Source organism: Orussus abietinus, unplaced genomic scaffold, assembly GCF_000612105.2.
Source record: "Orussus abietinus isolate OABI.00-Male unplaced genomic scaffold, Oabi_2.0 scaffold8, whole genome shotgun sequence".
Classification (NCBI taxonomy): Eukaryota; Metazoa; Arthropoda; class Insecta; order Hymenoptera; family Orussidae; genus Orussus; species Orussus abietinus.
In genome coordinates, this window is record NW_019395997.1 from 2,274,574 (window position 1) to 2,394,826 (window position 120,253).

Here is a 120,253-nt window from a genome sequence, read left to right on the forward strand (position 1 = left end):
AATTGAAGGTTGAAAAAGTCTCCCAGAACGTGGCATTATCCTCGAGGTTGGTGGCGTCAATTGGCGCCTTTCTACGGAACACCCGAAGAGACGGTGTTGAGCGAAGCTCTTTCCCTTATGCCTCCCAAAGGGGCACCCCTTAACGAAGGATGCCGTCCGAAATCTCCCCCACACCACCCAAGATGACTCCTGTCATCGCGACCGACAATGTGATTCCCATAGTCGTTAAAATCGCGGCATTCGGTATACCAGCTCCTAACCGATACACCCACGCATGCGTCATCCGCCCTTCTTCTTTTGACAAAGCACATTGAATCACTGTATAATATTATAAACCAGTCTCCTCGCTCTTTTCCTGATCTGATTTACCAAAGGAATATAAAACCAAACGTCAACTCAATTTCGTTTCCCAGTCTCTGTTCCTGTGGTAGTACCAGGTGACATCGGAGTGACATACCTGTACATCGATATTCCCTTATTTGACTTTCCCTTGAAGATGAAGCACCTTATTATTGCACCTCTCCTTGGTGACTAAGGAATTTATTTACAAATTGTCGATCATAAATGTATAAACGAGGGTGTCATCGGGTTGACATTTTCAAGATTCACCTTGAATCAGTTTTTTCTTCGGTTGAAAGGAAAGGGTTAGAGGGTTAGTGTCAAAATGTAAAGGGGGGAGATATGAATTTAATATTTATTTAATTAACGATTGGTTTACTTATGGCTAGACGTCGTCGAGCGTGTGCACTCGGCAAGGAAACCGACGAGTACTCGCGGCGTGTCAGGTGCAGGCGTGCATCCGCAAAGTGCACCGCGTGCCACCCACCCACCCACTTCCGTGCGGAGCCTTTGCCAACAGTGCCGGTGTCCGCAGAAGAGGCCGCTCGTTCCGGACGCGTATCGCGTGCGGATTTGCCCCATGCCCCACGGTTCGTAAGGCCGTAACAATTCCGCACCGCCGTTTCGAGTTACAGTCCCTACTTGCAACTTCATCGGGGAGCGTCCTCGACATATTCGGTGCGGGGAGGGGGCAATAATCAAAACAGCCAACAAAGCTCTCTACTATTTATAATACCGGGCGGCGTGGGACAGAGATAAAGAGAAAGAGAGAAAGCGAGGGAGAGTTCGGGGGAGGTGAGGAGATGAGAGATGGCCGGCCCGGTGCAATATATTAATAATAGGAGCAACCGGACGAGGAGGAGGGACCGAGAGAAAGAGAGGGACTATTTTTTATTTAGGACTGCCAATTTCAACCTTCGCATAATGCGTGGTAACTTCTTCCCATTCGATAGAAATTCCGCTGTCATTATACAATGTGCTTTGCTAGAATCGAAGATTTACTATATTTATACATTATAATCATTCGAGGAATCAAATTGATTTTCTTTTTTTTCTTTTTAATGTTTCATGACCTGACCCGCCATTCTTCTAGACTCTAGACTCTAATTCGATCATTGAGTAAATTTTGCTCCGATTTGCCGATTTTCACTCGAAGTGGCGACGTGCTTTGGAGAAACCTGGGCCCGAGGCCAGGTGGTGGGGGAAGAGCAGTGCCCCCACCACGCGGCCTTTAAATCCCCACCGCGAAGCCGGGACTGGCCAGTCGCTCCGCGCGTCTCCGTCGCGCTAGGGCGCGGCGCCTCGACGCGTCCTCTTCCGGGCGGCGTCTCCCTCTGGGGGGAGGCTAAATCCGTAGGCTCGTCGCCGTGGCTTAAGGCGCTCCGCGCTCATTCATGATCCGGGAGGAGGCTGCCGCTAAAAGACCAGCGCGACGGTCCGCCGAAGAGCGCGGGGGGCCGAAAGAAGAGAACCCGGAGAGAGGGCGCGGGGCCGCCGCGCCGGAAACGCTCGCGAGCCAATGTTCATTCACAAGCGACGCCGTCCGACGTCCAGCAGCGCGAGCAAAACGTCCCGACGCCGCTGGTGCCGCCGCCGAGCATAAATCTCCCGTCCCTCCTGCTCTTCTACACCCACTATAGATACACCCGGGGCATACCCGCGGCCCAGGAAAGATGCCCCTAATACACGGCCCGCGTACAACACTCATTGTTCTTGTCGGCTCCCGGACGGGACCGGAATAGAATGGTATCCGCGTACACGGGGCCAAGTACCCGAAGACGACCGCGAGGACTACCACGAAGACCGCGGCGGAAGCCTGGACCTTTCTTTCGGCCTCCCTCCCGGAATCCCATTCGCGGTTTCCCTTGGCATCTGGATTCGAAATCGCCCCGCTATCCCGATTTCGAGGAGATGCCGCGAGTGGAGGGCGACTTCGCATTCGGGATTCCCTTTCAGAAAGTAGAAACCTTCTCCGCGGGTCCGACGGACTCTGGAAGTGGACTGAGCGATCGGCTGACCACTCCTCGACCTCCTCCACTGCGCTGACCACTCCGGAACCCTAAGAGGGATCTCTTTCGTACGGATCGAACCTCTGGACCCCGTTTTCCCATTTATTTTTTATTACCGTCAGGAGTCGGTCCTTACACCCAACACGATTTCAATTGATTAACGCCAAGCTAAAGCGTCTTAAAATTTAATTTCCCATTCTAGAGAATTTTATCTATCGATATAGGTCCTACTTGTCAAATTGACATCCTTGCTGGATCCTCCCTGGTGCTCTTGTAGATGTTTTACATGGGCGCAAGGGGTACTTCACTCATATCATGGATTCTAGGGGAATATCACGTGGAGGTCAGCTGGAAATCCCGAATATCAATCCGTAGAAATTGTTGCTAATCACCGAAACGTCACAATGTTAAGGCCGGGCAGTTGCTACCGAATCAAGTTGTTGTTTAGATTTGATATCACAGGCTCTCAGCTCTTAACCCTTTTAGTGCCGGATATATCGTTGATGTACAAGTGCTAAAACGACTTCGATAGGCAATTAAAGGGTTTAAGATGGAAATCGTTTAAACTGATTTCCGAGGTGGTCACCCACGCGACTGCTGATAACCTTTTCGGAGGCGCCAACTCGTGGTAATTTCAATGTTTGCATAATTAGAAGTATCGGACAGTCCCGGGGACCAGCTAATGGGTCCCTGGCACGGTGCGGGACTTCGAGGTGTCGAAGACCGTAAACGTCGACCCGACTCTCCCACGGGGATTGATGGCCAGAGGAGATTTGCGGCCGGTAAACCTGTCGGTGGGATCGATCGATGAATCAATCGCGGACCTGCGAGGGAACGTTAACGATCGATTAGACTCGCTGGATCTTTCTACTATGTGGTTAATGGCCCGCGAGACGGGATCCTCGGAGACGCGGAAAAATCCCGTCCCTCCTTCGGGGCGGCTCCTCGCAGTCCGTGTCCTATCGCGATTATTCATCCTCTCGGGACGGGGGAATAAAAATGGAAAATGTTAAGGGAAAGAAGAAGGCAATATTCGATGCAACCTAAGGGACATAGCTTTATGGACGTCAGGATAAAAATGGTAATTCGGCGATTCCGATCGAACGGGTAGCTTCATTGTATTATCTGGCTGCAAAGATTGACAGCGATTTTCGAAATGTGCAAAGATATCGATTGAACGAGAAAAATTGATAAAAGAAATTCCTCAGTCTGGTATGGGGAGGTTAATCATGATATTAGGAAATTATAGGATTGTATACTAACCTTGTAGAAATTGATAAGACAATTTTCAGACAGTGTTCTGAATTGTCGTAAAATTGTCCTGATCCTTTCGATTCTCATATCAGAGCCTTCGATAATTGTATATCGATCGAAATATCAGAGCTCGACGCCATGTTGATGCTGGTCCTGGGCTGTTAAAAAATATTTTCCAAAAATCCAAATTTTCAATGTGTCAGGACAATTCTTAGACGATCAGGAGTGACGTGTCAAAGTTTCGGACATTTCGGTCTAATATCCTCTAAAAAAAAGTGTTGTATTCGAATCGACTGATTTGAAGGGGGTTTCCCTTCACCTTAATAGACACAAATATCAGAAAAACCTGGAAATACCCGACTCCTAACCGTACGTCTTTTCTTCTGCTTTCAGGTGAGTTGGGCCCCATGCTGCGGACTCGTGAGTAAGGATGGATTTTTCTCAAATTTTCCCCCTTACGGTCCTAAGTCAGAGGGGAACAATGCCGCGTGACAAATGACGCGGGGTTAATTCAACGTCGAGGGGGTCATGCAGGGTCGGCGTAGATTTTTTACGGCTTGGGCCCGATCGGGGGTTTACACCTGTTTTCAATCAAGGCGCTGAAAAAGCCGTCGAAGGCGCACAATGCCGCGGACATAACTCCTCGGCCTTAACCGGGAGAGCTCCTTTAAGTGCCGGCAGAAATCCCACCGTAAATCGGCCGCTTATCAACACGTATCAGCCATGGTGAGGAGCTTTATCGGTGGTCCGGCGACCATGAGGAATCCTTCGGTTATCCATGGGGTGGATGGTTCTGGGCGAGGTATCACCTCGACAGGGTCGTTGCTGGGCATGCTCCGAAGTGCCGAATTTACGAGGCTCGATCGGGTGGAGGCGCGTTTCCTCGTAAAATCGAGGCAGATCCAGTCGCACCGGATATGGCCCTGGCAAGTGTCTTCATCTGGGGCTTGACAGCGATCCTGTGCCGACGATTTCCTCTTAATGTTAAGGATAAAAGTCTCACCTCCTTAATCTGCGCAGAAAGTTGTGGTAAAAAGGTGATAACACCTGAGACTCTTCCCTTAAAATTGGTTCAACTAGGAAAACCTATGCGGAAATTGATTAAAGTGGAGTACAAGAAGATATCGCCCCGAGATAAACATTTCTTCAAACCGAAGAAATGTTTATTTGAACGGTACCAATGAAATCTTTAGATTAATCGAAGAACGTCCTATTAATTTATTTCCCTCCGGGTGGCTTTCTAAGGATCCCTGAGATTTCTCTCGCTCAAAGTAGACCGAAATGCAGAAATTGACATGACGAATTCGGGAAAATGGAACGGAAGCACCTGTCACACGTAGGTGTCAAAAGTTAGCCCCGTGGGGTCAGGTCGCTTCCGTTCTCCAGCAGGTTCCTCGAAAGCTCATTGCAAAATGCGGTGAATGTTACGAAAAAAAGTGTACGAGAGATAGCCATTTCGAGGATGGCTCATTGTTGCGGCCGTGAAATCCGCCTTTGATTCCGCAGGGCGTTACGCAACCGCAGCCTCCGTGGGCCCGAGAGAGCGTTCTCCTTTTTCTGAAAGGGGCCCGCGACAGGAAACAAATGCCCCCGGTGAAATCGTCGCGGGGATCCTTTGAAAGGTTGACAATGGGGCCGAACCTGGGGGAGGATAGGAGAACTCAAAGTCCTAGCGCGGAACCGTTGCGGCAACGCTAATGAATGGCGAGGGAACTGGGACGGTCATCGGTCATGTCGGTTCCACGAAGAACGTCAAGACCCGCGATAGCGTTGTCGGGAGGAACGCCTTCAGTCTGGGTAAAAAAGTTGCCAACATAAGAACCGGAAGGAGCTCCGAAGACTTCGGCTTTCCGCGCGCGGAAAACGTCGGACGGGGTATCATTACGTGCTGACGGACTCTCCGGAGCGGTCTGACGAAACTTCGGCCAGGTCGATAACTGGGAAGCTGAGGAAACTAGGAAAGGATACCGAGGACGGTGAAAATGACAAAACCTTCCCTAGGGTAGACTCGTGATAAGGAGAGGATGTTTTATCATAGGAACTGAATCACACTAATGATACGAGGTGTTCTTGATAAGAGGTTTGAAGTTTGGGAACTGTCTGAGGGAACCAGATCGATTTCAATAATTGGAGGAATCTAGAAAAGGATATCGATGACAATGTCAAATTACGGAACCTTCCCTAGGGTAGACTCGTGATAAGGAGAGGATGTTTTATCATCGAAACTAGATTCTACTAATGATACGAGGTGTTCTTGATAAGAGGTTTGAAGTTTGGGAACTGTCTAAGGGAACCAGATCGATTTCAATAATTGGAGGAAGCTAGAAAAGGATATCGATGACAATGTCAAATTACGGAACCTTCCCTAGGGTAGACTCGTGATAAGGAGAGGATGTTTTATCATCGAAACTAGATTCTACTAATGATACGAGGTGTTCTTGATAAGAGGTTTGAAGTTTGGGAACTGTCTAAGGGAACCAGATCGATTTCAATAATTGGAGGAAGCTAGAAAAGGATATCGATGACAATGTCAAATTACGGAACCTTCCCTAGGGTAGACTTGTGATAAGGAGAGGATGTTTTATGGTCGAACCTGGATCACACTAATGATACGTGATGTTCTTGATAAGAGATCTGAATTTTTGGTAGCTATTTAAGAGAGCCAGATCGATTTTAAAAATTGGAGGAAGCTAGAGAAGAATATCGATGACAATGTCAAATTACGGAACCTTCCCTAGGGTAGACTCGTGATAAGGAGAGGATGTTTTATCATCGAAACTGGATCCTACTAATGATACGAGGTGTTCTTGATAACAGATCTGAATTTTTGGTAGCTGTCTAAGAGAGCCAGATCGATGATCAGTAATTACAGGGAACAAGGAAAGGATATCGATAATCGACAGTTCTATACCTTCGTGATAATTAAAGAATCTGTTATCATTGAGAGTGGCTCCCGGTAAAAAAAAATCCGAGCTTCCTGACGGATGATCCAAATCATTGACACCGAGGTTAGACATCTCGAGTGATGGCCAAGTTCCAAGATTCAGCTTTTAAGACCCAGTTTTCCGATCGGAGGAGCTACGCCAAAGATTATCTCGAGAAGGCTCGCAACCGTAGATTCCCCGAGATTACTCAATATATTTCCCCACCACCCTGGAGATGCATTTTATCTCCGCCGTCCAGGGTGCAATCTGCATCCTGGAATGCCTCGAGATATTCCAATGTGTATCCGGCGCTAATGTTGCGCAGCCAGGGGAGGATTCGCAACAAGGAATCCGCGGTCGGGACTTTATAGTTGCTCGTAACCGCATTAATGGTTCGGCCCGGCCAGAAATAGAGTTCAAAAGGCCTCTAGCATGAGTGGCAAAGCCGGCAATAATGTTTCGCCCGATCGTAAAATAATTGCCGGCCCCGGATTCCCCGTGATTTACGGCCGATTCGATTATAACCGCGCCGTGCGCGACAATAAAACGGGAATTGCACCTCGGATTGATACGACCAACGAGAAATGGCCGAACGAGGAGGCATTACCGGTTCCCACCGTATTTCCCGTACCGTAAGTCCAACCCGGCATACATTAGGCGACCGTAAAAGACATTTACGCCACGGAATTAACTCTTGACAGAGTATGATATATATATATCAAATAATTCGTATTTCCCCCCCCCCCCCATTTTATTTCTTCCATTCTGCCATTCTTTTCAAGGAAATCAGGGTACTTGAAATACGTGCACTGTTAAACATCCTCGGAAGTTTCTTACACCTCTTGATACCGAGTTACGGTGGAATTATAAATTCGACGTGGATTTAAATTAATATGCAATTTACGCCATGGAATTAACTCTCGACAGAGTATGCCAAATAATTCTTATTTTATTTCCTCCATTCTGCCATTCTTTTCAAGGAAATCAGGGTACTTGAAATACGTGCACTGTTAAACATCCTCGGAAGTTTCTTACACCTCTTGATACCGAGTTACGGTGAAATTACAAATTCAACATGGATTTACATTAATATACAATTTAATTTAATTTTTTCTATAGCAGTAATCGTGAAACAACGTTTTTTTTCTTTCTCGTAAATGTAAAGATATCGTTGTAGAATGTTTCTTTTCTTGCGAAGTCTGTTATCGGAGTAACTTCAAGCTGCATATTTTGCATATGTAAAACATCCCGCGGGAGTTTTTACGCAAAGCAATCGCACAGGTTAATCAACATGACCAAGGATCTACCCCGGTACACCAATAAATAATAAATCATAACAAAATAATCGAGGTATATAAAAGAACCCAAATAACGTCTCGGGAAAAATTAAAGAGTCTCGTCACGTCATACGTCATTCTAATAAATATTTCCACGGAACTGCTCATTCTCTGTCCATGATGAAAATGACCAAAGAACGAAAACCCAAGTTCTCGACAAATTGCACGTGACAGTTAAACATTGCGAATCGCCGGTGAATTTTGTCATTTTTTTTCTTTTTTTTTAATTTTTCCCGATTGTTTTTTCTTCTTTCGGGATCTCGCGACTCTTTGCCGCGTTTCGCGACTCTTCGTCGAATTTCGCGACTCTTCGCCGAATTTCGCGACTTGTCGCGGTATTTCGGGACGTTTGAAATTTTTTGCGGATCCCACGGAGGGAGTTCGCGTTATCCAGACGACCGATAAAGCCCTTACGGAACGAGATCCCGCCCTAACGAGGGTCGATAGGGTCGGAAAGCGCGAATCCATTTACCCCGTCCGTCATTTCGCGACTTTGCGTCCCGTCCGGTCGGTAAAGCAGAGACCCCCCCGGGGGACGTTTATTTTTTTATTCATCGGCGAGGATCGATCGCTCGCTCTATCGGTCTATTCCGTCGAATCGGCGCGCCCGCCAATTCGTAGCCAATAAAAAAGTCTATCGGTGGGACCCAAGAGCCGGTCCACCGTACCCCCGCACTTTACGCACATCTCTACATACGCGGTCGAAAGTGCGCGTGTACGTACGGCGCGTACCGAGCAGGAACGCCAACTAATTCGAGCCGTCACGAGGCTTCAATCCGGGCATCGTTATTAATTCATCCCCCAGGCCTACCCCTCTGAAACTGCACATTTCTACGGAATAATCCACTCGATCCTCCATTTTGATGGGTGCCTTAAATTCCCCGAAAATGGTTCGACAAGAGAAATAAAAATGTTTCTTTACGTGCTAGTGCTTTTATAATCTAAAAAATGTACTTTCAAAGGCTTTCTCTCGTGACTAGGAAATGATACTAGATTTTAGGCATAAAATTCCGCCTTAAGGGGACATGAAAATGCGATCCAATCGTTCATGAAACTTTTCTCCGTACTGGGTGTACCGAATCGTTCCAAACTACAATCTGAACATGGAGACTATAAAAAAGGTCCGGACACTCATAAAATTTCCCTTTTCCTCAGAAATGTTTCAATAATATCTATAAACAAATTGTTAAAAAATTTCACATTTCATCCATACAGTTTTCACGTTCATATTTTCGAATTTGAAACGATTCGTTACACCCGTTTCGATGAAAGGTTTCATAAAAGAGACCACTTTGTGGTCACTTTGACATCGCCTTAAATTACATGCATTTCGTATATCCTTTAGGTAATCGCACATTCTTCCAACAGTCCCCAAAACCTCGAAGAAATGTCTGCAACATAATAACATCCCCACAGTCCATGAACGGTACGAATGTAAAAAAAAAAAATGTGCAAAAAAAGGGCTCGCGATTGTCTCGCGAGGGAAAAATCCGTCCCGGGGGGCGAGCACCCCCGCGAAGGTCCATCACGGTTCGATTCTCCCATTACCCCATCGGTGGGTGAAAGAGACAGACAGAGAGGGGGGAAAAAAAAAGCCGAAAAACAAGGAAAAAGAGAGGAAAGGATAACCGAATAAATACCCCGGGCCCGGTACAAAAGGAGAGCCCCGAATTTCCGCGCAACCCCGCACGCGAGGGTGAATTTCCCCGCACAATCCTCGCGGGTACACTAGGGGGTTACATCCGCGGATGTTCATCGCGGGGGTGATTGTTTTTCATCGAGGGGCGACAACGAAGGGCCGAAAGGGTGCGACGAAGAGAGAGGGTTAGAACGGGGAGCGAAAGGGAGGAAGAGAGAAAGAGAGAGGATAAAGGGTGCGCAAAAGGAGAGAAAGACGGGGCGAGCTGAATCCATATCGGGGGAGAAAAAAGGGAGCATTCGCGAGTGGACGAGGCGGGATGCCTCCGCGGGGGGGTGGGGTNGTGGGGTGGAACGGTTTGCGGAGGACATGAAAGGGATGCGCACCGACGCCATTCTCGTCCGTTTCTCCCGGGGGTGAGTCGGGGGTGGTCGGGGGGAAGAGAGAAGGCGTGGGGGTGGAGGAGCCTCCGGGGGGTAGGGGGCGCCTCGCCGGGTCTCCGTCCCACCTGCGCCCTCGGTGGGGGTGCAGGTGTAGGAGACGCCGACTGACGTCAACCTCCGGTCCCTGGCCAGGCACATGCGTGCTCCTCGGGCTCGAAGATACCGAGAAGAGAGACGGAAGGGGTGAGAGAGAAAGAGAATCGGCGAGGATCCGAGAGAGCCGGAGAAAGGTAGGAACGGAGAGACGAGATCGATTCGCGGATTCGCGATATCGTGGACGCGGAAATTCCGGGAGGGTTTTCGGAAGAGGGGGGGAAAGACGACGCGCGCCCCCCGCGAGGGTTCCGGGACGCGATCCGACGCCCGGCACCCCGGGGCCGGCCCCGGCGCCGCTGGGCGTCGCGGTATCCCAACAATTACCATTGTGATTTGCGCGAGAGAGACGGGGCTCCGCCGATTGGCCTCCCCTCCCGGGCGAGAGGGTTGCGCGGCGGCGGCGGCGCCGTGGCTCCCGGGCGGAGGAAGAGGCACCGCCGGAGAGAAAGGGCCGCTTCCTCTCGCCGGGGCGCCGCGTCTCCTCCCCGGATTATCCCGGCCGCGCCGGCCATCCGCGGGCCACTGTGCGGGCCGCCGCCGCGGGGCGCTGCCGCGCGCCCGACCGTCGACCTTCCCTCTCCGTCCCTCTCGCCCCGACTGCCGCGGTCGCTCTCTCTCCGCCGCGCGCTAGGGCCCTCGCGGGGGGCGGAGCGCGGCCGGTGGGCGTGGCCGGCGCCCGCACGCCCGCGCAGGCGCGGACGCGCCGGGCCCGGAGTGGGGCCGCCGGAGGAGCGGGCTGGCGCGCCGCCGCGAGCCGCCGAGCCGCCGGCGGGCGGCCGATCTGCGGCGAAGCGGCGCGCGCCCCGAATCGCTCGCCGCGGGCTCTCTCTCTCTCCCTTCGGTCAGTCAGCCGACGCACGCTACGCCGTGTTTATCCTCTCTCTATTGTACCGGGCCCGCTCCGTCGCTCGCTCTCTCTCGCTCTCGTATCTCGACCGCGCCAGCCGTCCCTGTCGACGCGGAGACGATGGACCGGGCTCCTCTGCCGGGCCCGACGACGCGCCCGGCCTGTTAGCGCGACCAGGGGCCGCAGGTGCCGCAGGGCACAGTGACCGGTGTGGGGGCGGAGGGGACGGGTTCAGTGCCGCCGGACCGCAGGGAGACCGTTCACCTGGCCCGCACCTTTACAAGGCCGCCAGGATGATATGAGCACGGCTGGCAGGTGAGTACGAGACGCGCACTCATTTGAGGGGACCCGCTTTACCCAATTCTCCTTTTCCGATTCCTACCTCGACTACCTTGCGAGGATGACCTATCGAGATGGATTCGGCATTCCAGGGTCGAGCGTTTGTTTTTCTCGTACCCCCTCTATTTTGGGACTTAGTCCCATCGACCGCTCCCAACCTTGCGCTGGGTTTAAGTTAACGCGATTCACGCGATTTAAATTTATTCTTTACTCGTCGAGTAGTGAACTTTTAACGCGGATTAATAATTTACGTGTTTCGGGACTTAGTCCTAGTGGGTACGGCCTACCCGGTGATGATGAAAATTCATCCTCTGAACGTTAAATCTTAATCGCACAACGCGGATTAATTCTGAAAGCATTTTCGGACTTACTCCAATTGAGCAGCTTTGATCTTACCCCGCTTTTAAAATGGTCTCGATGTAATTATCCCAGGAATTTTGGGACTGAGTCCCCAAAAATACCCCGGCAGACATTCGCAGATTCTAAGTACCCACGAGCCGATCGAGGGAAAACGCACCCCCGTCCACTAAATATTACTTTTTCAATAATTCACCCTCCAGGAATTTTGGGACCGAGTCCCCAAAAATACCCCAGCAGACATTCGCAGATTCTAAGTACCCACGAGTCGATCGAGGGAAAACGCACCCTCATCCGCTAAATATCACTTTTTTAATAATTCACCCTCCAGGAATTTTGGGACCGAGTCCCCAAAAATACCCCAGCATACATTCGCAGATTCCAAGTACCCACGAGTCGATCGAGGGAAAACGCACCCTCATCCACTAAATATTACTTTTTTAATAATTCACCCTTCAGGAATTTTGGGAGTAAGTCCCATCGAGCACCAGAAACAACCCTTTCTAACCCCTCGCGACCCCCTTAATGAAACCGTTTCCATTAACCCTCATTAATCCTAGCGGGTCCCTTCTATCAATTTCGGGACTAAGTCCCAACTTCGCCGATAAGTCCCAACTCTTTTTCCTTCTCCGAGATTTCAAATCCAGCGCCTTGTAAGACATTCCGTTTGATACAAGTAACCGCACTTGATTCTCTTAGTACCCTGTTCTTAGGGTAAAAAAGGGCCCAAAGTCCCCCCCCCCCGTACTTCGTGGTGGGCCTTACTCCGCCGCGTGCGGAGAGAAGAGAGAATAGCCGGTTAACACTATTTCTACCAAAGGTGTCAAAAGACACCTTTTAAAATTTTGTACTTGAAATTATTTTCAAAGTTTAATAATTTTTTTGTCTCAATTAATGTTTTGAATTTTCGTATAATATTTAGCGGTATCATTTTCCTCCAGCTCATCTAGGATCTATGTAAGACACCTTTTGGTCGAAATAGGTATACACAAAATCGTGGTAGAAATGGTGTTAACGACGGGATTAACGCGTTAACCGCAAACAAAGTGACCGTCAATTTAACCACTATCTATTTTAACGTCGTCACGGCTCACTCGGGATCGCGTAAGTCACGTTGGTTGCATAATTGTGCACCACGTTGTTCGCGCTCGGGAGCGAAAAATCGGCCGGTCGAGTGGTAATGCAATCCAGGCGTATAGACACGTACTCGCGCAAGGGCTGTACGCCGCGATTGCACTCGAGAGAGAGCACTCGTTGGTGTTCCTACGTGACGTCACCGAATTTTCAATTAACCCCGAAAACCTCAATTTCCATCCTCACTTTCCCGAAACGCGGACAATTGAACGCGCAATGCGTACCAAGTGATTTCTCGGCAGCAGTAAGACCTCCACTGGGGAATTTTAATTTAAACCTGAAATTTAGAATTTTTTTTAATGTGCGATTAAACATCTGGGCATCCCGATGGAAGAGCTTCACGGACGTTTGGTCCAATATTCCCTGCACGGTCAGACGAATTTCGCCCTTATGTCGAAATGGCTCCGGGTTCGAAGGGTTAAGATCTGATGTCGAGTTATGAATTTAATGTTTTAACTTCTAATTTTTCTTTTTTTGGGGTAAGTTTTGAATCGCGTTTGTTATGTCCAATTAAAAGATTGCGCGTGGGAATATTTTTATTTAAATTTTAGATTGCACATTTTTTTTTTCTGTGATTTTCGAACACTGTTTCAAGATTTTTAAGATCACATCTTGAAACGTGTGCAGTTGCACGTCCGCGTGCTGAATCTCGCACCTGAAGTGTAATAAATAATTTTCCGGTCACCTCTCATTGCGACGTAATGTCGAAATATGGTTCCGACTCCGAACGTGGCAAATTATTGCCGCGCGGTTTAATTTTTTTAGTGTCAACGTCGACTCCTGAAACGCGGGTAAATTTTCATTTAAATTACAGCTTGCAAATTTTTTTCTATGACTTTTTAACATTAATTTAAGATGGTGAGGATGTCTTGAGACGCGTGCAATTGCACGTCCGCGAAAAGTGCAATAAATAATTATCCGGTAATCTCTAATTGCTACGTAATGTCGGAATTATGGTTTCAACTCCGAATGTGAAAATTCCTTGCGGGGCGTTTCAAATCGCGCTTAATTTCATTATCGACATCGCCTCTTGGAGCGCGTGCACTTGCACGTGCACACGGACAATTGCTCGCCTAATGTATGTCGTGCAACTCTTCCGGGGAGCCCGAGGGAAGAGTCCCCTTCGTGAATGGTGAAATCGACCCCTTGAATGGAAACGGCGTTTCCGCCGTCGCGACGCACTCGACGTTTACCCGGAATAAGACATTCATCCGAGTCCCGGGATCGAAGGAAGTTGCCTTGTCTCGTTGCTGTGATAAATTTTCCAGTGCGTAGTTTGACGGTTAGACTTGACGGTTTGACTTGACGGTTTAGCTTGACGGTTTAGCTTGATGGTTTAGCTTGATGGTTTAGCTTGATAGTTTGACTTGACGATTTAGCCTGACGGTTTAGCCTGACGGTTTAGCCTGACGGTTTAGCCTGACGATTTAGCCTGACGATTTAGCCTGACGATTTAGCCTGACGGCTTAGCCTGACGATTTAGCCTGAAGATTTAGCCTGACGAATGCAGCCTGGTGGTTCAGCTCAAGCCCGACGGAGCCATTCGAGCCCGGAACGTGCGTGCACTCGTATCGGGGATGCGTGCGTGTTCCCGGGGAACCCGGAGCCAGAGCCACGTGTTTTCACGGAGGGAAGTTCGAAGGGAAGAGAGGGAGCGTGCACCCGACCCAGTGACCCGGCATCGGCGTTCCCCCAACGATGCCGTCGCGATCATTCCTCTTTCGTTGACGGTCAGGCTGCTTCGTCTCTTGTTACCACTCCCGGATTCCCTTCTTGACCCCCACGTTCCGTTGTTCCGACAATTCCACCTGATAAACCGTCTCGACTCCCGATTTCCTTTTTTAACCTCCACGTTCCGTTGTTCCGACAACTCCACCTGATAAACCGTCTCGACTCCCGGTTTCGTTTTTTGACCTCCACCTTCCGTTGTTCCGATAACTCCACCTGATAAACCGTCTCGACTCCCGATTTCCTTTTTTGACTCCCACGTTCCGTTGTTTTGACAACTCCACCTGATAAACCGTCTCGACTCCCGATTTCCTTTTTTACCCTCCCACAAGGAGGTGCCACCCTGTTACTTTTCTTACCTTTCCGACATCTGCGAGATACATTTTCCGCGTTCCCTAAATATCCTCTTAGAATCCCGTCCCCCTTTAATTCCGCCTTCCTTCGTGCAACTAAGGGCGGTATCGATGCTTTCCCATGTATCAATTCCGTGAGGGATGTTTCCCGTTTCTTGTATATGCACCCCTGGAACTTTATTTCCTCGATTTCCCGTCCCGTCACTCCGTCGTTTCGACGACTCGAAGCGACGATAAGTGTCGCCGATATTTTCCCGACTTTCGATCGGCTCGTCGGGAACACTTTCCGCGGTTTGAGAATCTATCCTTAGAACTCCTTTTCTTTAATCTCGCGTCCCGTCGTCTCGACGTCGCTAAGTGCCTTTTTACGACCGTAAATTCCCTCCTTTTCGCGTTTTACCGTCAACGCGCCAACTATTCCGAAAATGAGCAATGGCTATTACTTAGGCCCTAATTCCTTGTTCTGGGGGCTCGGAGACAAACGGAGTTGCATACGTCGGTGCTTATTCGACAATGGGTTATGTCTTAGGGATCGTTCACTACTTCCGAATGACGTCGCCCTTTCCGATTCGCGTTCCGTCGTTCCGTATTTCCGCAATTCCGCTTTCCGGCGGATGCGTCGACGGCTCCTCGACCATCAATTCACCTGCGAGAAGCGTTTTTCCTGTTTCACCTCCCCTTTTACCCGCGCGTTTTTCCGTTCTTCCGATGTTCCGTCGTTACAGGAACGAGGGCGTTCATTCCGCAGCCGGGAAACGCGGATAAAACGCAATCGCTTCCCGACCCACCGACGACTTCGCGTGGCCCTCTACTTCTGCAAGGGAAATTTTCCGCTCGCACTTCGTGGATTTTCTTGGTTCTGACATTTTGTTATAGTACATCGAAATGTAAGAAACACGTATTTTTTTATTCGTGATAATTCCTGACTTTGGGGGATGAAACCCACCCCAAAAATAAACCCCTCAAGAACGGTTTTTTGACGTTTTCAGGGCAAACGAAATAATATTCCTTAATCGGATCATCGGAGGCTTATTTAATTCTGTGACATATTGTACATTGGAAAAATAATTAACACGTATTTTTTTATACGTGAAAGTTTCTGAGTTTGGGGGATGAAACCCCCCTCCGAAAAAGTAGATCCCCAAGAACGGTTTTTTGACGTTTTCAGGGCAAACGAAATAATATTTCTCGACCGGATCACCTGAGATTTTTTCAGTTTTACAATTCCTGAGATTCTAACGTGTCATACATTCAATTCGGTTAACGTGAAAACGTGAAAAATATCTTCTTGAAAGGCAAGAAAGATTTCGAAATTGTAGTACGCATGTCCTTTAAAATTGATATATACTTGTATACCAAAATCCCAATTACGAAGTATCGAGATATCGCATCGTGAATAGAAACTTCGACTACATGTGTGATATATATCAAACTGATATTTTTTAACAGTGTAACGGCTCATTGCGCGGAATCCGTAGATACAACTAACACTTGTTAAAATCACGCGACGGCCGTGAAACGTGACTTTCCATCGCTCCCAGTTGTTGATAAGCTATCACTCGTAGAATGGAAAGTCAATTTATATACAGGATTTCAGGGAGACAATCCAATTGGATACATAGGATGAATTTGATCTCGAATTTTGGCCCGCACGTTTGCTCGTTTAATTGAATGTAATGCCAATTTATTTCCACGTCTGGGGACTGATAAGACGTGGAGATAGTACTTTTTCCATTGTTATGTAGTCCTGAGAGAGCGTTAACCCGGAATTTCGAGACTTCGGTGGTAAATAGTAAACATTGAGGACAAAAACCGTCGAATTCCTCGGTAATTGAGGTACGGAGAGGTATGATGTACAAAATGGACGTTTGAAATCAAAACAAGAAGTACATTGTTAACGTTTGACGGCTTATGTGAAATCGCGTTTCGCCAAACTCTCTCACTTTCAAGTTTTCATTTATGTCTGATATCTCGAAGCTCGTATCAATCTTAAAATCCAGGAAAATTAATTCTTACCTTACCTACCTGATTTATTAATATTCCTAAGTGAAGCATAATATTTTGAAAGAAAAGGAAAAAACGGGTTTACCTTAATTTCGACTCACTTCAGGGCGTTTTGTCGAGATGAAAGTGAAAGTGTCAAAATCAATATTAAACACTTATGGATTCACAGATTTTAATTATTTCTGGTCGCAAATTTTCTTAACAGTATTGATGCAGATTTTTTTTTTTATCCGGACGGAATTTTAATAGGTGGAGGATCTGGGAAGGATCTTAACTCTTTGCTGTTGTGTACTGACGGGTAAATCCTACATCACTCTTTTGGCTTTTTATCCCTCTGTAATGATCTGATGTGTCTGAGAGGCACACTTGGAGTACAACGCCAAACATTGTTTCTGCCTTGAAGAGTACTTCAAGTGTAAAGAATTTATAGTCGGAAATACTAATTGTATTTTTTCTTCGCTCTTGATTTCTCTCTTATCTCAACAAACCGTGTTTGAATGAGTAGGAATGAAAGCCCCGTCGTGGAGTCGCATTTTTCGGCAGGACCAAATCATAAGTGTTTAAAAAAATTCGAATTTCGCATCGCAAAAATTCGAAAAATCGCATTTTTCAGCAGGACCAAATCATAAGTGTTTAAAAAAATTCGAATTTCGCATCGCAAAAATTCGAAAAATCGCATTTTTCAGCAGGACCAAATCATAAGTGTTTAAAAAATTCCAAACACTAATTATGCCTTCTCTTTCGCACTGATCTCTCCGTTATCTCGTTAAATCGTGTCTAAGCGAGTATAAATGGAGTCGAAGCCCCCTCGTGGAGTAGGATTTTTCAGCGGTATCGGATCATAGATAGCGGCAGGGTGTTACGCAAGAGCGTGGTTTTATTAGCCTGCAGAGGACTAGCGTACCCCGATGTTTAACCAGTTGACTGCGAGGCTCGTTAGCGGTACTCGTCCGGGACACATTGTTCGATAATCCTGCCGGGTGTTGTAACGTGTAACAACGAGAGAACGAGGCGGCCGAGGCGACGAACAATGCCATTGTCGGCCGCCTCGACTTCGCCGGTCGGGCCAAAAGAATTGTTTTCGACTCCCGAGATCGATCCCTCCCCTCCTGCCTCCACCCCGCACCCAGAGCACATTATCGCCATAATCTAGAAATTTATTCGGCAATTATCGCGCAATTTCTCTCGCCCCCGCTAGGCGGAGAACTTTCCGCGGCGTCGACCCGGCGAAGAGCGACGAGCCTCCACTTTCCCAATTTTTTTTCCCCCTCTCACCCTGGATTAAAATCAAATGCAAAAATACTTTCGAGCAGGGTTAAGGTCCTCCTTGGTCGGGGAATTTTCCTTCCGGCCTCTGGCGATCGATCTTGCGGATAATAAATGTAACACCTTCGACGCCGAACCGCCCGACGCCGCGAGTCGGCCGATTGCCCTCCTTTCCTTTATCTTTCGTTACCCCCTTTTCATCGGGGAGATTTATCGTTGCTTCGGAGTCTTCCTGATTATCGTTCCCGTCGTTTTGTAAATTGTTTACCCCAATACGGCACGCGCGGCCGGAGATGTAAACGACCGAGGCAGCGTGTCGTAACCGATGACGGAAAAGTGCGCTTCTCGTGAGACTGGGTCGTGGGAGTCGGAAAATAATGTAGACAACCAAACAATTTAATTAATGAACCACGATAACACGCGCATCCATCGTTACACGATTTTCCGATCGGTGATTTCGAATTTACATTCTTTCCTTTTCTCGTATAATAATATTTGTTGTTAACTCCAAGAAATATGCCTAGGGAATCTAACGATATAATTTCAGGTGAATATTAAGAAATATTAATCCTTCCACGATGAAAATCTATATCGATTCCACAAGACGTAAGAAAGATTAAGCAAGAATTGCCATTTGAAAAGGAAACAATCGGTGATAATTTGGAATAATAAAAAAAGGTATTTATCCTCGAGATAACGTTACAAACACGGACATGGTTTCAAGAGTTAACAGTGGCAGCAAGGGATACGGCAAATATTTAACCATATGATAACAAAGTTACAGTCATAGTTATGTCATCGATTACAAGGGAGTGGTGTAAGTCGCGATAAAAAAAAAATATTTATCCGCAGGATAACGACGTTATCAGCGCCGCTGCGAGTTTCCTCCTGATCAATTCCCGATAGCCGGGGCGGTCCCTTTGATCTTCGGGTATCTGCTCTTTCCCGGTTCCCGAGGGTCTCCTCCCTGAGGAGCCCTTCGAGACGCCCTTTCCGCGCGGAATCGGGTTGCGGGTATTCCGCGCTCTCCTGATACCTCGCGACGTGCTAATTCTGGGACTCTCGGTGCTCGGACGCAGTTAGGGTAGCGTCGGCGTCGAGACGCTGCCCCGCGTCTTGCTCGGAGGAAAAATAAGAGCCTTAAGGTGAAGGTGAAACACGTCGAGGGACTTGATCGACGTCGATAAAGAAGATTTTTCTAAATGCCTGCATTGTCGACGCTCCTTTTTATATTGACAGCTCTGTCGATTTATATTGGATATTGTACCAAATGGTATACTCCACCTGTCGTTTTCGTACAATAAATATCAAGAAATCGATGTGAAACTCCAGAAATCCTCTGGATTCCTGCTTTCTGGGGCCCTAATTGACTGCAGAGGGGACCCCCAGCGCCATCTGTGATTTCCAGGTCAATTAAACTTTCACGCCAAGACCTCGTATTCCCATCGTTTTAGCATAGAAGCGCATACAACACTTTGTCTTCACCTTTATCCCGTTCAAATGCGAGTTTATCGATTACCAGAGTGTTCTAAATTGTCGTAAAATTGTCCCGACCCTTTCGCTTCTCATATCAGAGCCTTCGATAATTGTATATTGATCGAAATATGAGAGCTCGGCGCCATTTTGGTTCTGGTCTGGGCGAAGTTAAAAAATGTTGTCCAAAAATCCAAATTTTGAATGTGTCTTAAAAAAAACGTCAAAATATTTATAAAGCTTTCCTCCAAGTTGGATGCACCTAATCATTTGAAATTGCGCGAGATTATGGAGGCCGTATGGAAGAACGCGATGCTCGTGAAATTTCATTAAAAAAAAAAAAAAAAAAAATGTGATCTAGGATCTAGTATAGGATGAAATCATCGAAATTCCGCCCCGCGGGGAAAGTCGCGGTTAGGATTCCGGAAATGCCGTTAAACGGCCTACGGGAAAGGAGTCGTAAAACGGCGTCGATTGATCGCCGTGGCGGTCGTTCGTTAAGATTTCTCAGCCTTGACCTAACGGGGAACGCGACTGATAAGACGCGGCTGTTAACGCGGCGCGCGTTTCCGCGACGCGACGTCACGCGATGCTCTCGCGGCGTCTTGCCGGCGTTCCCCCCGCGTCCCTGGGTTTCCCCGTTTTTCTCCGTTTCTCTACGTATCTCCCCCGCACAAGTCGCCGCGCGACTCCTCCGCAGCCGTCCCGCAGCGTTTCCCCCGAAACCGCGCGGTATCGTCCGCCGCTCTCGGGAGCAGCGTCACGTTGCAAGCGTGCACATCGCACTTGCACAAGCGCACGTTGCACATGCAATCGCTTATCACCGGCCACTTACGATGTTTACATTGCCGGTTCTCACGCTTTTATGCAACCGGCGATCTCGCATGCATTAACTGCAACAGGGAATGACCGTGTCGCCGATAAGTCGCTCGACGCGACGTCCAATTAGCTAATTCGAATACCATACCGAAAGTAAGTGACATAAATGTCATGATTTTGTCGCATTATGCATCCCTTGTAAGATGCACTCCTCTAAGCCGACCATTTCCTTGAAACTTTAAGGTGGCGGAAGGAAAGACAGCGATCAGAGGGGCTGTACCCTCTTTTTTTATTGCTCTTTTCCTATTAGATTGTCACATGGCCCCTCACAGCTGATCTCCCTAAAAAAAGGAAGTGTGGAAAAAGCTGCCCCTCTGTGCTCTATCCTTCAATTCTTCCCCGTTCGTCGTGAAATCGATCCGCGGGGTCCATACATCGCGAAGAAGGTGATGACGTTCATCCTATCTGCACGAAACTGCGGCTAGATTGCGGGGACTTCGTGTATATGTATATATAAAAAAACATATGTAACTCAACTTGGAATATTGGAAAATTTCAAAATTTCAAATATCGGCCCATTAGTGCCGATTTCTAAAACCGAGCGTCACTTCGAACACCAGGAGTGGAGGATGTTTCGACCGCACAAGAGCAAGTATTTCCTTGATATTCTGATGAAGGCCGCGAAAAGGAAACTGAGAGAGTAGAGGGACCCTTCTGGTCTTTCTCTCTCTCTTATTAGATGTTACGATGTACGTAGCGCGCAAGAAAGAAGATCAAGTAGAAAAGAGCTCCCCTGTTCTTTCTGAATTTTGCTGCCTTCATAGTCAGATCGGCATGTGAGGTCCATACATCCAATGTACATGTCTGCATCACAAATGCATCACCGTAGAGAATCGCGGATTCAGGAAAAGTCCCACGTAGGGTGACCGGAAACGTCGTTTGGGGCGTCGTCACGGATGATGCGAGAAGATCGGCGCTATCACCGTGGGAAAAGCGGGAAAAGTCGTCGGAAAAGTAACTCGAGACCATCTTCCTCGGTCCGAGGTTAATTTGTAGCCGAAGGGAGTCGGTAGATCGTCCCAAGTCTAGTTTTGACAAGACCGAGCCGAGCCTTGTCTTCCTAGCCGGCCTCGCGGGGAAATCAAAATACCCTGTAAGTCTTCCATTGTCGACTCCTTGCTCTCCTAAGTGGTCCTCGGGGACACGCACACTCTCGGTGTACGTCGAGTGGGTGAGGTTTTCTATTTCGGTTGGAGAGCACAGGCCCGATGGGAGCCTGCGGAAGACAACGGGCCCTCTGTCCGTCTCCCAATCCCGGGGAGTGTTGCCCTCTCCGTCCCACCCGTGGGCCGCCCCATCGCTCCGTCTTCGTCCCACTCATGGGACTCGCCGAACCTCCGGCTTTCCCCGGAATCTAGGAACTGGTACGTTTCCGCCGATCTCGGGACCGCTCCCGGACGGTTCCCGGATGGTTCCTCGAACGCGAACGGGAACATCTCGCCCGTTAAAACCGATACTCGTCGCCGGGCTTCCCCTTTGACGTCTCGCCGTTTGATCCCCGCGACTCCGACTCGTCCTCTGGACGGATTCCCCGATATTGGTTGCACTCGGGAACCCAATACCGGGATTGCCACCGGACTCCAGGAGATCCCGAACAGCCTGCTCCGAGACGCTTGCTCCCAAAGGACTGGGAAATAAAAACTCGAGAAGGAGTAAAAATCTCCGCGTCGGCCCCGAAGCAACACTTCCATGTCAAAAAGTCGTTGACTATTATTAATTATTATTTATCATTCCTTCCCGAAGCGAAGTAACGCTTGTCTCGGGTATTATTATTTGCCTTACTTCTACTTCCAATACTTTCAACTCACTTTCAACGCCGATAATCAACCAAGAGGGTAACTGACACTAACGAAACCGCTTGCGCAAATTCTCAGCACCGAGACCCTAAGGTAAATGCGAATGGTGATTAACCGTAATTAAAATGTCGTTTCACTTCCCGAAGCAGGTCTGTTTCATGGTTCGGTCGACAATTATTTTTATTATTATTATTATTTTTTTTTTTTCGGAAATGTCAATATAGAAAGTGTCGGGCCATTTCTTAGGTGTGCTAAAATTCATCCCGGTCGGTGGGGTACCCTTAGAAAGAAGCGTCTAACGTTGTTATGGGGTAAGGAACAGGTGTGTTTAAATTTCATTTCGGTGGAACACCCTTAAAATAGGTCTTATTCGGATCTGGCTTAGGGGTTTCACGTCGCCTTAATTCTGAGGCGTAATCTCGAGTTACGTGTACCTTTGGAATGCACTCAGGGAGTGTAATTACATAGCCGGTCCATTGAGGATGCATCTCGTCGACCGGACCCATCGACTCGTCTGTATCGGCAATCGACTCCATTCTTCTCCGTCGCGGCGCGGCGCGTCGCGGCGGGCCCGCTCGTCACGTGGCACCGCCGCCGATAAATCCCGGCACTGTAATTGTTACAGTCAAAATAAATCCTCGGCCCTCTCCCCCGCGGTAAAACAATCCGACAACTGTGTAAATCGCGCCCGGCTACATATACGAGCGTTGGCTGAACAAACAGAGCGCGGGTCGAGAAAGAGAGAGAGAGAAAAACGGTCCTCTGGGCTCGAATCAATTAAGACACGACGTAAACCCACGAAATGTCGAATCGAATCGATGCCAGAATCAGAATCCGCCGAGTCGCATGGGAAGAAAAGGAGGATAATTCGGGAGAAAGGCGAGGAAACGCCGATCACAGCGACGACTCGCTATAAGGGGCCTAGGAGCTATGGGACTGCCTTAAAGGACCAGCCACTTAAGTTCTTTGTTTTTTTTTTTCTTCCGAATAGCTCGTTACTTATCTCGTCATTTAAACCTAAACTAGGCCCAACATTTATTTGATACATAAATTAAACGACGAGAGCCGGCGAGAAGCTTTATTTGCTACTGTCAGTGGCGCTCTTAAGGCGATACCAAAGTGGCAGGTGAAGGTTCAACCTTCCGTGAGACTTTTTCCAGACCAGGGTGTACCGAATCTTATCGAACCTTACCATGTGAGGGTGGAGACTATCAGGAAGGTCCCGACACCCATGGAATCTCATTTTCTCGTAGGAAATTTTAAGAGCGTCCATTAAGATAATTTACAAACATTGAGGATTCATGGTTGTCGGTACCTTTCTTATAGCCCGTTGAATTCGTAGGTCGTCGGTGGCATTATTTCGAGTGGGACAGACATCGACTTCGATACGTGTCAAATATCCATTATTATGAACAGTACATAACGACGCGGAAGCATTTAACAGTATTAAAGGAAACGATCCAGCTTTTAACACAGTCATATAAAAATTGAGAAGAAAAAAAAGAATCACATTTTGCCACCTTTCCGAATAGTCCCGAGCCGCCACTGTAGGATCATCGCGGGGGGTTGTGTTCGCTGGGGGGGGGCAGGGAAGCATTGGTCGCGCCGGACGGTGAGGCAGGTCCGATCCGAGAGCACCTCGGCCGGGCATCCGGGCGTGTGCATTAGCGCTGGCGCTTTGTTCCTGATGGACAGGGCATCCCGTCCGGATATATAACGCGTAAGCGCACACGTGGGAGTTTCGGGTGCTCCCGAGCCTCCGGTGGAGGGGGCTTGGGGGGGGGGGGGAGGACGGCAAAGCGCGGTCGCGGAGAGCTCTAACGCGTTCCAGATGCTGCGGGCTTTGTTCTGCCCCCGAGTGCGCGGGCGCGGGGTGTGGCGCGGTCGCGAGCGCGCGCCTGTATGCGGCCATGCGGGCGCGCGCGCCGCTTATATAGGCGCGGGGGCGCCGGGCTCGCGGGTGAAGGGGAGGGGAGGGGGCGCGCCGGAGTGCCCGGGCCACGTGCGCGGTAGCGCAGTAGTGTGCGGCCGCCCGGCGCACACGCACGTGTCCTGCGCCGCGCACGTTAACGCGGCCCGAGGTAAGTGCACGATACCTAAGTAACTACTGTCTCTCGAATCTCGGTAGACCTTAGCGCCGAATATACTAAACGCGGACGATCTGCATATTAGAGGCGCCATGTAGAGAATGCGAGGGTACTCCCCGGCGTGGTTCTCGACTGGAGGCGAAGTCACGGGCGGCGACAATGCGAGGGATCGCGCACGAGGAAACGGGGCCCCGGGGTTCGGGCAACTTGACGCTGAACACATGGCCCCCGCACTTCTTAGACGTACGCGCGCGCGGCCAGACGGCCCTCGTTTCTCCCTATCTTTCCGCCCCCCCTCCTCCTCCCCTCTGGCATGCCGGGCCTAGAGAGGAAGACCTTTTAAAAAGGGGCGCCGCGCCCCCTCCCTCTGTTCCTCTGCGACTTGTACGTGGGAAGGTCCTCTTCGCCCCCCTCGACCTCCCCCCGCTGGACTGTATACTTCAACCGAAGTTGAGGGTTTATTTTTCCCCCCTTTTTTCTCTTCTTCTTTCTTATTCCTCCATTCGGAACTCCGGGATGAGATTGGGAGTAGTTCGGATTCTTGGTGGAATTTTCTCGAGAATCGTGGCAGGGAGAGTGGAGGAGTCATGTGTCGAAAGGGATGTGGGAATTACCGTAGAGGCGTTATCATCGGTAGTGTCGAGCCAAATCGAGGCCGTGTCGCGTCGATCGGGGCATGTGCCCCTGACAAGTAATTCCTTATTTCCCTTCCTCGGGGCCCAGCTGCCTCCTGGACCCCTATCGAGCACTCCTCCAAAACGCCTCTAACCCTCGAGTGGGCACTTAACTTACGAAACCACCCCGAGGAGAATGTTTCCGTCTGATTCCCAGCGACACTCCCGTCGTCCCTCGCCACCCTCCCCTAAAAAGGGCCCCTCTTCCGGCGTGCCGACGCTCCGCTTTCCGTCTCTCCGCGTCCCATCCCCGTGGGAAGGAGACCGGCGGAAGAGGAAGGTCCTGGAAAGGGAACGGAAGGGAGGGAGAAAAAGCAGGGAAACAAAAATTAGGAAAAAAAAAAAAAAAAGAGAAAAAAACAGCACCGCGCGCAAAGATTCCTTATAATCCCCCTAATGCACCGGACACTAAGGTCCGCGGGGGCGACTCGACGCTCGGCTGAAAAGCTAGGGGAAAGATGCAGATAAAAAGGAGGGAAAGGGAGGAAGAGGTCGCGCGCAAAAGGAAACGCAGCATCCGGCCGCGCGAGGGCGCTGATAACGTATTCTCAGTAGAAGACCCGGGGCGGGGGGCGGGGAGGGCAAAGGGGAAGATTGCTTTTACAGTCGGGCTCAGGGACGTGAATGCGTTTCGCGTTCTGACGCGCTCTTCTCCTAGCAGACCGCCGCGACGTCGGCCGCGTCGGCCGAGGAGAAGAGGGGCCCGGTGGTACGGGGGCGTCGCGGCGCGCGGTCCCCGGGACGCCCCCGCGTGTGGGTGCCGTCCGCGTCCGCTCTCATACATAAACAGGAGATCGGCCGACGCCGCTTCAAAAGAAGAGACGCTAGGCTGGGACTCCATTATGTAGAGCGTATCCCGCGCCGGCTCTATAAAGAATACTAACGATACCCGCCCGGCCGACCTTCGCCCGAGGTGGAGGAAGTGCCTCGCGACCGACTTCGACCTAACCTTAAACGCGACGCCCAGTTCGGGTTTCTCGTCACCGATACAGTTGTTTCAATGAATCGCACCCTGGAGGACGTGAATGCCTCCCCTGGGCGTATGGGGTCGTCAGGGTACTATGTAAAGCCATTCGTGTTCGCGTATGAGACGTCGGAAGAGTACGTCGGTCATGGGAGGAACTTCACCGGATCCGGTGAAGAGTCTGAGGTTAGGTCGAAGTCCCTCCCACTCTGGTACTCTCTTCGGCTCCTCGTCTTCTTTAAAACACTTCGGCTCTTCCAGTGCACGATTCGGTTTATGTTAGGGTTATTAAGTTCTGTCGGGTTATATTTGAAATTCTTTATTGAACCGTACAGGGTAACTGGGGATCTTGTCAGTCCGACGATGCACTCGAATCTCCAGGTTGATAGTAGATGGAGATCTTGAACTGCCTCGAAGGTCTGCATGGGCTAGGATGATTAATCGAGCCGTGTTATTTTACAAACCGTTTATTTAGCTTAACAGCTTGCGTGGAGACCTGGTCGTACAAGCGATGCGCTTCGGTTTCCATGTCCAAGATGAACGTAGCTAGAAATAAAGGTCTCGGAGATGATTCGGAGATACCTGGGATCTCGCAGGTTGGTCCGGTCTCCTCCGCTGCGTGGGCGACGATGCGTCCGGTCCGGAGGTCCGAGGGCGTCTGAGGGCTCGCGCGCCTCCGTCCACGTCCGCGACCCACGCGAGCGCCCCCCTTCGCCGCAACGGAGCAGAACTGATTGGCCGCGTCGGTCCTCGCGGGAAACCGCGTCTCGCGGTATTAATTTATATCGAAAGTGAGCGTGGCCGTCATTCCGAGGGTGATTTACGCGGCGAGGGGGTCCACGCTTATCGGCAAGTCCTGACTTACTTTCGGGGTCCCTCGCATCCACTCCATGGCTTGACTAAGAAGGAACGATCCTTGTCGCGGCGGTTGAGAACCGCTGCGGGGCCCAGACTTTTCCGCCGACGGGCCCGAGACGCGGAAACCGTCGATCTTCGTTAACACCCGGTTCTTCCAGTCGGTCGACGGGTGCCCGAGGTACAGGTGCGCCGCGTCCAAGGACTTGGCACCTTCCTGGCGTCCCAGGACGAGAAGACGGCGCCTCGTAAAACCTCTCCGTCTCTCTCTATCTCTCTCTCTTTCTCCTCGTTCTTTATCCCGGGGCCGATTTCACTCCCCCCGTGCCCACGTCTCTCCTCTTTTCGCTCGCTCCCCTGCCCCGAGGGAATGCCCACCTTTTTTTTTTTTTTTTTTTTTTCTAAAGGGCCCGTTTAACGAGGACGCGTTACGCGGGCCCGATTTTACGACCTCGGTCCCGACGGAGACGCTCTCGGTGACTCTAATTCGGTCGCAGCATCCCACACGAGTGCGCGGCGCCCGTTTCGCTGAGCGACCCTGTTCATGGTGATAACCGCGGGACCATAAAAAGTGTGTGTACCACCTCATTCGATGACGCGATCTTACGTCCCCCCCCCGATCTTACGTCCCTCTCCCTCAATTCCGCGGAATAATTCCGCGATTACAATTCCACATGTCGGTACTTATTCCCGGTCACCCGCCCTCCTTACACGAGCCCGCAAGAATTCCGGGGTGTCCAGTGTTGGGAGCTAATCACGTGGTCGGTGAACCCCGGGGGGTGGAGGCGCCCCCCATAGGAGGTGTCGGGGGGGGGGGGGGGGGATCACCGATGTCAACGGGGAACAAAGCGGCCCGATTGCCGGTAATCGCGCCGCCCAATTAGCTCCCGGCTCTCCAGCGCGATAAATGCTACAAGGGTGGCGACCACCCCCGCCGGCCCTCCCCCTGGTTGGGGGAACAATCGAGCGATTATCTAATCCCGCGGGCTAATTACCACGAGGGATCCGATCCGAGGCAGGGGGGAGCCACAGGTTGTCGAGGGCTCGCCCCCTTCCGGAAGGGAAAGGGGTGCTTGGCGTGAAATCGACGCCGCGGGGGGTCGGGGTGGCGCACCGAGGTCACGTGGCCTCGGTCATGTGATCGCAGTCGGCGGCCAATCGGATTACAATCCTCTCTGGCATCCGTACTTGTGGGGGAGGGGAACGGATGTCGGATCACCACCACCCACCCACCCACCCTTGTCCCCCGACATCTCTGCCCCCCTTCGTGACACTCGAGCTGAAACAGATGTCGGGGCCCTTGGGCCCCCATTGTGCCGCCGATTGAAAGTCAAGCCCCCCCCCCCCCTCCAGGGGCCCGACATGCAGATCCATCAAGAGGGACACGTGGTCGCCGGACATGTGCGGATTTAATTACCCACTGACCCTGGAACAGGGCCTTGAGGCCCTCCCTCCAGACTCCGAAACTGATCCATTGGGAACCGTGGGATTTTGGAAGCAGAATCGAAAATCTTAACTAGAATACTATTTAAGGGGTCGACTCGAATCCTCTCTCCCCTCCCTTCCCTCGTTACTCTTTCTAAATCGCAAATTGATTTTCTTCCAACGCCCCTCACTTGTTCATAATTCCTTGGAATAATTCGATAACGTTGGAAATTCATTTTTTTTTCTTCTACCTAGGCTTCCTTGCCCCCTTCCTTTACGTGTAATTTCATTCACGTGACCCCGTAACGGCGAACACAGTCCCTGTTTTGTGTTATCAGCCTTAATTGGGTTTCCCTGAATCGGAGATTCGCGGACAATTCGCGTATTGTCTGCAACATTATTGTTTTGTACGACAGGCAGACGAATTTCATTACACCCTGTGTAATTACGTTCACGTGACCCTGTAACGGCGAACACGGTCCCTGTTTTGTGTTATCAGCCTTAATCGGGCTTTCCTGAATCGGAGATTCGCGGACAATTCGCGTATTGTCTGCAACCCTGGTGGGCGGACAATCCGATAACGGCGGATCGGCATCGCGGATGATATGGACGGGGACGCCACCGGTTTCAAATATAGTCATAACATCGGTCCTCGCTCCGATGAGAGACTACCTTATCGCCGGGTAAGTGTAACCGGGATGTCCGACCTTTTCGTGATAAGGGCGAGCCGCGTCCATCCCGATCGCGGTTTTCGCACATGAGCTCCGGCTTGCGTGTGGGAGCCGCCCTGATAGCGGGCTATCGGCTACCGAGCTTTTACTACACGCTTACAATGTCTTGCAGTTTCATAATGACCGGAGATAGGCCGCGACACGCGCGGAAAGCGCCGCGGAACGGACGCGAATGTGGGCCGCGGGATTTTTCATCCCCCGCGACCACCCCCCACACACCCCGTTCCTCGGTAGAATGATCCGATATCTATTGTGAGGAGATCCTTGGCTACTGATAACCGGCGAATACTCCGCCGCTACTCGCGTCTCCTTATCAATGCTGCCGAGCTAATCATCGCCCCGGAGGCTCGATATGACGGGATCGGATAAAAATCCCCGGGGGAAGAAAAAAATTGACTAAGTACGCCTTGTAGAAATTTGCTTCGTCTCGCTGGCTCGCGACCTATGCACTCCGGCGGTAAACAATTCGTTGCCGCGGGAAGCGCGTGATAAGCCCCTGATAAGCGGCCCCGGGTGAGAGGATAATCCGAGATTTTCATCTCGGCCGAGAGAGTTTCCCTCCGATCTTACCTCCCTATTTTTAATCGGACTTTGATTATCCTAATTCTTCGGTCTGTACCTTGAGGTGGAGGTTCGATGTTAATGTCGCACGTGGAATTACGGGGGGGCGAAAGGTCGAGTGATTGAAATTATCACTCATGTTACTTTGGGCAAAAGTGCTCTCTCGGTTTAATGTAACGCGTTGTTCGAGCCGATACGCGAGTCGCATCCGAGGTCGATCGCTTGTGAAACTTTTCTCTGAATCCAACGTAACGAGAGTCGCATGTAATTTTATCAAGTGATAGTACAGACATGATAGAGAAATGTGCAGTCATGAAATCTCATGATTTCCAAATTTCTGTGACCGTGGAAAGATTTCATACTACTCGGGACCACTTTGGGGTAATGTTTCATAAACGAGAGCCGCCCTATCACTTTCATATCACCTTAATCTCCTACCGCGTATGAGCTTCGAACGATTGAAACGCGGGTACATGATTTTTTATGCTCGCACACTACTTGGGATTTTTTTTTGGCTCCTTACGCCACGAGAAGGAAAGTATTATTCTACGTATGAATTATTGACGGGATTCAATGTTATCAGTGGACGTCTTATCGTTGGTCGACATTTTTAAGGGACCCGTCTATCCTCGCCGGTCCTCGAGGTTACTTTCGGGCAAAAAGTGGAGGAAGACGTCCTCGGTCCCTCGAGAGGCGATCTCCCTCCCTCCTATCGGGGCTTTTTATCTCGGGCCCTGAATCACCTCGCAGCATCTGGCACTGTCCGTCCGTTAAAACTATTTCCCGCCCCGGCCCCGCCGCGACGCTTTTTGTCCGGCCCGTAAGACGCGGCCGGGAGCTCTCGGCGCTTTTGTCGAGCGATTACGTCCTCCGGACGGGAATACGTGTCGTCAGCGCCTCCCCTGGGACCCCGGAGGGTGCGACGCGGAACGCCGAATTCGCTCCGAATTCGGAACGACCCGCCGTGGCCTCGGGAACGTGCTTTATTCTTGGGGAAACTCGAGAAATGAGACTCGGGATTCGCGACGAGGCACCGCGTGGGTGGGCCTTTAGGGGACGGACCCGGAAGGGCCCCTGAAACTGGGCCTCAAGGCCCAGAATATGAAACTTTTCTGAGACAGTCCGAGAGATTTTTGCTATAGAGCTTTTCTTATCCCGGGGAATTTATATTAAATGACAAAGTATGTCACGCCTTGCATTTTTTAATTCTTGCCTCGGTACGGATGTTGCACTCTGCACTATGAAATTAATAGTTAAATTCGCAATCGACCTCGCTTTACATTTAAATCCGTACATAAACTCGGGATTCGCGACGAGGCACCACGTGGGTGGGTCTTTAAGGGACGGACCCGGAAAGGACCCTGAAACTGGGCCTCAAGGCCCAGAACATGAAACTTTTCTGAGACACTCCACGAGATTTTTATCATACAGCTTTTCTTACCCCGGGGAATCTATATTAAATGACAAAGTATGTCACGCCTTGCATTTTTTAATTCTTGCCTCGGTACGGATGTTGCACTTTGCACTATGAAATTAATAGTTAAATTCGCAATCGACCTTGCGCTTTACATTTAAATCCATACATAAACTCGGGATTCGCGACGAGGCACCACGTGGGTGGGCCTTTAAGGGACGGACCCGGAAAGGACCCTGAAACTGGGCCTCAAGGCCCAGAACATGAAACTTTTCTGAGACACTCCACGAGATTTTTATCATACAGCTTTTCTTACCCCGGGGAATCTATATTAAATGACAAAGTATGTCACGCCTTGCATTTTTTAATTCTTGCCTCGGAACGGACGTTGCACTCTGCATTCTGAAGTTACACAATTAAATTCTGAAATCTTTCAAGACAAGCTTCACAAGAAAATAACACGCGCTTCAAAATTTTACTATTCGCGATATATATTGCATGTCGAAACTGAAATATCGTATTAATTGTTGGACGTTCATAAACCCAGGCCAATGTTGATGTTTTTTGTCGAAAGGGGAAATTAAGGTGATTTTTAACCGAGGAGATTGGGGGAGGCTGCAGGTGGATTCTTTTTTTTTTTTTTTTTCTTTTTCTCTGGGACGAGAAGCGAAATGGGGAGGAAAATATGGATCCACCCCTGCTTGGATTGGCTGGGATCGACATTGTGCTCGGCGATAATCCCGGGTGCTCCCGGGGGTGGGAATCGCGTCTCCCTCTCGGGCTCGCTTCCTCTTGTCCTCGTTATCGTCCTCGATGGTTTCCAGCGGCTTAAGCGGAAGACAATTGGATCGATATCGCCGCTAAACGGGGTCACATCCGGCCCCGTTGTCCCGTGATAAACTCTCGCGCAACTGGTAGGCCAGTGCGAATTGTCTCGGGTGGCGAATGGGGTGGCACTTGTTATCTCTGATAATAAAAAAATCTCTACCAACCCGAGATTCCATTCTCCCACGACGGGCTAATTATATTTATCGTACTTACCTCTAACTCCGTGAATTTTGCCGTAACTTTAACTCACGTGGATTGTTCGACTAAGAATAGAAATCCCTGAAACGCGTGTTCGTGAATGAACGCTTTTGCACCCTAAAATGTCTCGGGAATTGCCAAACACTTTTGACATAGCAATTAGGAAGCTTCGGCCGCGGCGGAATGGCCGGATTACGCAACGGGTCGGCGCGTCGCGACTCGACAGCTGTACATACTGGCTCGACAATGTGTAACAAGTCCCTCGCAAACTTATAATTGCGATCGCCGAGCGAGAGAGCGAGCCGCGCCAGCGGAGCGCCGCGACGCCGATGGAAATTCGGTTTTATTTCGCTAATCTCCGTCTCCGGGGTCAGACGCCAACCGCGATACCAGGGCGTCCGACAAAGTGCCGGAGAAGCGTGCACGGGACGTATGATCGCGGATTGCGTAAAGCGGAGCCCATTCATGCCTTGCGACCACGAGTTCCCCCCGGAACCGCAAATGAATTTCGAAGGATTTCTACCCGAAAATTTTGTCATAATTCATTTTTCATCACTTCATATGTCAAGCTAACGTCGAATTACTTGTAGTTAGTGCTTAACATGCCTACCTGTACATACTTGGTACGCTCCTCTGGTGCAATATTAAAAAAAAAAGTAAGAACCGATTTCGCAAGAAATGAAAAAATTATATAATATTCGTATACCGAATAAATTTTGGTAAAAAAGAGAAAAAAAAAATACAAAATTGGTAACTCTTTCCATGTTTACAGTAGTGGAGATTGTACTCGATGTTTCACGCGGTGTTCCACATTTCTAATACTCCCGTGGGTACATTTGATGTACGGGACTCTTAATTATGCAGATTACTTGAAAAAAAAAAGAAAAAAAAAATGTGAACCTCGTTACGTTTACAAACATTGCTGATTTAAATTGGGTTATGGAATTTGTGATTGTAGTGTAACGTTGCGGAGATGAGTTGTGTATAATTAATAGACAGCCTTGACGGGGTATGCACCCCTTTTTTAATATATCCACCTATCATAAAAATCATATCATCTCAATAACGTGAGATATGCAACAAATCTATTTCCCATGACTATACTATACATAACATGGGTTGATGAAAAATGACTCGGCACCGTATTTTTCCGAACTGCAATTTTCTTCAAATCCAAAATACGAGTGTTAACCTCGAAGAGGGGTTTCCTCGAGGAGAGCGAATTCGAAACCGAGGATGCATCAGCCCGCGACCCCGCGGTCGCCGTTCCCGATAAGAAGATAATGGATCCGTGCGAGGATGCCTCCTTATCCTGGCCGGGTGCCCCTCCGCGCCATCCCGGGGGATCTTGCGACACACGCACGCGCGCCGATTATTATTCGTGGCCGACAAAGCGATAGCGACCGGTTACTGCGCCTCTCTCGTTACGCAATGCGTCCCGGGTACGCAACGCGTCCCGAGCCCCGAGATAATTGCGCGATTTATATGTAATTAGTAGACGGAAATTGATCGACGACCCGGGAAGGGTTGGCGCGCGAATTAGGGGTTGACTCGACGCCGGGTCAGCGAGGGCGATTAGCAAAATCGGACTTGGTCTTGATCTTGAAAAAAGTGGAAGATCAAGATCGAGACGACGACTCGACCAAGCGGTACCAAGACTCGAGGGTGTAAGATTAAGACCAAGACCAAGGGTACCACGGTCTCGATCTTGGTCTGGCATTTGCGGATTACCATCGGTTTCTCATGGGGGGAGGGGGCTGTTAATTTTTTTGGACGGAAGGGAAGACGAGCGAGGAGCACCGGAAATCGTCAACTTCGGTCGGTATCGGTCAGGTGATCCGATTAGGAGGTTAGGGCGAGGGGTTGGGGGGTAGGTACTCGGGGGGGCCAATCGATACGCCGTAAACTAAATCCCCACGTATGTGCGTTTGTGTTGCAGACTAAGGATGTCCTCTAAGAGGAAGTCGCCACCAACGAAGTTATCGGAGGGCGGCGGGGGCACGGGGGCGGTGGCGGGGGCGGAGGAGGAGGAGGACACCAGCTCGTCGGTGGCGGCGGGCGCGCGCGGGGAGTCGCCCCCGGAAGAGGGAGGCCCCGGGGACCTGGAGGAGTGTTACTTCCTGCGGAGGCCGACGGACTGCGAGTCCTCGGGGTGCTCCTCCCCCGGGACGGCGAGCGAGCCCGACCCCCGGGCCACCCCCTCGCCCTCGCCGGGGTCGCGGCGGGCCACCAAGCGGCAGCGGGGACCCTTCCCCGGCCAGGGGGCCCAGGGGGTCCAGGAGTCGGCCCTGACCTACCACCACCCGCAGGCGCACCACCACCCCCAGCACCCCCACCCTCACCACCACCCGGGCGCCGCCGCCCCCGAGTCGGCCGGCGCCGAAGAGCGCGCCTCGCCCTCAACCCAGCTCCTCCTCGACCCCTACTACCCCCACCACCCCCTGCACCCCCACCACGCTCACCACCACCACCACAACAACAACAACTCGGTCACCCAGAACAACAACAACAACCAGCAGACCGCCGCCACCGGCACCAAGAGGTCCATGGACGACGTCCTCAAGAGGCTCACCTGCAAGATGAACAGCAGCTCCCCCTCGCTCCAGGACGACCGGAGGACACCACCCCCGCCCGCCTCCACCCCCAGCGAGCACAACGCGCATAGGTCGGTGCGGTACCCTCCACGATCTACGTTTTATTTCCTCTCTTCTCTTCTGCTTCTTCTTCTTCTCTGGCTCTTACGTCTTCCCCGGCCAAGGGGGCGGATCCCCGACTTCATCCTCGCCGCACTCGGAGGGTCGCTTAAAGTGGTCTCGAGGCGCGTCGCTCTTCACCGGGAACCGCGATTTCGGCCCCCTGGGACCCTCCTAGCCCCTTATCGCCACCCCCTGGGATCGCGGACGAGAAACACCCTGCTCGTATCAATTGGCACCTTGCCAAGTCTCGACCCGGTGACCCTATCGGATTACCGATTACATACCCGGGATCGCGATGTCGCCCTGTCACCGGCGAGAATGTCGCACCCGGCGTCCCGGTCCCCGGGGGTGTTCTCCTTCCCTCCTTTATACGCGAAACCGCAACCGTCGTACATCGGGAGGCTGCGTTTATTAAAATTAATAACTCGCGGCCAGGTTCGTTAATTACTTTTCCCCCGGGTCTAATGGGAGAGGTAAGACTCGGCGGTCGGGAAAGTAGTTGCCGTAATTGCCGGTTGGGAGGGAGGAAATGCCGGATTTCTTGGAGGCAAGGATTTCTTCGGCGTAATCCCGACAATGGCCGACGCCGGCCCCGTGGACGAGCGTTATGAATTTCGCGATTAATCCTCAAGTGATGCATACAATTGACGGTCCTCGAGAACAGACGGCGTAACTAACGCGTCCGGTTCTTTATTTACAATATGGCGTCGCGTGTCAACGCGCGCATGGGTTTTTTTTTCCATCTCTGCTTCCCATCTTTTTTTTTTCTTTTTTTTTCTACGGCCGTTTCGAGGGGAAAACGATACTCCGCGGGTACCATTGAAGAGGGAGATAAGCTCGGAGATCGTTGGCGCACAATGTCTCTCAATGTACGTAATTTTCTGCCGTCTCTTTAACCTATCCCTCCTTATGTCCGTCCTCTTCACGGTGGAAAAGGAGCGAGCGACCTCGCACAGAGTTGAGACCACTCATTGACCTCCAACCCCGGCACACAAAGGACCGATTCATGGACCGCAGTTATTACCCACACGGCGATCGTTATTACGCGAGCCGGCGACATTCGTCGATGAAAAGTAATATCATTTATCCGGAGACCGGGAATCACGCGAGGTAGGGGGAGATGCGCGCGTCGATGTCGCTCGATACATGTGAGACGCGATTTTGTATTTCTTTATCGAGCAACACTTGGCCGCTCGGATTTATTCTAGGTGGTTCCAGGAGCTCCTCCATTTTGCTTCTCTCTCCTAACTTCCTACTCTGTCTCCTCCTTCTAACAATACTCGACGCTCCGCTTGTAACCGCATATATGTGCCCATAATTATGAAAGTGGTCTAAGTCATATAATTTTTCTTTCGAAATTACATTGAATTAATTTCCTTTGAAATAATATGGCGTGAAATAACTGATAAACTCATTTTTTTTTTTTAATTTTGACTTAGACCACTTTCATAACTATGGGCACATATCAATGTTCACCGGTAAAATTGGCGGAAATTTTCCAAGACAATTTTACGGACAAAGGTTTTCCCGGGATGGGGGGATATATTACACAACACCTTATTTTTTTACACAAATGGGTACCAGGGTTGGAACGCGTTTCAATGGGTGCTCCACATATCTATGACGTAGAGGCGAATAGCCTGAAATCCAGCTTTTGCCTATATATCATTGTTTCCGTATATCATTGGATTCCACCAGCCCGCCATTACTTGTAAGATACAATGTCTGAAATTCTGCGGAGTCTGCCGATAGCGTATGGCCGAAATTCAGGGGGGGGGCCTCAGAGGCCGGAATTTCCATTGTCGGTACCGACAGGCTCGTTTTTCTGTTTCTTTTTTTTTTTTTCTTCTTCCGCGCCCCCCTCTTCCTCCCCGGCCGAAGGGAGCCATTTATCTCGGGGCCTGGCGCTCATCTTCTCGGGAAATAAAACCCTTCGGGCGCTGAACGGCACAATAATAATAACAGAATGGGCCTTTTGTGGGCGCAGGGCTGCACGGGGTCACTGGGCGCGAATAGAGAGAGGCTGCCTCCAGCCACCGTTTGATATTATCGGTCCAAAGAAGAGAGCGCGCACAGCCGCGGCCTTTCATGCGTGCTCGGATAAGGGGCATTCTTCGCCTAATGACCGGCCAAACGAGAGACGTGCGCATATAATGCTGCTTCTTCTTAGCGGGAATCACGAGCGTGTCAATCCTCCTCGGGGTTCCGCCAGGCGGCGCCGCGCCGCCCCGGAGGCACCGGTTCTCGCGAGCGCTCCGTTTCTACACTTCGGTCAATTAGTTGTCAAAGGGCGCGTTTAAGAAGGCGGATTCCCGACACCGGAAGCGGGACGTAACGAGACGTTAAACACCGATAATTCTCGTTTGCAGGACCGATTTTCCATCCCTTCGAACCCTTTGAGATCTCTTCTCTTCTTATCATTCTTTATCCTCTTTTCACTACTCTTTAGCCATAACGTGTACGCGACAAAGATATGAAATTCTCCCTCTCTTGGCATTCCTTATCATGTTTTTCATATGTTTTCGGTACAAGGTACGTAATGTCAGACTTGCACTTTTCTTTCGGTCGGATTTCCCTTCGATTCGAACCTTCGTTAAATTTCCTCGTCCTACTCTTTAGCCATAACGTGTACGCGACATGGATATGAAATTCTCCCTCTCTTGGCATTTCTTATCATGTTTTTCATATGTTTTCGGTACTAGGTACGTAATGTCAGACTTGCACTTTTCTTTGGTCGGATTTCCCTTCAATTCGAACCTTCGTTAAATTTCCTCGTCCTTTTATTTCATTTTCGTGGTTCCATTTATCCTTCTCATTTACGTTTTTATTCCTAGAGTAGACCTCGAGGACTTGCACGCGGAACCATTTGTATCTTGAGAGTCTCAAGGGTGGAGAAATGATTTCGAGGCGAAATGGGACCTCTCTCTCCCGCTCTCTCTCTCTCTTAGTGTGCATTGCCTACTGGGCAGTTCTCTCGCTCGCTCCTCGAGTAATAAACCACCCTCGGAATTGATCTTTTTGACGTTAACGCACTACCACGTAACGTAACGTCCCGCTTAAGCGCCTCAGAAGTCCGCCGTACGTCTTCGGAGTGTGGCCGTCATATACGTCGAAGTGATAAATCATCGGGTGGGCTCGTTGTACACGGTGTACTTCATGTGTACAGAACCCGCGGGGTATCGGGGGCTCCCCGAGTAATTCCTCGTGTAATTCCTCGAGGGCTCCTGCGCCTCCCGTTGAGTCTTTATTGAGACATTTCTCTTCCTTTCGCGTTAACCCTCCGTTTCGTACGAGTATCAAAGAATTCTAATTTCGGCCCCGATCACCGATATCACAGTAAGATTTAATTCATCTTGATTATTTATTAATTTCCCGGGTACGCATGCGTGTGTATAAACCATATAAAGAGTTCGGATAAATTTGAAGAGAAGAAAAAAAAGCGGTTTGTCGCCAGATAGTAGATTCATGCAGCAGAGGGTTGAGGAAAGGAAGAGGGCATGATAAGAGATTCACTGTCTTATAATCGGATAAGTTATCGAAGCTTTTGTCTTCGCGGGGGGGAAATTCCAGTACGAGAGGAAGGGGTGGCTTAGATCGAGGGAAGCCCAATTTTTTTTTGTTTTTTTTTTTAAGATACATTTCCCGGGTGGAAAGGACTCCAAGGAGCACAGAGCGAGATTAACGCGAACATTCTCGGTAGATAAAGGGATTTTCATTTCCCGCGGTGAGTGGGAAGAGACAAGTGCCTGCTGCACCTGTTTTATGGTGACGCCCTTGCCGGGATCAGGGCAAACGCAGCGGTCCAGATTCGCGGGATAGAGAAAAAAAAGAAAGAAGATAAAGAAAAAGCTCGTTTCGGATATCTGGATGGGGTGGAAATTGCACCTGTGCGGAGATCGGGTCGCGTCCGATCCCGGCGGTGTCCCAGATTCGCCTCGACTCCTCGACTCCGGGAACGGAGTCGGGCCTCCAAGTCGACGGAGCGAAGACGGGGGAACTACGTGCCCGTTCCGCCTGTCTCACAATGGGGCCGGTATCACTTATTCGTGGTCCGTTTTCCCGGGGATAAAAGAGCCGGGTCTAGAGTGGGCCGACGGGGGTGGCCGGCACCAGAGGGTGCGCCTTCCCGGCGCCCATCACCGGTGCAAACACTCGGCCGGGCCGAGATTGCGCGGCCGCGACCCCATCTATAATTCACTAACTCGGCGAGCTACCCCTGCGGTCTCCTCTCCCTGTCCCTCTCTTTCTCTCATCCTCGTTCGCTCTCTCTCTCCCCGCGATCCCCGGGAAATACCCGGGGCGTCGGTTTTGATTCCCTCGAAACCTCGCGAAGACGGCCCTCCTCATACGAAAATCCTACGTCACCTGTCACCCAATTCAGAGTCCCCCGGAACCTCGAGAACGTTGAAATGACCATTTTTCAAGATTTTCCTTCTTTTCTCTTTTTCATGGCTTCCATTCATTTCCGCAAGTAAATCGCGGGAAGTACTCATGCTCGTAATTTCTTGGGACCGACAGCTAGGGAAATTCAGAGCCTCCCAGAACCTCGAAAACGTTAAGATGGTCATTATCGGAATTTCTTTATTTTCTTTTATCTGCTCTGATTTTTGTAAAAAAAAAAAAAACAGGGCACGAACAAAACCCAACATGGCCTGTTAATTTTGTTAGTGACTCAAACGGGATTACAGGTTCACAGAGCCAAGTTGACTAGAGTTTAAGAAGACGTGCTGAAGCTTCGTTCTCCATTCTAGCGGCGGCAGCATCATAGCGAACAGCGGTGCGTCCTCTCCCCCGAGCGGCGGGCGACTGCAGGGCTCGGAGGGCCAGCAGGACGGCGTGGTGGCGCTCCACCGGGTGCTCTGCGCGGAGAGCTTCGTCGAGAAGGAGCGCAGGCTCTCGGAGTTGATCCTGCAGTTGCAGCTGCTTAGGGAACAACTATTGCAGCAGCAGGACCAGTCCAAGGTAAGTCTTGCGCCGCGTACACATCTCGCATGACCTACCCTAACCTAAGTTACGTCTGCCCGGGATTGACAGCGAGGCATCATTCAAAGTTTTTCACCTCGAACACTTCTCTTAAGTGAAATGCCTGATAAATGACAGGACAAAGATGGCGGCACCTCCGTTTTTCAAAGTGTTCAAAGGGACCGAGCCATTTCAGTCAAAACAAAATAAATGAAGAATAATGGCGAGTAAGGGTAAGGTCATCGAATTAAAAAAAAAAAAAACGATTTGGCCCTCGACATTTCACTTCTCAATATTCACTTGCAAGATCCACCCGTAACCCCCTCGCTCCTAAATTTTACGACGAAACCCGGAAAATTTCTCACACATCATCCCCATAATCTACTTAACCTCCCCATCGGCAATAACTCACCCCCTCGCCCTATCCTCACTTTCACAAGAAATCCCGACAAATTGACCATACATCATAACACTTATAACATATTTAACTTAACCCGACCTACATCCCACCTCCCCTTCGCTCTCCTCGTATCTAAAACCTCCTTGCCTTATCAGTTGCGATTTTTACGACAAATTACGCGAAAAATTCGGCGCTCGCCTAGGATACCGTCATCCAGCTAGGACGCAGAAGTCCTCGAGTCCTCTCTGGAAGAGAGAATGATTTTTGCTCCTCACCGCGGCCTCTCGAGGTCTGAATGAACCTTGTCTGGGGGTGGGGGAGGAGGAGGAGGAGGAAGATAGGGAGTACTTCCTCGTTGCAGGACTCTGCCGGTGAATTACACCATTCTTTTGAAGGATTGTTTATACACGGGGCTAGTACGAAGCTTTGATTCGAGTCCGGGGTTACGCGCGCGCCGGTGTATACGTATTTAGACATATATATATACATGTATATACACATACATATATATATGTATACACGGCTGCCTCGATAAATCCCCCGAATGCACCGACGGATGCCGGGCCTTTGTAATTAGCTTCGAAAAACGAGCCGGCGGAGCCACTTTTCGGGCTTTTTCGGGGTACGCGCATCCCCCCCCAACTCCCTCCCACCCTCCACCCACGGGTTTCCCGGTTTCCCGTTTTCCTTTCGGCTCGTCTCTCCGCCCTCTATCTCTTGCAAATCCGTTCGCATTACGGCCGTGACGGGACCGCGAGCACTTTTCCCCCGACTCTCCCCCCTGCTTCACCGTGTCCCCCCCCTAGCTCCCCCTTTTCCTATTTTCCCCGGTTTTCCAGCAACCCACGGCTTTCTAGCTTAGACGAAGGGATACGGATAACGCGAGGGGTTTGGGCCCGATTGGGACCCTTTTGGGTATTTTTAGGACCAGGGAGAAAAAGAGCCCGCACCCTAACCTTTGATCACTAAACCACCCCGTGAAAGACGTTTTTACTAAACTCTGGTTAAAAATAAGACTTCCGATATTTCGAGGGAAACTGTATTCTTATTCCATTAGGAACTTCTTTGATCTCTAGGCGACGCTTGTATCGATAGATCGTGGGTCCCAATTCTGGGGCCTCTTTTTGTGGAACCTATCACAGGCCTTTAAAATACCTTTTTTCACCTTAATTACCTTATCGGGCAGTCTATGCAAAGTAGAGAAAAAAATTGAATTGGACTTTTCGACGAGGATGGCGAGGTATGAATCTCGTAGGTAGCTTTATGTAATGAATTATTGATATAAACGCGTGATTCGCGATTGAGGTTAGGTGGCGCAGATTTTGTGGGGTAGGACGGCATGGCTCGTGCCGACTGCCGGAAACGTCGCGTCCGATCGTATAACGGCCTGTAACGGCGTATAACGGCGACAACACGGCGTGGCGATCGGCCGGGTCGGCTCTGGATCAACGGGATAACTAAATATACTCGGGGAGATTTATTGATCCGCGAGTGCGCGGCGCTTCTGATCCGTCCGCGCCTGTTCATTGATAGGAGGTCCGCCGTTCCCCAATAGTCGGGCCCATTGACAAAGCTGCATGGCCGCGGTGTGCGCCGTTAATGGGACTTGGCTTTGGGCATGGGCCTCGATCCCGAATACCAGTTCCTCCGGGGTTACACCGAAAGCACCGAGAATAGATCGCACGTGGTCCCGTGAGAAGAGCGGGACGCCAGAACGCGGCGATAAAGCGACGGAGAAGGAGAGACAAGAGGAGAGGCCGGCGACGCCGTTGCGCCGCAACGTCAATGCCGCTTGACAACGTCCAGGGGGAGTTATTTTCGATGTCGCGGGCACCGACGACCGCCAGGGTTACGAAAGAGGATGAGAACCGCCCCGGGAGGGAGGGGAAGGAACGGGGGGAGAAAAAGTTATCAGGGAGATTTACCCCGGAGACGGGAGATGGTGCAACGGGGAACCGCGCGACCCGTCGCTGCCGACTTTGAGCGCCCGTTTCCCCGTAAACGGGCGCTCGTACGAGGAAATGCCCCGAATGAAAGTTGCTCAGCGGGAAATGAGCCAGGACTTTCGTGGGAGACATTTTCTCGTGGCATGCACCGCTCGTGGAGAAAGCGCGCTCGAAGGGGGCCGCGCGCGGCCCTCTGGTAGACGGCTCAAAGGAGTCGCGGACCGGGCGCGCATCCGGAAGTAAAGTGCATCTCTGGGTTTGCGAACGCATAAGTGTCTCGGACAAGACGTTGGGAAGGCTCCCCGGAAATGCGCGTTTCCTTGGATTTCAGGGTGACGAGCTTTTCGGCGGCTGTTATCGTCGACCGAATTTTCGAGGTATCTGGGATTCTGCTGACTGGTCCAGAGGGCTTGCGGGATGGAAATGCATCTGCTGGCTGCATCCCGGGAACGGTCACCCGGAACGTTCCCTACGCTTACTGACTTCGCCGTTACCGTTTTCCTTTTCTCTCTAGCCTTATCCCTGGCGGTGATCGCGCGAGTAATTGATCGAACAAGCGAGAAAGGCAGGTACAAGTGTCGCAACGCGAACGATCGCAAATCGCCCGGGAAAAGGAGGGACAAAAAGACGGAGATCTCGCGAGAGTGGACTTTGGCGAGGCCCCGAGGATACGAGGAGGTTGTCATTCCGTGAAAGTCTCATTTGCCCGGGGAGCATGAGCTGATTGGCGCACGTAGCCGCAATTATGCACCGGGAGCTAGAGAGGGACCGGGGGATAAAAGGGAATAAAAATCCAAGCCGCGGTACGGCCGGACCGGTCAGCGATCCCGCGAGAGCACTCTTAACTCGTGCAGATAATGTCGATCCATTACCGTTATTATCCGAGATGATCGCTCCCCTAGGAACCGGCGTTTCCTGATGCTCCTGCATTCGCGGTCGCGTTCCGCGAATGCACTTAGGCTTCCGCCCATTCGCGTGACGATTCGCGGCTTCGCCGACAATGGGGCACCGCCTTCCTGGTTGATGCTGCGATTGGTACCATTGGTATGAAGAAGAAGGAGGGAAGAACTACCAAGGGGGTAGTGTTGATAAATTGTCATTAGAAAATTATTACCACCGTTGGAGTGCCTGATTAATGGAGGGTGGATAAAGGGAAGTTGTCCAGAATTTCCTGGAAGAAAAATGGATTTTCCGAATTTCCTGGAAGAAGAATGGATTTTCCGAATTTTCTTATATGGATTGACATCCGATTAATTCCCGGCCCCGAAGACAATGGGGCACCGCCTTTCCTGGTTGATGCTGCGATTGGTACCATTGGTATGAAGAAGAAGGAGGGAAGAACTACCAAGAGGGTACTGTTGATAAATTGTCATTAGACAATTATTACCACCGTTGGAGTGCCTGATTAATGGAGGGTGGATAAAGGGAAATTGTCCAGAATTCCCTGGAAGAAGGCTGAATTTTTTGGATTCCTTGACGTAGATTGGTCCTTACACGCCCGACGTTGATTAATACCCACTCAGTCTCGGTCAGAGGATCGCGTGACGATTCTCCGACAATGGATAACAACCTCTCCTCATCGGTACCGAGTAACAGTCCGACATACCGGCGGACAAGTAGAACGAGGAAGCGTGGAGTAAAAAAGGCCCCCCCCGAAAAACTGAAAGGAGGAAAATCATTATCCCAATGAACCGTCATGAAAGATGCATTACCGCCGCCTGAAGTTCCGGCTAACGAAGTGCAATTAAAGGGGCGTCGGCCTGGGGATACCCGGGAAGGAGGCTGGATTTTCAGGATCTCCTTACGCGGACCGGTCGACCGGTCCCATTCGAGAGACGGCGAATCGCGTGACGATTTGCACTTACCGACAATGGTTACCTAACCGAGCGTGTGTACCAGGGTACGCAAAAACCACGGTGGACCTGGTACCCGACTTTTTTCCCCCCATCTCTCTAAGTGGACGCGTTAAATGCAAAAGTCCGTGACGACCGGGAGAGAGGAATTGGGGGGGCCTTACGGGGGGACTACTCCCCATAAACGGCGCTTCATTTCTGCAGGTACGCACCCGATGGGGATAAAATATGGGGGCACAAACCGCGGGTGATCAAACGTAAGTGCTCCGGTTATATCCCCCCTTATCGCCTTATCGAGCCAATCGCGTATAGCCCCCGTGTCCCCGCCCCGCGGTCGCCGCTCCCGCGAATCGCGTTATCGTTTTCCCTTCCGCCTTTATCACATCCCCCGAGGGCCCCCCTGGCCGCGCCGCTTACGGGGGAGTCCCATCCGCAAATCGGATAAAGCTAGTCCCGGAAGTGTCGAGGATCCGGAGGGTGGGCTCCTCGGTGCGAAGGATCCGCGCGCGGCCCAGGAGGGGAGAATCACCTGGAATCCGATTTCCAGGAACGGCGGCTTCCCTTCGGTCCCTCCTCTTCTTTATTTTCACCCGCCGTCCTCCCGGAGGCGCCATTTTACCGGGGCCGAATGTAGAGCGTTTGCGATAAATCCGGCTAATTGCGCAGGTGATGGGGGAGGGGGTCAGAAATAGGGAAACAAGGGAGGGAAGAGCCTGGAGGAAGGGGGAGGGAGAGGAAGAGATGGACGGATCGGGAGGAAGAGAGAGAAGAGCGTAGGAGGAAGGCGGTCTCGTCTTTGTCCTCCTCCCACCTCGCGGGGGGGCGTGTGGGCGACGTCGGAGCCCGAGTTAGCGCGCCGGCCGAGTGGGGGTCCTCCGCCTCGGGCCGCGCGTTTTCCGCGGACTTCCTCTAGTCCCGTCTCTCTCCCGCTCCCGGGCCCGCCCTCGGTCCGTCTCCCTCGCGCCTTCCACCTGTTATGCGCCGCCGAGCCGAGGTTCGCGCGAGGTATGCGGGCACCCACGTACCGCGGGGCCCGATGCGCGCGCACGCGCCTCGCGGGCCCCTAGGGCCCCCTCCCCCGCCTGCGGGGCTCGGCCCGCATCCCCTCCAGTCGGCCGCGGTCGCGCACCGCGAGCGCGTGGGCGGAGGGCCCGCGGTTCCCTTCCTGCCTCGGCCTGCACCCACGCCCGCACAGGTGCACCGGCACGCCCAGGCACCTGCGCCGCCCGGGCCCTTCGCACCTGCGCCCGGCCCCCTGCGGCGCGCGACCTACACAATAGAGTGGACCCACCTGGTCGGCGCACGCGCGGAAGGAGAGAGAAGGAAACCATCCCCTTTCCTCTTGAGGCTCATTTAGGCTATTACCATCACCAAGCTCTCGAAGGGATGCGAAAGTTGCGTATAAAGAGCCGATCGAGTTCCCGGGACTTTTCTCCAAACTGAGTTAAGGAAATACAGTGTATCATTTAAAATCCTACCACATGAATATCGAGACCCCAAGACAGACCCAAGGAATCTTTTTTAAATCTATTTATGACCATTTTTACCTTTACTCCAATACACAGCATCTCAGGAGACGGGACCTTCTTCACCGCCTCCATATTCACGTGGTGAAATTCCAAACGACTCAGTACCTACAATCCGTAGGAACGTTTGACGCATCCACTTAAATAAAACCCTCGGTACAGTGAAAAAGGATAAACAGGAGGAACGTATCGATTTCCAGGGCGAAATCGAGCCGCCCCGTTTTAAGGGCGCGGATCACCGAGGGAAACTTTATCTCCGGCTTAATCGGGTACCCTTTTCGCAGTCAACCCTCGGCGTCTTGCCCGGGGCAGGTGCTCTTCTGGCGGGGGTTAAATCAGCGGTTTGTAGCGGGGAGAACGCACTCTCGGTCGAGCGAATGCGGAGCCGGCCGTTGTTATTGCGGGGGCGCGTCGAGCGCGTGGCCGCTCGCATAAAGGTGGGACGGACCGACTCGCATAAAGGGGTTGGTCGGCCGCCGGGTTGTTTGCGTGCACCTCCGTTTGTCCATTTGCGTATCGAGCCGACGCTTTATGGGAATTAGCGGTGTATTGTGGGCTGGCGGTGGGCGGGATGTGCGCACTGGCGCGAGAGAAGCGGCCGCGGGGGGGTGGNTGGGTGGTGGCAGTCGGGTCTATATCTGTCCCGTACAAATGAAGACATGTATACACATCCGTATATACTCCCACACACCCCAGTGTACATGTCCCACACAAACGTATACCTGTGCATGTACATATGTGCAACCACACCAAGTGCGAACATCTACAGGCAGAGAATACTCGCCCGAGAGAGATAGAGATAGAGGGTGGGAAACGCCACCGGGGGATCCGGAATGGGAACGAGAATGGGAACGAGGATGATTCTCTGTACCGCTGTTTGTCAATATGCGAGCGATATGATCACCAAGTATAATCACCAGCGGACCGGACCCGAGCTGTCCGCTCTGTCAATAGAATGCTACTTTGTGACCCCACTGGCTCTCCTATATTGTATCAAACGAGCCCCGACCTCCCCCCGCCTACCACCCACCACCCACCCCCCGCGAAATCCGCATTCACACGTACATCCGCCACGCGAACCGTAAATGCACCGGTGAACGCAAAACGCGCTCGCTCGCACACGCGGATGAACCCCCCCACACACCCCCCGACACCACCCCACGGGGGTAGTCGCGATCGGGGGCCGCGTAATCGGACCTCTCGTTACGCATCTCCGTTTCCATCTACCGTTAATGACACCGGACCTTATCGGGATCTGCCGAGCGAGGATCTCGCCCTCGTGGATTTTCTCGTTTTTTTTTCCCTTTTCTTTCTTTTGAGGTTCATTCCCAGAGATCTCTCTCTTACCGCTCTAGTTTTGCTTCTCTTATTTGTGGATTTTTTATTTGAGTGTTACGACTCGTGAGGGAAGATGTGAGGATTTGACGGATATTGCCGTCAGTGGGATTTTGGTATCTCTTCTTGGGGATGGGTCTTCTCCAAACGGGATGTACCGAGTCATTTCATACTTAACGACGTGAATATGGAGGCTGTAAGGAAGGTCCCGTTACTCGTGAAATTTCAATTATTGTAAGAATTTCTTTATGGATGTTTAAAAAATTTTTTTTAATAATTCACTAGGGTCAGGACCTGCTTTATAGCTTCCATGTTCACATCGTAGAGTTGGCACCGATTCGGTACTCCCAGGTCGGCGAAATGTTTCACGCCACTTTCACATCCCCTTAAGAACAGAGTTTATGTTGCCAGTTCGCATGACCGCAGATTAAGTAAGACGGAAGATGGAGAGAAAAGAAATTGGTCGGAGCCGCTATGACGAAATCATTCGGCGACCTCTGAAATTCGCCGGCGATTTATCGTTCCGGCTCCTATTTATAATCCGTAATCGCGGGAACGCGGTGATAACCCCCGGCTTCCCGTTCCCTATTATTCTCCCTGGCGAAGAATAGTCCCCGGTGGAGTTGGCCCGATTGCGCCCTCGGGATTATCGCGTACAGAGGCTTCATGACCGACGATACGTAACGTCGAGAACGAAGTAGGTACGGGGAAAGGGTTGTTACGCAATTTAAACCGGCATGGACATTAAGGACGGCCGATAGATTGTTGCCCATTGATTAGATGCTCGTAACACCGGATAACGAATATACCGGGCTTCGAGTCTCTCCCTTTTGTTCGCGCGAGCAATTGAATATGCAATTCCCCGAGGCTCGAAAGTACTTTCATATAGAAATAGACTCCGCGCCAGAGAATCCACGAAAATCGTATAAATTTCCCAATTCCCGAATATAGAAGATATAGCTGCATGGTGGAAGGTATGAACGATTTCGAATTTCCTATCAGTTTAACCTGTCAATTGTTAGTCATTAATCCCCCGCAACACTTACTCATATTACCGATCGCACGTAGTAGAAATTCGGATTCCTAAAAAAGTCATGCAACTCTAACAACGTAATTTTGAAATTAACATCCACTTATGGAGATGAAACTTCAGCCAATGACACGTCTCTGCCGATGATCCCACTTATCGGGAAGCTTATCATTGTTTCTCCTGCAAGATTAGTGATACATTTCGTAAACGAAAATCCATACGGGGGCCCTTTCAGTCAACCGTGTGTAAAGACAGCGAGGCAGCGAATCCGTCCGGAGCGAGTTCCCGGGTGAAATAAACGAATTAATAAATAATTAATTAATTACATCTATCAGATTAATCGGCGATAACTTCGACTAGTTGGATGAAACACCATGCTGGGGGGTCCTTGGGGCCGTCGGAGGCCGCTCGGACAACGGGAGATGCGCGGCTCGATCAATCCCGGTGGTTCCCCGGGCGCAAAGTGGATCCCCGCGGTCGGTCGCGTGAGAGCGAGCGAGACGGCGCTCGGCCGGCGCGCGCGGGTGGGAGAGAGAGGGCGCGAGAGGGCGCTCGGCGCTCCGTTTGAACGGCCGACGCCGCTAATGGGATAAACGAAGCCGCGGGCTCTTTTTCACCGGGGGCTGGCGCGACGCGAGGAGCGCGCCCGGGGGCGGGCCTCGGTATCTTTTCGAGCGATCAAAGAATTATCCCGGCGAGGCCGACGACGCCGTTTGTCGTTTGATACCGCGACGCAACGACGCGCGGGGGTGTACACACGACGCCACCTGTGACGAGGCCGAGTGCGCGGCGTTACGCGACGCGTTAACGGTTAACGCGTTAACGTGTTTCCACTGAGTCAACCGCCCCTCTATCTCGCCAGGTTTGACTTTCTGTCCCCCCTCGTCCTCTCTCTTTCGCTCCCATGGCGGGCATCCCCGCGTCGCGCCCCCGACCCCTGTGCGCATCTCTTCCGCGACCCGTCTCGTACTAATGCATGTAATTGCAGCTAACCTCATTAAGCCCGCCGACTGATGCCACTCGCTCGAGCCGCACCCCCTTTGCACCCCCCCGCGCGTCTTCGCCACACAAAGTCCGCCGAGCCCAGGATCATGGATCCTGCACACCGATCTGACTGTCATGTCGGCGAAAATGGAAGAGAACGGCTGTTTTTGCGGCTTTTCTTGATCTTTCCGTGTATTGTTATGGCGCGAAGTGGCGACGGTATGTCTACCTTGGGAAAAAAGAAATTCATTGAAGCAATGAAATTTTATCTTTGAACTATACTAACGAAATGTGCCCATAATTATGAAAGTGGTCTAAGTCAAAATTGAAAAAAAATGAGTTTATCAGTTATTTCACGCCACATTATTTCAAACGAAATTAATTCAATGTAATTTCGAAACGAAGAATATATGACTTAGACCACTTTCATAATTATGGGCACAAATATCTTGTTAAATCTTAATAATTATTTCAAGAATAATTATCTCACTGGCGGCGAAAGTGAGAGAGAGACAAAACTTTACAAAATAAATATGGAGGGTATAAGGAAAGTCCTGACACCCATGAAATTTCAATTTTTTCGTAAATTTGTTCGTACTTATTTTCAAAAATTATTTATACAAGGTGAAATTTCATGCGTTTCATTTCACGGCTGTGAAATAGCAAATGGTGAGATTAGGAGGTCCATCGGTTCTCCTTTTTAAGGGGACACGAGGAATGGATAATCGGGCCGAGAAAACGCGTCCGGTGGCACGTAGCGCCGGAATGCAGCAGCTGCGGCCGCGGCGCGGAATTCTCCCGCTCGCGGATTCCCGCGAGGGCCGAGTTACAAGTATAACCGCGCGGCGGCGCCCTGGCCGGATCGAGATTGGATTTCGCGGCGCCATTTATTTATAAAGGACACTAGCGGCTTCCGTAAATCTCGGCCCGGGTCAATGAACCCCGACGAATTAAGAGCCCTGACCATTTTTTCCGCGTTGCCTGATTTTATGCCGCAGCCCGAGAAAATCGGCCGCATAAGGACCGCCGGCTCTCTGATATTTTTCCATTTTCCTCTTTTCCCTGAATTTATCTATGCTCTTTCGAGCGTCCTTTCTAACACAAGGTGGCCGTAACTCCCGGCTGGAGATGCGAGAACCTCGCGGAAGGTTCACTCATATTTATATTAAGATATTTTCGGCCCCCGGCCCGGAGAGAGGGCCATTATGCTCGGCTCGGTCGGGCGCGAAAGAGACGCATAAAATTCCGGATGAACGCCGAGAAGAGGCTGCCGATCCTTCTCGCAACTGCCACTCGCGGAAAATGCCCCCTCCTCCGAGGAAACCATTTTCATTTTTTCTCTCCCTTTTTCCCGATTTTCTTTTTCTATTTTTTTTTTTTTTAATCCTTCCCACGTACTGTTCATCATGCAGCTTAAATGTCTCTCGTCAAACTCGCAGAGCACTTAGGGGAATGATTAGAGACAGAAGGCAGCTCTTCGAGAGACTCGAAGGTTTACACTTATAGCGATGCGTCCTCTTCATTTCTGGAAGCCCTATGGAAAGACATGGCGAGAAGTGCGGTCCCCTTTCTCCCATTTCTTTTCCTGCTCTTCCCGTTTCTTTTTTTTCTTTTCTTTTTTCGGCGGGCGGTAGAAAGTATCCTTCGAAGGTCGGAGGTCGCCGTCTTGCTCGGCGATTGCGCCTCCACCCGAGGGTTAAGAGCTTAAGGGTGAAGGGTCGAGGCGGCAGCAGCCACGGCGCGAGTCTGGACCACTCGGTACTCGGGTACTCGGTGCTCTGTACTCGCATTACGAGCCCCTTCCGGGGTGGTCTGGCGATTTTCTGGCAGCGCGGAGCGCGCGACCGGGACGGATATACGCTACCTGCCGTTAGTGCGAGAGAGAGCGCGCGACGCGCGGGAGAGATCCTCGCGTATAATTACATTTCTCATTAACATTGTGCCTCATTGTTTCTGCGATCGTTAGCGTCGTCCGAGGCGCGACGAAAATAATAACGCGGGCTAAATTGCACGTGCACTCCCAATTATAATTACGATTTCCCCCTCCCCCCGGGGGGGTGATGGGTGAGGGGGAGGAAGTAATCGGCGCCGTACTCCTCGCGAGAAATTTAATTATCAATTCCGGAGCCGAGCGGAATCCGCGAGTCGGCCGATACACTTCGAATCGGCGCACCGAGTGCGCGATTACGGCCAATTAATGGTCAACGACCAGAGCGCTCGATTAATTAATCCCAATTATCCGTTTCCGTTCGAGGTTTAGCTCTTAATCGAGGTATACCTGGCCGTAGAGTTTATCGCGATTATTTCGGTAGATTAATCGGTGCCGCGTGACCGACACACAGTGCCCCGCTGTTTAAAAAGTCGGTCTTATCTTTTCCTTCCGAGTTTTCCCGCGAGACGGCGCGGTCACCGGGCCCCTTCCGCGCCCGCATATAAATGGGCGCCGCCGGGGTTAGCGCGGCCAGTCGCTTACCGGCCGTGAAAGCGACACGGTCGCCGAATTAGCGGGCCCCCCCCGGTACGTGACCGGCACCCACCGGCGCGACCGGAATACGAAGTGGGCCCCGGATGGCGGCCTGATTGGGCGGCGGAGCATCGTGTCCTGGTAAACGAGGAGGAAACCATAGGAGGGACAGAGATACCCTGTGGTATATTGTACATGAACTACGTCATATATCTCGGAAAGAACACCTTAGGTGTAAAAAAGAAACACGCACAAGGTACATTGTCTCGGAGAGGTACATTCTACAAAAACCAGTCTGACGATAAATTAATGATTAACCGAGCGAAAGTAATGAAACCAATTGCATTTGCCGAGTACGTGCATCTTATGTTCAATGTTAAATAATATCCATTTGAAATCCATTTTGATATAATTAATGTCTAGGTATTTAAAATCATTGGAAAGGACTACGAGAGAAAGAAGAAAATCGGCTCGGCCTTAAAAGTGTCCTCGAAGGCTGATAAGAGCATTTCCTCCCATCTCTCCGATTCTCCTAACTCGCCTAATCCATGTCAATCAATCGAGGCGGCGCAATTAGTTTGAACCTCTCCCTCTATCCCCTATGCAACGCCCCCGCGAGCCGACTCTCATTTTATCTCGTGCCTTTCGGGCCTCGCAATAAATACCGCACGCGCTTCGCCCCGGCTATCGGCTTGGGTTACGCGCGTGCACGCGCGTCCACGTTAACGAGCGGGCGCGAGAGCGCGGCGGCGCGCAAACCCGAGAATGCACTCGCCGGCTCGGAAGAAGTATTCCGGGCCTCGAGGGGGGTTGAAGAGGGGGTACGTAAGGGTGGGAGCGGGGGAGGGAAGGGGGAGGGGGCGAGCCACGTGCATCGCCGCATTATTCGCGCCTCGAGTGGATCCCCGTCCAGGTCTATTGAGCAGGTCTCCTCGCGCTCTCCTCTTTCTCTCTCTTACTCTTTACCGCGCCACGTGGTCGCCTCTCCCTCTCTCCCGGAGAGACTCCTACCCCATCGGCGAGAGGGCGCGAGAGAAGGCCCCCCCCCCACTGGGAAGAGTAGTCCACCGCTATGACTTTATTCTCGCGAGCGGCCGCCCACACATAGAAAATTAATTAAAGTCGGTGGATCCGAGGTGGTAGGGTTATTGTGACCCTCCCTGGGGGAGGGGTAGAAGGTAGTTAGGTCGCGTAGGCATTACGCATTGTAGTGTTTTCCACCTCCGGCCCGGCGCCCTCTCGGCCGGGAGCCGAGCACTCGTGCTGTCCTTCTCGCGCTTATGCCGGGTGGTGCCGGAGGGACGGAGACGCAGATACCACCCGAGTGCCCGGGAGGCGGTCGCGTGGTCGCTCGAGTACCTCGGCAAACCTCGGCTTGTTAAGGATTAATCACTTTCTAGCAGCCGACCCCCGATGGGGTCGGTTCTCTCGCGTTATTTTAATTGTAAGCAAATTACCGAGAATGAATCTTCGCGGGGGGGCGAGCCCAGGGCGGCCCTGACGTCTACTGGGGTGGATCGACTCGGTGGGATAATTCCTAATTTTCTTTTTTTTTTCTTTTCATCTTGATAAATATTTTTACGTTATGAGATATATGTATACAGAATGATCCTTTTGTAACACTTTGACGGGGAGGAATTGACAAGACTTGTCAGTAGGGAGATTCCACCTTAATGGAATTCGAATTTAGGCATTTCCCACGGTATATATACTTCCGGTCCCGATGGACCGCGACAAGGGCCTGAGCGGGAGGAGTCGAGAGGAGGACAGGAATCTCGTTTGAGGTACCGGGAGGGGAAGGAAAGGGAAGAAATTCGCGTTTCCGCCGAGGTGACGCGTCCCGGGGCTCGACGTCCCCCGGTCCCCTGGGGGCGGCGCAGGCACTCCCGGCCCGAGCCACGGAGATCAGAAGCCCGGGACAATAATCCCGCTGACAGTTGGCTCGCGGTCGAAGGCTTATTCCTCGGATACGAGTCCTGAGCCCTTAAGAGGGGCCGCCATCGAGCTGCCATCGGTTCTCCCCGGTGGAGGCGTCGCCGCGACGACGCTAATGCGGTTAAGGCGCGGACCCTTTCCGGGGCCCTCGACCTGGCGGCCTGTCGTCTCGGACATAATCCACGGGTCGAAGCTTCCGAAACCGTTCATTGAGGTCGGGTCCAAAAATCCTAAAAATCCAGGGAAATTGGCGAGACTGCAAACCGCCGAGAAATCCGACGTCATCGTCGTTCCAGGGTATTAAGCCGATGGGAAAGAGCCGGTAAGGAGGTCTATGGTACTTCTCTCCGCACTTGGTACACCTAATAGTTTGAAAAGTTACAGCGTTAATATAGAGGCTGTAAGGGATTTCCTGACATGAGGGAAATTTCAATGTTTTATTTATTACAAATTTGTCTCGTCTCGTTGTGCAGCTCGAATCCTAACGAAATCCCTTAAAGGAGTAAAAGTCGGAATTAGTGTATTAGGGTACCGGGTGCACCCAGGAGGCCCTCGGAACGCCTCGCACGAGGCCAGGGAGAAAGTCCGCGAAGACGGTGAAAGAGATACGCGGGGCCGGCCGCGATTACCAGGGGTATGGTGGGGAGGACTGGGGGGTGGGTGGGGCGGGTAGGTGCGTTTCGGTAATTGCAGGGCTAAGTTTAGGCGGCGCAGTTGGCGTCAATGCGCGGATGCATATTCAGAACGGCCTCCTCATATTCTTACGCTCACTTAGTGGACCGCCGCGGGCCCGTGTGTGAGTGTGAATGGGACCCGCTGGCATCCCGCCTGTTTATATTTAGCCCCTGTGGGCGGTATAGCTGTCACGGATACGTATCATCGGCATAACCGAGGGCCGCGAATGAATAATGAAGTTTCGCTAGCCATTGCTCCCTTCCCCCCGGATTTCCGCCCGCTTTCCCGGAGCGGGCGCCGCGCGGAATCCGCGTACCGAGATAATTGATCCGGCGAATCGAGGCTCGGCCGGATTCGGGATGGTGGTATCGCTCTCTCTCTCTGCCCCGCGCTAGCCCCTATACTTCCCTCTCTCTCCCACTCACGGAATCCCCCCTGAGTAGCCACTACAGGCCTACTTGGGTCGGACGTCTTCGCTGGGGTGTTGGGTGACCGTAGTCGAGGCTGATTTCTGGTTTTTGCGTTCTTTCGTTATCTCGCTTCTTGATTACTGGATCCGGGGGGAATTCGGCGGAGGGGGTGGGCATGGGAGAGAGAAACGACGCGAGCCGAGGCTCTTATGTAACTTTCATTCAGGTCGTCTTCGGGTAAAGATAGTACTCGCGCGCGAGCGGGCAGGCTTTCGTTCATTCTCGCGAGCGGCCGCTCCGACTGGGGCGCCGCCTGGCGACGCGCTCCCGAACCCGCCAGGCCGGTCGCGCCCGCCCGGCGATGCTGGGCGCGCGCGTCTAATATCGTACATACGGTGACGTCTCAGCTGGTGCGCTGGCTGGATGAATAAACGTCTTCCTTATCGTTTAAAATAGACTTTAAACTTGATGCACATCTGGATCGGAGCCAGGGCCGTAAAGGGGCCCCGCGGCCGCACAATGACGCGGCCTAGGCTTTAAATTGTTGCGCGACCCGAAGGAGGGCGCCCCGAGCGCGCCCGGGAAATTACGAGCTGCACCTTTTTTAATGGGGACATTGACTGATCCCTGGGTACGTGGATGAGCGTTTTACGGGCAGAGGCCATTTTACTTGCCCCCTTGACCGTCACCCATTTTGGTATTGCGCCTTTACCCCTCCTCATTTTTTAATTGGCACTTTGATTCGCGGACAGGTAAACCGATGAGTGACCTACCAAGGCCATTTTTCCTTCATTGAGTGTGGGTTTTTCTTTACCCTCGCAATTCATCCGTTCACAATTATTTACCTTCAGCCGATTTCATTCTGGATCCTCAAGGTTCATTGTTTTTTTTTTTTTTTTTAATGGATACGTTATCTGATCCGGGTATAATAGGAATAAAGTCTTCTATGGATACACAGATGGGTGGATGCTTATCTTCTTCCAAACTATACTTACGGTTTGTTCTTTGACGATTTCTTTTTCTTATCTAATGGCGATACCCTTTTTGGCAATTGGTGTATGCGAGGATTCGGAATGGATTATTCATTGTGGATCTTGATTTTCAAATTGCAGACCTACCCTGGTCACTTGACCGCCGACCTGCAGAAGCAGATCGACATGCAGCTGCTGCAGACGGAACACCTGAAGCGGCAGCAGGAGCACATCATGCAGCACAACATCCAGGAACTGCAAGCTCAGATCTCGAAGGGGAAGTCCTGCGGGCCGAGGCCTCAGTCCCTGATGTTCCTCCCGTTCCTGGAACAACTTAGGGGCCTTCCGGTTCCGGCGCAGATGCCCCCACCCACGTCGACGGCGACCACTGGCAACAAGCACATCAACTCCATCGTCAATGTGAGTTCAGGGCGACCGAGGATAGTCTTCGGGATGAAACCCACCTTAAGATATGAAAGTAGCGTCGAAGAAGTCTCGTCAGAGTTCTCTCCAACCTTAATCGAATCGAAGCATTTCGAACGGGCTGCAAGGAAGGTCCTGGACACTCGTGAAATTTCATTTTTTCATGGAGAATTTTAAAAGATACTTATAAACTTAAATTCACCCAAAAATTGATATTTCACGACCTTCCTTATAGCCTCCACATCCACGTTGTAAAGTTTGGAGCGATTCGGTACACCTGATTTGGAGAAATGATTTTATGAAGGAAATCTCATCGACGCCACTTTCACATCGCCTTAAGGTTTTATGAAAGTGTCATGATATGCAAAGTGAAATTCATCTGTACCCTTTTCGGTGATAACGCCATTTTGGACCCCCAAAATGGGACCGGGGAATACAAGATGCTATCTCTCTTTACACTATTTCATCCCTAGAATGTCCGTGCGAGATGCTAATTATAGATGCTAATAAATGTCCTTTTTACGTCTATTTTACGTTTCATCACAGATGATGAGCGGCCATCAGGAAGGTCCGAGCTGGGCAACGGCCCACCTAGCGCAGATGAGCACGCAGATGGAGAAGGAGTCCTCGCCGACGCCGGCGTCGTCGGCAGTGGCGCCCGCCGCGGCGCCGCTCCCGGACCCGGACGCGCCGCTCAACCTGACCAAGCCCAAGTCCTCGTCCTCGGGGGCGCCGACCTCCTCCTCGCCCGGGAGCGACTCGCACTCGACGGGGGCGGGGAGCAGCGGCCACCAGGAACAACCCTTAGCGGCGACCGCGCCGAAGCTCTTCCCTCCGGGACTACCCCTCGCGCGGAATTACCTGCCGAGTCTGCCCTACGCGGGACTTCCGCCACACCTCACCACCCTCTCTTCGCCGAGTGAGTTTAAGACCTAGAATTTTACGTTTACTGGAAAAAAAAAAAAATCTTACAGCAATTATACGAAGATGAAACATATATAGAAGAGTTGGTATACGTAGATGAGCTATACTCGAAACTACATATTTATTCCCCATTAATAATCTATTATCTCAAGTAACGAGTAACGCGAAGTCATTTCCACTTGATATCAAACTGTCATATCATTTTAATAATAATCCGTAGAAGATCAATTTTTCTGGAGACTGGACATCTCTTTGGCAGGAGGCATTTAGATTGTCGCAAGCAGTTAATAATTAATATCCCTTGGAAAGTGGAGTTTCCTATCAGGGTAGTGATTATGCACTAGTTGATTACGGCTCTACGTGACTGGCGCAAGGATAACTCCTTTCGTTGTTACGTTTTGTATGAAATTTAGGAGTTTTGTCAAGTGTCCCCAAAATGTATGAGTGGTATGTCGGAGGGTAGAAGGTGGGCGGGTTAGGCGTTATTATACGAGGTGTTTGAAGGTTCGAAAACTCAATTTGTGCAGTGAGCAAAGCGATGGCCAAGGAGGAGGGCGGGCCCGGGGGATCCGCAGCTGCGGCTGCAGTTGCAGCTGTGGAGAAGCACTTCGTCATGCACGGGATCTACGGGCTACCCCCGACGGCCGGGGCGATGCCACCCTCCCCGCAGACCCAGAGGTCCATAAAGCACTCCGGATCCCGGGATGAGCCCCAGCAGGAGGAACAGGACTTTATGTCGACGCAGCACAGTATGTCGGATTTTCCTATCTCCTTCTCTCGACATGACGTTATCATCCTCCCTCCCCCGAAAGTCCGACTTTCAGTGCCCGTCGAACGTGGCGAAAGTTCCCTATTACGTGCCAAGTCACACAGTTTAGCTCCTGAGGGAGGAAAGTAGTCACTTTCTACCCACTTAACCCTTTGATCACGGAGCCATTTCGACATATGGGCGAAATTCCTCTGACCGTGCAGGCAATATTGGACCTAACGTCGGGCGCCTTTAGGCGCTCTTAGTAGCCAGAGGGTTAAAGTGGTCTAGGTCAAGATTTACCTTTAGTAACAAATCTCTCGCCATTATAATTAAATGTCGGATGTCGAATACTAACGTATCCGGATGCTCGTTACAGTGTGGAGGGACTCGGGGTACAAGATCCCGGAGGACATCACGGAGAAAGGTAAGCTCCTAGGTTTAACAGAACCCTTTCGAAGAACCCAACCGAGGGGCGTCCCAGGGTGATCGATGCAACGCGCTCCTTTAAAGGGTTCTACCTTCATTTCGCAGCGAAAATGGTGCGGCAACAGAAGCGAGACGGCGAGAACAAGCCACATATCAAGCGGCCGATGAACGCTTTCATGGTGTGGGCCAAGGACGAGCGGAGGAAGATCCTGAAGGCCTGCCCGGACATGCACAACTCGAACATATCGAAGATACTCGGTAAGCCAAGGTCCTAGGTTCCCTGATAACCTTCAGATCCAAACTTTAATCCCAGAGCTGTAATTGTAACCCTTAAGGTGATTTGAAAGTGCCCTCACAGAGGTCTAATTTATGAAACTTTCCTCTGAACTGGGCACGCCGAAATGCCTTCCGACTTTACAATGCAAATATAGAGGCGACAAGGAAGGTCCAGACACCGTGAAATTTCATTTTTTTTTTTTAATTTGCTTACAGATATTTAAAAAATTTCAATGTTAGGTTAGGTAGATTCAAAGTATGGCTAATGTTTCATAATCCAACGTCTAAACGAGGACCTTGTCGCAGGTGCGCGCTGGAAGGGGATGACGAACGCGGAGAAGCAGCCCTACTACGAGGAGCAGTCTCGGCTGTCGAAGCTGCACATGGAGAAGCACCCGGACTACAGGTACAGGCCGCGGCCGAAGCGCACCTGCATCGTGGACGGGAAGAAGATGCGGATCTCCGAGTACAAGTCGCTGATGAGGCAGCGCCGCCAGGAGTTGCGGCAGCTATGGGGCCGAGAAGGGGGTCCGGAGATGGGGTTCCTGTCGCCGGTGGGGGCGGACATGTCGCAGCACCCGGGGGGAGCGGGCCCCTCGGCGAGGCCGTCGGTGTCGCCGCCGGCGAGCATGCTGAACGGCGCCGGACCCAGCCAGGACCATCCGTCCTTCTCGGCCATGCCGTACTACTCGCCGGACAGCCTCTCGCCCCCGGACCTGATCACCTTCTCCCCGGACAACTCCGGGTCCATGGGCGGGTTCGACACGAGTCCCCGCCACCACGACGAGGATTGAACCGCGGCTCCGGGTACCCCATTGTGGCCGCCCGGAGCATCCAGACTTGCCCACGAATTATTCTGGTAACCAAAGTTAGCCCTGCGGCCGACCGCCGGTCCCGCCCGGCCAGGGGGAGGACGGACCCCCCGGGGGCCCGCCGGGCCACCCCCCGGGGACTAGGGCGGACGACCCCCAAGCAACCCGTTCCCCGGGTGCACGACTTCTCACCTGCTCAACCGCGCTGCTCTCGCTATGAGGCGAGGGGCCTCTGCGGACGCCTCGCCTGGCCCCGGGGAGGAACGGGGCCCGATACAATAATCAAAATGCTACCAATCGAAACTCGCGTGTGATATAGGGCCGGGGCCCGACTTGGGGCCTCTTCGGGGTTCTTGGGACGGGTCCTAGATCCTCCGAGTGAGGCCCATACGGACTATGCGTGCCTCGTGATTCGGGGTTTGTGGGCCGAAAATGGTCCGTATAGGTCGACTGGTGCGCGATTCCTCGCTCGTAAATTAACCGTGTAGGTTGATCGCTGCAGGTGTGGGTGGTGTTTCGCCGTCTCGGTGGAGAACTTGTCGCACTCGAAGAGATCCTTGTACCGCGCGAGGAGAGACGCTTAGACGCGTCCGTCACACGCTCGTCGTCCAATCTGGTATAATTAGTGCTATTCATCGATGCGACAAACTTGTACTTGAGGTGGGGCACCACGAATCGAGAAGCACGGACCACGCATTGTGCGTGAGGCCGGTTTGTCGCATCAACGAGTGTGTACGAATTGGCGGCCTTAAAGGCCCCTACAGGCTGTGCGTAGTTCGTTACTCGAGTCTCGTGGCGATAGTGTAGAACGATGTATCTCGTCTTCTCGGCGGATAAACATGACTCAAAGAGGTCTTACCGCTCCAAGACAAGACTCCCGATGTGGAGTACCAGTTCGTCGCATCGAGGAGTCCCCACTATCCGCGCATAGTGCCGATTTACGCACAAATCCTCGCCGCGAATGGGCCCCCTCCCGTGGTCCCGAAGGTAACGTCTCGTAACCTTGGGTCCTGTGTCGAACCGGAGCCAGACTTTTGGAGACCTTGACAAAATCGACCAGTCGACTGGCGTCGGTACCTCGGCCCCGAAGAGCGCTTATCAACGAATCTTCGTGGGGGGTCCCTTTGCAAGGGACGCGACCCAGTGCACTCCGAGACGCGTAGACCGAGCCGCGGTGCGTAGGGGGTCGTAGGAGGAAAGTGTAAGGCAAAGGAGAAGCCCACCTCGCACAACGAGAGAGAGAGACGTACGTATGTAAAATCTTAAACCTAATTTCCGTAAGACTGCCGAAAGAGAGAGACAGTACCCGCGCGCCGACTGGGACACGTTAGGAAAGTTTCCCCCGTGGCCGCGTCTTTTGGGCCGCATCTAGGACGGTAGGGCCCTTGGGCCCGGTCGGGACGTGTGGACGGGATGCAGATTGTCAATCGCTAAACGATGGGAACTATGGAAACGATTAAAAAGACACGCCGCGGCGAGGGAGGAGGGAAACGTCTCTGGGGTCGCTTCTCCTCCCCCATCTTGCTGACCGTTTCCGAAGCTTGCCGGACACTTTGGGCCCTATTTACGGCGACGGGGTCCGCTCTTCAGGACGCCGGGTCTTGTTCCTATTTCCTTCTAGTGTGTCTACGTGCCGCGGATACTCCAGACCCAATTGGCGAGTTTCCCGGGCGAAGGGCGCGAGTCGGTCCCGGCATTTTGGGCCTTACGCGTCAGGCCCACGGAGACCCGACGAAAGAAGGTGGGGGGAGGATTTGCGGAAACCGCGCCAATTTGTGGGAATCGCCATAATTCGCGATAACAAGAGGAGGGCATAACTCTCCCCTTCGACCGGGGTTTACGACTCCATATTAAACGTAAACACTTAGTACTTATAGTATTTTCATCGTTAATTTATTGACCCTAATATTAATGGAGGGATGAACGGGATCACGCCTTTTGGGAAACGGGGAGGGAAAATTGTGCGTCGAGGGTCTGTACTCGTGCAGGCGGTTTTTTCCTTTTTTTTTCTTTTTTTTTTTATCTTTTTATAATGGCGACTCCATGAAATTCTTTGACCAAAAGAACGATATATCACGCGACGAGAAATCATGAGTTTCCTTGAAATTGGGTATTAATTAACGCGCTTTAAATCGCATTCGGGATATGCAACTATAAAGATAGCCGAGAGAGTAAATTTGGAATTAGGGAGAGAGAGAGAGAGAAATGCAAAGCGTTTGCAGGAATTCACGGTAAACCGTCGATAACGTTGACATTCTCGCTAACCAGTGATACACAATTTCCTGGCGACACTTTCTGCCCCGGCATTTCCTGTCGGGAGCCATTATGGAAAAGGGAGAAAAGTGTAAAAAAGGAACGCCCACCATCCGCGGGGAGGAAAAAGAAAAAAAAGCGGCGAAAAACGGAGAGCAAGAGGAGGGGAGAAAGAGCGCCGAGTTATAGCGAAGCTGTTACATATATATATATATATATATATATATAAAAAATATACATCGTAAGGACGACGAGCGAATTAGTGTTATTTATTAATCGATACGTAGACTAACGGTGAAATGATTACGTAACGTTATATCGTTTTAGCAGGAGCACCGCGTTACCGTGTCCCCTTAATTTCCGCGTCTCCCCCCATAAATATCTGTTTTCTTTTTCTCTCCTTTTTTTCTTCTTTCCCCCGTCGTTTTGTTTTCAATTAAACACCTTTTTCATCGTTTTCGCGCCGCCGAGTCGAGACTCGGGAAAAACGGTCGGATCGACGGCGATGTTCCCATCCTGGGATATATGACATTATTATATAATTATTAAGCATATAACGGGACCGCCATGGAACAATGCGCTGCACTGAGAAAGGCAAAATCCATCGGACGAGAGAGAGAGGGAGAGATATATCCTAAATTCGAGGAATAGTCATATGACTCAATAAATTGGATGCTTCCTTGGGATTGTGACAATTAGCTTGAATTTCTTCCAGTGAGTGTTCTTCTAATAATTAGTCGTCGGATTAACGAGAAGTCTCTTTGGTACTGCTTCTTCGGTAAAATGAATTCTCTCGTATTTATTTCTCAGTGTACGTAATTATATAATATACGCATATAGACGGGTAAATCACAGTAAAGAGGAGGACGGGGACGGTCGTCGGGCAACGCGAGGATATCGGGCAATCAGCAGGGAGGAGCTTGATGTGATATAATACTTATGTGCCAAATAGCGCTTTCGAGGGCGAGAGGACTAACCGGGGAGCCTCTAGCTCCGATAATCGCCTGTATAATCGTCGGCTCGACATAATCCCGGGGCCCGACTTAACATTAAACGTCTACATTGATTTCCGCGGCCCCTTCGTTATTTAGAATCAGTGCAATTATGATACAAGGTACCTAATATAATTTTATAAAGAAACGGGAGGGAGAAAATGGCAAGGGCGAACGAAAGAGAGAAAAAGTGCGTGCGAAAGAGAGACAGAGTGGCAGAACCGTCGGGCGCGTGCGCAGCGCGGTCTAGGCTAGCTTAATGTTGACATAATATTTATTTAATGTATATAATGGATTTGTACAATGCATCGGGCCGCGTCCGCCGAATGGCGGGCCGTAGCACCGCGTATATACATATATACATATTATATATTATTATAATTAATGTACAGTGTAACTATATTAATTGTGATGTACCTACATAGTCGCGTATGTAATTACACTCAATTGCATATATATATATATATTTGAATTTATATATATATATGCATAGGCCGATAACGTTAACTGTAAACGATACTATTGCCACTATCGCTATTGCCGCTACTACTAATTACTCTATTACACCGCTATTTACCATCGTCAACCCTGTCTCTTCCGTTACTCGCTACTCTAACGACACCTCGGCTGCTATTTGTTATGTTATTTAAGTAGTTAGGCTTAAATAGTGGTATACGGTTTATGCGACCACTCCGGCAGGCTGAGACGATCGTCTGCCGATCTAATACTCAATCGGATCTTCGCATCTCTAGGTCACTCGCATTTCTCATCCGCGTTTTACACGTCCCCCGGAATCCTTCGGTCGGTCTTCCTGAAGTCTCCTTCCTCGTTGTTTAATGATCCTCCTTGCCGGCGCGCTGGATCTCCTGATAGTGAAATTAATAGTCCCACTTGAGAAAAAAAGAAATGTGAAAAAATAAGGGGGAGAGTAGTAGGAGGATAGAGGGAAAGTAAAGGAGAAGGAACATCTTGGAAATCGCTCTCCTCCGCTTCTTGGATGGAGGGTTCTCTATCATTGGCAAATGATCTTTCCCACGACGGTTAACGTTTTTGCCAATGTTCCCTTAAATGGCCCCGATGGCGCGATCGCCCCGGTGAATTGTTTAATAAATTAATTATTAAGTAACTACCTATGTCGTTGGTTACCTGCACAGGCTGGGATTGGCAATCGGGATAATCGTTTCCTTTCTCCCGGTGGATTCCAATTTAATTATCCTCCTACTGCCTCGAGATTGATTGGCTAATTAAGGATTTTTCGGGCCGCTGGCGAACGCGCCTTCGGGGATGTTTATATCGACCCTTTTGTCGAAGTCGCGACTGGTTCTTTTCCACACTTCCGGTGGTCCCTCCCTTGCGAGCTTCCGGTCTCTCTCTGTCTTTCCCTTAGAGCGGCGGAATCCTTCTCGGACAAGTAGGAATAGTAAATTATAAAATCAAATTACACTAATAATATTAACGATAATACCTTACGTAATGAAAACTAACCATCCAGTCTCGATATTCCAAGCACTCGCGATTCATTTACGTGTACGTTGTTGTTAATGGTAAAAAGAAAAAAAAGGAAACGAACGATAACGAGGTATAGGTGTAAGGAAGTAATTGCGCTCCACCTAAATGAAAATCCATACGTTTAGCTTCGTAGAGGCGACAAGTTAGCTAGGTGATAACGTCCTGTATATGTACCGAGGCGACCGTGTAAATAGATACGCAATTCCGCGAGCCGTCGACATTATTCCCTAATCGTGGCCCTGGCCTGACATTATCTAGTTAAACACGCGTTTGCGAGTAATTAATAGTTAGACACGGGGCGAAAAGGGGAAGAAGAAGAAGAAAAGGAGGAATCCAAACCGCGCTAAATTGCACAGTCGGCGAAATCTCGGTTATCTTTCACGGCACCGCAAGGCTGACTTTCTCCGTGGGCCTTGCCACGTGACAAATGAACTTGACATTACTCATTAAAGGGGTTCAGAATACGAGACTCGTTGTCTAGTTACGACGAGCCAGGCTAAATATCGCAGATAATGACTAGGTCAGAGTTTCTTAAGGGGTCGTGAAAGTGGTCGAGGGGTCGGTCGTTCATGAAACCTTTCTCCAAAGTGGGTGTACCGAATCGTTTCAAACATTACACAGTGATTACAGAGACCATAAGGAAAGTCCCGACACCCATGGAATTGAAGCGTCTTAACTTAAATCTATAAACAAATTTAAAAGAAAATATTCTCTGGGGAAGAGTTTCATTAACGAGGCCACTTCGACGTAACTTTGACATCGCCTTAATATAGCGTAACATCATACGTAGCTAAATGAGGGAACGCAATTAAATGGTATAAATGAACTCGGAATGGAAAAGTCACCGCTAGGAAGGGATGAGCGCGTTGTTGGGCTTCTCGGTGAGATTCCTTAAAAAATGCGATCCTCCGTTGCGATTCACCGATGCAGGAGACAAAGAACGACCCAGTTTCGGCCTGGACCTCTCTTGATCCTTTCGCTGAATATTCCGGGAGAACTTTTTCGTTAACGGGGGTCGATCCGTTTCTTGATTACTCCTCCGTGTATTGGCCGTCTTACCGAGTCGGAGCCAGTTACAGTGGGACCTCTCTGCGTAAAGAAAAGAGGAAAAAGAAAGAAAAAAAAAGAGAAAGAGAGAGAGGTAAAAAACGAGCCACTCAGCAGGAAAATTGAACGGGGGCTGGAACGTCCTTGATGATGACGAACCATGGTGCTTGATTAACGTCGACGATTTTGCCGGGATCCGTTGTTGCGATTATTGCTACAAGAATGTGTTACTGTCGTTAGAACTTCGCTAGAGAGAGGGTCTGCTGTACATGATTTCGCGTTCTTACCTCTCCTCTCCGAGAACGCGTTAAATTAAGTGTTGTACATTTTCGTTGGGAGAGTTTCCGTTTAGTTGCCACGTGTAGACGGTGTGCAGCGGAAGTCGCAATTGCGCCGCAACGGCGGGGACCGTCGTCGTTGGGAAGCGTCTTGATAAATGTTATATACATATATACATAATTATTCATATCAGACGACACGTCGATTAAAGTCGGTCGGTCCTAGGTGTGACTTTTCCCACCATGGATAGTGACATCAAATGCACTGTATCACATAGAAAACGACACTATTATAAACNGTTAGGTACTCTTTGTTGTTTGTATTTTACATGCGTAATCATTATTATATATAAATATATACCTATATAAATGAACGATGCTGCGTTGACTTGAATATGTCATCGCCAATTATGGCGATCTATGTCGACTGTCTGTTATTAAATATTTCCTTTTGCTCTTTGGAAATAATATTTACAAGAGTAGGGGCTCAATTTGTATTAATCGTATGCGATATTAACAGGGCCTATTTTCTCTTTTTCACTTTCAAGTTTTATTTCGCGTATTTTAAATGCATTAACAATATAAATAACGTTTCCTCTATTTGCAACTCGCAACCGCGCAATCTCTTGATTACGTTTTGTACCTTTTCCAATTGTTGCTTTTCTGACGGCGTCATCATTTCTGCGATCTGTGAATTGGACGGATTAGAAATGTGTTTATTAAATGATTACGAGAAATATGGTGTCTACGATGCCTAGGAAAGGTAGGTTACTCAGTTTACCTCGTTTAATTGTTCTTCGGTGGCTCCATGTTCTTTCAGATTACTGGTTAGAGTCTGTATTCGTAATTGCTTGTCTATCATTCTTCTATTTACATTGGATTCATGCTCTCGCCTTTGTATAGAATTGTACAATGCTTGATAGCAGTGATCGATTTCCATTCGCACAACCTGATTCAAATCGATGTGGAACAAGAAGAACGTCTTTGTTGGCGCAGCAGATACGCTCGTTTTCTTCAATTCCTGTATCTGGAGATAATTCTCTTGCAGTAACGTATAAGTTAGATGTTTCGCCTCTTTTGCTGGTATCATCGCCAATTGTTGTATTTGTTCCTGCTCCACATATGTCTTCATTCTAACTAATCTGCACATAACGTAAGCACCATGTAATCGGTCTACTTTAATCATCCAATTAACTTAACGGCTGCGGACATAAATATTTTACGATCAAAGTAGGCTACCTAAATATTCTAGCAGCTTTCGATCCAAATCTTTCCAGGACTATGTTCTCTAAAGTAGCCCAAGCTAATTGCTCGAAAGCTTCCTTCATATTGACGCTGTACTGTCCTCCGCCTGAGTCACCGACACGACTTATAAAATGACATGGATCTTCTTCTGGAAATGTAGAATCTTTTTCAGATAATTAATTCTATCGCAAAGTATTTATTCCACATTGATTTCATAATCAATGTCACACTCGTTACGCAGATTCACCAATGAGATTAATTCATACCGATGACTCGAAGATATTGATCCAGGTATTGTGTTAGTAATGGGTAATTTAACTTCTTCACTGCCTCTCTTATTTCACTGCATGGTACAGGATTAGACGTGTCTGCCCATGACGCAGTGCGCAGATACATAAGGTACAAAAGTTGTCGCATCAATTCACCAGCATCTTCGTCTAGCCTTTTTGTAATGGCTGAGATCACAACTTGATCTCTGCAATTAACATTGCACAGTAATGATCCGTCCGAATGAAATTTATTAATGAATCGTAATTTGATTTACCTTAGGTCCTGAGTAAATCTATCAAAATTTACTTTCCAATATATTTTGGAGTCACCAGGATCAGCATCGTTTCCATTCACCATTTTTTGGAGAGCAGGTAAATTAAAATCTGGTAAACTAAAATATGTTTTCTCAGATGGCTCTTCCATATCAATTATTACACCCACACTACGCATTAGGAATTGGTTTTTAACAAGTAATTCAAACTTTTCGATCAACTGAGGTATTTGTACCAGTTGCTCCGCTGCAAAGTATATCAGAAGAAATATTGAAAATAGCCATTTTATATTCAAACTAACAATACGCGATAATACCTACAGGAAGTCTGCAACAGTTTTTGATACGTTTTAATAATTATCTGTGATCCAGTTTCATAACCCTGCTTCAGTACTTCTTCTAACATCATTTCGGCTTCATTGCCACAGAATTTCTTTGCCATGAACATAAACCTGTAATTTTTATAAACAATATACAATATTATCTTATCGATAATGAAGGTAACATTTAAATTACATTTCCCACCTAGGAAAACGCAGAATCATTAAAATGTTTTCAGGGACCAGAGAATATTTGACTGACTTTTCAAGTTGCTCGAATTCAACGATCCCATATTTTATCAGAACACACAGAGCTTCTTTGACCTAAAACAAAGATAATTTAACATTTTAAAGATAATGTTAATACAATAATAATACATAAGACATACCTTTGATAAAGGTAGACCCGTAGTGGAACGTATAAAACTCAAAGGTTTCGTTCCATGTTCAAACAAATCGTTTCCCACTGTTTGAACAATCTGCCCAAAGTGTTCCAACAATAAAACCGAACACAGTTTTCCAGACATTGAAGACATTACTGCCCTACCATTGCGTGTATAATTATTTGATACAGGCATAATTTTCGAGAAATTCTGAATAAAAATGATACAGAAGCTTAAAATTTAAATTAACCAAACATCACTTCACGTGATCAATTCAGATATAAACAGATGTTCACCTCTGTGAGAATCAGTTTGGTTTCTAACCTAAAAAATGGAAACTTGTCCATTATAATTCGGATTTCATCCGCTATTAGCGCTGTCTACTAGTGTTAAAGCAGAGCAGAGATGAGTTGGGAGATTGCTCACGGGCAGGATCGTGAGATCGCATCCTGTGCTGTCCTCTGGTTTCGTACGTTAGCTTTCACCGTTTTTTGCCCCCTATTTGCGGATAAAATAAATATGGTAAGTGAAGGGTGAAGTCAAAGAGGGCGCCACGCCTCATCTCTGCTAGTGTTTCGAAAAACATACTACAATATTGGTAACTATGATTACTAGTAACAATAATTTTAGAACAAGCTTCGAGTTGTTATGCTCTTGTCGTTGACAAGTGCGGTTGATAGTAGTTGACAGTTACTTAACCTATAACTGGAAACTTCCTAACTTCATTGATCTCGTACTTGAAAGCACTAAAATAATATTATTTAAGATAGCATAAATCTATAAATTATGTCGTTTCAGAATATAATATAAAGTATATCGTCATGATAATTTAGATGAAGGAATTTCGAAAATGTCGGCAATAATCGACGACAAAGTAGTTGCAGGAGCTCAGAATCCGAACATTGTGAAAGAGGATCCTATGGTGGCCTTAACGGTACAATTACAATTGTCTGTATCAATTTACAATTTACACAATTACATTGTCTAATTTGTCCCTCATTTTCATACATTTCAGGAGAGTGTTAAGAGTCTATATTTCTTTCGTGATCATTATTTTGAAAACCACTCGATTGATAATGCACTCCAAAAGAGCAGTGACGTCGAAAAGGAGATGAGGAACACGTTAATAAAGTTTGACGAGTGCAAAGGATATGAAATTGATGGTGCGAGGGCAAGATATTATTATTTGAAAGGGAAAGTCCTGAATGTTGTGGACAGGTTTGTACCGCAAGCCGAGGAACTTCTTAGCAAAGCGGTAAAATTAGAACCAAGACTAGTGGAAGCTTGGAATGAACTTGGGGAGTGCTACTGGAAGAACGATGACATTCAACAAGCGAAAAATTGTTTCATTGGTGCCTTACCTCATGTATGTCTCTTCTCACTGAATTTTGCTTAAGAGAAATGTTTAATTTAGCGCAAATTACTCTTTCTAGCAGAAAAGAAACAAGGTGTCGCTTCGCAATCTTTCTATGGTACTTAGGCAAGAACAAACTAAAACACACGAAGAACAAGTAAGGAACATAGAACAAGGTGTGGAGTATGCCAAGGAAGCAGTGACTTACGATATATCGGATGGCACTTCTTGGGCCATTCTAGGAAACGCTTATTTATCATCCTTCTTCACAATCATGCAGAATCCTGCCACATTAAGGCTGTGCATGTCTGCGTATGCTCAGGCAGTAAATGTTATTTATAATCTTTAATGTCGACTGTAACCTGACAGAATATACTTTCTGCTTTCTTCTTGCCGTAGGAAAAGGACATTGTCGCGAGAAGTAACCCTGGCTTATTTTACAATAAGGCAGTGGTAAGTAATGGCAATAACTAATTTTAAAAAATTCATAATCGAGATTGGTAAACATTCATGTAGCCATTTCGCTTTAAATTAGGCGTTGAAGTATCAGGAAGAGTACAAGCTAGCTCTGGAGTCATTCGAGCAGGCAATGTCACTAGACCCAACATGGGAAGTACCGCAGAATAAGCGAGATGAACTTCTGACGTATCTTAAAGACGTACAAAATTCGGTAGATAGTAAGGGAAGACTTAAACCGAAGAAACTACATCAGATAATCCAGGTAATGGAGATTAAATGAAATCTTGGTGAAATCCTGTACACACTGTTAATACTGTACACGTTAACACTGTTAACACTAACACACGTTAAATACTGCGTCATTTTATAATTATTTTAGTCACTGGATGCAAAACACCTGGGCCCATATAAAGGAGGCTCTTACACATATGCTGATAAGACTGTCAAATTAGATTTAGTTCCATTGAAGGAATTGAAAAACGGAATCAATTTAGAAAAACTTGTTTTCGGCAAAGTGGTGTGCTGGATACAAGACTCGGACTGTGTGCCCTTGTAAGTGTTCCGTAAAGTGTTGCTTTATATTGTGCGACTTATCGTGTTTGAAGTTTCACGTTTTCTATTGCAGTGCATTTTGTATGATTGATAAAGATTTGACATGCGTAGCTGTCACAGTCTACAATCTGGCAAAAGGTAAAGGGGTTACGATAGCTGATTCCGTAGCCATCCCAGAACCCTTTATCACTAATCAGATGTTTTCCCATTCTGCCAACGTAAGTTTCTTTTCCCGATGGTCCAATTCCGTCGTTGAAAGCAGCATATAAAACTGAACTAATCTCGTTATCTTCTAGGAATTTAATTTCAAGTCCATTCGCGTCGAAACGCCGGTAGTATTGGTCGTGAATGGAAGGAAATTGGGCCGCGATCAGCAAGCCAGCGCCAAACTGTCCAGCTTTAAAAAATCCGATTGACACTATAATCACAAGAAGTAACAAATTTAATTACCATGCCAAGTTACTAACGATGCGTTAAGTTAGTGGGATCATACACTGCGAACCACAACGTATAAACCATCTCTCTTCGCTTTTGGGATTAAGTTCCGCTCACTAATGGTGGCGTTAATCAATACGCAAAAGCCGTTTTTAATCCATGACATATTGCTAAGTCCCGATTGGTGCTGATATAGCTACATTATTATTTCCATATTTTTCATACGACGTTCTCAGTGATTCCTTTAATGTTCGAAAGAAGCACAACAAGGCACAATTGACTTTTGATTTTGTCACAGGACGTAAAGCCGTTACTTGTTTCCTCGGTTGGATTACGTATAATAATCGATAACTACATAATTGAATTATCACTGACAGCACGGTAGTAGTATAAAATGTCAATTAAATCATTAATAGTGGAGTACAACGACTCACGCACTCAGCATCTTGGAATCTCTTACGACAAGGATGTAACGTTATCTTTTGTACCACCTGAAGTTCAAGCCCGTAACGAGCAAGGCACGTCTTTAACAGAAGTAGAGCTGTAATCAAAACGCCTAACGCGATAATACAGATCCGTACGTCGACTAAACGATAAATGATTATCAATCTCTGTCTTTCGCGCACTTCTGCCAATAATACACGTCTTCCCTTAACGCGATTAGGGATTACATCATTGATAATTGATTCGACCACCCGGCAAGAATCTGCGTGACACGAGCTCTGTCTCACATTCCAAAATTCTCACTAATTAGTCAAAATCCCTGGCGACATAAAGGCCTAGGGTTTGACTGGATAAAATTTAGAAAGGAACAGAATTCGTGGGGACACTCGCGGATTCCTGCCATCCATGGGAAAGCGTTTCTCGAGCGCGAAAGAAAACGACACCCGATACAACTCGCGCTCGCCGCGCGAAAGTCGTGAGTCGGGGTAAGATATGTACGAATAATGCTTGTGATATATTAAAAGAGTTTGTATAAAATGTTTTCTATTAACGATTATATAATAAATACCTATTTATAACAATAACAGCGTGTACGCGTGTGCGTGCGGCGCGCAGACGCCGCCACGTGGACCCGAGCGCGCGAATCCGATCGGCGGGAAAGGAAAAGAAAAATGCAGCATTTTCAGGAGCGCGGGACGAAAATCGACCCGATCAGGTCTCGGCCATCATCCCGAGGGATCCCCTTGGTCTTATTTGGGATCCCCTTAACACAAATCCCTGAAACGTCAGCCTCGGAAAGGGAAAAGTTCCCGCGTCAATTTGGAAGAGCGCCAGTGGCGCCCCTGTCGGAGTGCGCCCCAAGCTTCCGAAGCGCACCTCTCGGTGCAGTCCGGTGCAGCTTCGCCGGCTCCTCGAGTTCGGGGTAAGAAGGCACTTCCTCGTCCTCTAGCTCACATGTTGACCTCCCAGAGCTTGAAGTAATTGTCTATCACTTCTAGGAACCACTCCCGGCGCTTGGGGTCCTTGAAGAGCGGCGCCAGGGTGCGCAGCTGGAGCTGCAGCAGCGCCTCGTTGCCCAGCAGTCCGTCCAGCTGGCGCAGGAGTTGCGCATCCCCGTGCAGCTTCAATAAACTGGCGTAGGTGAAGATGTAGTACCGGACCTGCAGCTTCTCCACGGCCCAGGCCTCCACCGAGCGGTTCCCGCTCGCCGAGAGGACGATCCCCATGTGCTCGGCGTACCACGGCGAGAAGTAGTTGCTGAGCTCCAGACTCGACAGACCCGCTACTCCCCGGGTCTTCAGCCGCTCCTTTATGCGGAGGTACACCTGTGGAGTGTATACGAAGACCTGGAAAGAAGACGAAGATCAGATATTAGTTGTTAAGATTAGATCATGGAACCTCAACTGAATCCTAAGGTTCCTTACTTATACTTAACATTTGGCATCAAAAGATGAGCTTTATGTATAGACTTTACCATATATACGAAACCGAGGTCCATTATGGGGAATCGTTTCAACCTTAACCCTTCGGCCACTAAGAGCGCCCGACGTTTGGTCCAATATTGCCTGCACGGTCAGACGAATTTCGGCCATACGTCGAAATGACTCCGTGTTCGAGGGATTAATGATCCTAGAGAAGGTTTTATTTACGAAACCGATCGAGACTGATCAACACTTCCTTGACCGAGAATGCACACGGTTCAGTGTGCTCGTACAATCGATAAGCATTGACACGAGCGACGTCAACGTGGTCTCTGACCCCAATTACTTTTTTCTTTTCCTTTTTTTTTTTTTTTTCGTAAGTCCCGCCAGAGCGGCGCGCCCACAAGAAAGTCGACTTTCACTGAAAGTGCCGGCGAAGCACCTTAGATCGCTGAAAAACCGAACCCGATCGCCCGTGAAAAGTCCCCCGTTCCATTGACGAGGAGCCGTCCTTGTCGAGTTGCCACATCAATAGCGGGGTTTACGGCCGTGCGAATTCATTTTATAGATGCAATTCCGCTGTACGGCTTGATTCTACCCTCCCGTATCACGTATGATCGACGTGCTTTCTCTCTCTCTCTCTCTTCGGCACGGCCCGGCAAACGAATGTTCTTAACTGCCGAAAAGGATCGTTAAAACGAGCGGCCGGTACCGCCGTAAACCGCTGCCCCGGTTAACTCCCTCGGCGACATTATTTGATTTATTCTTCAAGTGGTACAGCGAGTTATGAGAACCTGGACGTCCGGGGGAAATAATTTACAGCGACGGGGTAAATAATGATTACCGAGCGAGAGCTGTTATCGCGCCGCCGAGATAAAACGAAATAAAAAGAGATAAAAAAAAAAGAAGAACCTCGCCCTGATTCACGGATTCGCTCCGCGACTGTTACACGGTACACTTCAGCCTCGATGATCCTTGTCAGTATCGGTAGAATAATTTGTTCATGATTTTTTTTTTCTTTTTTTTAATGATTAACTCGCTCTGATTCGCGGATTCACTCCGCGACTGTTACACGGTACACTTTAGTCTCGATGATCCTTATCAATATCGGTAGAATGATTTGTTCATTAGTTTCGGGAGTCGATGTAAATGTAACTCCTGCTATCAACGACACCTTGTTTTTTTTTATTTTAAAATATTTGGCTCGTTTATTTTTTTTTACGATTAATTCGCCTAGATTCGCGGATTTGCTTCGCGACTCTTACACGGTACTCTTCAGCCTCGATGATCCTTATCAATATCGGTAGAATGATTTGTTCATGATTTTTCTTTTTTAATGATTAATTCGTCCCAATTCGCGGATTCGCACCGCGACTGTTACACGGTACACTTCAGCCTCGATGATCCTTGTCAATATCGGTAGAATGATTTGTTCATTAGTTTCGGGAATCGATGTAAATGTAACTCCTCTGTTAACGACTCCTTGTTTTTGTTACTTTAAAAGGTCTGGCTCGTTTTTTTTTTTTAATGATTAAAGGGAAAGAAGTTTTTACTTCTGCCGGAAGCAAGGCATCGATTGTCGACCACGAGATTGTCAGTCTTTAATACTTCGAGTACGAAAGGATCGTTCAGGAGTTTCGGTAATCGGCGTAGAAATGATTTCCATAAACAGCAAGACCCCCTCGTTTTTCTTGCACAGAGATATTATTCGGCTGATTTCAGATTCTTCTTCTTTTCATTCCTCGTTGAAAGAAAAGGAGGTTTTCACATTTCCCGGAAGCGAGGCCTTTATAGTCCGCGACGAAATCGGCGTCCCTTATTTTTATCGGCTCGATGTAAAATCACCGCAATACCAGATGTTAAAATTGTTAATGCATTACGCGGGGCGGAATAGCCTGAGTTATTAGTTAGACGCGAACTCGGTCGTTGTGTAATCAGGAAAACTATCGTTTTTTTCACCAGGAGCTTATTAAGGCCGTCGGCCTCATCCTCGAACGAGTCGTCGAAGACGGAGGTTTGCGACCGCCTCTTCGTGATCTCCCCTGTACTAAGTGGAAGCCGGTAATCATTTTTTGCCTTGCGCAATAATAACGTCCATCTTTCGAAAGTACTTCGTCCTCGTTGCCGAGGAGTTCCCGTGTCCCAAGGTCCATTCGCGTCTCCGACGATGGAGTGGAAAAACTCCGATAGATTTAGATAGGAAACAAATCGAGTCTTTAACCCTATAGCAACTAGGAGTACAGGCTACACGGCGCCTAGAGGTGCCCGACGTTTGGTCCAATATCGCCGGCCCGGTCAGAGGAATTTCGCCCATATGTCGAAATGGCCCCATGAAACTTTTTTTTCATCGAACCAAGTGTACCAAATCCTCTCCGTCCTTTGCAACGGGAATATAGAGACTGCAAGAAAGGTTCTCACCCCGATAAAATTTCATTTTCTTACAAATTTCCCTATAAACATTTACAAGATTTATAAAAGATGAAATTTCATGATTGCCAGGACCTTCCCTAGTAGCCTCCACCTTCACATTGTAAAGTATGACATTATTCGGTACACCCACTTTGGAGAAAAGTTTCATGAACGATCGACCCCTTTATATGCCACTTAGTCGTGACAATTTATTAGAGTTTAAGTGAAATTACTTTTTTTAATTTTAATTAACCAAGTATTTCTCTGGATTAAATGAATTGTTATCGCTCAGTGCTCGTCTATGTGGCTCTAGAGTACAGTGAATGATTTCTCCTCACCTGGTACAAGGAGTTGCCCGTGACGTAGGAGGCGATGTAATGGGAGCCGAAGTTCCTGATGAACCTGACGACGCCGACGGTGTCGCCGAGAGTGATGTTGGCTGCCTCCCTGGCGACGTCTTCGTCGACGACCATGGCCTCGGCAGTCGCGGCAAGCTTGCGACTCTCCCGGAACCTGGCCACCCTGACGAGGACGTAACAGTGTTCCCCGGTGATGAAGGAGGTGTTGATGCCGAGGTGCCTGGAGATCGCGTTTTTGGTCCAGCTGCCGGTGAACGCCCTCCAGGGCCGCTCCATCCGCTCGAACGAGAAGTCCCTGAAGTAGGCCTGGGTGCAAAGATAAAAAAAAGTCATAAGAACTGCTAAGATCGTTAATACATAATCACTGTATATATCATCTTACATGTAATACGCAATGCGTCGATTAGGCGAAAATAACTGACTTCATTGGTTTGGTAGTTTATTAACGTTTGAAATCATTGGAAATCGTTGGAAATCACCGAAACACTGTCACAATTTAAAGACCGCACATCACCTGTTATCAAATCGCATTATTTCTTATCATATGAAATAAAAGGGAATCAGCTCTCAAAAAAGGAAATCATGGATTTAATTGCTGGAAATCGCAAACGGAAATCCCTGGAAATCAGCTAAACAATGTCGCAATTTAAAGGCCGCACATCACCTGTTATCAAATCGCATTGTTCCTTATCATATGAAATAAAAGGGAATCAGCTCACAAAAAAGGAAATCATGGATTTAATTGCTGGAAATCACCTGGAAATCGCAAGCAGAAATCCCTGGAAATCATCGAAACACTGTCACAATTTAAAGGCCGCACATCACCTGTTATCAAATCGCATTGTTCCTTATCATATGAAATCAAAGGGAATCAGCCCTCAAAGAAGGAAATCGTTTTCGCTGATTTCCAATTGAATCGGCACCAGGGTATCGATATCTTTTGGGAATCGGAACGTCCTTAGCATACCTGCATCAGCTGACGCACGTTATCGCAGAACTCCATGTGGAAGTCGCCCTCGAAGACGGAGCCCTTGGCGTGCTGTTGTCGCGCCGGCGCGGCCACCGGGTTGCGGAAGACGTTCAGGGTCGGCTCCCGGAAGATCCAGGTGTCGCTGTCGTTCCTGGGGACGACGCGCATGCTGATGCTGAGGTACCCGTAGCGGCTGAAGACGTTGACGGCGCCTCCAAGACGAGGCTTCTGGCATAGGACCAGGTGAACCCCGACCACCAGGAACACCAACGTCGGGGCCAGCCACCGCCGACGGTCACGCATCGCGTGCTGAGGTACACTATCAAACAAATATTACAAAATTCATAACACTTATTTTTCCGCAAGGTGCCCCTAAAACCCGAAATACCAATCCGATAACGCGTATCCAAATAGTAAGTACCAGTATTATCACCTCATTCCGTAAGTTTAATCCTACATTTATTTAGAGTATTTTAATAAGTGGATATTAATTCGTCATTAGCACACAGACACATAAAATGTGTAATTGTACTATAACTTTGTGTAATAGAAGTGTATGAATTCTTTTTAATAGCGCGTTGAGCCTCCACAGGCAGTGTCCTGGGGATCCATCATCGGCTCAGCTGCGAGACCTGGACACTCGTTATGTCCATCGGTAATCCCGATTAATCGCATCGTTACACCCAGAAGACGGAATTACTCCAGTACTTGGGTCGTCTACTAGGATGATTATGCATGCTAAGTGTCATGAGACATCTCTGGCATCCTTCGCGACAGGCTTCCTTATTTCCCTTATTTTCCCTGATAACCTGCCAATGTTCGTTCTAGCAAGTAATTAGAGGAGTCTGTAACGGCACTCCTACAGGATGCTGGAGGATGTCCTTAACCATCTCTTTCCCAGGAGGGATGTAATTGAAATCCAGATTTTTATAAATACACAACGCGCCTCGTGATCACCCTGTTGATAATTACGTAAAGCGTCCCGGTATTACGATTTCTCGGGCGAGGGTTCGAACCCCTAAATTTTGATTTCCACTTTTTGTTTTTTTATTTAAATTGACGTGGTGTTTGGTTTATATAGAGAAGAGGATTTATCAATGGAAAAGTGAAATCCGCATGTTGAAAGGATGTACCCAATGGTTGCTCAATTCGCGATCGATGGTTGTACCGTGAGCGGTACTTTAGCCCAAGTCGATCAACACTGCACCGACGACTTGCATTCTCAAACGCACCTTTTCTTAGCTCGTCTTTGCCGTCCCAGTAACCTTTTCTCTCATCTTCGTGTCTGACTCTCTTTCAGGTAACTCCTACAGGTCGCGTCATTGCGCTTCCCTTATTACCTTTAACAATAGCACGGATCGACTCCTAATGATCGGGTAGTCTGTCACGCAAAACGCGTAAATGCAAATCTTGTACGAATAATATACAGCAAAAGGCTATTTTGATAATTCCATTTGACGTATCAAAACCGCGCACAATTGCGTTACAATTCGCCGCGTAAAAAGAGACTGGAGTAAAAGAAAAAAAAAAAAAAGAAAAAAAAAGTGGCGCGTAAATTGAGAGATAGATTTTACTCTTTCGTGTTGTTCCATGCATTCATTCCTCACTTGGTCTCTTCTGTTTTAGAGAGGATGCAAGTGTCGGCCCCTTCCCTCGGTACACCTTGAAACCCCCGTCGCCGAGGTAATGCCGAGAGTATTGTGCAATTACTTTCTCCGCCGATCGCGCGGTGTGGTAAGAAAGTCCGCCTATTACCGGGATTCGTTTTAAGAATTCGGCCCGACGTAACGACCTTCCTCTCCTGCCGAAATGAGAACCGACGCCCAAGATCTCTCTCCCTCGTAAAATGTCCCAAAAGGTACCGGAATTCCCGGCACATCGAGGAGACTCGAATTTTGGCCAGGGATTTCCGCTTACGTGAAAGTGGACCTCTCGTTGAAAATAAACCACCGTAATATAACTCGAACTCGAGATTTCGTCCCGCCGGTCCATTACGCGCCTCCACCCGTGTAGTTATGCAGATCTGCGGATATGCACTTGTGCAATTACGCGCGCGCGCGGTAACGAGGAAGTGCCTACGAGTTCTTAACAGCGATTAGAGGAGTTCCCGTCCGACTCTTTTTTCCCCGGGGCGAACTTTTTCACTTGTCTGGATAATGATTTAGAGCGATTACATGCGACAGTGACTCGCGAGTACGCTTCTTTCTTCCTCGTTACGTCTACACTAGTGATTACACCGGAATAAAAAGTATTTCTTTGATTAAATGAGAATCATCTTGAATAAGGCACATTCGAAAAAAAAATAGGGTTTCAATGGAAAGAACGTATAATCACCGAAAATATTTGCTTTTCAATCAAAGAAAGGATAATATCCTGCAAATTTCAGTAAGACTGTAAGTCCTTTAATTGCAACGAATTTATTGGATATATCGATAGAAATGGTTACGTAGATATGAAAAGATATTTCCTTTCATTGGACCGAGGAGATAAATAATTCCGGAACAAGAATTTCCTCTCTTTCAAGGAAATTATTTCCTCGAGTGGAGTTAAAGATATGAAACGATCGACACAATGCATCGGAATTAAACATTTGGCATTTCTGAGCGAAGCCTATACACTGAGACGCAAAGAAATATTTATTCGCAGACAAAGTTCGTTTTAATCAACGCATAGATTTTTCTTCTCAAAAGAAAGAAAAAAAATGTTCCTCGCAATAATACACGATTCAGGCAACAATATATATGTTTCAGTGAACTAATCTTTTTTCTCGGGGTATTTCTTCGATTACATGCTACGGTTCCTTTAACCCTTCCGACATATGGGCGAAATTCATGAAGACGTGCAAGCGACATTGGACCAAACGGACGCCTTTATTAGCAGGAGGGTTAACTCCATTGGGAGAAATGATTTTCAATAAACGAAAAAGGGAAATTCTCATCGATGTAGGCGAGTTATTTGTCCTCGGATAAGGCGACGTCAAATCGGCAAAACGGAAGGAACTCGCCAGGTCGGTTCCGCTTTCGCCGGTCGCTCTCTTCGGTAGAGAGTGTCGCCGTAGTTAGCGCGAGTAGATCACCAGACCCGGGCGGTTTTTCCTTTTCGACCTCCCGGTTGCACTTTTAGACATGGCCGATACCCGGTATGTCCCACTATCCCGCTTTTAGAGCCGGCCGATCGAATCGCGGTTCTAACTTTCGCGAGCGCGAAACGGGAGCGCGGAACGCCCGCTCGCCGGTTTAGCGAGAAACGGCCGGCCGCGATTTGCCGCGCCAATGGATGAATAAATTTGCCGGGCAAATAGCTCTATAAGAGTGAGGAATAAACGAGGGAGTAGGGTCAGGACAATTAATGACACTAAAAGTACCGATGCCCGGAGTCGCGGCCCGAATCCCTGGGGCCCGCGATCGCGTGCAGACCTCGCGGCGTTCTCGAGAGCTCGATCCGGTAGTATAGAGGAAAAAGCAAATCGCCAGGAAAAAGAAAAAAACCCCGCCGAGAAGTAAATGCGACCTTGAGCCTTTCGCAATGATGTCAGGAATCAGAAGGAAGGTTATTTGTGGCGAAGGAGCAATTACGAGTCCCGGAGATCGGCGCCAGAATGTAGTCGCGTACCCAGGACGAGTCCCGGATCATCCCTGGGATTATATTTCCCCCCCCCCCCCCTCCATTCGAACTCTATACACGGCTAACAAAAATCCTGAATATCCCCCAGGACCCTCGCTCTACCTACATATTTTTTACCGAATTTAAAACAGTACCGATAAGGAGGCAAAAAAAAAGAAATAGAAATATCTTCCCACCCAGGAGAACGTCTACCGCGCGTTCGGAATTTTTTTTTTTCCCTAACCGTCAGGAATTCTCACCGACGAAAAATCATGGACATCACTAGAATCTTACTGTATATGGGGATATTTTTTGCGAATAGATAATCTGGGGACGGTATTGCGGAAAAAATTAAACACTGCGGAGAGCGGGCCTGACAAGGGTACATCCGGAGTCAGGGGGTATTCTCGGCTTCGGGTGATAGTGAGGTTAGGTAATCTCCTTTCGTACCTTTCAAAGAGTCCTGGGAACAGGTCGAGCTCTAAATGGCGGTGAAACGAGGCCCCGAGTTCGCAAAAACGTCGGAATCGCAATCCTCGAGCAGACTGACCCCGGAAATCGCGAAATCGACGTGAACTTTCCTCGCCGATAAGAGCCGCCGTTTTCAGATAACAATTGCGGAATGCATAGGGAAGGCTTCTCTTGTCGGTGTCGCGGCCACCACGAGGAACGTCTCTTGACTCAGACTTGTGCCCCACGTAACGCACAGGTACGCGGATACGCAGGTACGCATACGTGACGCACAAGTCCAACGAGATCGAGATACCTGTCCGGAGGAAGGATCTCTTTCCAAGGCAGTTTTTCACGGCCATTGAACCGGTCGTCACTCGAAGGCTCCCTAGTTTTTAGTCAAGACGCGGATACGGTCGATCCTTCTTCGGCCTTTTCGCCTTCCTTATCTCAGAGAGCTCCTTGAATCAGAAAACGCCTCCTGCGTCGTACAAAGCTTGTGCAGTGATACAAATTCTCATTAAATTCAGGAATACCTCTTAATACCTTCTAGGTGGCATTAATGTGATATGAAAGGGTGATTTTTTTTATATAAATATATATTATATAAAAAACATTAAAATTTTTATAAAACATTTCTCCAAACTAGGTGCGCCGAATCATTTGAAACTCCAGCACGTGATCATGAAAGTCCCTAAGGACGTGGTGCTTATGAGATTTGATTTTTCAGAGAAGTATGCATTCTTGGTTTCAGTCTGGGATGAATGAAAAAATTCTTTATTAAAAATGAAATTTCACGAGGACTTTCTTCCTTAGGGCCTCCGCAATCACGTGCTGAGGTTTCCAACAATTCGGTGCATCCAGTTCGGCGAAAGGTTTTAATGTAAATATTTTCACTTTATGTATGTTTATAATGACCCTATCATATCACTTTAATTATTTACGGTGATCTAAGTGTTTCTTGTTAATGCGATAAAATTGATATTGTTACCCGGCAGGACTTATAAAAAATTACTAAGCTCTTGTAACGACGTAAGTGTAACGATTAGTCCGAGTTTCCTCTACTTAGCGCGAATCCAGAGCAATTAGCATGCAGATGAGAAACAATGTCACCAGTCAAAGCCGATCGCAAATGTCGAGCACTGACTTCTGCCTTGCGCCCTATTTGCGTCTATTATCACGGTTTACGACTTCCCATGATATATACCGATCGACTTTGCATATCGCCTTTACGTCCTCTCTTCATTCATTCCTTCATTCATATTTATTTATTATGAACGGCTGATATTTACGCCATTGATGTTATTTCCGACAATGTTGGGACTTCGGGAGATGTCATTTGCATTAGGACGTGATGGAAATAATCAAGCAATGAGACTTTTCGGGGCCCCATTGTTACGTGACAGGGACCCTAGATCTCGGTAGGACAATGTGAGGATTCTGGAATAACTTAAGATGTTAAAAATTATAATGAAATGCATACTAGGACACGTTTGAGTAGGTGGACATAAGTACAATTGAATTACGACTATTATTAATTATTCCTTCGAGGAATGCTCTTACTGCTCATTTTCGACACAATTATTTTTACGCTCCATTCGTGGTGCTTGTATCTCACTTTAAAACGTTTTTTAATGTCATGCGCAATTCATTCAATTAAAACGGCAGTAAGTTATTCCTCTATCTAACAATATGTGGAGTAAGAAGAACGCCTTTGAGTAAGTCGAAAAGAAATGATGATAAAAGAGATGAAGGAACGTGCAGAGAGGCAAAGTAGAGTTTGTTGATGTGCAGGATTTATTCACGAGACGATCGATTGTGTCTAGCAGCCTCCCCACCGGATCACGCAAGTTTATTTCATTTCCGCTAATTGCAAGTCCCCTCGGTGCAACATTCAAGTACTCTCCCCCAGCATGGAAGTGATTCTTCTGGGTCAGTGACTGAATGGCTGCTGCGAGACTCCACCAGATCGTTCTCCTCGGTGTTTATACTACTTGTTACTATCAGCCCTAACGGATTGTCGTATTAATTCATCCGGTGAATAATTGTTTTCATGTTTCCAGAAGGCGGGGAACATCTAATGTCCGGCACCGAATGGAGTTTACACTTCCCACGGGTTGTTGAACCGATCTCATTGTGTACGTCGGGACACGTGACAGGAGCACGGGATAATGATTCACCGAATGAACTGCATAGTTAGTAACTTTCTTTTTTTTTTATATATAAACAATCGCCGAGGAACGATCCCGAGGAGAGCGATACGAGATAGACGGATCGTCTTACGGAAGAGTCATCGGGACACTTAACATTAAACCTTTGACACGAATCGCCGATAGGTTAATCGACTTTCGATTCGATCAACGAAAGAGGTACATTTTGATGAAAAAAAAAAAAACATATACATAATTAAAAAAAAATGTCTACCATTTTTTTTCTCTCCCTTCTACAGAACCGAGAAAACTCACGATCCTGAATAGTGCGATATTTCTCATAAAAGAGTCGTAATGAAATTTGACATTAAATTATTTACACAGAAATGTAAGAAAAGAACCATTGATAATGGTTAAAATGAAACGTAAGACGGCGTAATTAGTATTATTCCCCATTTTTTTATTGCGTAGGCCGACACTCGCGATTAATCATGGATTGCTCTCAGAGCGACGCATATTTAGATAAAAAAAAAAAAGAAGAAAAAAGGAAAAGAAACAGGCATACTTAATAAATCCAGCGTAAGGCTGCATCGGTATTTTTTTTCCTTTTCTTTTCTTACAGCCACACGAGTCCTTGATTGGAATGAAACGTAAAAATAGATGAATGTGTATGACGGGGGGGGGGGGAATTTTTTTCAAACAACGTTCACTCAGCTCGCAGGCTTCCGCGTAGCAATAAGCAGCTTTAGACGGAGGCTTTTGCAAGCAACTTCAACGCCAGTTTAACTACCTTCAACGCTCCCTGCAAGAGGAGAACTCTTGCGCACTCGTCGGCTCAAACAAATGATCATATCGGCCGATTACAATGCAATTGCGCGCTGCAACTGCACCGCCGCGCTCCTTCTTGAGCAGCAATGTTTTGAAGGCCGCCACCTGTTAATCAAAGTACAGGTGCAGGTGTAGCTGCAACTCTCGCTGCACCGGACACGGACACGTGGGCTCTTTACCGGAATTCATTCACTCCGAAACTCCGGATAGAAATTCATGATTATCACATGATAAGGACATTCGATATGCAAATAATTTACAGAGACCATGAAATGTCTGCAATGTATGTACGCAGACTTATTGCACAATAAGTTTGAATCGGGCCGAATTTCCCCTGTGACACGAACAATGCAATTGCGCGAGTTGCAATTGCACCGCAGCGCTCCTTGTTGAGCAGCAATGTTTTGAAGGCCGCCACCTGTTAATCAAGGTGCAGGTGCAGGTGTAATTGCAGCTTTCGCTGCACCGGACACGGACACATGGGCTCTTTACCGGAATTTATTCACCCCGAAACTCCAGATAGAAATTCATGATTATCACATGATAAGGAAATTCGATATACAAATAATTTACAGAGACCATGAAATGTCTGCAATCTATGTACGCAGACTTATTGCACAATAAGTTAGAACAATAATTTGCGGTAATTCATCACGCCATTACTGAAATATGAGCCACGGGCGCTGCAATTGTTTATCAGCAATGCATGAGATAAATTTAACTGTACATGTGCGTACTAACATCGCGACATTGCATGCACTTAACTTTGTTTGGTATTTAAATATTGTTGGTTGGTCATTGTGTACTGCAGGTGTGAGTTCCAAATGAGGAGTCATAAGCGACACACTCATGATCTTTTATTAGGCGAATTTGACGGTAATTTTCCATCACTTTATCTATATGGAAACTTTGCAATTCGCGAACTTATTTTCGTCTAATTGTGCTCCGCTCCTCGGATCGCAGCTTAAAAAACGAAAATATATCACGTCAAATCCCTCGCCCGGAGAACTTGAATTAAACGCGAATACGCACGCTTGCACATTTTTCGCTCCGCATAATGCAGTTGCATAATTGCAGCTCGCCAGTCGATACCTCGGAGAAGGAATTAATGAAAGGGAAATTCCTTGTCGATCTTTCGCCGATGTTTCGGGAATACCTTTCCTTGTGCGTTAATAATGTCGTTGTGAATTCTTTTTCCCTCACTCGGTAATTGTTTATTTCCCTTCCTTGAGGAAACGATTATTCAAAAGAGATAAATTATCCCGCAAACAAGTGCAGATTTACCTTCAGCACGAGCCCCGGTCTCCCTTTCCTCATACATTAATAACTTAACACATTAATATTTATTTATTTTTCATTTCGTTATGCATTTACTAATGCACTTTTTGTTTTGAACTAAGCGATAGAGAGAAGATATCTTGAAGACGAGAGTGGAATTATTTTTGAGACGAAATTCGACCTCAATGACTCAAAGAAAAATGTCTACAATCGGTAGTGGAGAACGATAAATTAACGATTAATTAACAAATGATGATTCACGGGAGTAACGTGACGCCGGGGCTAAATAACTCCTCGAATCTCTTTTGCAAATCGGACGAACCTGTGATACTGATTTTTCATTTTTTCTTTTCCTTTTTATTCCCTTTCATTAATTCCCGAGACTCGAATTTGGTATTCCGGCGGAAATAAAGCCCGACAAAGCGGAACCTCTCGAGGCTTTTTACCTCACTTTCGGACTTTCGCCAATTTAATTCTTCGCGTATAAATGGCCGAGCCAAAGCAAGTGGTTTAATTTCGGGGCGAGGAGAATTTCTCAAAACGTCCATACCGGATTTTCCAGAATTCTAATCCAGACCGAATTTCCCTAGTGATGCTGTTGAGAGAGAATTTATTGTTGGTGCAGGTCAGTACCTCTGATAATGAATCCACATTTCGTGAAACTTCCGCTTCTGGATTTCTTATCTCGAGGCCCTCCCTCCGAATTTTTTTTACGAAAAGGGGGTAGGATAAGCTGATTTGCCTTCGATCATCTAACTAATATTACTCAACGTTTTTTTTTTATTTTCTATTCTAAATCTTTTCTAGACTATCGACTTTGCAAAACATCCCCCAAGGTATAAATCTTCCTAAAAGCGCGCTACGTCGATCAACCTCGAGACTCTATACATGGTTAATTTACATCCGGTTAAGTCGATTCTGCTCTACGAGTGTAAAAGTACCGAGGCTATTTCTAATGGATGGAAATTCGATACAGGTATTTCGCAAGGGCGCACACGAAGTCGTGAAGCACGTGACAAGCGCAACAGCTGAGTACCCTCCTATCACCTATCGAATACCGCTGCACAATATAGGTAGATGTCAGTCAGTTCCAGGATAAGCGTGGGGTGATAGATAGCGATAGAAGTGGCCAGTGACGGACAGGGATAGAAATAAAGAGGGATAGACATCAAACGGGAGGACTCGTCACACAGAAAATGGCACGGCTGACTTCAAGGGAGTTCCTAGGCGCAAACCAGTCCAAGGTTGTGTGCGGTAACGCGACTTTCCGTAAAGGATCTCGAGAGTATTTTCTGCGTCTGTCAATAACTCATTAACGCCACTTAACCATTACCGAATAATATCCCCACCGAACGAGGGTCCTTCCTTGGGAGTAATATCATTTTTCGGGCATTTCGGGCACAAGTCACGACTCCGTAATGCAAATTAGACCTGACATGTCAAAACGACTGTGGACTTATCTTGAGATATGAAAATCAATACACTTTTCTGATTTAACACCGGACGCGAAATGTCGTCTCCGTGTCCCTCAAGGATCAGCTCCTCGACATTTACGATTATTACTCCATCCTCGCGGGGCCTAATCGAGCGTGCCCAATGTACAGGTAACGATCGGTTATCTTGGCATTATTCAGAGAGCAACAATGTCCTGGAGGTCTCTCCGATGGATTAGACTCCACCGGGGTCCTAAGTGCAACCAGTCCAAGGCTAAGTGTCGCAATCCGACTTTCAGCCCGCTTCGGTGCAGGGACGACCACGTGGACGACCGTCAAGGAGATCGTTGCTAAATCTTGCTAAATCTTTCCAAATCCTTTTAAGTATCGTCACGCCCGTGCGCGTACTCGATGCCTCCGGAAGAAATTTATTCAGCCTTTCAACGAACCCGAAAAAAAAATATCGCGAATTAGCGGCCCTTTAACCCTTTCAGCGCTGTGGCCCCATAAGTGCGTCCGACGTTTGGTCCAATATCGCTTGCACGCCCTGATGAAATTCGCCCTTACGCCAAGCGCGCTTAACGCTCAACGGGTCATGGTGACGTGAAAGGGTCATTCTATATATATACATATAAAACGTAAAAATACTTATGGAGGCCCTAAGGAAGAACGTGATACTTGTGAAATTTCATTTTTCAAGAAAAATTGTTTTCATTTAGCCTGGACTAGAGCCAAGATCACATATATTTTTTTTTGTAAAAAAAATTGAAATTTCACGAACATCGCGTTCTTCCTTAGGGCCATTATATAGAATATATATAGAATGACCCTTTCATATCGCCTTAAATTCGTGAAGTGTCAATGACTATCGCAATGATATATTTCGTAATAAATTCATTGATTTGTAATATCGTCACTCTTTTACATTCCAACGTTAGTTATAAATAATTGCGTTACATTACTATTTCTCTGTTCTATTGGCTTGTTATTTTATTATATTATCATTTCATTACTTCATTGCGGTATTATTTTAATTTTTGTTCATAACTGGCTGGTCTTTCCCTTGTTTAACGAGCCCGGTCCCTTTCTACGGAGTAAAAGCTAGTAAAAAAAAAAAGGTTAAAAAAGGAAAAAGACCCTCGCAGAATTACGTCCGATTACTTTTATTTTGGGATCGTTGGTTCGCGCAAGTACACGGGTAGTATGTACAATGTACAGGTACTCGTATGAGGAACCTGGAATAAAGGCGACCCGTTGGGAACCGAGAAGCCGTAATTCCATCCTGTGTTTATACACCTGTACTTTTATACACGTGTACCGTGCAATTGACGGGCCTCGCGTTACCGCTACCTCAAGTTATCCCGCCGCAAATTATAGCCTTAAAGGCATCTCCAGCTTCGGGAATATAGAGGAGGCTGCTCCTCGCTGGACCGTAAACAGAAGATGCAGAGTCGCACGATAAAAAGGAGCTGCTCGACCGAAAGTACCTCAACTCGGCTCGTACATTCGACCGGAGGGTAAACCCTTCTTCAAGTGCGCCATTTACCGCGCCCAACAATTTTCCGACTCTGTTATTAATTTATGAAAATAATGCAGATAAAAAGGAGCGACTAAGTGACGCCTGATACACGTGGAAAAATGATCAAATTTTTGTTTCCTCCACCATGGAATATAGTCATTATATGAACAACTAAATAATTAATTGACAAGGCTAAATTGTTTGGTTAATAATGTTTGGTTGATCGCTCCTATTGTAAAAAGTGTTACGTTCCGTTGAAAATGTGATATAGCTTCCCTTGTTGGGATTTCCCTCGCGATATGGACAAAATTAATTATAATATTTCATAGAGTTAACGAAACGATTCAACTAATACACTATAGTTGAGTGAAAAGAAAATGAATTTTTTTCTTCAATTAAACAAATGCAGTCGATCAAACGGTTCTGTTAAATGAACCAATTTCTTTTTCTGCATGTAAGCTCACGTGGAATCGCGGCAGAGTTTCGCACCAAGTGCATTCAATGAGCGTCGGGTACTAATGATTTATTGAAAAAAGCCGAACACAGTTGGAACACGTGGTTGAATAACGCGTTGGATAACATTTTCGCGGTGCTCGCAATGCTTCTTTGCATATAGATGTAACCGGTATGTGTACATATTATGAATATACATTTACATGAGTGCATATCCTCGACACGTTAACTTCCCTTCCTGCAGGCGGGTTCGATTTATGATACCAGTTTGCGACAAATCCCGTATACACCGTTCCTTGCTCTCGGAATTTAATCGACCCCTCGCGTCCTATATTTCTCACGGTAAAAAATCCACGGGACGAATTGGAAATATATACTTATCGCTCCCCATCTGTTACAGCGTCACGTGGAGGCACTGATAACAGGCGGAAGCCCTCAAACATTTGAACACTGATAACACCGTCCCCTGAGCAAGTGTCGGAATCTTAAATCCATATCCTAACAGGAAAAGTCGGCAGGTCAAAATGTTAGATAAACATTAAATTATTTCCAAACTGAGAAAATTAATTTACAAGCATTTTTCATAAACATCCAGGCATGATCTCAATTAATGGTTTTCAAGTACCTACATTTCATATTTTCCTAAATCCATATCCTAACAGGAAAATTCGGCAGGTCAAAATGTTAGATAAACATTAAATTATTTCCAAACTGACAAAGTTAATTTACAAATATTTTTATAAACATCCAAGCGTGATCTCAATGAATGGTTTTCAAGTACCTACATTTCATATTTCCCGGGATCATATTTCTTCGATATTATCGAGATCATTTTCTTTTTTATATATCGCGTTTCTGCAGGAATGGTGCAGTAGTGATGTATGGTTCTTTGATTTTGTATAATTGATTCTCTTTTGTCATTTTGTCATTTGACTTTTTCTTAGGTTTAGGTGAGGAAGAAAAACACGTATGGGCTTCGAGGATATCCCCATCCGGCAGCGAGCGGAAGTTTTTGGGCATATTTGGCCAATGATAGTGGCTTATCTGCGGGGAACGCTTATCAAGAAAGGACCGACGAAACGAGAGCAAGTGGTTTCGGGCTACGAAGGCGAGATTTTCACGGCGGCCAATCTCCGAGAGCCGACTCGGCGCGAATTAAACGTGCGGTTTGTTAACCCCGCTCGGCGATTAACAAGGCCCTAATCGTTCCGGTTTTCAACAACAGTTCGATTAATCGGACTTCTCGGCAAAGTCTATAGTCGACAAAGACCGGCGAATGGACTATTAAAGAAAATAAAAAAAAAATTATCCAAATTTCCCAGCACCCCTCATTTTCTGACAGAAGCAATTATCACGCAAAGACATTTTTGTAAGGCGAAAAATCACTTAAAGAAAGCGAAAATCCCGACCAGATAATATAAAACAAGACCAAAACAAATCTCCCCAAAATCCGCAAAATCCTTCATCCTCTGATAGAGGCAATTATCACGCAAAGACATCTTTGCAGGACGAAAAATAACTTAAAGAAACCGAAAATCCCGACGAGACGGCTACACCAGCGCTTGCGCAAGCGCGCTCCGACTTCAGCCGCGTGCTGTCTCAGCGCGCGGTTTCGCCAGCACGAAATGCCAGCTGGATGTCCGATTAAAATGAAGAAAAAGTGAAGAAAATAATACAGAATACCACGGATGATTAAGACCCTCACTTTCGAGTAAACGATAGCCCGAGTGGCAGGGAATTAATTCGCGGAAAGAACTCGGGCGGCATAATTCCCGCTCGGTTGCGCCAATCCGAAATGTGTATCGGTGTATATAGAGAGTACTGTGCTGACTGGACGGAATTACCTAATCAAGGAGTGCTAGGTACGTTCCATGGCGTCCTGGTCCAGGTTGCGCAGCGGCGGGCCGAAAAGCCCAACTCTCAGGACACTCCCTGCCCATCGCCGGTGACGCGTGCACCTACACCCGCGCGCTGCACCTGCACGCGCTCGTCTGGCGAGCTCGCTCGATCGGCCCGATCGCCACGCGACTCGCCGAGCGGACCGACCAGTACTGCCGAGCACCGCGGCGAGTCCGAATCGGCCGGTCCACGCGGGCCGACTCGGGGCGAGTGCGTGCGCACCTAGCGCGCTGCCGTGTGCGCTGCCGCGTGGGCGCAGCACTCACGGCGCACGCGCAGCGCGTGAACATGGGGCAGCGCGGCAGCGCGTGAGTCAGTGCACGGCCGCGCGCCTGAATGGATGGACGCACAGGCGCATCAATGAGCAGCCACGTGACCGAATTGTCAAATAGAAAGGAACTAGGAAAAGTTTTTTTAACATGGAGAAAAAAAGTGTATCTATTTCGTGGCTCCGAGGTTTTTTCCACTTTTCTTGGGATACTCCGAGTATTCCTTTTTCTATGATGGTCACGCTCTCGCACACCTCATAGGAGCCGGAAAATCCAGGAAAGGAGGGTTAAGAAGGAAAGAGGGGAAATGAAAGTAAAAGATCTCCCATGATGTTGGAAATGAATAAGAAATGGGAATTGGGGAACGGTGGGAAATGAGGTGGAGGTTTCATTTGAAATTATTTAGGTTGTCACGGTTTTGTTTGATCAATGGAGGATCTTTGAGACCGGGAAGGATGGTTGATGGTAAAGAACACCTGGGGAAATATTCGGATCATTTGGGCACACTTGTTATGGCGAAAAAAAGGTGTTTAACGTTTATAGGAGCAGATGGGGAACCGCTGAAGCGGGGAAAAGCAAAGTGGCCGTTCGCCGGTTTACGAAACGGTTTCGCATCTTCGTTAAGTGCCTTTTGTCAGGGAGAAATGGAGAAACTGTGTATGGGCCCGATTAACGATCGTTGTCACACGATTCTTCGCAATCAGCCTAGACAGGATGTCCGCGAACGTACACAAGCAGGCAGACGAGAGGAGGAGGCACTCCGCATTTACATGATGTAGATTTAAGTGACAACGAGGAGGGGACCTCGAACAAAAACACTATTAACACGACGGAGTTTATTTTCGACCTTACGAAAATGCACGCGTGTCGGTACCAAGGACGTAAGATGTACACTATCGAAAAGAAATCCTATAATTTAATACCACTTCCCTTCCAAACATTCGGACATGTAAATACCAATTTTAAAACACATTTCCCATAAAATATATGACACATGTATGTTACAAATTGTATATAATTATATTTCACTTCCATGAAATTAAATTAATAGTTCCACTACCACCTTAGGTAAGTGTAGGAATTTCATGAAAGGTTTTAATGGTAAGTTCCGGTAAACTGGTCTATGAAGGGAGCAGATTTAAGAGAGAAAATAAAGGGGGTGATCCTTGTTTTTTCTCTTTTATATTCGGTATGGCGCAATTTGACAATAGCCTATCTAACGGCAAGATAAAGATTGATGCTCTATTTCCTTTTTTTCTTGATTTTTAAAAATATCAAAGAAATGGTCGAGTTCGCGAGGTCCATGTGTACTACGTCCATGGTCCGAGCACGTTATCACATTTCCTCGTCTCGAGTCGTATCGTCCAGTGATAGGCGACTTGTTAACGACCTACGCAACCAATAAGTGCTTCTCTAGCCGATAAACGCTACCGTGAAGAAGTCGTTTCGATAAAGACCCATCGAAAGCACTTTTCCACACCGGGCGAGTTTAGAGAGGTTATTTTCGTCCGGGTATTTTTTATGGCGAGGAGAGCAACTACGCAGATCCTTTTGCAGATCCTGTTCTTCCCGCGGGTCGTTCTTCTCTCTTTTCCGGGCTCTTCCCGGCCTGAAGAAGGGAACTCGTCTAGCCGGCTTTACCCTGGCCAACCTAACCTCCGAGGTTAGGCCTCGCCGAGAGAAATGACCATGGAGTAGCATAAGAAGACATAACGCCGATTATCGGTTCCATATTAAGTAACCCCAAAATGGGGACCTTGAGTTTCAGAATTTCGCCGATCTGACGATGCGAGCGCCACTCGCGATAAAATGAGGAAACTCCGATCCTACGTAATAAAAATACCTCCTTCCGATGTAAATGACCTGAAATGTTTTTAATTTTGGAATTAAGACACGCAAAGCGAAACGATAATCCGCGGATAATATACAGAATGTGATGTCTAACCTGATAAAGACTAGTAGACGATAATACTGAATTGCAAAATTGTACCGAGGAGGTGCTCTAGGCACTAGATCGAAAAAAAAAAAGTCTGAAGATCTTGGACTTCTAAAGTGGGGATGGTTTCGATGCATGGCGTTGTATCTCCTTATACTACTTCGTGAAATGACCATTCCCTGGAAGGAGGCAAGGGTGAAGGTCGCGCCTCCAGAGTCCAACTCAAGACCGCCGCAGACATGCAGTTGCACCTGAAAGTACAGTGGCGTCACACTCAAGGAATGGTTCCGAGAAGGCTTTTTACCGTTCCGCGGTGTGCCCGAGACAATGGCCGCCATGAATAGTGGGAGTGACAATGAGAATCGCACCCGACACTCCGCATTCTGCTCGTAAAGAACGCAACTTCACTTTACGGCCTGGGAATTCCTCGGCAAATCGACTAACCACCTCTTGTTAGTCCTTGTTTCGCCCCCAATTGCGCTTATCTCGTCTTGCGAAGGAAAGAGAAAAGAATTTATCAGTCACATTTCGCAGGGAAACATTTTACGGCTGGGTATAGATATTACGAATCGACGTAAGACCATCACGCATGAAATTCTGGACATAACGTGAGACGAATCTGTAAAAAAAAATGGACCAATTAAAATTGAGTGCACATAATTCTTGCTTTGGCAGATTAAATTAGTTCCTGACAATTTTCATTAACCGAGAATTCCTGAAATTCGGGACACACCATTTAAGATAATTGGGAAAAATTCGTAGAGATAAAAATTTATAAAGGTCTCCCGTATAGCACGAAATTCCAATGTACTTAGGTTTTGAAGAATTTTATAAACATACTCTAGGCATGAGTAAACGAGAACAGCTGATGCGCATAGTTCCTTCGAATGAATTTCCATAACAATTGGCTGTCCTTGATACGTCTGCGGTGACAAATTGTCAGAATCTGGAGTCCCACATGACGTAATAATTACTTAATCCATTACAGGTGGGTTTGCCAGAACCCGCGGGGACACTTTCCAATCTTGGGCCAGGGTCAATCGCAGGTGCGCCAGGTAAGGCCCAGAACTGGAAATCGACGATCTCTCAAGATGGCCGATTTTCCTGGGAGCCTTATCTCCGAATGCCTCTTTTTATTCAGGTAATCGCCTTCCAAACGGAACTAAGATTACTTCAATTATGCAGCGACTGAGAGATGCAAAGATGGCCGCCGTATTTCCTTCCAAGAGGCTGATGGATAAGAATCAAACGCATGAACAAATAAGTCGAATCGCTTAACTCGTTGCGCAACTGACAATTAGTCGAGATCTATTAAGCGGTTGGGTTTAAATATAATTATCCGGTCCGCCGTTTCCGTGTTATCAGTGTTTCCAACAAAGGATAGAAAATTGATGCGAGCGAGTGCAGTCGGTTGTACAACGGAAATTCACCGAGATGAGTTATTTGTTTTTTCTGCCGGGAAAATGGATAAGTGGCGGTGATTATAAACAGTGACCTAGGAATATTGTTGATAATGCTAATTTATAAGGCACGGTCACGGAGGCTCCCGGTGTTTCGTAACGAATTTAATGTATCGAAAGTCTTCGGGACTAGCCTTCGATGATTCCTTATCGTCGCTGAACAATCGACGTGGAGAAATGAGAGAACGGGATCGGAATAGTGAGAAAGTAAATTCTCCGGGTGAGAAAATGAAAGTGCCGAAATATCCGTAATGCAACTTTGGGTATAGAGCCATTAGCGCATGTAAGGGATTAAATTTTACAGATGGTGGTGACCTCTGGAGGCGTCGATTGCAAAGAAAAAGTGGACAGTGAAGTCCTGCCTTATCGGCAGACTTAATTATTTAAAAATGCGATGTATACTTAAAAATGAATGCTCTGATCGAAAGACGGTACTTCTAAATCTTTAGAAATGCGTTCAATAATTGTACAAATGCAATTCTTTACAAGCTTTCCACACTTTTTATAATAAATTATTTCAGGTCTTACGTTTTGTCGGAGCGGGAGAGGTTGTACATCACTGAATAATTTCACCTACGGAACAGATTGTTGTTTAAAGATATAAAAATCCACTGATGACTACGGAAGGTAAAGCAGGACGAAGGTAGAAATATTCCATTCCCACTTACCATCAGCTCTGATGGTAACGAGAAATGAACTGCACCCGGAGATCTCAAGTTGATAACCTAAAAAGAAGTGAGCGTTAGTTCAACAATCGTATCTATTTAACTAGTCGCGAAAAACATTATATAAACCGTACATTTCCAGCAGAATTTCAGTAAATTTATATTTTATTACGAAGAAAAGACGTTCTATGTTCCTTGGTGCTCTCTATAGAGCTCGTCGTAAGGTGCTGTCCTCTGGTGTCGGTATATCTAATTATTCGTCCTCAGCTTCGAAATGCAATAACCGAAGCCTTCCTGCGAAGCAAGACCGAGGGGAAAAAAAAAGATCCCGGCAGACTTAACAAGCTCATTGAAACATAAATGAATAAATAAATTCCCTCAACGAGTTCCGGCACTCGAGGGACGAGGGTTAGAAACGAACACCATGGCTAATGCGACAATGAAAAAGCTCCAGGCGGGGATGTCCATCGCTCGATCCGCACCCTCCTTCATTGCCGTGTCTAAATCTCCACTCACGGAGTCACGGTTCACACGTGTCGTGAATTTCAACGCCTCTTGCATTTCAATCTTCCCCTATCTCTTTGCTTTGTACATCGCGCCGATCTCCAACGACATTTGTCATTAATCCCGGTTAGGATGCGGCATTTTTTAGCAGCTGCCATCCTTGCATGACGTAAAGACACTCGGGAGGCCCACTGCGAGGGTGCACTTGTCACTGAACTCTACCTTTGGATTGAAAATCCAGACTAATAAGAGGAATGAAAACGGTGATACGCTCTGAAATTATTATTACATAAATAGAGGAAATTCCTACCTATTCAATTCAACCCATCCGCTATAAATGTCATAAACCAACTAGCCGGATCATAAAACAAAGCTAAGTGAATGAAGATTTGCCCATCTGATCGGATTTTATAATAACGGCTAGGCATTTAACAATAACTCGGGTTTTACAATCTAGCCACATCTTTTTATACTATATCCCGGTGTCGAGCCAAATATACAGACTTGCGTACGTACATATGCGTGAAACGCCACATAGTTCTTAACGCCATGTTTAGCCGTGTTAAATCTGTAATAATGAATATCTCTGTATTTAAGAATTCCTCGTGGATCAATACTTACATACATGATACAGCAATGTCCTCTCCATTTCTATAAACTCCCCGATGCGGGCACGGTTAAGCAAGTGGAAGAGAGGCGCCACAGCTGGCCGTGGCGAATTGACTGATTCGCCGCGAGGGGCGCCGCCGTCGATCATCGCCGAATAACCTAACCCTTGTCGGGGGCGCATCGAGCTGACCTCTTGCACCGTTACCATCGGTTACGCAAAACTCTACGGGGTATTATGGGAGGCCGTGTAATTCGCGTGGGGGGCTTTATAGACGGGGGTGAATTAAGAGGCCGAGTGTGTGCGGTTCGCGTGGAGGGTGCGAGGTCGGTAAAAGTGACGCAGCGTGACTCGTGCGGCTCGTTACTCGCGCCGAGTACAATGCCGCTCGTCAGAGTCCGCGTATTCATCTCGCATTACGCCAACCGAGATATCCCCGCGGTTTGCCGAGAGGGTTGCCGTAGAGACGCGCTAATTTTCGGACGGCGGAACGGCCGTTTACGGAACGAGGATCCGGATAGGCGGTCCTCGGCAAATCCCCGGCGACGCGTTTTCCCCGCGCCCGGGACGCGAGAGATCTCGACGGGGAAAAGTCGGGAAATGGATCTTCGTCGGGTTGCGAACACGAAAGGATGAAGGTCCTGGACCGAGATGTCCTCGAAATGGCGGCGAGTTTCAAGTAAAAACGGACGTGGCACTAGCTAATGATACTTGAACAACTTAAATTCCGATATTTTTATCCAATTGCATCCGTAAGCGGAATTATTGCCACGTGATGATTGTTAATTATCACCAAGAGCGTAATAATCCGCGAATTACAACGTTCACTTATTTTTCATGATTTATGAGGTTAGTCGCGTATTTAAAGCTGTGATACAAATGGGATAATATTTAAAAAGGGAGAGTCTCTTTTCATCTAAACAAATGTTTCTCGACCAACGTCTCGCTTTTGATCACATGCAAAATTTGCATGAATCGAATTTATCCTGCTGTCGCTAAAGAAATTATACTTCAAAGTATCCATTATGCAATTAATAAGTAACCTTATATTGCAGGTTGATGATTACATAAAAGGTGGTGTAAGAAGAGCAGGACCAGTAAAATGGGATTTTCGTCGATTCCTATAAGCACGAAAGGACGAAGTCTACATTTGACGTATATCCTTGGCAGTAACAGGTAAAAATATCCATTATACAAAAAACAAATAGCATATTGCAGGTTGACGACGACATAGAAAAAGGAAGACCCATCAAAATCCCAGACACGGCAGCCCTTCTCCACTATATATCACATTGTATTAGATTTTAGGTAATAAATGCGATTCCTTCCTGGTATCCAGGGAGAATCGAAGCAACGTTCTGGCGTGCAAAATTGAACTCTCCATTTAAGACCCTCGGAACGCCTTATAAACGCGAAGAAGGAACTCCCCGGGGACTTTTCTTCGCGGATATAATGGACGATTCCAGACTACTATAGAGTGCCAATAGAGTGTCTACACTCAGAAGCAATTCCGATCAATGGTCAGCCGGAGTCAGAGGAGCAGTGCTCGGTGACGGCGGGCAATTCATTTGGCCTGAAAAAGACGGAAGACCCATAGGGTGTAGCTCGGTCCTGGAGGAACTTATTATGTCGGGGACTCTTTAACCGGGACGGAGGCACCAGTTCATAGAGACATCGCTCCATTGACAAGATCCCTGACCGGCGAATGTCCGAGGACTCTCAACGAAACTTCGACTCCAACTCACGGGAAGCTACGGCCGCATTCAGGCTCCTCTTCGTGAATGGACGATGGACCTACAATGGATAGCGTGGCTCTTCAGTCTGTTCCTGGCCGACTGTAATGATTGTAAACTCCGGAGCCAGGGCCCGGTGGGACTACCCTCTTAAGAAATACCCGAAGAGTGTATCGATGAGCACTTCAGCCTGAAAGGGAAGAGGCCGACCTCCGGAATCCCGGAAACCTGGACCGCCAAGGGCTAAGTCGTGTCTGAAAGGAAATGGCAGATTTGCGCGAGGCTGGGCACACTGCCGATCATTGAAAGGATGTAAAGCGGCCGAGCCGCGCTTCTCGATTGGATTTCGGGGCCCGTACCCCATTCTTCCAGGCCGTGCACATCACAAGGACAAATTCGCCGATAGACTTCAATTACGAGCGAGCCTCGTCGATTGCAGGATCCGCAGTCGCCGCCATCTGTCCCCTGGGAATCCTCCCAACGATCGCAATCTGCAACCCCGTTTACCCGTTAATCCAGAATAATTAAAACGACCATGAAATTCGGCACCACGTTTCTCCGTCCCCTGCAAGGTGCCGCCAAGCACGTCCGGTCGGTCCGTCTAATTGTTAATAATTAATATCAACATCCATGCGAGGCTTTTCCCGTGGACCTCGGCCGCATCGAGGATGACCGCACGAGATGAAGCATATCAATACTCATTAAAGATGTCCCGATCCGCGCGATCGGATCGCCGTGGACAAAGATCTCTCTGACCGGGGCCCGGGCATAACGGATGACCGGTCCGTGATCTTGCAGGACTATGCGAAAGGACGGAGCCGAAGCGCCGGCGAGCGATCCTTGTTGACTTGGCATAGTCGCCCGAGGGAAAAAAAAAAAAAAAGAATAAAATAAGAAAACGAGCCGATAGAGATAACGGAGAAATAAACGAGCGAGGAAACGCTGGGGAGTTGCGCCCCGAGGAAGCGCGGGGAAGAAAGGAACTAGTGGCGCACAACAATGACGCCGACCGCCGGCCCCGAGCGGCGAAAACGCACCGCTTGACAGTCCGCAAGCAAAACGCAGCGGGGTGCCCGGGGGCCTGACGATCGGCAGCGACTCGTCCGCTCGAAGGAGCCATTCGAAACGAAAGGAGATCCATGCGGAAAATTAGCGCCCACTACGCGGGGCCCGTTTCCCGTGGGACCCTTTCCGGATGTCGAGGCACTTCGTGATCCAATAAGCCCCGGAAAATTAGTTTCTTCGTTATTATTAATATATTCGTTTCGTTTTTTCAAAGTCGAATTTCTTCGGCCATGGCATAGTAATTTCCCTTGGTCCCCAAGGTTGTGCGTTATGTGGGGTGCGTCACGAAAAGAAACGCCGTCGTCGATGAATGCGGCTTACTCTTCCGGGGACAATTAGTTTCTTCGTTATTATTAGTATATTTGTTTCGTTTCTTCAAAGTCGAATTTCTTCGGCCATGGCATAGTAATTTCCCTTGGTCCCCATGGTTGTGCGTTATGTGGGGTGCGTCACGAAAAGAAACGCCGTCGTCGATGAATGCGGCTTACTCTTCCGGGGGCAATTAGTTTCTTCGTTATTATTAGTATATTCGTTTCGTTTTTTCAAAGTCGAATTTCTTCGGCCATGGCGTAGTAAATTCCCTTGGTCCACAAGGTTGTGCGTTATGTGGGGTGCGTCGCGAAAAGAAACGCCGTCGTCGATGAATGCGGCTTACTTTTCCGAGGTAGACGCGGAAACATCGTGCCCCCAATAACGTCTTAATCAGGGCTATAATAAATCCGAGGTGGCGCTACGAGAAATAAGGTGAAAAGAAGGCGGAAATCGTGGAGGGCCGCGGACGCGTCCCATTCAGCTCCTATTCGCTTTGCGAGGCTTGCCGGCCGCGCCGATGGAGCGCGGCCGATCTTTTCATCGCTAAATCGTCCAGAGCGAAGGGGCTCGCATCTACTTTGGAATTAATCCCATTAAGGGAGGAGACCCGCCCCGGATCGCGTGGATCCGCTCGCGAGTCGAATGCGCCTCCTCGTTTGCCTTGGAGGCGCCCTTAAAGGGCGCGTTTCCCGGGACTCCCGACACTCGGCTTTAGGATCCGGGAGCACTCTTTGCGCCCGTCAGCCAGCCGGAAGTAGCCATGCGTGCACGCCGCGGAGTAATGAGGAGGCCGAGGACAAAAGCCGCGGGAAATCGAGAAATAAAGCGGAGGAAGCCGGAAGCTCTCTCTCTCTCTCTCGCTCTCTCTCTGCCCCGCTTTAGCTTTGGGGCGCGCGGCGCTTTGCCGCGTTCCGCGCTCTCTCGCTTTGCTGCGGCTCGTTACTAAATGAATGGCAGCGGCCAAGCCAAGAGAGCATCGGGGCCGCAGAGCGGGATATTCAGAGGGAGAGAGAGGGCCGATCTCTCCGGCCGCGTCAAGGTGCCGGCCCTCCGCAACCGGCCACTGCAGTCGCGGCGGTCCGGTGCATGCGGATTCCCCTTTGATCTTCGCCGGCGTCATCTTGCGCGTTACCATGCACGCAGACTCCCCGGCAAGAGGACGGATTAGGTGCGGAGGTCTAAGGGGGAGAGCGGCTTTTAGGTCAGGTTTTTCGAGGGCTTAAGCAACGCGTTTTCCCGGGTTTTACCTAGGCCTTGCCCTAGGTTCAGAAGTTCTTCCAAATTTACGCGGTTTTCAGATCGGGCTTCTTATTTTATTTTGGATTGGGGTGAAGATTAAAACTGCGCGTGACGTTTATATTGATTTTAGATTTAATTTCGAAGGAGGGCTTAAGCAAGGCTTTTTCCTGGGTTTTGCTTAGGTCTTGCCCTAGGTTCCGAAGTTCGTCCAAATTTACGCGCTTTTCTGATTCGGCTTCTTATTTTATTTTAGACTGGGATGAAGATTAAAATTGCGCGTGACGTTTATATTGATTTTATATTTAATTTCGAAGGAAGGCTTCTTATTTTATTTTAGACTGGGGTGAAGATTAAAATTGCGCGTGACGTTTATATTGATTTTAGATTTAATTTCGAAGGAGGGCTTAAGCAAGGCTTTTTCCTGGGTTTTGCTTAGGTCTTGCCCTAGGTTCCGAAGTTCGTCCAAATTTACGCGCTTTTCTGATTCGGCTTCTTATTTTATTTTAGACTGGGGTAAAGATTAAAACTGCGCGTGACGTTTATATTGATTTTAGATTTAATTTCGAAGGAAGGCTTCTTATTTTATTTTAGACTGGGGTGAAGATTAAAACAGCGCGTGACGTTTACATGGTTTTTATCAACCTTATAACCGCAACATTTACGTCGTCTTTAGGTTAAATTTTCACCTGAGCTTCCAAACGCGATTTTCATTAGACTTGGAGTGGCAACCTTTACGCGGTTTTAGGGTTAGGTTTTTAGGAGCGGCCCTGAGGGAAGGGACACCCCTGCAAGGGGAAAAAACGAGGGAGGGATTTCGGGAGAAATTGGAAAAATCTGGAGCACCCCAAGGGCGAGTTCCCGACTTTCCTCCGGGCGTGAAAACTCGTGGCACCCCCCGCGGCGCGTGGCTGCGACCCCCAATCCACGGGGTGGGCCCACGCACCCCGTATACGGCCATTTACCTCCCGCCGTCGATACTGTTTGTAAACAGCGTAAAAACGCCACTCGATAATTCCCACCGTCGGTTCCGCCCCGACGCCCCGTGACGTCACCCGAAGGCGACTCTCGAGAGCCCGTGGGACGTCGCGAGGGTGGCCTGTCCTTTTTCCCCTTTTTACCAGGAGTCGGTATCCTGGCGCTCGCACCTTTCTCATTAGGAATTAAACTATCATCGTACATCTTCCACCTAAAGTACCTTAGGACGGTGCCTCTTACCCATATAAAACAACGGTAACGCATTTTACTGCCTACTTCTTAATTTACTTATTTTATAGTTTATTCGTATATATTATAATAGCTTGTATACCCTTTTTGACTGTTCGCTGCAAGGGCAAGAATAATTTCTTTCCCCGATCTTTCTTTATGAAATTTAGGAATTTCATACGTCCCAAAAAACAATTCTTAATAAACAAGGATGTTTCGGGGGTCCATTCGTCAGGCTGTGAAATTTAAAATGTTTTCGATACAGCACTTGACATTTTTTAACTAACTAAGTAAGGGTTGAAATTACCTAGATTTGTTAATAAACTCGCTTTTTAGCGAACCGACTCCAGGATAAGGGTTTTTATACTAAATACACGTGTCAGTCTGTCTAGCAAGGTGAGATATTAATTTCTGACTAACACATTAATTTTAGCAATTAGTTTACTAATTATACGTATTTGGTGGTAATTAAGGGTAAGGACGATGTTTTGGGCCTTGTTCGAAGAGGGGCAGGGTCAGTAGGTCCCCGGGTCCACGTCTTCCCGAATCACGGGGCCTGTCGGGCGGTCGGGACTCCTGGGTTCTCTGGGCCCGATGTCCCGGGTTCTCTGGGCCCGGTGTCCCGGGGCCTCTCGCGGTCCCGGCTTTGAGGAGGGATCATCCGGACGGACCCAGCTCTCTCGTGGAGATCAGATAGCGCGAGTCCGGGCAAATCCTCGCGCGGCAACTCGATACTATTTGGGCCCGCGCCTGGGCCCAAGGCACCGGCTCCTGGAGTCAGGCGGGATATCGGGCCCAACTCCTGGAGTCGTAGAAAGGGGATTACGGGTATCCAAATATCCAAAGTCCGGCGGTAACGGGGCTGAGCGGGCTCGCCTGCTGGAAATCCGCGGCCTTAAGGCCCCTCTCGACGTGGGCCTTACAATGGCCGCCTCTCGGCCCGGATTCATTACACTTAACGAGGGTTGATTAGCTAAAAAGGATTACGTTAATTCGCGGCTCGGGGCCCGGCACGCCGGGAAACAAGCGATTATCCTCCTGCGGTCCCGGGGCCTAATCGGCGCCCTTAGCTGCCCCGACCTGCCCGAACCCTTCCGACCTTACCCTCGTAACCGCAACCCCCGGCTTCCGACGGCTTTCCGGAATGCGTTTTTCCGACCGAAAACCCTCGGCATCGCGGCGCCGCATAGAGAGTCGATTTAAGGGGGTGTCAAAGTGGCGTCAAAGACGCCTCATGAAACTTTTCTACGAGCTCGGTGCACCGAATCGTTGGAAACTTTACAATGTGAATGTGACAGCTACGACAAAGGTCTTGACACCCATGAAAGTTTAATTTTCATAAAATTTCTTTGTAGAAATCTTAACCATTTTGAAATAGTCTTTCAAGAGCCCCCGAAAATGGAGAAAAAAGTGAAATCGCCCGAAATTTTTTCCTCCTTTCCTCTTGGCTAATTATTTATGAGCTATCGGCCTCGGATTATCTCGAATCGAGCTCGTCGCCTTCATCTCGGCCTGCACCTGCTCCCCGCTCGCCGAAATGCATCGGCCACCTCGTTAGCCTCAGACCTCGGGTTTCGCGAGGGGAAAAAAAAAAAAGAAAAAAGGGAAAAAATGCAGAAAATTATGGCAACCCCACCTCGTGCGCTACCGCTTATCCGGCCTTGTATCTCGACCTCCTAAACGCTTTCCGAATCGTTAACCAGCACCAGGAAATCTCGTGCCGGTCGTGGGTACCGTATACGCGGTATATCGACCGATGCACCGTTGACACGGTGATGGATCGTTTCGTCTCGGCCGCCGTGGAAGAGGGCGATCTCGCTCTCTTCCTGCACTCTCGTATCGCGAGTCCTCCCCCGACCCCTCTTGCTCTGGAAAAAAGCCTCGAAATGGCCTCAAGGGAAAAAAAAAAATAACAATCCCACTTGCCACTCGGAAAATCACTGAGGGATAATTGAATTAAAGGGAAAGAAATGAACCCGTGATTATCGAGATTTCCCACGGATTATTTTTTATCAATTTTCGAGATAACGTACGGAGATGTATGAAATTCACTCCCTTCTTATTAATACTTTGGCAAAATCACTGAGGGCTAATTGAATTAAGGAGGAAGAAATGAACCCGTGATTATCGAGATTTCCCATATTTTGTATAAATTTTTGAGGTTATATATAGGGATTTACGAAATTCACCCCTTCTTATGAATACTTAGAGGACCTCATAAACGAGACCTCTTTGAAATTGCCTTAAGAAGTATGATTGAATCTCAAGTAAAAATTCTGGAGTCCCTGGAGACGCTCTCCGAGGACTTAAAGAATTGTTTCCCTTTCTTGTTTCGGATAATCTGTAGCAATGTGCAGGTCCATCCCCATCCCCCTGTTCCTGCAACGGTATGAGAGGACTTCGAAAGCCTCCGAATGTCATTAAGGCCCCCCCGGGGGCGAGGGGAAGCGTCGAGTGCGCCTAATACCAACGAGAGGTCCAAGTGAAGTCGGGATAAGAAGAGTTTAAGGTGCCTTAAGGGTTAAAGTGGCGACACAATGGCGGCATTCCGGATGGGATAATATCCCGGGGTGTCCTCGGAGGTTCCTGTCACCGCGACGTTAAGTCCCGGGTAATGATCACTCTCTGCAAATATTTTCAGATCTGCTCCGATTCGGTTCCTCGTGCTTATAAATCTAAAAATCGAACTTTTCAGGGAACACGAGGAAGCCTCATGACCCGGAGGAAAATCCACGATTCCACATTGACGGTACATTTATGAACTTGAAATTCCTTGCTACTATGGATATGGCATTTCCCTTAATATTTTTGCAAAGAGAGCGAATGTTAAAAATAGCGAAGAGAGGCTTTCTTTGTCTCTTGGTACTATTCCACGTAAAACAAGAACGATGGAACAGTAAAACAGTGAAAGCGATTTCCTTCATTGAGAACCAATTGCCTTTGATTTCACATGAAACAACTGCGATTACCAGCTGGTACACGTCATTAAAATCCATAATTCCCCCTCGCATAGATCCATTGATCTACTCCTGAAGACACTAGATCCAAAAGAGGGAGCACAGAGATCTCCTTTTCGTTAGCTGTCATGCAGTCACTATATTGCCCTGCGCAGCGGTTTAGCTTAAAAAGAAAAATCTGCAAATGGAAAAAAAAAGAAGAAAAAGAAAAAACAGTCTCATTTTTGGATCCGCTGTTTTCATAGTGAGGTCTACGTGCGCGGTCCATACATCCTAGGTACACGTATCCAGGGTGTTCGGGGCGCTCGTTACTTCGGCGAAATTACAAGTCCGCTCGGTCCGGTTAACAACGTTATTCAGAAATGACCAATCGCCAATTAGCCCGGTACTGTCCGGCCATCGGCGAGATCGCCACGGGTGAAAGCCGCGAAATGGGCACCTCTCGCCGGAGATTACACGGGAATTATAAATCCCAATGGCGGGATTATTTGTCCCGGGCGAGGCGTGTTATTATCACTTTGCCCGGGCGAGGCTCCCCGGGGACGAGGATCGCTCGATGTCTATCTTGGTCCCGTACAAGAAAGAGGGAATATGACGTTTCCGCGGATCGATCCGACCGTGTGCTTCAACCTCGGCCAGGGATTTCGCGAAAAGGCCCTCAGCCTCCAAAATGATATCACCGGCATCGATATCATATCGCAAAAGACGGTCCACTAATTGGATGTCTCCAAGAGCTGTTTTCCGGAATTATCAATTGTTACTTTCATTCATTTGACATGTCACCTGGCCCAGGCATCAACCTCGGCCAGGGATTTCGCGAAAAGGCCCTCAGCCTCCAAAATGATATCACCGGTATCGATATCATATCGCAAAAGACGGTCCACTAATTGGACGTCGCCAAGAGCTGTTTTCCGGAATTATCAATTGTTACTTTCAATCATTTGACATGTCACCTGGCCCAGGATTTCCTGAAACCCGGTCTCGCGATTTAACAGCAAAGGGGACATATTGCAATGCGATTTGTTTATAATCATCTTGACAAATTAATTGGGCTCTAGGTTTAATAGTGCCTGGGTGTTCGGTGAAATCACCCAAAAATGAACGGAGTAACGAAGAATGTTATTATTTATACATTTTATTGGCTGATTTCGTGAATTCCTGTTTATGTTCGTTGTGTTTATGGAGAATGACAATCCCAGAATTTAATGGAATCTCACGAAGAGGATGAAAACTCACCGCCAGCAAAATCTCAATTTATCACAAATTACCGATCAGACACCGAAAGCGTGTATTGTTTTCTTCATTTCTCGTTACTTTAAGCGTTACTCGGATATCATGGAAACATGTTGATTTTCACGTTCCACCTGAAATGAATCTCAGCCCGGCCAGGAGATCGCTAATTGGACATTGATAAGGGCTTCTCATTGTCAATTTAATCACAAATTACCGATGAGACACCGAAAGCAGACATTGCTTTCTTCATTCCTCGTTACTTTAAGCGTTACTCGGATTTCATGGAAACATGTCGATTTTCACGTTCCACCTGAAATGAATCTCAGCCCGGCCAGGAGATCGCTAATTGGACACTGATAAGGGCATCTCCGGTGCGCCACTCGCGGGAGATCCGTGGGCGCGAAATCTCGGCAAGTGCCAGGCAGGGGTTACATTTACATGTTACACGGCCACGGGAGTGTAAAGGGCCCGAGAGCGGTCCTGGAGACTGCAGGATGCAGCGAGCGGCGTGCAGCGTGCAGCGGCCTCGTCTGCTGCAGCGCACGAGGCCGGACCGCCGTCCACGGAACATGACAACGAGATCGGTCACCCGGTGACAGGGGTGCTCGAGTCCGTAGCGGCTGAGCCGAGGGTCGTGGTTGCCGACCGGGTGGACGAGAAGGACAAAAAGACCCTCTCGAAGACGGAGGGCCGGTAACTAAGTCATTTTCGTTGCAAATGAATAAAAAGTGCATTTCAGGAAACGAATTGAAAAAATCCGTGTCAAGTAGCTTTCATCGAACAAAGTGGCAAGTTAAGAGATTTTCGACAAATAAAAGGTAAACGAAGTCATTTTCAAGAAACGAATGAAAAAAAGCCGTGTCAAGTAGCTTTCATCGAACAAAGTGACAAGTTAAGAGAATGATTAATGAAATAGCGTAGCGAAAGTATTGCAAAAATTCGTCGTGATTTTTCACATCAAACTAAGTGTCCGATAATAATCGTGAATTAAAAAATGTACTATTATTACATGTTCATAAATTGAAAAAACATAATTTCTATACATCTTTATAAATTACTGAAATTGAATACGTCATTGAGACGTCCAACAGATATTTCAGATATCTCCTAATGAAATCCACGAGGCATCTTAAAAGATCTGTCGCTTGAGATATTCAGCAAAGGTTACGAAGAAATATTTATAAATTATTCCATGCTACCAGGGAATTAAACATGAATCTTATTTTACGATATAAAGTGTTAGATCGAACTCACCGGACATTTAGGATTTTTCAGTGAAAACCATATTTCCTTGGATTTTATCCCACGGGTTTTAGAATTCATTTCAGTGAAAGGGGGAGAAAAGGAAAAGAGGAATAATTTTTTATTTTACGATATAAAGTGTTAGATCGAACTCACCGGACATTTAGGATTTTTCAGTGAAAACCATATTTCCTTGGATTTTATCCCACGGGTTTTCTGCCCAAGAATTCATTTCAGTGAAAGGGGGGAAAAAAGGAAAAGAGGAATAATTTCTTAGTGCAGACGTGGGCATAGGCGCGCGGCTGCGGACGCGGCAAACCGCGAGAGAGGGAGAAAGAGAGCGGAGAAAAGAGAAGAAGAGGCCAAGGGACAGCGAAAGAGGGAGAGGGATGTATACCGGCGGACAGGAAGACAGACGGACCACCCCGTCCGTGGGCGATCATGTCCCGATCACGTAAACTGGCCGCCCCCTCATCCATCATGGCTCCGTGGTTCGTGTCACATCGGCGACGTTCTTTACTTCTCAGGGCCGAGTTCCCGTCGACGCTGCAAATTGGCGTGGCCTCCCCGCTAAACGACGGATACGTCTTCCCCTCACTCTCTCTTCCCCGGTCCCCCGGGGCGGCGTTTTATTAACCCCTTCGACGTATCGTCGATCCGCCTTGCCCGGATCTCCTCAGCATCCAGGCTGGACCGAAGTGCATAAATTTCCGCGAATCTTGGCATTAACGATCCGTAATCTCGAGCAGCTCGTTCGCATTAAGACCGGCGTGATTCCGAGAAGAACCATATTTTTTTCTATTTTTTTTTTCGCCTGATTGACAGATGCTTATCAGAGCGAAATTGAGATCTCTTCGCTCTAATGACACGACATTTAGGACCTTTTAAAAAAGTTATTAGACTCTAAAATGCTTATCTCCAATCATTTCGGTGGATCCGACGATCTGCCTCGGGTTGGACTTTTTAGTATCTAGGCTAGACCGGAATCCTTAATATCGTGGGAATCCTCTGCATCGACGATCTTCAATGTCGAGAAGATCGGTTTCATTGTGATCTGCGATTCCATTCAAGAGGTGCCAGTTTTCCGATTACTTGGAGTCTCATTTTTAGGTTCCTGAGCTTGCCTCTTCACTTTGAAGATGCGATATCAGGAACCTAGAAGACACGATAACAGGTACCTGCGAGACGTCCGAGACCCTGAAGACCTGACATTTAGGACATCATCGGGACCAAGCCAAGTGGGCCCAGCACCAAACTCCAAGAGGGGATACGTAGAAATGCAAATTGGGGGAGAGCGATCCCGGTCGACCTTGCGACCACTTCATCTCGGAGATTGCGACAAAGGGGACCCATAGACATATAATAGGGATCCAGCTGATGTGTCATCGGAGACCTACGCGATAACATGAACTTTAGGGATCTCTGAGGCCTTAAAGACTTAACGTTTAGAACCTCACCTAATAGGCAAGCATGTAACCCTATCAATTCCTCATCAGAGACCTAGAAGACGCTATAACGTGAACTTTGGAGGTCTTGAAAGCCCCAAAGACCTAACATTTAGAACATCACCTAATAGACCCAAGCTTGTAACCCTACCAATTCCTCATCAGAGACCTAGAAGACACTATAACGTGAACTTTGGAGGTCTTAAAAGCCCCAAAGATCTAACATTTAGAACATCACCTAATAGACCCAAGCTTGTAACCCTATCAATTCCTCATCAGAGACCTAGAAGACGCTATAACGTGAACTTTGAAGATGTCAGAAGCCCCAAAGACCTAACATTTAGAACATCACCTAATAGACCCAAGCTTGTAACCCTACCAATGCCTCATCAGAGAGCTAGAAGACGCTATAACGTGAACTTTGAAGATGTCAGAGGCCCTGAAGACCTAACATTTAGAACATCACGTAATAGATCCAAGCTTATAACCCTACCAAAGCCTCATCAGAGACCTAGAAGACGCTATAACGTGAACTTTGGAGGTCTTAAAAGCCCCAAAGACCTAACATTTTCAACATCACCTAATAGACAAGCATGTAACCTTACCAATGCCTCATCAGAGAGCTAGAAGACGTTATAACATGAACTTTGAAGATGTCAGAGGCCCTGAAGACCCGACATTTAGAACATCACCGAAACCAGGCCACGTTGGACCATCACCAAACTGCAAGAGACATCTGAACGAAGGGATACACGGGAATGTAAATTGGGCGAGAGTAATCCCGAGGCTCCCTCCTGGGCCTTACGACCGCCCGTTAGGGTCAGGGCGTGTAGTTTAAATTTAACGGAGACCAAGTCCCGTCCATCCTCGATTCGACGAGGAAACGAGCGCGGTCGGGCCCCGAAATCCATGGGGACGTAGATGGCCTCTCCGGGCCTCTTGCTGCGCGATCGCTTCGGGACGGCACACGCTCCTCTCTTGACGAAGGAAAGGGCCCGACGTGATATCTTCGGACAGAGAGGAGAAACCAGTAGCCCCTCTCCGTAACGTCCAGCTGACCTCTCGGCGGAGACCTCCCTTGGTCCTCCTCCGGTTGGGCCTGACGTGCGGAATGCTTTGCCGCACCGGACCCGCCTTTGCTACCGAACCTCCCCAGGGCGAGGAAGGAATTTCATTTCACCTGAGTTTTTGACGATTCCGACAGATATAATACAGATATGAATATATAATGGGGATATTCTCTAATCTCCATTTTATTTCCCAGGCATTGAGAGCTTTCACCCTGGTCCTTCCCAGGGCGAAGACGACACTTTTTGGATCTGCATTTTGGTAACAGGAAGAATACATTACACGTTTCTAATCTCGTATTATATATTAATGTAAAATCTAAAAAATCTCGTAAATATTAACGACAGGAGAAATACTTATGCAAGGATAAATTCGTAAAATGTATCTTTGGACCTTTTATATTTTATTTATGAATGTAATTAATTTTTCATGATCTATTACGAGGTAATAAGAATTTCAATTAGATGAATTGTACGTGAGTAGGAGTTTGAAAGGATTTATTCTAAGGAGAAACTCCTGGTTTATCGACGACTATCTCTATTTTCTCATGGAATTGAATGACACGCTTTGATAAGAGACGTGCAAGGGAGTGATAATGATAGATCTGTAACTACCTTAACGCTCCTGCGATTTTCAGCACTTTCGCTTGCGATTAGGGACGAAGCTTCAGGATAAGAAGTCCTGGCGAGATAGGCGCGATAGCGATAGGAGTGAGGAGGTAAGATGCAGATATTCAAATGAGACGTATCGCGTCCAGACTCATTGAAAGAAGAGGTGGACCCCGAGGGAGAAGTAATAACACCTGTTGGTGTGTACCGCTTGGCTGTCTCGTTACTTTAGGCTTAACCTGCTCTGCGAGGCTCCGCTGATTCCAACTGATCGGCACAGTTGGTACCCCAGCTACTGGTCGTTTCTCCAGACAAGTGCCATAATTGAAACCTAACAGGACCTGATAGAGATATCCTATCACGGAGAGAGAGATCCCGAAGGGAGCCTCTTCGACTCTTCGCCTTCAACGCCGACCAAGGCCAGGTCCCCAATAAGAAGTTCAAATCCCTCCCAGAAATTGTTAACAACATTCTGAACGGTGAAAACTATAGCAATATATTCTAAAGACCTGTAAATAATCAATTAGACCTTGTGGCAAAATTGCTGATGAATTTGTGGTGTTCAGGTCTGCAGGTAGGATAGGAAGTGTGGGAGCCGTGAAGCCGAGTTTGGCCCCGAAATTCCTCCCAGGAATTTTTAACAACATTCGGGACGGTGAAAATCATAAGAATACATTTAAAAAACTCGTGAATAATCTGTTAGAAGTTGGGGCAAAATTAATTTGCGGTTTTCGGGGCTGCAGGGAGAATATGAAGCGGTGAGAGTCGAGGAGCCGGATTTGGAGCAGGGCTTTCAGGAAGTGGGCCTTATTCCTGATGATGGCTTGACGAGCTCCATCAATGTCGTCTTATCGAGGCCCGGTGGACTCGCGGGCTGAATTCGTTAGGCGATTTTCACGGGCTGGTTCTCGTAATGCGAGCGAACGCACGGAGCCGCTGCACCACGTCGGGTTGCGCCCACTCTGCCATGCCTAACGCGGTCAATCACACTCAGATGACCTACCAGAGGCCAACTGTTCGCCGCCTCGCAAGCAGAAACGACCGAATCACACGCCAACGTGGATCAGAAATTCGCCGCGATTCGTTTCTCGCGATCCCACGAGACCCTGACCTGCCATAACGCGGACAGGGATCCTAAACGCGTCCCTTTCAGCGGTCATCTTCAAAGCGAGATGAAAGTGAACTTCGAGCTTAAACATTTTGCATATCTTCCCTTGCCCTGATATATATTCTTATCCATCAGTAAATATTAAAGAAAATAAATCAACATCTAACCCTACCATTGTCCTAATTATTAATTTCATTATTTAATTTTCAATTAATTAATTTCCAATTGTAATGATCACCACCCCTCAAATTGAACTCCCAATGTCTCCGAGCATCAAGCCGTGATTAACTTATCACGAAGAAAAAAAAAACATGCAGAATAAAAATCCATCCCCGACCTACCCCAACGTGGAGAGGACATCCAGCATCTTTGCATCCTCCAGCCCGACAAGATGGTATTTACTTTTACCCGCAATTATCACCGCCACGTGGCGCGATCTCGACAGGGATTCGACCTGCACATAATGTATGGAAACGTTAGAAATGGAGAAGAAAAAAAAAAAAATATTAGAGACCACAATCGTGGCAAGAAGAGTGCCGTCGACCGAGCGAAATCGAGACGTCGCCACGTCCTTTCCGGCATTAGGTCTCCCTCGGAGTGGCACCCGATTAATGCGTCGCTGATTCGATTCCAGCTCTATTGGTCGTGCCTGGGACCGGGGCTCGAGTGATCCCCGGTAGCCGCCGACTCCTGGTGGAGTGACAACGTCGTTATATGCGGAGATGGGGCCTTTGTACGTCTCGCCGCCGCCTCCTCTGTGCCGGTATCTCCGCGGGACGGGTCTGGATAAGGAGGAGAAACAAATCCGCCACCTCTGGATACGAGGAGACGAGCGATGGCCGCCAAGATAGCCGTCCGGTAAGCCGTCTAGGAATGCGGTCTCCGCCTCGGCCAGGACACTCGAGACCGTCTCGGGCCCCGCTGGGACCAAGATGGCCGTCGTAGGGCCCCAGAGATCGACGAGCGGCGAACCAGCCACCTCTGGTCCCGGTCCCCAGGTTGGATATTTGGCCCTCCCGAGGTCCCCGGTGGTTCGATCCCCGATTGGGCCCTCTCGGAATTGGGACTCATCCCGTCCCCCCCTATTCTCAGGGACCCCATGTGATTGGGATGAAAAAAATCGCCGAGGTACCTACGAATCCAGCTCCGTAGTCGATATTCCAGGTTACTCCGGTTTCCAGGAATCGACCTAGTATCGGGATGATCGATCGGGCCCGATCAAGGGACCGGCCATCTAGCCCGAGTTTGGGCCTTCCGATCGTTCGGCATGAGTAACGCCGTGGAATTCGGTCCCTTTCGGGCCCCGATCCCCGGACAAACGGTGCCGGCGTTACGGGGCCTTACGTCGCGACCTCGCGAATATATAACATATAAGGCCCACGAATGTACCATCCGACGCGTCGAACCGTCTCCGAGTGTTTCTCGCGTACTTTTAAGTCGCGGTATTGTCGATTTTTCCCCCTCTTCGTCGTTCCGATTAGCAAACCGGGCCCGAGGTTATCGGCGATCTGCAAGTGGGCCCAAAGCTGCTAACAATGAGACGACTCAGGAGGAATCGCAGGAGCGGCAGAAAATCCGCCGTTTAGGAAAAAGCATCGGCGTTCCTCTGTGAAGAGTAATCTACACCTTCTGGGGTATTGTCGGGACCGAAAGGCCCCGCCGAAATGGGCCCTACTCATTGTCGCGGAGGATCCGTACCGTCTCTGCTGCATCCTCGCAGATGATCGGACGTAAGCGCGTTATTCGCAGCGCCGATGCGCGGCATTTTTGGTATCGTTGCCTCTTAGGGGTGGCTTACCTCTCTCCCCCCTTCCTCCCCGGGCCCCGCGGATTACCTGGGCCCGTTCTGGCCCGAATTTACCTGCGGCCGGGCCCGCCTCTCTCTCTTCGACGTCCCTCTCCCTTGAGCCAGGAAAAGCAGAGCGGCGGACGGTTCGCGCAAAAGGCCCCGCGCGATTCGTCGGGCCCAAACCGCGGGGCCTAATGCCCCGGCCCCCCCAGATTTTACGTCTCGCGGAGCACCTCCCGAAAATCGCGGATCAGCGCCGCGGGATGAGCCAGACTTCGCCGGGACAATGTCTCCGGATTTTTCGCGCGAGGTGCCACACCGTCGGGCCCAAAAATAGAAAAAAGGCCCACGCCGTCGCGACGGATTCCACGCTCCCCACTATAAGCCTCTGACACGCCGCACAACCGCGTAAAACAACACCTAACCTATAAATACGCTCCTAAAGTTGACAAAAATACGACCCAATACTTACATACTGAATATAGTAATGAATCATAAAACGAAAATTTACGTAAATTCGCGATAATATTGATACAGAATAGCAATGAATTGCTTAATAAGGCTTCTTTTAGAATCGAGGCCATCCAATGCCTAAAAGAATTGTATTGAAAAGGAAATGAAAAATTGTCGAAAACAGAAAAAGAGCATAAGTGCGCGCACGTAAGGAGAGGCATTAATTATCCCGTAATAATTTACGTAAATTGCGTCAATATTAATACAGAATAGCAATGAACTGCTTAAGAAGGCTTCTTTCAGAATCGAGGCCATCCAATGCCAAATAGAATTGTATTGAGAAATAAATGAAAAATTGTCGAAAATAGAAAAAGGGCATAAGTGCTTGCACGTAAGTAGAGGCATTAATTATCCCGTAATAATTTCATGAGGAGAGCTTTCGGCCCCCCAAATGGCGGCTCGCAAGGCAAAGGGGAGGGTCGATAAATAAAGTTTTGAAAATCGCGACTCTTCAATCTCCCTCCGGCGAAGAAAGGCGTAAAAATCCTTAAAACAAAAATTTTCCTAAATTGCGTCAATATTAATACAAAATAGTAATGAACTGCTCATGCCGGCTTATTTCAGAATCGAAGCCATCCAATGCCAAATGGAATTGTATTGAAAAAGAAATTAAAAATTGTCAAATGGAATTGTATTGAAAAAGAAATTAAAAATAGAAAAACAGCATAAGTGCGCGCACGTAAGTAGAGGCATTAATTATCCCGTAATAATTTCATGAGGAGGGCTTTCGGCCCCCCAAATGGCGGCTCGCAAGGCAAAGGGGAGGGTCGATAAATAAAGTTTTGAAAATCGCGGCGCTTTAATCTCCCTCCGGCGGAGAAAGGCCTCGGGGTTAGGGCGAGGGGCGGGCCCGACTCTCATTATGGCAACATGCGGTAAGTACGCTACGTGCGCGCCGGTGCTCAAGTTGGCCGGCGCTCCCTTAGGGTTAGGCCGGCCCGCCCGGGGTTGGCGCGCTGTCGGATCGTGGAGGGCCGATTGTGGAGCGCCGTAGAATGTGGAGCATCATGGCGGCGGGACACCCTCTCGGGTAGCATCCCTTATCCCGCGGCGGCTCGTTGCACGGCTCGGCGCATCCGAATGCTCACTCCCCCCGATCGAGGTCCAGGTGGTGGCCTACCCCTAAAAAGTGGGTACCAGTCCGGCCAGGGATGTAGCTAGTCGAGGCGGCGACACAGCTGCCGGAGGAGGAGAGGGAAGAGGGATCCTCGGACCCTTTCTCTCTTTTTTTTTTCCGCGGCCTTCTTTCTATACCCCGACCCTCCACAGGGCAGAAATTACCACCCCCTTTCCGACCCCTTTATTCCGCCATTTTGCAGCGCACTCGAGGAATTAACACCAGTCTTCTCGAGGTGGTTCTTCCTCGCGGGTAAATTGGGTCCGATTTTGGGCTCGAAGAACCGGTCAAGGGCGACAGGAATTATTTTCTTCAGTCCTATGAGCTATGATCGAGGAACTTGAACTCGCTATGGGGAACTGCAAAAGGATTCACGGGATTGGGCCCCATAAACAAAAACGGCGGGTCTTCAATTTTCAAGTACTATCCTATATTACGGCGCTGAAGATTCGAGGAATAGTCCGAACCCATTCGGGATTAACCGCTCAGCCTAGAGTCCCAAAACGTGGGCCCGATACTCCTAATTTTCCTCTTCGCTTCCCTACATTCTCCTACGACGTCCTCGAGTCATCCGATCGTTCCTGCAATCCATCATTCGCATGAAAGTGACGAAAAGTGGGCCTCCTTACGGTGCCCAATACTCAGTCCCTAAAAACGGGCCCGAGGAGCCCCTTTAACCAGAAAAGAGTGACTGCCAAACCCACGTGCGAGCGATTAAGGAACTTAAATCAGGTCCCAAGAACGTCGAGAAATTCCGCGTAAAGGGGAAAAACGCGGCGGCGTTCCTTTACTTTTTCTCTTTACATCCCCCTCCCGATTTTGGGCCCGTCGGCCTGCGCCCTTCTTTGGGCCGCTGTGAGAAAATCTCCCCCCTCCGGTGGAATTATCAGCAAGAAAGGAAAACCGCCTTTGACGGCTTCTCCTCGCGGGGCCCGGCCGCCATGTTTACACCTACTTATATCCGGGCCCGAAGGCCCACTTTGGAACGCATTATCGCGCATCGCGTTTTCGGGCGTACCGAGGCGCGACGATTTCAAAGAGAGCCGTCGATTTCCTCCCCCTGGCCCCGGCAGGGTCCGGTCTTACTTTTCTTGCGTTACACGCACCGCTGTTTCGGGCCCAAAATACGGGCCCTCTAATAGCTGGATACCTCCGAGGTCCTTTGCCGCACAAAGGGAGTGTTTACAATGTGGCCCAGTTGCCGGGTGCAGGGTCCGCCCCCTGTCTTAAACAAGAATCACCCCTTGTTACGTCTTTTTCCTCCCTTTCGCCCTTTTCCAAAATTACGAATCGAAGATTAAAATCAACCCGGGGAGGATGAATTCATTTCCTTAAGTTCTCTCAAAAAGGCACTGTCAAAAAGACCGTAGCAGAACAGAATATTTTCTCTCTCCCCTCTTTGAAAATCTGGCAGATTGGAAATTGAATAATAAATTTAATTATCTTGCGAGGGAAGAAAAATTCAAAACGTAACGTTAAGATAAAACTCTCTTTGACCGGGTAAATTGCGAATCAAAAAGTATTCGAAAAATGTACGAAATTCACGATTGAGGATGTAAACATTTATAATTATCTAGGGTGAATTTTGCAAGGTAAATTATCCTCGAGGGAACAAAAGGATGTAAAAATCGAAAGTGCATCGGAAGAATGTCCTTATAGTACGTTCCAATTTCTCGGCAATTTGTGGAAAATCGGAGACAAGGGTTCCGGAAGTTTGGACCCGAAGGGAAGAGAGGGAGAGGGTCCCCTCGAGTGCAATGACGCTTTTCCCCCCAGTGGGGAATTTCTAGGGGACTCGAAAGTGCAAACCAGCAGCGCAACGAGAGGTAACCCGCGTATCGGGTAACGCGAAACGAAAGAAATGACTTTTTAATTGAAACTAAAGAGACGCGCACACGCCGCAAAGAGGCGGCACACATCAGAGGAGTGCGGACGGCCCTCGGATGTTTTCAATTATATTACATCCCCCCGCCGTGGTGTCTGATTACACCGAGATGTCGGCCCGCGATGCACTTGCCGGTGCATCCTCTTCCATTGCGAGCGACGACCCTCGATTTGCCATAGAATCGATACCGACTAATGTCGGTCAATTCCTCCTTTCTGTACATCCCTCGTGTCGTTACACCATTTTCATTCTCCTCTTGTACCTTTCGTTTAAGATGAGTCGATCCGTGTTCAGGTCTTACGGTTAACTGATAAAACGCTTTAATTCTAAAACGCGGGGTTAAAAAGTGATAACGATTAATGTTGGTCAATTCTTCATTTCTCTAACTGTTTTCGTTTAAGATGAGTCGATCCGTGAATTGACGATCAAGTCTTACGGTTAACTGATAAAACGCTTTAATTTAAAAACGCGGGGTTAAAATGTGATAACGACTGATGTTGGTCAATTCTTCATTTCTTTAATGCTTTTCGTTTAATATGAGCCGATCCGTGAATTGACGATCAGGTCTTACGGTTAACTGATAAACGCATTAATTCTAAAAAGCGGGGTTAAAATGTGATAACGACTAATGTTGGTCAATTCTTCATTTTTCTAATGCTTATTGTTTAAAGTGAGCCGATCCGTGAATTGACGATCAGGCCTTACGGTTAACTGATAAAACGCTTTAATTCTAAAACGCGGGGTTAAAAAGTGATAACGACTAATGTTGGTCAATTCTTCATTTCTCTAACTGTTTTCGTTTAAGATGAGTCGATCCGTAAATTGACGATCAGGTCTTATCAGGTCTCTTCAATCAGCAGATACAGGAAAAATGCGTATAATAAGAGCATTCATCGCTTGTCATTATTCAGTTATCAATGCTCAAGTAGATTTATTTCGTAGCTCGAAATTCAAAAAGAGCAACTTTAAGCCGAAATTTAGAACGCTTTGCGCCACGGGTGCTAATCAGATTCGAGGGTTTAGCTCTATCGGAAAGATAACCCCAGAATTCGGTGGGAAGAACTGCTCCGTTTCGGCCGGCGCTCCAGGGGCGCGCGAGAGGGACAGCGCATTGGAATCGCCGCGGGAGGGAGAGAGAGGAGGCGAGCGATCAGCTGATTGCCAAGATGCCCAGATTAGAGCTGCTCGAGTAGGTGGGCGCCGGATAGATATCCAGCTAATTACATCTGGACGTTTGAGCGACACTTCTCATTTATTTCAACCGATCCGACTGCGTACCTCGTGCAAATAAACATACCTACACACATATACACATACCTATGTATACGATAAATATGTAGAAAATAAAAGTCCGCGCAGAAGCCGGATTTATTCCAGCAGGAAGAAGGCCCACGTTTTCCCAGGTCCGAATCGAAACGAAAAATAAAGAGGAGGGACAAAATCGAGAAAAAGAAAGCCCCGTGAATGGGGAGGCCGAAAAATGAGGAAATCAAAATTCTCGACGAACTTCCCGGTGCGCGTCGACGGGTGCGTCGACCTCGTGGAAGGACCTCCTCTCTCAAAGGGCTCTATCTCCAAAATTCTCTCCGCCTATCCATCATCCTCTTGCCCTGCCCTTTCCCGTCCTGGACGCTTCCTCCTCTTCTGTTTTCGCCCTCCCGAAACCGGTCGCACGGTCACTGCCACCGAGCTATACTGACCAAATATTCTGACAGTAATTAATAAATTACCGGAATCATTCCCCACTGCTTTGTTCCTGGGAGTTGATTTTTTACCTCGGCAGAACGCCCCGATAAAAATCCGATAAGGGAGCGAAAGCGTCACCGTGGGTCCATTTGGATTTTTCTTCATCCGGGATTTCGAATTTATATTTGAAGATTTACATTATGGAAAATTCATTACATTACATTTACCTCTCCATCGTGGGTCCATTTGGATTTTTCTTCACCCGGGATTTCGAATTTATGTTTGAAGACTAATTACGGAAAATTCATTACATTACATTTTGTAATAAAATTTCCCGGGATCACGCAATTGGAAACAAGTATCACGTTTGAATTCTTATCTCTCGGTTATCGGACAAAGCCTGTAAATTAATAAACAAACCGCCATAAGTGGACCTTGTTCCACGCGCGTAGGTAAACGATTTCCCTGAACCGCGCAATTAAGCCCCATTTAAACGCACCCTTGTACTCGCAATTAACGAGTGCTCCTAGGTATTGCTCTCGACATTACGCACGACGATCGTTTCGGATTCGCAAGCAGTCGCGATTCCAGTGGTTTGTTAACGGCGAATTACGATGCACCCCACGTGGATAATAAACGCCGCACGAGTCCGACATTTTGGGCCCTGTTGGAGGCTTTATCACCGCTTTAAAGGGCGGCTGAGCGTCTATTTGACAAAGTGCGCCAATTCTCGCGCGGCGGTAAGTAAGGACTAGGTACACAGGTAATTGGGCACTAATTGGGGCCACCGGCTCCAGCTAAATCGGGGAAAGGACGTGCACGGACGTTCTTATGGGCGCGCCAAGGAGGAGACACCCGGGAAGGTCCTTGCCAAGACCTCCGTTCCCAATAAAAATTTTGGGACTCTAAAAAACTGAGAAAAAGTCCTCCACATTTTCACACGGCATCCCGTCAGCTTCCTACGAATATTACAATTTTATCCCTCGTTTTTATATTTTTATCTCATGATTTTTCATCAGAGAGGAAGTTCACAATGACTTTACAGAGCCTGGGAAATCATTTTTCAGCTATTCTAGTCTGTGTTCCGCAAATATCTTTTTTTCCGTGTATGAAAATCATCTCGCCTGGAGAATCCTTTATCAGCAAACGCTCGTAATCGAAATTAAATTTCTTAGACGCAGATCGCTTTTCGACAAATGCCCCAAGTGTACACACAGTTCAAGTGCACTGTAGTAATATCAAACTTGTATCGAGAATGTCGTTCCGTGCTAACAGTGCAAATATCTTTTTTCCATTATTGAAAATAATCCTTTATCAGCAAACGCTCGTAATCGGAATCAAATTTCTTAGACGCGGATCGCTTTTCGACAAGTGCTCTCAAGTGCACACACAATTGAAGTACACTGTAGTAATATCAAACTTGTATCAGGAATTTGGTTCCGTGCTAACAGTGCAAATATCCTTTTTTTCATGAATGAAAATCATCTCTCCTGGAGAATCCTTTATCAGCAAACGCCCGTAATCGGAATGAAATTTCTTGGACGCGGCTCGCATTTCGACAAGTGCCCTCGAGTGCACACACAATTGAAGTGCACTCGAGGGTGTATCGAGGCAGCTCCCGGTCGGGAGAATAATTCGATTCACAATGGCCGATTCGGCGTTCCTGGCCCCGAAACGACCCTAATCGAACCAGCTCTCGAAATAGGATCGTCCTCGCAGGGTAACGCGATTCGCAACGCCCAAAAGCCGCCCTTCATCGCAAATCGAGTCCGACTTTCAACACTCCCTCCGGAAAGGACAGGCGTCGCTTTCTCAACGTCAGCGGGAGAGGGATTACGGAAGAAGACAGAAAGAGAAAAACGAAGAAAAAAAAGAAAAAGAAAAAGGCGGCCCGATCGATCGCACCCGCCGAGCCGGGAAATTCGATTGAACTAATGATCGATAGAAGAAACGATGCGATAACAAAATCTCGTTGCGCCGAAATCGGGCGCCATGTTTATTTTTCACACTGAACACTTTCTGGGTCTTTGAATATTGTTTAATACCATTTCTTTTCTTTTTTTCTATCGATAATGTGTCGCGTAAGGGAACAGATTATTAATTATCGTGGAGGGGGTTGATTTAATCGACATCTTTGAGGTTAAGTCGTCGCAAGAATTTCATACAACAGCTGGCGACGGCCGACGGACGCCGACGTTCCTTTGGAGTTACAAGCATGACGATTTAGTTAATCTCGTTTATATCGCGAGACATTCAAGCGAACAAGTCGACACACCAAAAAGGGGGTTCGAGGGGAATTTCGAAAATTTTCAGAATTTTTCTGAGAGCTCGGAAAGGGTAAAAAACTGCATTCAATTTTTCGACGCACTTTAACATATCGCTCTCCGCTCAGAAATTTACAGAACCAATTCTTAACATTACATTTCATGAATCTCTATTTCTACAGTTACGCTGAAATAAAAAAAGAATTAAAATTTAACTCTTTTTCCGAGTTAAATATGGCGGCTTCAGTAAGCGTGTTGGTTCAACTAGATTTTACAGTTAAATCGTATTTAATTATATAATTGAAGAATAGCAATAATACAATATATAGAATATAACTTAATCTAACCTGTTCAATTTCAAGAATAGATTAGGTTAGATTAAAAAGTTAAGAGGTTGAACCAGATTCTAACCAAATGATAAGAAATTCGCTTAATTTCATCTCCGATCTTCGATGTTCTCGAGCACTGGAATGTGGGCTACGTGATAATAAACATGGCAAAATATAAGAAAGAATGCGAGGTCCGAGCATAAACAAAGCGATGGAACTCGGAATGTATCCGAAAGTAGCTAAGAATGTAGCATCGTTTGTATTCCTTTCTTCATTGTAACTCCGAAAATATTTAAGTACGATCCTTAAATCTACGTATAAAAATACTCGGAACCCTGCCCTGACCAATATATCAAATTAATTCGAACATCGGGGAGGATCACCCTCATATGCATAATTATCCATAGGATACACGTATGACGCCAGAGTCATCGCAAATCACCATGACAAAAAAAATTCGAATTTTCTTAAACGTTCAAGAAATCAAAAATTTGACAAACAGGCGTCCCAGGACCAAGGGTGGAATCAAAGCCAATGGGTGCCAACCCTTAAATCTACGTATGAAAATACTCCGAACGGTGTCCTGTACAATATACCAAAGTAAATCGAAAATAGGAGAGGATCATCTTTACCCGCATAATCACCCATAGGATACACGTATGACGGCAATAATAGCAAA

General features: G+C 48.2%; 4 protein-coding genes across 7 annotated transcripts; 2 read left to right on the forward strand and 2 right to left on the reverse strand.

The window, feature by feature from the left end:
• The first annotated feature begins 10,908 nt into the window (after window positions 1-10,908).
• Window positions 10,909-64,383, forward strand: LOC105699512 (transcription factor SOX-13). The gene is made up of 9 exons (XM_012424556.2): window positions 10,909-11,203; window positions 33,894-34,619; window positions 39,402-39,612; window positions 55,283-55,561; window positions 56,111-56,483; window positions 57,016-57,237; window positions 57,616-57,663; window positions 57,771-57,923; window positions 58,248-64,383. The coding sequence occupies exons 1-9, from the start codon at window positions 11,187-11,189 to the stop codon at window positions 58,733-58,735; spliced, it is 2,517 nt and encodes an 838-aa protein (XP_012279979.1). The 5' UTR covers window positions 10,909-11,186; the 3' UTR covers window positions 58,736-64,383.
• Window positions 64,384-64,530: 147 nt separating this feature from the next.
• LOC105699513 (DNA-directed RNA polymerase III subunit RPC3) lies at window positions 64,531-67,667 on the reverse strand. Of its 3 annotated transcripts, XM_012424558.2 has the most exons (10): window positions 67,328-67,667; window positions 67,144-67,262; window positions 66,940-67,070; window positions 66,622-66,865; window positions 66,344-66,552; window positions 66,072-66,225; window positions 65,614-65,974; window positions 65,194-65,520; window positions 64,842-65,097; window positions 64,531-64,768 (listed from the first exon to the last, which is right to left on the reverse strand). In XM_012424558.2, exons 1-8 carry the CDS (start codon window positions 67,514-67,516, stop codon window positions 65,383-65,385), a joined length of 1,545 nt encoding a protein of 514 aa, XP_012279981.1. In that variant the 5' UTR covers window positions 67,517-67,667; the 3' UTR covers window positions 64,531-64,768; window positions 64,842-65,097; window positions 65,194-65,382. The 3 variants fall into 3 exon arrangements, with proteins under 3 accessions (XP_012279981.1, XP_012279984.1, XP_012279980.1); XM_012424561.2 differs by having other exon boundaries at window positions 64,531-65,097; window positions 66,072-66,222; XM_012424557.2 differs by having other exon boundaries at window positions 64,531-65,097.
• Window positions 67,668-68,001: 334 nt separating this feature from the next.
• Window positions 68,002-70,136, forward strand: LOC105699540 (tetratricopeptide repeat protein 5). Of its 2 annotated transcripts, none has more exons than XM_012424634.1 (8): window positions 68,002-68,255; window positions 68,337-68,687; window positions 68,755-69,000; window positions 69,075-69,128; window positions 69,211-69,396; window positions 69,514-69,686; window positions 69,760-69,904; window positions 69,983-70,136. In XM_012424634.1, exons 1-8 carry the CDS (start codon window positions 68,172-68,174, stop codon window positions 70,100-70,102), a joined length of 1,359 nt encoding a protein of 452 aa, XP_012280057.1. In that variant the 5' UTR covers window positions 68,002-68,171; the 3' UTR covers window positions 70,103-70,136. The 2 variants fall into 2 exon arrangements, with proteins under 2 accessions (XP_012280057.1, XP_012280058.1); XM_012424635.1 differs by having other exon boundaries at window positions 68,758-69,000.
• Window positions 70,137-70,253: 117 nt separating this feature from the next.
• LOC105699541 (torso-like protein) lies at window positions 70,254-89,500 on the reverse strand. Its single transcript, XM_012424636.2, has 4 exons — window positions 89,283-89,500; window positions 75,722-76,043; window positions 74,734-75,060; window positions 70,254-71,911 (listed from the first exon to the last, which is right to left on the reverse strand). Exons 2-4 carry the CDS (start codon window positions 76,025-76,027, stop codon window positions 71,516-71,518), a joined length of 1,029 nt encoding a protein of 342 aa, XP_012280059.1. The 5' UTR covers window positions 76,028-76,043; window positions 89,283-89,500; the 3' UTR covers window positions 70,254-71,515.
• Between the last annotated feature and the right edge of the window lie 30,753 nt (window positions 89,501-120,253).

Coding starts and splice junctions, on each gene's coding strand:
- LOC105699541 (XM_012424636.2), bottom strand. CDS start 76,027: ATGCGTGACCGTCGGCGGTGGCTGGCCCCGACGTTGGTGTTCCTGGTG. Junction 75,061..75,721: donor ACGTGCGTCAGCTGATGCAG/GTATGCTAAGGA, acceptor CTTTGCACCCAG/GCCTACTTCAGGGACTTCTC. Junction 71,912..74,733: donor CGGGCAACTCCTTGTACCAG/GTGAGGAGAAAT, acceptor TCTTCTTTCCAG/GTCTTCGTATACACTCCACA.
- LOC105699513 (XM_012424558.2), bottom strand. CDS start 67,516: ATGCCTGTATCAAATAATTATACACGCAATGGTAGGGCAGTAATGTCT. Junction 66,553..66,621: donor AGATTTACTCAGGACCTAAG/GTAAATCAAATT, acceptor TGTTAATTGCAG/AGATCAAGTTGTGATCTCAG. Junction 66,226..66,343: donor TCAATATCTTCGAGTCATCG/GTATGAATTAAT, acceptor CTACATTTCCAG/AAGAAGATCCATGTCATTTT.
- LOC105699512 (XM_012424556.2), top strand. Junction 34,620..39,401: donor AGCGAGCACAACGCGCATAG/GTCGGTGCGGTA, acceptor TCTCCATTCTAG/CGGCGGCAGCATCATAGCGA. Junction 55,562..56,110: donor ACATCAACTCCATCGTCAAT/GTGAGTTCAGGG, acceptor GTTTCATCACAG/ATGATGAGCGGCCATCAGGA.
- LOC105699540 (XM_012424634.1), top strand. CDS start 68,172: ATGTCGGCAATAATCGACGACAAAGTAGTTGCAGGAGCTCAGAATCCG. Junction 69,001..69,074: donor TGTCTGCGTATGCTCAGGCA/GTAAATGTTATT, acceptor TTCTTGCCGTAG/GAAAAGGACATTGTCGCGAG. Junction 69,687..69,759: donor GACTCGGACTGTGTGCCCTT/GTAAGTGTTCCG, acceptor TTTCTATTGCAG/TGCATTTTGTATGATTGATA.